We start from the raw sequence: 144,179 nt of genomic DNA on the forward strand, positions 1-144,179 counted from the left end.
GGATATGGTTCAAGAATTCGATGTCGACCCAAAAAAAATTTGGAACAACAGATCAAGGACTTACAAAAGAAGATGGAGGACATCAATACACCAAAACCAACAAAAGAAGCATACTTGATGAGATTGTTTCCATAAAGCTTAGGTGAACAAACATACTTGCAAACAAGGAATGCTCCAGTTCATACTAGACTCACAGTGTCATCATATCCTTGGACAGGTCACAGCATTACTAAGAGACAAACCGCAGACAACAAAACAATAGGTGAACAAGAAAAGCACTTGCATACCCAGAGGCAGCTCAAAATTTGGACACAAGAAAACCCCATGTCAAATTTGGGGGCAATACACAAAAGCAAACTCATGATATGCCTATAGAACATGGTATAAACAAACATTCCAATCCTCATTATGGCCCTATATTAGAAGGTCCCTACACACATCATCATTATAGACCCCCTACATATGAGCATGTTTATGATCAATATGATTTATACATGCAATATCCTCATCCTCCACGTGGTGGCTCAGGCATGGGATATGGTCCAAGAAGTCAATATCAACCCAAAAACAATTTGGAACAATAGATCAAGGACTTACAAAAGAATACGGAGGACATCAATACACCAAAACCAGTAGAAGAAACATACTTGATGAGATTGTTTCCACAAAGCTTAGGTGAACAAGCTATGGAATGGTTCTACCAACTTCCACTTAGAATTAAGTCATGGGGTGACTTAGCAGAGGCATTTATCCAACATTTATCATATAACATAGAGACAAATATATTAGTTTCCACTTTGTGCAATACCAAACATAAAGACGGGGAGTCATTTTCATCATTCTTTCAAAGATAGAGGAATTTAGCCAGCAGATGCTCTTGCAAAAGTCCACAAAAACAAGTGGTAGAGATGTTTACACATAATGTCAACAGATAAATTGGTTATGACTTGAGGAAAGCTTGTTTGTCCACTTTTAAGGAATTCATTGAGAGAGGCTTAGCAAAAAAGAACGTCTTAATTTGAGCAGGAGTTCTAGATCGGCGTCAGGACAACATGAGGTAGATGACTCAGAGATTCCTGCAGATGGAGGGGGTTCAGATACTAAGGATCCCAATGATCCCTTAGATTTGGGGGACCCAGGGGAAGGAACAACACCATGTGAAAAGAGGCTAGCAGATGAGAGCAGGAAAGGGTAGGTTCAAACTTCAAAAATAGAAGATGACAACTCAGAAGGAGACCAAGGACACCAAGCAACTAGGGGTTCGAAGAACATGGTGGAGGGCAAAGATCATCTAGAAAAGCATCTTTCATCAACGGATGTTAAGGGGGGACCCAATTTGAATGGACAGACATGTAAGTGGACCTCTATGTTTGGGGTTAAACCTAAAGGTAAGTCCTCATCACCTCCTATTAAAAACACCTCGAATGTGTCTAAGGGCAAGTTTTCTATCATTGTTCCAGATCAAATCATAGACCAAAACATTGCTAGAATGGAAAATAAATTGATCGGTAATTTTTTGGGGTCTAGACCTAATATAGAAATAGTTTGTGGATTTGTCAAAAGAAAGTGGATCTTGAAAGGTTAGGTTGAGGTGGTAGCAATGAACAAAGGCTATCTATCCTTTTCTTTTTCTTGCGATGAGGATAGAAGAAACATTCTCTATAGTGGGTCTTGGGCAATATGCAAATACATCATGTACATCCACAAGTGGCACCCTAAAGTGGCAAAAGGGAAGAATTTATTGATCTAAGTCCCGATGTGGGTCAAGCTCCTTGGGCTTCCAATGGAATTCTGGGAGGAAGGTGTTTTTGCAAGAATAGCCAATACCTTTGGGGAGCTTATCACTATTGACCAGATCACGACATTAAGAAGAAGGCTGATTTATGCTAGGATTTGTGTTGGAGTTGGACCTGACCCGAATATGCTAGAAGAAATAGAGATATAATCTAAACTGGGGAAGTGGAAGCAGAATATTGTTTTTGAAACTATCCCCTTTGCTTTTTTTCATTGTAAAAAAGTTGGACATTGGGCTAAAAAATGTCCAAGTATCGAGGGTAAACCCTACCTCCAAACTAAGGTTTGGAAAAAAGTGGATAAGCCTCTAAAAGCCTTGGAGTCCAATGAACCGGATCAGGAGAAACAATCTTAGATTGGATGGGTGGAGGAAGAAATCACCAGTGAAGTAGGGAATGAACTAAATGATAGTTCTGATAATTAATATTAAGTACAGATGCCAAGATAAGAAGATGAGAGGGGGGGGTGAATCATACAAACTTAATCCTCCATAAAAATAAGAGATTCAACCTCGGTAACATATACTTCAGTAATATAACCAAAATAGCTAAACATACAAACTCAAAAGCATATAAACATTATAAAACTCATAACACCAGATTTAATGTGGAAACCCAAATAGAGAAAAACCACTGTGGGATTTCGGACCCACTAAGAAATATACTCTTCTAGAGTATGCTCGGTTAAAAGCAAATCATGTTAAAGATTACAAACACATTGCTAAATGTGACCCGGTTAAGGGATTTCCCTCAGATCTGTTAGGATCTTCACCTTGTTAGAAGTGACCTTGTTAAAGGATTTCAAACACTCAATCAGAATGTCACCTTGCTAGAGGGTTTTACAAATAAGACTGTTAAGTCTGCTTGGTTAAGAGATTCTCTATCACTTTACAAAATAACAGTAATAAAAATCTATCTGCAACTTCACATCTAAAATGCTAAAGCAGATTCTTATTTTCTCAATACAATAGGACTTATCTTGTCCATCTACTGGGCTCTATACTCTGTTATTCAGAACAGGTCTTCAAGCTTCTGTGCTCGGTAATCACTATGTAGCATCCATGTGCATACACTTGCCCACATACATTGTTTATCAACAGTTCATTATTTATAAGCAATTTTCCAACCGCTTAATCTCCTTGATCACATTTCCCATGATCAATCATAGCCATCAGATCTTCAAACATGACTAGGTTCAATTTATCCTTCGATCTGAAAATGTTTTACCCCGCCTTGGAACTTGCATACATTTCTTGGAACTTGTGCTAGGTTATTGCAGTTCAATCTGAGCTGTAGATCTTCCTGCCAATTTTCCTTTGCCATAGATTCTTTAACAAACTTCATTCACAACATACGAATCATTTAATCATAACCATCTCATCAGCTTCCTTCATTAAATAATACTTTTATTCATTCAATGCATTCTGTTATTACTCGGTTGCAACTTGGTAAATACTAAACTTCACTTGGTAGACATTCTGCCTTCATTAACCGATAGCGATAACCTTAGGGTTTACCGACTAGGTTCCTTAGGGTTTACTGACTAGGTTCTTTAGGGTTTACCGACTAGTTTCTATGCTCAGTAACATAGTATAGTATCAATAATGTGAACATAGCATAGTTCCATTTCTATCATCTTTGTGAACATAGCATCTACTTCCAAAGATTTTAAAATAACTTACATTAGGTTTCTTGTCATACCAGATTTCATATGGTGTCTTCAAAGATCCTTTCTTCAGTTGTACTCGATTCAGGGTGTAAACTGTTGTGCTTATTGCTTCTCTCCAAAATGTTTGTGACACTTTCTTTTCAATCATCAAGGTTCTAGCACAATCTACAATAGATCTATTTCTTCTCTCAACAATTCCATTTTGTTGTGGAGTTCTCGGTGCAGAGACTTGTCTTTTTATACCATGATCATTGCAGAATAAGTTGAACTCATCAGATGTGAACTCTCCTCCTCTGTCTGATCTAATACATTTTAGTTGTCTTCCTATTTCATTTTCAACTCTTTCCTTGTACCATTTAAACATTTGAAAAGCTTCTGAGTTTTCTTTTAAAAACATAACTAACATCATCCTTGAGTAATCATCCACAAATAATATGAAATATTTATCACCATAGTAACTTTGAACTTTCATAGGACCACAAAGATCAGTGTGCACAAGATCTAAAATTCCCTTAGAAGTGTAGGACTTACTTGTAAAGCTTGATCTTGTCATTTTACCCATTTGGCATCCTTGACACATAGCATTCTCAGGTTTTTCCAAACTCGATAGACCTCTTACTTGGTGCTTCTTACTTTTTTTTATCAGATTATCAAAATTTACATGACAAAACCTTTTATGCCATAACCAGGTATCATCTATCTTTGCATACAAACAATTGTTCTGAGTTGAGTCAAGGTGAAATGTGTTACTTTTTGTTTTTGTCCTGGTAGTAGCTAACTTTCCATGCTTGTCATGAACTTTGACAATTCCTTTGTGAAATTCTATTCGGTAACCTGTGTTGTTTAGTTGTGCTACACTCAAAAAATTGTATTTCAAACCTTCAACCCAATAAACATCATTGCATTTTGCATTGTCAAGAAGTGTTATAGATCCTTTACCTTTTATCAGACATGGTGCATCATTACCAAATCTTACATAGCCTCCATCATAATCTTCTAACATAACAAACTTGTGTTTACCACCTATCATGTGATGTGAACATCCACTATCTATGATCCAAGAATCATTAGTATTAATGTGAGATATTAGGGATTTTTCTTCATACCTTTCTTCATCCAATCCATCTTTGATAGCCACATAAACTACTTCCTCTAGATCAGTTTCATCTGATTTATCATCATTGGATTCCTCATCAGCTATTAGGCATGACTTTCTATCTCTACTCCTAAAATCTCGGTGTCCTCTATAATGATTATCTTTCTGTCTGTCATCTCGGTAATCTCTCTTTTTAGTAGATTCTTTGTCAGGGCAGTTAGAAGCCATATGTCCTATCTTATCACAATTGAAACATTTCAAAGGTAGTTTTCCTTTATACTTACCTTTGCCTCTCGGTAACCTTCTGGCTAATAGTTGTTCAAATTCTTCTTGCTTTCTGACTTCCTCATATAGTTTATGTACTTCTTCCATGTTCTTGCGAAATCTTTCACTTGCTCCACTGTGATCCCCTTTAGTGTACTTACTCATTCTATCATTGTAATCATCAGATTCACCAATATGAAAAGAACTAAATGCATATTCAACTTTATTTACCAAAGACCCACTCTTATCAAAATTACTTAACTCAAATGCATGTAGCTTACCAATAGTAGCATCCAAAGAAACTGGCATTTTGGGTAAAGACCTCAATTCATTGATTGCAAAGACTTGGATTGCATAAGCTAGTATAAGGGTTCTTAACAACTTACTTGTTATATCCTTTTCTTCAATAGTTCCACCTACTCCTTTGATTTGATTGACAATCTCCTTTAGTCTTGTACTGTACTAGGTTATGTTCTCACCTTCATTCATCCTCATAGATTCAAGTTTTCCTCTTAGACTATCCACTTTTTCTCTTTGAACATGTTCATCACTGCCATACATAGATATGAGCTTGTCCCACATTGCCTTTGCATCATTGCAGCCTTCTAGATCATTAAACTCTGAGCTAGTCAATGCAGAAGTTATTTCAATCATTGCTTGGATATGTTCTTGCTTTGCCTTTATCTCTTCCATTGTCAATGGATAGGTGCTCGGTGTAATGAAATCATTCTCCATATAATATACAACATATTCTCCAACTCCTAATAGATTTTTTGTCACTTTACAAAATAACAGCAATAAAAATCTATCTGCAACTTCACATCTAAAATGCTAAAGCAGATTCTTATTTTCTCAATACAATAGGACTTATCTTGTCCATCTGCAAGGCTCTATACTCTGTTATTCAAAACAGGTCTTCAAGCTTCTGTGCTCGATAATCACTATGTAGCATCCTTGTGCATACACTTGCCCACATACATTGTTTATCAACAGTTCATTATTTATAAGCAATTTTCCAACCGCTTAATCTCCTTGATCACATTTCCCATGATCAATCATAGCCATCAGATCTTCAAACTTGACTAGGTTCAATGTATCCTTCGATTTGAAAATGTTTTACTCCGCCTTGGAACTTGCATACATTTCTTGGAACTTGTGGTAGGGTATTGCAGTTCAATCTGAGCTGTAGATCTTCCTACCAATTTTCCTTTGCCATAGATTCTTTAACAAACTTCATTCACGGCATACCAATCATTTAATCATAACCATCTCATCAGCTTCCTTCATTAAATCATGCTTTTATTCATTCAATGCATTCTGTTATTACTCGGTTGCAACTCGGTAAATACTAAACTTCACTAAGTAGACATTTTGCCTTCATTAATTGATAGCGATAACCTTAGGGTTTACTGACTAGGTTCCATAGGGTTTACCGACTACATTCCTCAGGGTTTACCGACTAGGTTCTTGAGGGTTTACTAACTAGGTTCTTTGCTTGGTAACATAGTATAGTATCAACCCTACAATCAACAACATATGTAGGATATCAAAACAATCAAAACATCATGATCTCATCATTGTCTAACTTGGTAATAGTTGCCCATTGAATAAATTATTCCTCCCCTTATTCATCACATTCTTTCTGTGTTTTTTACCGACATCTTTATACTCATCAAATCATACTTCTTAAGATATGGCAACATCATATTGAATTATAAAATCAATTTCTTGACATCAATGACAAAATAATAATATTAAGACAGTAAACATCCTTAATCAGTTATATCCATAATCATCAACAACCTTCTCAATATCCTTATTGAAATGCCAACAATCTCCCTTTGTCTATTATAATGCCAACACTGAAGATTCAGATGTTGGAACCAAGTGATAAGGACTCAGAGCATAAAGAAAGAGACAACATTCAACAAGAGGATCTGGAAGAGGACAAGACAGAGTTAGTCTTAGATAAAAGTGAGAGTAAAGTAGATCAAAAGCCCTCAGATAACAAAGAGGAAGGAGATAACTTTAACCTTGTTGCAAGATCTCATGATCCAGATAAAGAATTAGACTGGCTTGAGGAAGCTCAACCTAATAACATCCTAGGCCAAGGGCTATAAGAAATCTCATTAGCTACCGCAACAAAAGTAAAGCTGGCCTTTTTGGAGGAACAAGATCCAAAATGGGGAGATGAGGAAGACATCAAAAAGGCACTGGGGAAGAATGAAACAAAGCAGGAGGATGAAGAAGCAACAAAGGACAAAAGTAAGAATAAGCAAAAAAAAAAGAATAATAATAACCTAATCAATAGTATGCTAACTAGAAACACCAAGAGCGGGCTTGGGGATGTGGGACTGCAACACACTTCTCCAAGACGACATTCAAATGCCAAGAAAAGATCAATGGAAACAATCAAGAATATAGCAGATGGTACCCAAAGAACCATCTTTGAGGTAGGTATTTCCAAAAACCCATGAAACTCATCTCCTGGAATATTCGGGGACTGAACAGCCCTCACAAATATGATTTAGTTAAAAGTATGATTAGAGATAAAAATCCTAATATTTTTTTGATTCAAGAAACTAAGATGGCAAAAGATAAAGTTGAAAGTTTGAATATGTTCAAAAATGGAGGAATCAGCGGAGGTAGTTCAAAAGGTGCATCGGGAGGAATTGTTACCTTCTGGAATAAAAACAATGTAGAAGGTGAGGTGCTGATTCAGGACAACAACCTAGCTTGCATAAGATTTAAGCACCTCAAGAATTGCATTACTTGGGTCCTAACTAATTTATATGCACCTAACACTAAGACTGGGAGAAGTGAGATGTGGAGAAATATTACTGGGTTGAGAAGTAGGTTTGCTGAGGATAGTTGGTTAATCATGGGAGATTTCAATACACCCTTGAAGGAAAATGAAAAAAGGGAGGGAGTCAAGCTAATCTGTACAGTAGATTATACTTGATGGATTTCATAAACAATAATGCCATTCATGATATGGAGCTGCAAGGATTCATATACACTTGGACTAACAGAAGAAGTGGTGAAAATTTGATTCAGGTTAGACTTGATAGAGCTCTCCTTTCCTTAGATTGGTTTAACCTTCATGACTGCTCTTTATCTTCTCATATAAGGGTAGGATCAGATTATTACCCTGTAACCTTCATGGCTGAAGTAAAGAATAGAAGGAGACAATTCCATTATAGATTTAAAAAAATGTGGACTAGACACACGGATCTAGAAAGTAAGATTAAGGACTCGTGGCAGGTTTGTATTGAAGGAAACACCATGTACAAAGTGGTCAAAAAGCTAAAGATTGTTAAAGATAATGTTAAAAAGTAAAATAAGGAATGCTTTGGGAATATCTTTACCTCAAAAGCTACAATCCTCTTAGAGCTCAAGGAAATCCAGGATGAGATACAAAACAATGGTTATACTAATACGTCTAGAGGCACTGAAGATGCTATTCTTATGAGATATCATGATATTATAGTTAAAGAGGAAACCTACTGGAAACAAAGATCGAGATATGTTTGGTTGAAGGAGGGGGACAAGAATACTAAATAATTCCATATGTCCACCTTGAGAAATAAGGCCATTAATAGAATTGTTCATATTAAAATGAATGTCAGATGTGTAGTAGATGATGATTCCATGAGCAAGGCTGCTATGGATTTTTTCTCCAATTTACTTGCTAAGGATCAAAATTTGGATATACAGGCCCAAAGGGACCTCCTAGACAGTATTCCTACCATTTTAGGGGATGATCAGAATGCTCACCTGACTACCATCCCTTCCCATGATGAAATTCAGATAGCTGTAAACTCCTTTGAGGGTAACAAGGCCGCAAGTCCAAATGGCTTTCCCATGTTCTTCTTCAAAATGTACTAGCATATTATTGGAGATGATGTTACTAGAGTTGTGAAAGAAGTTTTTGGTGCTAGAAAAATGTTGAAAGAAGTTAATGGTACCTTTATTGGTCTTATACCCAAAAAGATGGGGGCTGACTCAATGGATCTTTTTAGACCTATTAGTCTATGCAACTCTCTCTATAAGATTATCTCCAAGGTTCTAACCTCTAGAATTCTTAAGTTGCCCCCCTCCATCATTTCGCCTCAGCAAAGTGGTTTTGTCCTGGGTAGACAAATTTTGGAATCAATCATCGTTGTCCATGAAAATATCCACTCTTTCTGTTTCTCTAAAAAAGAAGGTTTTTTTCTTAAGCTTGATCTCTCTAAAGCTTATGATAGAGTGGATTGGAATTTTATGATGGATGTTCTATCTTCTTTTGGCTTCAGCCCCAGAAGTGTTAGCCTTATCAGGCAACTTGTCTCTTCAGCTTCTTTCTTTGTTTTAATGAATGGATCTCCCTCTCCTTTCTTTAAAGCTTCTAGAGGTCTCAAACAGGGGGACCCCCTATCCACAGTTATCTTTATCATTATGGCAGAATGTCTGGGGAGATGTATTGGAAAGCTGTTTGAGAAAAGGGAGTTTTGTGGTTTGAATCCTTCTTCGGTGGATCAAATATGTTCCCATCAATAGTTTGTTGATGATTCTATAATAATGGGGAAAGATACAGTGAAGGATTATAGAAGATTAAAAAAGGCTTTGGATAACTATGGAAATACCACTAGTCAACTTATAAACTGGTCTAAAAGATTTGTTTATTTTATCAATACCCCGGAGAGGAGGATTAAAATTAGTAATATTTCGGGTGGTCAAATTGGTAGTCTGACTGCTTCTTACTACTGGCAATATTACATTATAATAGACAATGAAATATTGTTGACATTTCAATAAGGATATTGAGAAGGTTGTTGATGATTATGGACATAACCGATTAAAGATGTTTTACTATCTTGATATTATTATTTTGTCATTGATGTCAAGAAATTGATTTTCTAATTCAGTATGATGCTGCCATATCTTGAGAAGTGTGATATGAAGATTATAAAGAAGTCGGTAAAAGACACAGGAAAGAATATGATGAATAAGGGGATAAGTTATTCAGTGGGTAACTACTACCAAGTCAGACAATGATGAGATCATGATGTTTTAGATTGTTTTAACATCATACATATGTTGTAAAATGTAATTGTTAATACTATACTATGTTATCAGGCAAAGAACCTAGTTGGTAAACCCTAAGGTTATCGCTATCAGTTAATGAAGGCAGAATGTCTACCAAGTAAAGTTTTGTATTCACTGAGTTACAACCGAGCTATAACATAATGCATTAAATGTTTACATGTGATATTTAATGAAGGAAGCTGATGAGCTAGAGCAAATTCAATGATTTGTAAGCCGTGTATGAAGATTGTTAAAGAATCTATGGTAAAGAAAGATTGACATGAAGATCTACAGCTCAGATTGAAGCACAATACGCTAACACAAGTTCCAAGGCAAATATGCAAGTTCCAAGGTGGGGTAAAACATTTTCAGATCAAAGAATACATTGAACCTGGACAAGATTGAAGATCTAATGGCTATGATTGATCATGGGAAATGTGATCAAGGAGATTAAGCGGTTAAAAGATTGTTATTAAATAGGAAACTATTGATAAACAATGTATGTGGGCAAGTGTATGCACAGGGATGCTACATAGTGATTACCGACCACAGAAGCTTGAGGACCTGTTAGAATAATAGAGTATAGATGCCCAATAGATAAACAAGATTAGTTCTATGTCTAGATTGTATTGAACAAATAGGAATCTGCTTTAGCATTTTAGATGTGAAGTTGCAGATAGATTTTTATTACTGTTATTTTGTGAAAGTGACAGAAAATCTCTTAATCAAGTGGACATAACAGTCTTATATGTAAATCCTCTAGCAAGGTGACATTCTTATTGAGTGTTTGAAATCCTTTGACAAGGTCACTTCTAACAAAGTGAAGATCCTAACAGATCAGAGGGAAATCCCTTAACTGGGTGACATCTAGCAATGTGTTTGTAATCTTTAACAGGATTTGCTTTTAACTGAGCATACTCTAGAAGAGTATATTTTTTAGTGGGTTTGAAATCCCACAATGGTTTTTCCCTATTTGGGTTTCCATGTTAAATCTGGTGTTATGAGGTTTATATTGTTCATATGCTTTTGAGTTTGCATGTTTGACAGTTTCTGGTTATATGACTGATATATATGTTACCGAGGTTGAATCTGATGTTTTAATGGATGATTAAGTTTGTATGATTAACACCCCCCCCCCCTCATCTTGTTGGCTATTGGATCTGTACTTATATTAAGTATTAGAACTATCAATTGGTATCAGAGCTTTGTTCTCCGAAAGGAAAGTTTAAAGGTACTTGAGTTAAAGATCCAAAGATGTATAAGAGGGATGCACAGATGCTGAACAAGTCAAGTTTCTCTACATGGCAGAAAAGGATGAAGCTACATCTATCAGGAGTTGGAGAATATGATACATACTATCTGGAGAATGATTTTGTTGCACTGAGAACCTATCCAGTGACTATGGAAGAGATAAAGGTGAAGCAAGAACATATTCAAGCAATGATTTAAATAACATCTGCATTGACCGATTCAGAGTTTAATGATCTAGAAAGATGTACTGATGCAAAGACAATGTGGACTAAGCTTATATATGTATATGGAGGAGATGAACATGTTCAAAGAGCAAAAGTAGATAGTCTAAGAGGACAAATTGAATCTATGAGGATGAATGAAGGTGAGAACATAACCCAGTACAATACAAGACTAAAGGAGATTGTAAATCAAATTAAAGAAGCAGGAGGAACTATTGAAGAAAAGGATGTAACAAGTAAGTTGTTAAGAACCGTTCTACCTGCCTATGCAATCCAAGTCTCTGCAATCAATGAATTGAGGTCTATACCTAATATGCTAGTTTCCTTGGATGCTACTATTGGTAAGCTACATGCATTTGAGTTAAGTAATTTTGATAATAGTGGGTCATCGGTAAATAAAGTTGAATCTGCATTTAGTTCTTTTCATCTGAATGAATCTAATGATTACAATGAAAGAAAGTATAAGTACTCTGAAGGAGATCATAGTGGAGCAAGTGAAATATTTCAGAAGAACATGGAAGAAGTACACAAACTGTATGAAGAAATCAGAAAGCAAGAAGAGTTTGAAGCACTATTGGCCAAAAGGTTACCAAGAAGCAAAGGTAAGTATAAAGGAAAACTACCTTTGAAATGTTTCAATTGTGATAAGATTGGACATATGGCTTCTAGCTATCCTGACAAAGATTTCACTAAAAAGAGAGATTACCGAGATGACAGACATAAAGATAACCATTACAGAGGACATCGAGACTTCAGAAGAAGAGATAGAAAGACATGCTTAATAGCTGATGAGGAATCTGACGATGATAAATCAAATAAGACTGATACAGAGGAAGTTGTTTATGTGGCTATCAAGGATGGATTAGGTGAAGAAAGGTATGTAGAAAAAACCCTAATATCTCACATCAACACTAATGATTCTTGGATTATAGATAGTTGATGCTCACATCATATGACAAGAGATAAACACAAGTTTGTTATGTTAGAAGATTATGATGGAGGCTATGCTAGATTTGGTAATGATGCACCATGTTCGGTAAGAGGTAAAGGATCTATAACAATTCTTGATAATGCAAGATGCAATGATGTTTATTGGGTTGAAGGTTTGAAATACAATTTGTTGAGTGTAGCACTGCTAAACAACACAGGTTACCGAATATAATTTCAGAAAGGAATTGTCAAAGTTCATGAGAAGAATGGAAAGTTAGCTGCTATCGGGACACAAACAAAAGGTAATACATTTCACCTTGACTCAACTCATAATAAGTGTTTGTATGCAAAGATTGATGATACTTGGTTATGGCATAAAAGGTTTTGTCATGTTAATTTTTATAATCTGATCAAAATAAGTAAGAAGCACCGAGTAAGAGGTCTACCGAGTCTTGAAAAACCGGAGAATGTTATGTGCCGAGGATGCCAGATGGGTAAGATGACAAGATCTAGCTTTACAAGTAAGTCCTACACTTCTAAGGGAATTTTAGATCTTGTGCACACTGATCTTTGTGGTCCTATGAAAGTTTAGAGTTATTATGATGATAAGTATTTCATATTATTTGTGGATGAATATTCAAGGATGATGTCAGTAATGTTTCTAAAAGAAAAATCAGAAGCTTTTCAAATGTTTAAATGGTTCAAGGCTAGAGTTGAAAATGAAACAGGAAGACAACTGAAATGTCTTAGATCAGACAAAGGAGGAGAGTTCACATCTGATGAGTTCAACTTGTTCTGCAATGATCATGGTATTAAAAGACAAGTCTTTGCACCGAGAACTCCATAGCAGAATGGAATAGCTGAAAGAAGAAACAAATCTATTGTGGATTGTGCTAGAACACTGATGATTGAGAAGAAAGTTCCACAAACATTTTGGAGAGAAGCAATAAGCACATCTGTTTACACCTTGAACCAAGTTCAATTGAAGAAAGGTACTCTGAAGACACCTTATGAAATCTGGTATGGCAAGAAACCTAATGTAAGCTATTTTAAAATCTTTGGAACTAAATGCTATGTTCATAAAGATGATAGAAATGGCAAGTTTGATCAGAAAAGTGAAGAAGGAACATTTCTAGGATATTCTTCTAGAAGCAAAGCATTTAAATGTCTGATAAAATCATCTAACAAAATAGTAGAAAGTGCAAATGTGAAATTTGATGAATTTGCAAAAAGAAATGATGAACGAAATTCCAAAGAACCAGAAGACTATGATGAATTTGTCTATGTGCAACCGAGAAGTCCTACCGAGAAAACTGTTGAAGAAAATGAAGAAAATATCTAGTTATCAAGTGATAAAGAAGATCATACAGAGCCTACCGAGCCTATATTAGCCAACTATATCAGAAGACATCATGCACCAAGTCAGATTATAAGAGATAAGGATGATCTAGTGATGACAAGGAACAAACTAAGACATAACACATGTTTGATATCTGAATTTGAACCAAGAATAGTGAAAGAGGCATTTAACAGTAAAGATTGGATAAATGCTATGACAGAAGAGATTGATCAAATCAAGAAGAATGACACATGGACACTGGTCCCAAGACCGAAGGACAAAAATGTAATCAGTACAAAGTGGATCTTCAAAAACAAGCTAAATGAAAAAGGGGAGGTCATTCAGAACAAAGCAAGACTAGTTTGCAAAGGTTATGCCCAAGAAGAAGGAATTGATTATGGTGAGATTTTTATAAAGGTATATCAAATGAATGTCAAATCTGCATTTCTGAATGGAATATTAGAAGAAGAAGTTTTCATTGAACAACCTAAAGGATTTGCTGAAGACAATGATAAAGATCAGGTATGCAAATTGAACAAAGCTTTATATGGTCTGAAACAAGCACCTAGAGCATGGTATGAGAGATTGCACTCTTATTTGATTAAGATTGGTTTTATAAGGACAAGTGAGAACAACAACATGTACATGAAGAATGATGAAAATGGAATACTAATCTCAGCCATATTTGTTGATGATATTATATTTTGTGGAAATGACTCTTTATGCAAGAACTTTGGAAATGAAATGAGCAAAGAATTTGAGATGCCATTAATCGGTGAGATAAAGTATTTTATAGGTTTACAGATACTGCAAATGAAAAATGAGATTTTCATTACTCAATCCAAGTACATAAAGGAAATCTTGAAGAAATTTGGAATGGAGGATTCAAAACTAGTAAGTACTCCTATGACTAGAAATTGTAAACTATCAAAGAATGATGAATCTGCATCTATTGATGAGACACTTTACCGATCTATGATTGGAAAGTTGCAATATGTTGTAAACAGCAAGCTAGATATAGCACATGCAGTAGGTATTGTTGCAAGATTCTCTATTGATCCTAAGGAAACACACATGACGACAATCAAAAGAATTTTTAGATACTTAAAAGGCACTGAAGATTATGGCTTAGTATATCAGAAAGGAAATGATTTTGATTAAAAGTTTATACTGATGCTGATTGGGCAGGCAACATTGATGATAGGAAAAGCACAAGTGGAGGAGCTTTCTTCTTAGGAGAAAGACTAGTGAGTTGGCTTAGCAAGAAACAAGGATGTGTTTCTCAGTCAATAGCCGAAGCTGAATATGTTGCTGCAGCACTAAATTGCACCAACATTGCATGGATCAAACAACTGTTCGAAGGGATAAATGAGAAAGTTACCGAGCCAGTAACTATATTCTGTGACAATACTAGTGCCATTAATATTTCAAAGAATCTAGTTATGCACTCTAAGAAAAAGCACATATCTATCAAATATCATTATCTAGAGAAGAAGCTCAAGAGAAGAAAGTGGTGTTGGAATATGTTATCACAAAGGAGCAAATTGCAGATATCTTCAACAAGCCACTACCAAAGGACACTTTTAAATATCTCAAAAGTAAGGGTTCCTACCCCTATCTTCTACTCACTGACCGAGTTCGGTGAAATCATCTATTGGGACTATTTAAAATTGAGTCAATTTTATAGGCCCATTTCAAAATTTTGCTCTGCATGTCAGAAAAGTACCTAAATGAGTCAGTTTGAATGACTTAATTAGAAAGGGGGTAAATGGAGCCGGTTGATTTTCAGAGGGTAAGGCTCAAGATTCATGTCCCACACCTTTCATTTGGCCTATAAAGTGTGTTGCAACTTTCAAAATTCAGTTTGGATAAGTTTATGAGGTACCCATTTTGAGGGGCGAGCTGGAAGTGCATTTTAGGCACAAATGCAGATTTTATTGAGTAGCCTACTTTGAGCGATTACATCTTTTTCCCTATTGATCATCATGGAGAAATTCAAATTGGATTCAATTCTATGCATAAATGTGAGTCAGCCTACAAAATTTCAAGTTCTAACGAATCCATTTGCAGTTTGTGTGGTTTGACTAGTCCCTCTTTCGACAGCTAGTCGGAGCCCTGTTTCGCACAACTGTAAAAGTTGTCTCAGTAAGCATCATGCAATAATGTTTGTTCTGGGTTATTATTGGTATAAATGATGAGCTACATTTCAAATTTCAAGCCTATCTCAATCTGTTTGATCGGTTTTCAAAAGGGATCATTTGGCCATCATTTTCAGTCTTCCGTACTTTCAGTGTCGTATCAGTTAATGTAGCCATTTTTGTGAGCACGCCGTTCGCATCCTATTATCCTGGTGATTGAACTAAGAATTGTAAGTTTTAATATGTACTTCAAGGTACCTATGTTTCAAATTTGAGGGGCTACGGAGGTCATTTGATATTTTTGAGAAAGGCGTCATGTGTTGCCAGGACATTGACTTCATCAGGTCCGCAGTGTCCACAAAGCCAGTTTGTCATTTTTGTCAATTAATATCTCTTCGCTCGGGACTCATATTGAGAAGCCGTTTGGTAGATTTTATGCTTGCATATCATAGTACATACCTGTCAGACGGCACACTCCAGAAAGGTGTTTTGACAGGTTTGAAAAATATGTCTTCGCGATTAAATGCGAAAATGTGGTGCAAGTGCCTGAAAGTCATAGAATGCAGATTAATGATCCGAAAATGATGCCAATCGTTTCCAGAGGTATGTTTGAGGTCCATAAATCATTTTAGAGGTTAATTTTATGAAAAAAAAAAAAAATTTGGTCAGACCCACTTTAGGGCTCGACTGCAATTCGCCAATGGGATGGTGAGAGGTGATTTCAGTTTGCTTGTTTTTTATGGATTGATGAGTGTGCTTCTTGCACTCTGGTGGCAAACCTCAAATATTTCAGAGAGATGTTAAATTTACCAATCTATATTATTGATTGGGCATGCGCATATGAAAATGAAGAGGAGGTTAGTCTTGCATTGAAAGAAATACTTAAAATGAATGTGGTAAAGAAGAGTTTTCATTATTTTGATAAAGGCACACAAAGATAGTCCATCATGACAATCTCTACTACGTTTCAGTGAATAAAATTCGCAGGGTAATGGAAACCAACAAATACCTTCAAGCAAATGCAATGGTCAGCAAATGACTTCTTTTCTCCCCCCTGTGTGACATGGAGGATGGTAAAAGAGCAGCGTTGGAGTTTTGATGAAATGCAGCAGCAAACAACACACAACCAAATTCAATGGCAAATGCAAAATGATAGTTCACATGGTGAAGAGGGGGGGGGCTAGAATACTTGTTGGGCGTGGTGTTTTGGAGTTGGAGTGCTATGGTGAGTGCCAATGTCCCCTACGTGGTGGATAGGGAACAACAGGAAATGTGGTGTTTGAAGGATCCAACATTGAGCTCTTAAATGAGTGCAAACAACAAGCAACCAAAACAAATGAAATCTCCTCCCTCACGTGGGTGTATGGGCAGTATTGAAACTAAGGCAATGTAAAAATCCAGACCTCCAAGTCTCACATGGTAGTTGAAATGGTTTGCAGAATCCTCCCAAGAGTCCACATGGGGATTGGAGAAGGGTTGCAGAAGAAATCTAAGCTGGGCGTGGTGGCTAGTGAAAAAGCCATAGAAACCATTAAGCAAAAATAGAATGTTGGTATCCTCCATGTAATTTGTGGAATGGGCGTTTTGTTTTAATAAACAACAATCAAATGCAAAGTGCCCAGCACGTGGTGTGGTATGGGTAAAAGGGGATACAACAACAGTTTTGTAACTTCAGCATTCAGAAACCCATCACCCTTGCTAGCATTCTTTCCTCCCTGCTGGTAAAGGCATTAAAGCTTTACCAGAATGCAAAACATACTCACAGCAGCAACTTCCTCCTTTCGTGGAAGCCAGTGAACGGTGGAGAGATTTTAAAAGAAGTGGAAATTGTCAGCCAGTATGGGGTTTGCATTTTTTTTATGAAACTCCAAGTAATGCAATGTGGCTAATGTGGAATGTTGTCTTCTCCTCCCTTCACGTGATCTTCTGCAGTGTGTGTATAAGGCAATCTCCATTAAAACCCCAAGCAAGGTGCCAAAGAAGAGAGTTAGTCCTCCCTCCATGTAAAAATTTCAAGTAAGATGCACTTTCTGGGCAAGTCTTTTATCCCACATTCAATGGGAAGTGGTACTTTTTAATGTTTATAAGCAAAAACAAACAGATCCATAGTGTCAAAGCCATCTGGGCTTTTGATGGATGGTGCCTATGGGCGCCCAAGGTGGGCCCACATGTGGGCATAGATCTTGAGGTGATGGAGGAGGTGACTGAGTGGCGATGAAGTGGACCCCACATAGGCACGCTTCCCGAAGCAAACAGGTGAATTTTGCAGAGAAGGGTCGGCTTAACTAGTGAGCAAGTCCGAGATGATCCGATGAAGCATGTGATTTCACGGGCCGAAGATGCATGCGAGTTACACCCTACAAAATAGCGAAAAAGGTAAAGATCATGCAGGTTCCAACTGATCAGACGATCTATGCGGTTTTGCAGGCCGAAGTTGCTCGCTAGTTAAGCCCTATGAAACAGCGAAACGCGAAATGGTGAAAAAGGTGAAAATGCAGCATGGTAAAGGTCGAGCAAGTTCGGAGCAGATCGATGGCCTATGCAATTTCGTGGAGTGAAGATGCACGCTGGATAAGCCCTGCGAAATGGCAAAAGCCAGGTGGTGCACAAGTGGCAGGTCCAGTCAGTGGTCCAGCAAGCAGGTCTCGGTGAGGTCATGATGACATGGCAACTAGGTGGACGACAAGCAAGAGGACACGTGGCCATCACATGGTAAAGCATCAGGGCACAATCAGAGAAAAAATCAAATTTAAAATCAGTAAATTACATAGTGCAAACTATATCAAATAAATGAAAAATTTAAATGATGTGCACAAATGGGGAATTAATTCGCCCGGGGCTCAAATTTGGCCAAAATATAAAGTGTTATATGTTTTCGGAAAGCTCTCAGAATGAGGAATCCAATTATGGAGTTAATTTTGGCAAAGATCAGATATTTTGGGAGTAGTTTGGTCGAGAATGAAATTCAGTTAGAGAGGAGACACTTGGCAATTCAGTTGAAAATTTGATTTGGTTCCCTCTCCTTCTTATTCCCAATTCTTCTCATTTGTATGGGTTCTAGAATTCTGTGAGAGTGGCTCTAGTTTTCATGGCTTCCATTTTCTAAAGAGCTTTACCCAAGTTTGTAAATGCTTCTTTTTGGTTTCAAGGTATAGAGATTTCAATGTAGTGTTGTAAATGTGGTTTTAGTTGCAGGTCTTGCTTGTGTTAGGCATAAGTAAATTCCACACAATATTGTCTCTAGGTATGTATTTCATTATCATAAATTGAATCCTCAAGGAGGATGAAATTAGTCAATTTCAAGGAGATTGTTGTGGTTGTTGATAAGTATCCTTTAGTGAAGGTTTTAAATTCTGTAGGCAGTCATAAATGATGAAATATGTATCCAGATCTGATAAATTTGTGAATGAATCAAATAGTGCATTAATAATAGGTATTGATGCATGAATATCTTGTTTAAGGAAAATAAACTTGCATCTATGATTTATATTTGTAGTTATGTCTATGACTTTGTTGCCCAATGAACAAGGCACTAGTCTTTGACAGATTTGGGAATGGTCTCAGAACAACAATTTTAAAAGAAAATCTATTTCCCTTTATGTTTAGGGGTTGTTCTCTTTCATTCCAAGCTCTTTTTCATTTGTGGTTTATATAGATCTAGCCAATCTATAGTGTGTTTCTAAATGTGATGAGTTTGTGGAATGCTCTATCTGCTTCATTGATGCTGTCATAGTGAGTGAATAAGTTTGATTCAGTGCATCAAAAGGGTGTCCCCCCTAGGTCTAGTAGAACTTGAAGTGCAAGAGGATTAATTAAGGTCCTATGTTATGTTGTCCAAGCCCTGATGTGTTTCATAGACTGAAATTGGCCATTTCATAGAAGGATTGCAAGTATACTTAGGTTATCATTTTTGGTGAACAACAACATCAATCCGATGACTCGATTGAAAATATTTTGGGGAGTTGATGCTGGAGTTATACACTTTAGAATGTTTTATAAAAGTGTACTGGAAGTAATACTGGAATATTACAGAGAATGATACAGGGAACAGGAATTGAAGACAAATGCTCTAACCAAGACTCAGTTGATACACAATAGCAGGAAATAACTTCTTACAGAAACAAATTATGTTTTAGTTCTTTTCTTTTTTTTTGGCATTGTTGTCAAAGGAGGAGAAGACGAATGTATGAGAGAAGATCTACAAATGGGGGAGAATACCTACCAAAGGGGGGAGAAGACTAAAATATGGGAGAAGACTGAAAGAAGACTACAGATTGAAATAAAGACTGAAAATAGAAGAGAAGTCTAATGTATGGGGGAGAGCATTTCAAGCATTTCACAATCACAACAATCCAAATATTTTAAAGGTCAAATCAATTGGTTTTACCATCAATGCCAAAGGTGGAGATTGTTGGCAATATTACATTATAACAGACAATGAAAGATTGTTGACGTTTCAATATGGATATTGAGAAGGTTGTTGATGATTATGGACATAATTGATTAAAGATGTTTTACTATCTTGATATTATTATTTTGTCATTGATGTCAAGAAATTGATTTTCTAATTCAGTATGATGTTGCCATATCTTGAGAAGTGTGATATGAAGATTATAAAGAAGTCGGCGAAAGACCCAGGGAAGAATATGATGAATAAGAGGATAAGTTATTCAATGGGCAACTACTACCAAGTCAGACAATGATGAGATCATAATGTTTTAGATTGTTTTAACATCATACATATATTGTAAAATGTAAAGGTTAATACTATACTATGTTATCAGGCAAAGAACCTAGTCGGTAAACCCTAAGGAAGCTAGTCTGTAAACCCTAAGGTTATCGCTATCGGTTAATGAAGGCAGAATGTCTACCGAGTAAAGTTTAGTATTCACCGAGTTGCAACCAAGCTATAATAGAATGTATTAAATGTTTACATGTGATATTTAATGAAGGAAGCTAATGAGCTATGTATGAAGATTGTTAAAGAATCTATGGTAAAGAAAGATCGGTATGAAGATCTACAGCTCGAATTGAACAGCAACACCCTAACACAAGTTCCAAGGCAAATATGCAAGTTCCAAGGTGGGGTGAAACATTTTCAGATCAAAGAATACATTGAACCTAGACAAGATTTAATATCTGGCTATGATTGATCATGGGAAATGTGATCAAGGAGATTAAGCGGTTAGAAGATTGTTTATAAATAGGAAACTGTTGATAAACAATGTATGCGAGCAAGTGTATGCACAGGGATGCTACATAGTGATTACCGAGCATAGAAGCTTGAAGGCTTGTTAGAATAACAGAGTATAGATGCCCAACAGATAGACAAGATTAGTTCTATGTCTATATTGTATTGAACAAATAAGAATCTTCTTTAGCATTTTAGATGTGAAGTTGCAGATAGATTTTTATTACTGTTATTTTGTGAAAGTGACAGAAAATCTCTTAACTGAGTGGACTTAACAGTCTTATATGTAGATCCTCTAGCAAGGTGACATTCTTATTGAGTGTGAGAAATCCTTTGACAAGGTCAGTTCTAACAAAGTGAAGATCCTAACAGATCTGAGGGAAATCCCTTAACCGGGTCACATCTAGCAATGTGTTTGTAATCTTTAACAGGATTTGCTTTTAACCAAGCATACTCTAGAAGAGTATATTTCTTAGTGGGTCCAAAATCCCATAGTGGTTTTTCCCTATTTGGGTTTCAATGTTAAATCTAGTGTTATGAGGTTTATATTGTTCATATGCCTATGAGTTTGCATGTTTGACAGTTTTTGGTTATATGACTGATATATACATTACCGAGGTTGAATCTAATGTTTTAATGGATTATTAAGTTTGTATGATTCACCCCCCCCTCTCTTCTTGTTGGCTATTAGATCTGTACTTATATTAATTATCAGAACTATCACTTACTTGGGGCTCCCCTTATGCCATGATCCTCCAGATACCTTTTGGGGATCCTTGGTGGATAAATTCCACAAAAAGCTATCTAGATGGAAGGGTGCTCTTCTTAGTCAAGCAGGTAAGGTTCAATTGCTGAGGTCCACTCTTCAAAGTATTCCTCTCTATGCTATCAGTCTATTTAGGATTTCTGATAAGTATGCTGAGGCCATTGAAAAGATTCAGAGATCCTTTTTATGGACAGGGGTTGAGGAGAAGAAGAGAATGAACTTGATTTCTTTCGAGAAGGTCTGCAAGCCTATAAAGAAAGGAGGTTTTGGCCTTAGAGGAATAAGAGACATGAATAATTACCTTATGGCCAAGCAGATTTGGAGAGGTTATAGAAATCAAGGAGAGTGGAAGACGATATGGGATAACAAATATAAAAGTCAATGTCTGAACCTTCAAAGCTTCCTCAAGGTGGAGATTATCCCAATTGGATCCAACATATGCAAAAATGTATCTAGGACAAGAGACTTAATTGCCAAAGGTACAAAATGGAAATTGGGAAAAGGGAATCTTATTAGATTTTGGGAAGACCCTTGGCTTCTGGAGACCCCTTTGAATGAAAATTCTGAGTGGAACAAATTTCAGAATCAATGCAAGGAAAGGTTTGGAACCAAGGTGGAGGATTACTGGAAAGATGGACAGTGGAAGGACTTGTCTCAGGTGGACCAGTCATGAACTCTATGGCAAAGATTGAAGAAGAAGACAATTTAATTTGGAAACTCATAGCTAGTGGTTCTTTTACAACTGCCTCTATGTATCATCAATAGTTCTACAACATGGAAAGTCCATGCTGGGCTAAAGCATGGGTGAAAGGCCTCACACCTAAGATAGACATTTTCTTCTGGATAGCCATTCAAGATAAAATTCTTACTATTGAGAATATCAGAAAAAGAGGTTTTAGCATGCCTAGTTTCTATATTCTTTGTAAGCAGAATGAGGAGACTATAAACTATATGCTCTTTCATTGCCCTTTCTCTATTGATGTTTGGGGAAGTTGTCTGGATCACTTCAAAGTTAGTTCAGGTTTCCCCAACTCAATTCAGGAGATTTTCAATTCATGGCATCATCCTTCAAAAAACAAAACCACTACCTTATTATGGAAAATTGCTTTACCTCACATGTGTTGGGGCATATGGAAAGAGAGAAATGATAGAGTTTTCTAAGAAAAGACTACTAAGGCTAAAATTATGTTTGAAAAAATAAGAAGTATAGTGGAAAATATGAATATCATAGGCAGTATGGATACTCCTCATGATAAGGATGATCAGTTTATCTACAAAAAGTGCAGATTGAAGGTTCAAGAGTGCTTTCAGAGCAACCCTAGAGAGGAAGTGATATGGATCAGCCCGCCCAGGGGATGGATGAAAATCAATTTTGATGGGGCCTCAAAGGGTAACCTGGGTGTTGCAGGATGTGGCGTGGTCCTAAGGGATGAATGGGGAATATGCAAAATCATAAAATGTATTCCCATAGGAAATCAGACTAATCATGTTGCCAAAGCCATGGTCGCTTACCATGGGATGAACTTTGCCAAGGAAGCCAAATGCACTAAATTTTGGTGTGAAGGAGACTCCTTAAACATAATCAATTACTTAAATATGAAATTCCCGCCTTCTTGGTCAATTAGTAATGCTATTAAACCAACTAGGAAAATCAGCGAAGAATTTGAAATGTGTGTTTTTACACATGTGTATAGGGAGGCCAACTCTTGCGCTGACTGGGCAGCCAACCTGGCTTGCTAAATGAGAGACATCATTACTAGTTATGGTGAAATGGAGATTGCAAGTGAAATAAAATCCTTGCTCAATCATGACCAGAGCCAAACAAGGCAATGTGGTACTTTTAATCATTATTTTTAATGACCTTTCCACCTTTTTCGATGCAGGGTTTTCTCGAAGATAATGAGCATTTATATAGGTGCCTTATCATTATTATTTGGCACAGATTCTGGGTGCTATTATAGAATAACCATAGAAAATAGAGGAGAGGATATCAAATTGAGAGAAGGAATTGCAAGGAAGGTGCCGGAAAAATGGGAGGTAACAAGAAAAGATTTGAACCTACTTCCTGCTTTGATTGGAGAAAGAACAAAGAATTTTGGGATATCCTTCAGCAGGGGGTGATAAGTCGATGCTTTGACATGTTTTTTATCATGACTCTTAGGTTTTTTGGTATCTTTTGGGTTGCATTGTGATAGTAAAGTATTGTGAATATACTATATGTAATCTATGCTTTAAAACTAAACTTAAGAAATCATGTTTGAACTTTGTCGGTTAATTCATGTAGCCATGCCAATTTATTCCTGCAGCCAAATGATTTGTCCCTGTGATATGTGGATTATTTAGGATAATGTCATATGTGAGTTAATGAATGTATTAATTAAGTAAGATACATATGCATGTCCTTGTATGTTATTTTTTGTTTTAGTGCAGATAATAATTGATGCTACGGTGGATGATTTTTTTTTGCGCCTAAGGACTAGAGAATCACGTTCAGATAAATGGAGGTCAAACTGAAGGGGATTTGAGCAAGCGCAATGTATGGCATAATCAGAGTAGTCATACTTCACCATGGGAGTTTAACTCTAGTGCATATTGAATTCACAAAATATCGCTTTGGTGTGCAAAGACTGTGGTTTGGTTTCAAATCCACGGTTCCTGCAGTCAAGCTCTCAGTTATCTCCTTCATCTGACAATTATCCACCTCTTCTTCTAGGCATAGCTTGAGTTGTCCATTGTAGTTGATCTTTCCTTTATAATAAGCTCTTCCTTCTTTCTTAGAGTTAAATAGGATGGAAAGGAATTGAGCAAAGTTTTGTCAAGCATTCTGAATTTTTCTCTTTTAGAATATGTAATCATTTTTAGGAAGAAATGAATAAGAATATGTTGTTATGATCTGTTAATAGTACATTGTTGGGAGTTTGATATCACTCATCCAAGGGGGCCCACTTGGTGAGTGATCCTATGTTTATGATCATTGAAGTTAGTTTTTACTTAGTTGCAGTAGAAGTTAATGAATGGATTGTTCTTGCAGCCACTGGAAATAGATCCGTTGACTGTTCCTGCAACCAAGACAGAACGGTGTGATTTCTGTTATTTTCATTAGATCATTTCAGTAGTGTTTTGTGAAGCTTTCATGTAGCCTTTTATGATTTCCATTCCTCCCTTTCCTTTCTGCATAATGTTAGTAACTGCAGTAATGTAGAATAATCTTTTAAGGAGCTTAGTGCATATATATTGCAGACCCATTTCAAGTTTTACGTTCTTGGATTGATAACTAAATGAACACCGGCCATGAAAATAGTAAACTCTACCATATGAATGTCCAAACTTCGGATTGAGATTTCAATTAGAGGTATTATTATTATCATTATAGTTGGGGTAGATATTTTTGGCGTCGTTGCTGGGGATTGTGTCAAGCTAAGAACCTTTTATGATTATTTTAGTTTCTAGTTAATTGTTTGAAATTTCATGAATCTGCTTGCATAATAGAAGAAGAGATGCCAGAGGGAGATTTATGCCCACTCATACTACTCATGTAGAAGATAATTTTCTAGATATAAACCCTTTTGCTGTATTGTATCAAGTCCCACAGAATTTGAATCACCCCAAGTCTGAATTTCCAAAAGGTAGTCTGCAGTTCCTTTTTGGTCTACAAGAAGAAGAATTTCCTATAGTAACAACCCCCACAAGTCCAATGCAAGGGAACCCACCTCCTATTGGGAATAATCCACCACCACCACCTGGTCCAACATTTGAGTTTCCCATCTCTGACCAACATGATAATGCTAACCTCAAGAACATTCCAACATCTTCACTTCCTAAATTCTATGGGTTGGTGATAGAGGATCCGGATACATTTCTGTTTGAGTTTGATGTTCTTTGTAGGAGTTTTGACTATACTACATATGCCCATAGACTCAAAATTTTTCCAGCCACTTTGAAGGAGTCATCCTTGAGATGGTTTATGAACTTGGGTAGTAGCACAATCAACACATGGGATGAGATGAAACAGTTGTTTCTTGCAAAATATAAAGATTATTGTAGAGGCACTGATCGTCATGGGGATGATATCTTTAGAATGACACAAACTAAAGATGAGAGCCTTGAGGATTATCTGGAAAGGTTTTTGTTTAGTGTCAAGAAGTCCAAGCATAGTACTCTGAATGAAGATTCCCTAAAATTGATATTCTTGAGGGGTATCAGTGATGAATGCACCCGATTCCTTAGATATCATGGGAGGAGGTGACATTACACAATCTACTTGGGCTGAGATAGGACAAATTTGCAAGAAGTATTCCAGATCTACTTCTAAGAAGAATAGAAGATTTGAGCCAGGGGCACCATTATCATCATCTAGAACTAGAGTTTTTAGATTGGAACTTAGCCATCTATTAAAAGATTTCAAGGAGGACATTATAAACAATATGTCTACTTAGTTGGATACATTGGCAACTAAGAAGAAGCATGAGGAAGCTGATGCATTTCTTGCAGAATTATGTCCTCGTTGTAAGAAGCAAAAGAAAGATTGCAGATGTAAGATGGTTGCAAATGTTGAGGTACCTAATTTCAAACCAATTCAAGGTGAGGATGAACAAGTCTTCTATGTTGCTCAAAGAAGACCAAATTTTCAAAGACAAGGTATGCCACCTGATCCACTTTCTTTTTCTAGTTATAGTGGTAATTCTTATGCACCAAATAACCAATGGCAACCACAGTATTCTCAAAATTTTGGTAACTATCCACATTGGTATGGATCACAAGGCCAAGGACAACAATTTTCTAATCAAATCCCCTAGTGGCAGCAGCCACAGGGAAACTAGTATCCACCTCAGGGTTAGGGAACCAGTTTCAAGGGAATTGACAACCTACCTCTCAATGGACAGGAAACCCATCATGGTCATCCCAATCTTCTAGATATCAGCCCCCTGCTCAGCAGCCACAACCTCCTACTTTAATGCCTCCTCCTGTAGCTACAACTGCACCTCCTAAGCCAATGTAGCTGCCTACTCAACCATTGCCTAATCTAAATATCAAATCTCAGCAACAACAACAAGGTTATTCTGCTGATGCTAATCAATACCCAACCTATTCTTTATCACTAGATGATATTCACCTTCAATCTGGGACAACTCTACCTAATCCCTCTCATCCGATTATTACTAAAGTACAAGAAGAGAAACCAATCTCTAATCCTAAAGATGTAATACCTCAGAATCAAATATTACCACCATTTCCCCATAGATTGAAAGACAAAGAAGTTTCCACTGAACAACAGAAAAGCTTTGATATTCTTGATCAACTGAAGCACATTTGTGTTAAAATTCCATTGTTGCAAGCAATAAAGGTGTCCCAAAATATGGTAAGGCATTGAGAGAAGCATGCCTAAAGAAACCTGGCAGAAAGAAAAAGGATCCACAAACAGTTCATGTTATGGGTCAATTGGCTAATATTATGTTAGGAAAAATTGTTATTCCAAAGTATTCTAATCCAGGTAGTCCTGTTGTGAGTATAGTCATTAATGGCAGTCAAATAAAAAATGTTTTAGTTTATCTAGGGGCAGCCATTAATGTAATGACAAGGGAAGTAATGAAACATCTAGAGATAGATAGTTTAAGGGCTACACCCACAATTCTCCAACTTGCTGATGGCTCTACAGTAAGACCTGATGGTATCATAGAAGATATAGTAGTTATTCTAGATTCCTGGGAATATCCTGCAGACTTTATGATTTTATCTCCAAAAGCAACATTGGGGGGATATCCAGTCATTTTGGGAAGACCATGGTTTGCCACAACTGATGCATATATTGGGTGTAGATCAGGGGACATGACTATTTCAAATCGTAGTTCCACAAAAATATTAGCCTTGTATTCCCCAGCACAACCTCAGCTTGAGTAGCAGTAGGCAGTTTGGCCTATTTTGGGCAAGGAATATGAAGAAATTGACTTTATTAATCACCTTATGATGATTAATTGAGTGCCACTCATGCAGCTATATGATGAAGAATCAATTCTTTATAAGGTCTTGATAAATGAATTAATAGAAAACCAATAATTGCAGGAATTGGTTCTGAATATTGCAGGTTTGGACTTTCCTACGGCCACTGATATCTTGCATACCTTGTTGCCGTAGGAATTGTCTTATTCTCATTTTTCTGATATAAATCAGATTGATCTTACTATCAAGATAGAGGTGGAATGGAATAAATATTTGAACATCAATAAGAATATTGCAAACACTCAAAAGGATAGCCTAGTAGACTTGCTGAAACTCCATAGAAATGCTTTTGCATGGGATTACAAGAATATGAATGGAATTGATCTAGTAGTTTGTACTCATCGCATTTACATAAAGGATGAGCATTGCCCCCTCAGACAACCTCAAAGAAGAGTCAACCCTACGTTGAAGGAGATAGTTAAAGAAGAATTGTAGAAATTGTTGAAAGCTAGGTTTATCTATCCTATCTCTAACAGTCAATGGGTATCACCTTTGGTGATAGTTCCTAAAAAGGGAGGCAAATGGAGAGTATGTGTTGATTATAGAGCCTTGAACTTAGCCACAAGGAATGATCATTTTCCACTACCATTTGTGGATCAGGTATTGGATTCTCTTGCTGGTAAGAGATATTTTTCATTCCTAGATGGATTTAATGGCTATAATCATATACAAATAGCTCCTGAGGATCAGGAGAAAACAACATTTACTTGCCCATGGGGCACTTATGCATATTTTGTTCTTCCTTTTGGGTTGTGTAATGCTCCAGCCACTTTTTAAAGGGCAGTGATTAGTATTTTTTCTGATATTTCTCAAGATATTATGGAAATTTACATGGATGACTTTACAACTTATGGCTTTGAATTTGATTAAGCATTAAGTAATTTGAAGAAAGTTTTGTAGCGGTGTGAAGACTACAACTTGTCTCTAAATAGTGAGAAGTGTTTCATTATGATAGAAGAAGGAATAGTCCCTAGTCATCATATATTTGTACATGGCATACAAGTGGATCGAGCAAAGATTGAGGTTATTCAGCATATTAATGACTCTGTGAAGTAGCAAGATGTGAGAAGTTTTCTTGGCCATGCTAGATACTACAGAAGGTTTATCAAAGATTTCAGGAAAATTGCAAGTCCCTTATATTCACTACTTACTAAAGATGCAAAATTTAAATGGACCTCAGCATGCAATGAAGCTTTTTTAAAGCTTAAGCATGCTTTGACTCAAGCACTAGTTCGAAAAGGACCTAATTGGTCTCTACCATTCCAAATCCATACTGATGCATCTGATTATATCGTAGGAGCAGTGCTGGGACAAAAAGTTGACAAGTTGGAAAATGCAATATATTATATCAGCAAGAACTTGCAAGGACCTGAATTGAATTATACAGTTACTGAAAAGGAAATGCTAGCTATCATATAGGCCCTTAACAAGTTTAGACACTATATTACAAGGTATCCCATATTTTTGCATATAGATCATACTGTAATTAGATATCTCATGAATAAGCCATCAATCACTGGAAGACTGGCTCATTGGTTATTATTGATGCAGGAATTTGATATCACAATTGTTGATAAGCTAGGGAAGTCTAATGTTGTTGCAGATTATCTTTCACATCTTTAATTGCAGGAAGATTCTACAATGATAAATGACACTTTTCCAGATGAGCATTTGTTTCTCATATAGGATCATACTCCATGGTATGCTGATATTGCCAACTATTTAGCTGCAGCTAAAATGTCAATTTCTTTTTCTCCTAAGGAAAGAAGGTTGCTAGTTGAAAAAAGTTTTAACTTATCATGGATTGCTGATTGTCAATTTTATACTGGACCTAACCAAGTCATGCGAAGATGTGTCAGAGAAGATGAAACATATGACATCCTACATGCATGTCATGATGAGCCATGTGGAGGTCATTTTGCTGCCAAAAGGACATCATTGAAAATACTCAATACTGGATACTATTGGCCTACATTACACAAGGATGCAGCTCAGGACACAAGGAAATATGACAGATGTCAACGAATGGGCAGACCTACAAAATCTGATGAGATGCCACTATATCCTCAAATATCTGTTACACCATTTGACAAGTGGGGATTAGATTTTGTTGGCCCCATTGAGCCACCTTCTAATGGCAAATCTTATATCTTGGTATGTACAGACTATGTGACAAAATGGGTAGAAGCTAGAGCTATGCAGCATGCAAGAGATAATAAGGTGGTTGAGTTTGTCTATGAAGAAATATTTACAAGGTATGGAGTACCAAGGGAAATTGTCTCAGATCAAGAACCTCAATTTACATCAACATTGATAAAAGCTTTGGTCAAGGAATACAATATAAGACACAGGAAATCTACTCCATATCATCCATAGTCTAATGGACAAATAGAAGTTACCAATAGAGAGCTTGAGACTATTCTTACAAAAATAGTGTCTATCCACAAGAAACATTGGTCTCATCGACTTTCAGAGGCAATTTGGGCATATAGAACAACATGGAAAACACCAATTGGATTTACACCTTTTGAGATGGTTTATGGCAAAATAGCAATGATGCCTATTGAATTTGAGCATAAAACCTTGAGAACAACTCTACAACTGAATATGACATTGTCTGAAGCACAGAAGGAATGCATTCAGTAGTTAAATACTCTTGATGAATGGAGGAAGATAGCTATTCAACATACATAATTGATTCAAAACCAATGAGCAAGATGGCATGATAAATATATCAGAGAAAAAAAATTCAAAGTTGGTTATTGGGCACTCCTGTATGATTTCAGATATAAAGATGCTATGGGAAAACTCCAAACAAGGTGGTTAGGTCCTTATGAGGTAGAAGAAGTTTTTCAAAATGGAGCAGTCTGGTTGTCCACAATAGATCCTGTTTGATTTGAACTCTTAGTGAATGGACATTGACTATGACTTTATCACAAACCAGCTACTAGAGAAGAGTTCCTGTAGCAGTTTGCTCTCCAAAGTGAAATAAAAGTTCCTATAACAAATGGCAAGGTTCCTGCAGCAACTACCAATGATTCGGTATCAATTCATGAGCTTCCTGTTGCACTTGAGCATGTTGATAAAGGTGATGTTCCTGCAGCCTCTGCAGTGAACTTATTCACCGTATCATAATAAAATATTTCCATGGGAATATTGTTATCTATACATTAAGTTCCATCCACTACATTCCATTCCACTTTATTACCTATCACTTCATTTTATTTCACCATCATTTTTGCCTAATTGCAGGTACGTGTATATTGTACTTTATTTTAATTATGCATTTATTAGTTCATTATGATTTTTATCCTATTTAAATCCGCTCTAAACCAGAAATCTCGTCAACCTATGTGGACACGTGCTAGGTTAAGTTGGGGGGGGGTACTTTATGGTCCTTTTTCCAATAAGATTTATTATTATTTTTTTTGATATCTCGAATTGATTTCCTAACTGGCATTACTTATGATGATTATTATTTCACGCAAGTGAATAATAAGGCCTGCTTCCAAAATTAAGATATGTAGATTTTAGTTTTTTGTGAAATTGTCAAACATTTTGGTGAAGCTGTGGAAGTACCATAGTAAAAGATGGGTGGTGATCTAATTTACCATGAGCCAATGGTCCACGAAGAGTTGCTGTAGGATGTTGTTTGTGAGCATTATTTCCGAAACCACGGCTAGCTGAATTATTTCTTGAAAATCAGGGATTACAGTGATGAAATAACTGTGGAATTTATGCATTCCTTTGATGAAGGAGAAGCTATAGTTAAAGGGTTGAGGGTAATTGCTATGGAGCAGTGAATTGCAGAGGTCACAGGGTTGCTGCAGGAAGGAGAACTCTTTCCTGAATCAAAAGATGCAAGGAGTGCCAGGGCAGAGTTCACAATTTCCACTGACATACCCTTAATGGTGGACAAACAAGGGACTAGAAGGGTTTCTTTACCAGTATATTGGCCTCAGGTAGCTCTGTATGTTATGAAATATATTGCATGTGAAGGACGGTATTCAAATCTGCATTCACCTCATTTTAATTTACTTAGTCATCTGCGTCATGGCCGACGAGTTAATGTCCCAAATTTCTTGTATCATCTCATTTCTATAAGTGCTAAGGAGACTAGAAAATATGGAAATCGCTCTGTTAGCCATCATGGACTGGTTAAGTTGCTTGTACAATGGTCCCTGAGAGATGTTTCACAAATGGAATGGGGAGTGTTTGAGGATATTCTACAATTTAGGGTTGATGAAGCCCCTATTGCGAATAATCTGCCAGCTCAAGAAGAGATTGTAGCAGAAGATCTTTCTGGTGAAGATGAGGGTTTGCTGGTTGCTAAAGGAGCCACAATTATTATGGAAGGAAATATTGAAGTAGAGTCAATCGAAGAACAACCCTCTACTTCTCTTCAAAGAGATTCACTTGTTTTGCAAAGGGAAGGAAAAGAATTGGAAAAGGATAAATCAGATGAAGGATTTGTTATCCGGCCACAAGAAGTGCATATTCCCCCTGCAGCCAAGAGGCGTCGAGTAAAAACAAAAATGCTTGCATCTATTTCAAAGGTCTATGTAAGGAGAACAAGAAGGAGGACATAGAAGATGCAACCTGTGAGTAATCCATCAGAGGTTATTGCAGTAGAAACTTTGGAAGAAGAAGATGCTGCAGAGAAAGAAATGCAAGAAAAGCCTATGAAAGAGGAAATTCAAGAAAACCCTGTTGAAGAAGAAAATCAAGAAGAAGTTGTAATGGATAAGCTCGCAAATCTTGCTTCAGTGGCATTGCAATGTGAAGAGACTTTTGATGATGTTCTACAGCAACCTAAAGAAAATGTGGGAGATATGTCAACTCAAAATGAGGAGTTTATTGAAGAAATCCCACGATCTAAGATAGGACCTATTAGACCTCCTTCATCCCTAACTAGTTTATCAATTACTTTAACATTTTTTAGGCAATGGGAAATAGAGAAGGATAGGTTGCAGGGGATAATTAATAAGCAACAAAAAGAGATTGAAAAGAAAGATAATAGAATTAAAGAATTAGAAGCTCAGGGAGAAGAGATTTATGGTATGGTTCCTGAGATGATGCAGTGTAGGGCACCCCCAAGAATTTATGCAGTACATTTTAAAGAGAAGTATCTGAATTTCAGACTAAACCGCATTGTTAGGGACCTTAATCCATCCTTGGAAACACCTGAGGAATTCTATCATGCTTACCAAACCTCTCCACATGCTTTAAGGAATTTGTTATGTGAATTATATTTACATAACTATGTTCTACCCCAAGACAGAGAATGAAATCCTTTATTGTATATTGGGTATATCCATCTCAGAGCTTTAATGTCATGGATCCAAAATGAGATGATCATAGGACCACAAGCCAGGGAGTTTGAAAAATTAGAACTTGATTGTCCATTTCCATTAAGGAGGGAATCAGAAGCACCCAGGGTTCTGTATTATGATTGAAAAAAGTTGCTAATAAGAGATGATGTTAGTAAGATAGTAATTCCAATGAGAGAGGAAGTCTATCAAGCGTATGAGCATTTAGTTCAGACCCACGGGACAACCACACTAGAAGGGATAACTCAACACTAGAATCATCTACCAGATCATTTAAAACTGGGAGAACCTTACTCATTACAGAATTTTCATGCAGCCATACAAAGAGCCTCAAGATACATATAGCTAGGCAGGGAGAAATCCAATAACTGGTTGCCATTAATCTTTCAGCCTCTGATCCTTATGTGGCCACTTTTGGCATGCCAACCAACAAAACAGAATTATGATGCAGTTGTAGAAGGAACAACTAGATGGTCCAGGTTGGAGAAAATGAAAGGATTTTATTGGAATTTGCCTTCCAAGGGAACCAGATAGGACACTGTTGGTGATTTCAGAGTTTCAGCAAAAATCAGAAATTTTTCTTTTGCTACAGGAGCAGCAAACCCTTAAAGTTGGGGGGCATGATAAGTCGATGCTTTGACATGTTTTTTATCATGAATCTTAGGTTGTTTGGTATCTTTTGGGTTGCATTGTGACAGTAAAGTATTGTGAATATACTATATGTAATCCATGCTTTAAAACTAAACTTAAGAAATCATGTTTGAACTTTGTCAGTTAATTCCTGTAGCCATGCCAATTTATTCCTGCAGCCAAATGATTTGTCCCTATGATATGCGGATTATTTAGGATAATGTCATATGTGAGTTAATGAATGTATTAATTAAGTAAGATACATATGCATGTCCTTGTATGTTATTTTTTGTTTTAGTGCAGATAATAATTGAAGCTGCGGTGGATGATTTTCTTTCGCACCTAAGGACTGGAGAATCACGTTCAGATAACTGGAGGTCAAACTAAAGGGGATTCAAGCAAGCACAATGTATGGCATAATCAGAGTAGTTATACTTCACCATGGGTGTTTAACTCTAGTGCATATTGAATTCGCAAAATATCGCTTTGGCATGTAAAGACTGTGGTTTGGTTTCAGATCCATGGTTCCTGCATCCAATCTCTCGGTTATCTCCTTCATCTAACAATTATCCGCCTCTTCTTCTAGGCATAACTTGAGTTGTCCATTGTAGTTGATCTTTTCTTTATATCAAGCTCTTCCTTCTTTCTTAGAGTTAGACAAGATGGAAAGGAATTGAGCAGAGTTTTGTCAAGCATTCTAAATTTTTCTCTTTTAGAATATGTAATCATTTTTAGGAATAAATGAATAAGAATATGTTGTTCTGATCTATTAATAGTACTTTGCTGGGAGTTTGATTACACTCATCCATGGGGGCCCACTTGGTGAGTGATCCTATGTTTATGGTCATTGAAGTTAGTTTTTACTTAGTTGTAGTAGAAGTTAATGACTGGATTGTTCCTGCAGCCACTGGAAATAGATCCGTTGACTGTTGCTATAGCCAAGACAGAACGGTGTGATTTCTGTTATTTTCATTAGATCATTTCAGTAGTGTTTTGTGAAGCTTTCATGTAGGCTTTTATGATTTCCATTCCTTCCTTTCATTTTTGCATAATGTTAGTCACTGCAGTAATGCAAAATAATCATTTAAGGAGCTTAGTGCATATATATTGCAGACCCATTTCAAGTTTTAAATTCTTGGATTGATAACTAATTGAACACCAACCATGAAAATAGTAAACTCTGCCATATGAATGTCCAAACTTTGGATTGAGATTTCAATTAGAGGTATTATTATTATCATTATAGTTGGGGTAGACAGGGGGTCTGAATGTTTTCATGGAATGGCTAAGTGGGAAAGATCCCACAATCACTTGCTATTTCATCAAGAACTCAAAAAATGACAAAATTCTTATCAGATCCTAGATGATGAATATTGATGAGGAGGTCATCGCTAAGGCCACGGGGATGACGACCGAGGGAATGAAATTTTACAGGGACAGAGGCATATCATATAAAGCAGCTGACAAGTTTCCTGTTACGGATGAAGAGAGGAGAAAGATGATTAAAATCGACAACTCCTACCATACCCCAAAGAGAATTTGCAGGCCATGGAGGTTTGTCTTATTTGCTTCTATTGAATACATTACCTTAGATGGTAGGTTTACTAGAGCCTACGGGCATCAATTCATTTTACTCAACCATTTCCGTCATGGGGAAAAGGTTAGCCTTCCCTATTACCTTGCATGCTCAATGGATCATACTATAAAGGAGATCTAGAAGGACCCTAAGGGTGATCATGCCCTCCATCAGGGGCTCATGGTCCTGGTTTATAAAATGCTCAAGTGGAAGTGCATTGAAAAGCCTATTAAGGGCAAAAATGCAAGAGATGTGACAATAGAGAGTGAAGCTAGCGGTTTTAAGTTTGAATCGGAGACCAAGGGAGAATTGGAAGAAACTAGCAAAAAAGGGAGGAATAGGGCCAAGAAGAGAAGGATTATTGTGGAATCACGTATGTCGGATTCTGAAACCGAATCCTTTGAGAAAAAAATTGTTAAAAAAAAGAAATGGAAAGCTACTGGAAAAAAGGCTCAGAGAAAGAATACTAAAAAGGGTAATAATTCTGATATCAACCATATTCTAGTTGATATTGAGGAGGAGACTGAAGAAAACAAGAAGGTTGAGAGTCAGGATAAAGATGGGGAGGGCAACCCGGTTATGGACAATATAGAGGCAGTGAATACCACAAGTCTGCATAAGGAGGATAAAGGGGATAAAAGTGGCAGTGGTGACAATGATACTATTAAGGCCTTCTGTGAGACCATTACGACCATGGTGAAGGATATTAGTAGTTTGAAAATAGATACTCAGGCTATTGAATGTATGGTTGGAAAAATCATAGCTATGGAAAAAAAGGTCAATGATATGGGAGATAGAAAGAAAATGGAAATCAAAATGAATGATTTCGACAACAAAATTGACAGGTTGGAACACAACATCAAGAAGATTGCTGGCCAAAATTTCCAAATCCTCAAATTGTCGGTGGACAACATGAACATCCTTATCAATAGGTTCGAGAATAAAGCCGAGAAGGATGGTGATAAAGAGCAGCTAGACAAGAAGGGTCATGAAAGGAGGACCAGAGCCAACACAAAGATTAAGGGCAACATCATAGGTCGTGAGCTCGAGGAACTAAAGACCTCAGTGAACAATATGAAACAAATGGTTGTTCACGCTGAGGAAATTATGAATAGTATTTAGATTTCAGTTGGTGTCCTGGCTTCTGTCTTTTTGTTGTCTATGTGCTTTCCTTTTGCTATCTATTCTAGGTTTTTTATGTTATATTATGTTAGCTGATCCTTGTCGATGGGCTCATTTTGTCTTTTTGAATTGATCAGACACTTTTTATAGCTGATTTGTTTTCCTGGTTTGTACAAGGTTCGGATACCTTTCAAATACCCGCTTTTACTTAATCAAAACAAAGAAGGTCTTAATTGAGAAAGGTATCATCAATATATTCAAAGAAAATAAAAAAGATTTGAAAGGAAAGGATAAGCCATGATTTTGGAACAATAACAAGAACATAGTAAATGATGGCGTTTTAGATTCTAACACAGTGAGACCAAAAATCACTCTTTCAGGACCAAGTTCTTCTATAAAAAACCAAGTAAATACTCAAGAAACTTCAAAACCATGAAGGAAATACACCCCATTGGGAGAACCACTTGAGTCAGCTTTTAGGAAGCTAGTAGAAAACAAGCTAATAACAATTATAGACAATTCTCCATATGAACCAAAAGTCAAACCAAATTGGTAGAATGACGATGAGTATTGCGAATATCACAAGAGCAAGGGACATAAAAAAGAAATTGCCATCACTTGAAGAACATTATTAAAGATCTTATTGATAAAGGTGACATTGTGATTGATGGACATACATCCAATCAAGAACATAAGATGTTTAAGGAACCATTCCCTAAACATGACAAGAGAAAATCCAAAGCCACAAATAATCAAGCCAACTATAACAAAATGTCCTATGACTATGATCCAGTCGTTAACCACATTTCAATGGACAAGTATGTTTCTACTATTATCATAAAGGACAAAACGCTTGAGAGTTCTACCCAAAGAAACAAAGTTATCCTAAAAGGCATTGGAACTTCTTCTAAATCTAAATTTGAATGTAATGTCACAATTCATCATGGTAAGGTCACCCTATAAGGTGCTCCAGCTAAAACCACCACTTCCTCAGTGGCCAAACCTGAGTACAACCTAGTAGAACAGTTAGGGAAGACACCCGCACTTATCTCAATCCTAGAACTATTGCATATATCTGCTTCACATAAAACCATACTTGCCAAAGTCCTAAGAGAAAATTTTGTACCCACTGATCTGAACGTGGACCAATTTCTAGTCATGGTGGGATACCTTTCCATTCCGCATAACCTTACATTTACATAAGCTGATGATGCTTCCGTAACCTAGCCTCATAATGCACCTTTACATATTGAAGCCTTTATCTATAAAAACTGCCTCAAATGAGTCTTATAGATGGAGGAGCAGGTCTAAACATTTGTACATTGAGCACTATTAAACAATTGGGATATTCTAAAAAAGCTATGAATTCTACACATGCAATAACCATAAAATCATATGATGATGAAGAGCGTTCATCCAATGGCATAGTCACCTTACCTATCAGAGTAAGGTCATTCACAAAGGATGTGGTTTGTCAAGTCCTTGATCTAGATCTCACATACAATATACTCTTGGGATGCCCATGGATTCATGAAATAAGAGTTATTCCCTCAATATATCATCGATGTATCAAGTTCCCATACAATAGATTTGAAGTGATCATCAAATGTGATCTGAATCTGTTCATATATTGCAATAACCTATGAGCAAGATTAGAAATAACAATCCTAGTCAATCGATAAGTTGTTCCATCTTCAACATAGGTTGATCCTGAATCATTGAAAGCTTCTACATCCAAACAAACAAAGATCAAAAAAAAAGTTCAATATTAAAGACCTGGAATGTGGTGAATATATCTTTCATGGGATGGTGGAGATAGAGGCAGATGAAAAAGGTGAGGTGCAGTAGCAGAGAGGAGGGTAGTTCAAAAGAGAGATGGAGAGAGGAGAGATATGCACATGTAGTCAGAGGTAGAGGTGGGCTGCTATTATAGGCACCAACAATGCAGGTTCCCAGACAAGGATAGAGAAAGGGATAAAGTGAGGAGAGAGGAGAGGAGGAGGATGAGCTACTATCCTCGAGAAAGATCTACCAAGGATAGGCAAATGAGATTTAGGATCTAGAGAGGGATGTGGCTAGGCTCAGGCGTCAGCTGAGGGACATTGAGCAAGAGATAGATCAAGCTATTCAATGCTACATGAAGGATGAGGAGGCATTGAGGGCAGGTAGGTGAGCAGTAGAGGACATTGAGGCTAGATATTCCTATGTTCTATGAGCAGGGGAGGAGATAGCCTACTAGAGAGACTTGTATTATGGAATTGTGCCTCTTGATCAGCGAACTAGGAGCTTCCAGATACCATCAAGGGCTACAACAACCACTAGAGGGAGAGATAGGAGTCATGCGTCTAATGGTGGGGTCATGGGTCCTCCACCACCAATAGATAGAGGGGGAAGGAGAGATGATTCTAGAGCGGGGACTTCCAGGGCTCAAACTTCGTCAAGGTCGGTTGGCTCCAAGGGAGGGAGTTCATCATAGCCTTAGATGGCTCCCAAAGTATTAGTTTTTTGTATCATTTTTGTATGATGATGCAGACACTTTCGAGTGATTGAAGCTATATGATTTTGACATCATTGTATCATGAAACTTATGCTTTTTGAGATATTAATATGAGATGATTCATTCTTGGGGCAACTAGATGTATATGTACCTATGTGATGTTGCTTCTATGTGATGTATGTATCTATGTGTTAATGCAATTTATGATTCTATGATGTATGGATGCTTATGAGATACATGTATCTATGATGTTTACGATAGGAATGCAGTAACATATACATGATGAAATTCAATATTTTTACATTCTTTTATGTTTTATATGTTATGAAAATGTGAATGTATGAAATACAGATGAATATGATAATGCAAATAACTATTTACATGATGAGAATGTAAAATGTGCTAACATGTGTTGTGTTATTATTCTGGCATTTTATGTTGTATATGAGAATGCAGATACTAACTAATGATGTATGCAAGATGCAATGTGATTGTGATATATATATATATATGTATGTATGAAAAGCTAATATGTGATAATGCAGGTGCAATCTACATGAAATGAAGATATTTTTGGTGTGTCATTATACTCAGTCATAAGATAGTAGGCTACATGGAGTCAGGAAGGATGATGGAGGTCAATCATGAAAGGGGGATGGAATATAGAAGATATGGAAGTGAAAGAGATTCTTGTGCTTTATCATCATTGAGCTTTATTATGGCAAAAAGGTTATGACAATCGAGGCATAGGTTTGACCCAGAAAATCATTGTACCCATTTGCATGGAGATCAGACAGTCACAAACAAGGAATGTCCTAGTTTATACTATACTTAGAGTGTCCTAGTATCCTTGGACAAGTCACAACATTACTAAGAGACAATCCACAAACAACAAAACAATAGGTGAACATATCCTATCCTCGCCTTTCTAGTAAAAGACATCCTAGAGATAGAATCTCTGGTCAAAGACATCCCGAAAAAGCCAAAAGACATGTCACCAAAAGATAAAATGAAAAGAAAACCAAGACTCGACACCAACATCCACTGTAGTCCTCAAGTTTAGTGTCTCTTGTCACTTGCATAAGTCTATTTAGTTTTGGTCATAATGTTTACTTTCAAAAAAAGGATAGATAGAACTGAACCATAATGTTGTTTGAGTCTACTGAAAGATTTGATTTGTTGAAGCCCATTGTTGTTGTTTACATCTCATCTAAAACTAACTTAATCCATAAAATTGATACTTTATTATGAAGAAGATGAAACTTTATTGCTAATCTTTGATGTAAGTGTTGCTTTATTCTAGATTGTGAGTAGATAGACTAAAGAAAACTAGGAGAAATTGTACTCCTCAAAATGTGTGATACTCTTAGTTCCACACCCATCACTAGACTTAGGATTTAGGAGCTAATTTATAATGGATGGAAAGGGGTGAAAAGGAAGGATTATACAAATAAATAAATATTTTTTAAATCATAGGCTATGTCCTCCCATGCTTGTAGAACATAGGCATATCTGGCCCCAGTATCCTCTGTTTCTCGCCTACCTACCCTTAATGCCTCCTCAGCCTCCGTGTAGCATCGGAAAGCTAGATCCCTCCCTTTCTCAGTGTCCCACAATTGTATCCTAAGCCTAGCCACATCCCTCTCTAGATCCTGAATCTCATTTTCCTGTCCTTGGTAGATCTCTCTCAGGGATAGTAGCTCATCCTCCTCCTCTCCTCCCTCCTCACCTTGTCCCTATGGTTGTCCCTGTCCCTGTCCCTATCCTGGAACCTACGTTGTTGGGACCTGGAAATGTAGTACACCTCTACCTATGACTACATGCGCCTATCTCTCCTCTCCTCCATCTATCATCTGAACTACCATCCTCTCTCCTACTGCACCTCACCTCCATCATCTACCTCTAATTTTACCATCCTCGCTATCATCTCCACCATCCCCACCATCACCCTCTGTTAGCTCTCCTAGATCTATCAGCCATTGAAATGGATGATCTACCTAATATGCGTTGTACTCGACATCCATCCCTGCATCCTCCATATCTGCCAAAATAACCCAAGGCATGGGACCATCTTGCATTTGTGGCAGTCCCTGTTCATAAGACAATAACGGACCTAAATGTGGCTGATCTCTCACTGTCCGTGCATACATCCCTGAGCCATGTGGCATCCAATGTCTCCTATTGAACTGTCTGCATACTCTGTCTATCAATTGTCACTCAATGATATATGGTGTCCTCCCGATTAGATACCTAATCCTAAACACATATGGCAAATCGACTACGTCATCCTCCCCCTCGTCATAATCTCGATAAGGCCTCCATACTACATTGTCTATCTCATCGATCACTTAGCGCCAATACTCTAGCCTCCCACTCCGTGGCTAGGAAGTAATCATATCATACAAATGTACATAACTGTGCCCATGTCCCCTGCCTATAAAGTGTATCATTTGTGTAACTAGAAGATGCTCATATGCCCATACTTGCAATAATGTCACTCCACACCCCAATCCCACTGATCCGTGATACACAAACTGATGCAGCTTATAACACAAGTGTGACAGTAGACATGACCCCCATGCAAAACTAGTGTGCTCAGTCACCAATGTCTCTAGAGTCCTTCGCCATCCCACAACCAACCCTCGTGTCACCCTGTCCATATAGAAAAACCCATTGATAACTTTTGTGAGAAACACCGGTAGAGCCAATCCTATAGCTATTGTTGGCATTTTTGATGTTTATGTTGTAATTGTCATTGATGGACACACACTTGTACTGAGATCCCCTTTGTATGTATGAGCTAGAGCTCAACCAATATTTGTTCCAACCAGTATGTTGTATTCTAGTCTTTAGACTAATGATTTTGTAGAATGTGTTTCCCGGTCTAAAGCAGCATGACGACCCCAAGCGGTTTGTAGATCTCAACCAGTACAAGGGAGAAAAGCGGCACAACACATTCTTACCAGTCTTCATTTTTGTCAAACCGGCAACCGGTATTTTGTATGAACCGGTAATACTCTGTGATGAGTTACCAGCTGACATTTTGTGATGAGTTACCAACCCACCGATTGATTGATGATGTCGACACACTGACGGTGCTTTTTGTGTCGTGTTACTGAGTATGTCTAGATTCATTGAACCTAGGAAATTGTAATGTAATCCTATTGGACCGACATGAAATCAGATTCCTTTAAAAAGACATCATGTCTAGGGTTTTGAGTTGTTGAAACTGTTGCTGAAAGGGTTTATGTTGTGGCTAGGGTTTAAGGTGATTGTTGAGTTGTTGTAAGAGCGATCTTATTTGAGAAAATCGAGTTGTAAACAGAAAGATATAGATAAGACTAAAGTAATGCTAGAGTACATTAGCAGTGAACTATACTGGATCTAATGAAGCAGTTTGTGCTATAAGATAGATCAAACACTTGTTGATTACTCACATCTTTGACAAGTCTATAGCCCTTAACCAAGTAGGCCTCAAAGCCTTTGTAAAATCCTCTAACAAGGTGGTTCACTTCTGTGAATCTAAAATCCTCTAACAAGGTAGTCTTTAATCAGACGTATCTCCTAACAGAGATTGAGATTCCTAACAGGATCTGTTCTAGTGAAGAACATTGTAAGACCTTAACCGGTCTGACCTTAACCAGTCTGGTTTCTATTTTGCAGATAGTGACTTGTCAGTTCCATCTCACCATGGTTTTTCCCAGTTGGGTTTCCATGTCAAATATCTTGTGTTATGGTTGTAATGCTTTTGTGGGTGAATGCTTTATTCGCATTTTGGTTTGCATGTGTGATAACCGGTCTGTCTGTTAGACTATTTTACCTGTTTATCTTCAGACTGTGTAAGTGTTTAAGGACAGAGATTTTTGGCATAAATTCACCCCCCCTCTTAGTATTCATCAATTGGTATTGGAGCCAACCTTTCAAGAAGTTTAACCACTTGGAAAGAGATATGGGGGAATACACTTTGAGGGAACTTACTCAATGTCTCACTAAGTCTGAGCAAGCCTATGATGATCTTATGGTCAAATACAAGGCATCTCAAGCAAAAAGGAGAGAACATGCAGAAAAGCTGATGGAGCTATTTGAAAGTAGTTCTGAAGATGAAGCTAATATGGAAGCCATGATTGCAGAAGTGAATAAGCTAAATGATTCAAACTCCGATTTGAGAAAAGAGTTAGAAGGACTAACTATCTGGTTTAGTCAAGAGCTTGACAACTGTAGGAATGATGAAGATCAAGTAAAGGACAAAGATCATGAGATCTCCAAGTTGAAACAAGAGATTAGTGCACTAACTACTTGCCTTCATGAGAGCAGGATGGAAAAGGAAGACATGCAAGGTGAACTGAACATAGCCAACTCTGAAAATGCAAGTCTAATGGAGACAAATACTACTATTTCCAAAGAACTCTCTGAGTCAAAGGAAATACTTCATAAGCTTGGCAAAAGTACTGTCAAGCTAGAGCAAAAGCTTGAGTCATCTAGACCGGCAAAGAATACCAATGGTCTTGATTTCTCTAGACATGAGGAAGGATAATCCTCAGGAACAAATGTTGAAGCATCAAAAAAGCAACCGACACTCAAAGGAAAAGGTAAGCAAAAATTCAAACCTGTTTGCTTTAACTGTCTTAAAGAAGGACACACTGCCAATGTATGTAGGAGCAAAGCCTACAATAATTTTCCATATTTTATCAACAATGTACCTAGATCCAATAAGTTCAATGGTCATTGTTATGCATGATACAAGTTTGGGCATAGAGCATCTAAATGCAGGTCTGTCATGAACAATACCGGAAGATATCCTCAAAGGACCCAAGGAGCTAGTCCAAAATCTTTTGTAAACTGGAACCCTAACTGGTTTGATGCCTACAATTATCAGTCAAGCAACAATGGTTATCAATCGGCAACCAGATGGAGAGAAAATTGTTGGATTTGTCATGGACATGGACACACTATGGCTACATGCAGAAGGAAGAATGGAAATATGAACAATGGACCTTGGAGAGCACCTGGATTGGTTTGCTATAACTACAACAAACCGGGTCACATTGCAAGATTCTACAGAAGCAGAAAGAGTATATCTAATGATATACCGGTCACTCAGAAAGGAGAAGTTGATGTTGAAAAAGTTCAAGTAGACATGAACAAAACTTGGAGGAAGAAACCAACAATGTTGGAAGAGGAACCGGTTTCTGCACCTAGTGTGGAAATATCAGAATCGGTAAACTAAGCTCCAAAGAAGCTTAGGGGGAGAAAATGATGAAATGATTGTGAACCCCTGATTACACCAGTAAAAGACCTTAACCGGTACGTGATACCTGTCGCTTGGCAGAAGACTGGAAATGGTAAAGGAGGCAAATTAGGGTTTTCGCCCTAATAGAGGAGCATTAATGGTGGTAGGTGAGAGACATGTATAAAAGAATATTTCAAATCATTTCTCATTATTTGTTTTTGAGTGAGGAAAATTTTTCAAGTGCAGAGCGAAGAAAAGGTGATTTGAGCTAAGATTTCAAGAAATTGATAAATCTTGAAGGAGATTCAAATCCAGTTTGCAAACGGTCGTGGAGAACACAAAGCGGTGATTCGGTAACCGACGGAGAGTGGAGTGAAGCAAAATCAGGAAGCCCTAAATTTGCGTTGTAAAAGTATTTTTTGTGTTCTTGAAAATACTCAACAATGGTTTCCGCATCTCATACTAGTTCTACTACATCCATTGAGTCGGAAAGTTTTATTCAGAGGAAGTCCAAATATAATGCCTTATCACAAATTCTGGCTGGAGTCATAGTTGAAGAAGGAATTTCTGATTATATTGATTACAAAATAGAAGACCCAGTTAGGTTTATTTTGCGGCAAGGACAAAAAGATCAAACCGGAGTTTAGTATCCTAGAGAAGAAGAAACTCCATAATGCAATATACTTTCTAGAATATTTAATGGAGGATCACATCAGGATCATTTTGAGCAAATTTCATGGTGACAAGATGTACCTAGAGAGGACACATGATATCACGCCTCAAGCAATTCATACAGTCACCAATTTTTGCAACATAGGGGAAGTGCTAGCCCTAAGAATGGTAAGCAAAACCAAAATGGCCAAGCTCACCAGTTCAACAAGTGACTCACGGGGTATGATAGTTAATCCTATCAAGAGTGATCTAGTGAAATACGCCAGCATGGTGATAGGCTACAAAATGTTTTCAGCCAACAGGATTAATTTTGTATCTGCTGCAGCGGTAAATGTCGCTTACCGGATGATTAAAGAGGATGCATCTTTTAACTTATGCACCAGTATGGAGAGGCAACTCCTATTGAATATAAAGGTGATCCAATAGGACAATGCACTGAGGTTTAAGTTTGGACAACTACTGATAGGGTTGTTATTCTATTTCCAAGGCTACTTTCCTGGAGTAGGAGATGTCTAGTGGTCTCTTGACCAACCGGTAACCAAGCAGATCAAGGAAAGCATAAAAGCCATTGGAACCAGTTACCCTGAAGTACTGAACAAATATTTTGATGAGTTCATAAGAAAGATGAGTCAAATGGTAAGGATATCAGGTGATATAGTTAAGAAATATGAAGATGACATCTGTTTCACCATTCAGGTGGACAAATGTTTAATGGAGGCTATTGAGCCTAGAATGGGGGAAGTAGAGCCAATGGGCTATGAAGTTATGTATGATATGCTCGAAGGGTATGCCTCAACCCTTATTGCCTCACCTCTTGATCCAAAGGCTAAAAGGACTGGAACCTACTTGGAGAGGATTGCACCGGTTGAAGAACCATTGGTTAAGAAAGGAAAAGAACTACAAAGAAAGCCAAAGCAGTGCCTGCAGCATCGGCACCAGCTACCATTGCAACTCCAAGAGTGACCAAGCGGTCACCGGCAAAGAAGAAATCGGAGGAGACAACGGCAAAAGTCTTTGAAAGAAAAAGGAAGACAAAGACAAATGAACTAGACTCTAAAGAGACTGAGTTTGATGAAAAGGCAAAGAAGGCCAGACAGATAAAGAAAATGAAGAAGAATGAACTGGCAGCATCCACACCCGTAAATATTGACATCTCCTCATACAAACCTTTGACACATTTTCGAAGGACAGTTAAGAATATTAGGAGAAAATTGCTTAATGATTTAGTAGATTATTATGATGATTTTAGTGATGAGGAAAAGGAAGAAGTATTACAGGAAATCATCATTTATGTGTGTAAAAATGATCGGTCGCCATCAAAGATTAAATCTCAGACACCGGATTCTTTATTTAAAGCATTAGATAATAAATGGCCCATTGCCATTGAAAAGGAACAGGAGATTAGGGAGAAATTCTTTGCACAGTACTTTCCCAACCTCTCAAATTCAGAATTGTTTGATGTGTTGGACCAGAATAAAGGTCTCTTCTTCACAAGGAGAAGAAGACTCTGGTTGTTGGAGGGGAGAATTGATGATGTTGAAAAAGATACTCATCAGCATATGGATTATGCTATCAACTCTCACAAAGAAAAAATGGCTAACCTCCAAGCGGAAAAAGAACCGGCTATTTCAAACCGGATGAAGTGTTTGACGAGGAAGGAAACCTGGTTGAGGAACCAATCGACACTATTGATGTCGATGCCCTGGATGTAGATGATATTGTATATGGTGAAAATGGATAACAATAAACAACAATATTGAAAGGCTAAATGAATTCAACCACCAAACCCTAGCCTAACAATGAACAAAGATCCACCATAACATATGAAGATTACCTAAGACAATGCAAAATAACTCAAAATCACAAAGATTATACCATCACATGTCCAATAGGGTTTTGATCTCCATTCTTCCTATCTCCATTGATCTTATTTGATATACTTGCTCTCAGATTTTTGTATGCACAAGAGCTCAACAAAGAACGGAATGTGGTTGCAAGTAGGATCATAGTGTAGCCAAGTACTCCAAAATCAGTCATTAGTCATTAGGGTTTGACAATGAAGAAAGCATCTCCTTAAATAGATGACACAATAAGAAATGGAGGGTTAAGATTGAGAGGTGTAAAAAGAGAGGTCGGCTAGGATTAGAGGGTAGGTAAAAGAAATACCAAAATAATGAAAGAGGTAGGTAGTGTATGAATTAAGAGATGAATGACATGTGTCATGTGTAGAAAAAGATAATGAATTAATTAAATAAATAAAGATTTATTTAATTAATAGAAGAAGTAGGACAATTAAATAAATAAAATATTTATTTAATTTAGGAAAAGGATAATTTAAATAAATAAATGTATTTATTTAAATAAGAAATAAGGCTAGAAGAGGATAAATGAATTAATTAAATAAATAAGGATTTATTTAATTAATAGAAGAATTAGGCTTAGATAATTAAATAAATAAAATATTTATTTAATTAGACATGACAATTTTGAGTGTCTACATTTTGCCCCTCTTTGAGACAATGCGGCTTGTCGCGTTGTTTCAAAGAAGATAAGATGAACTGATACAGCGTTGCCCTAGAATGGGAATAATATGCCCCCTCGAGAGATTGGATGGAAATGTCTGGAAAGATGGCAGACAATCTCTCGATAAGAAAGAAAGGCTAGACTGGAATGGTTGGATAAAGTGACAAAGTCACGGGATAATGAAGACTGACTTGGGAAATGAAGGCGAGGGCTAGGGTAGGCTATACGATAGATCACGGGGGAAAAAACATCCTCATTGTCATCCACGCATCCACAAGATCAAAGTGCAGAGTGAGAAAAGAGCAGGAGCAGTCAGTAGCGATGGCATTCATTCATAGATTCGATCGTGTTCGCCGATTCCAGCAACCAGCCGATGCAGGAGAGCCGGTAAGTACCCGAAAACCTCCTCGTACTTTCACGCATTTCGAGTTTTGTCATAAATGCATGTTTAGTAGCAATAAATGCGCTAGGAATAGGATAGTTTAAATATGCAAAAACGCGCAACCGCGTCTATGTCAGTGCTAGGCGCATCTGTGTTAGACAGGCGCGTCTGTGTCGGGTCCAGGTGCGTTTGTGCCTGGAACCGCGTTTGTGCTGAGTGCGGACGCATTTGTGAAATGTAGAAGCGTTTGTGCTTTGTAGGAGCGTTTATGTCATGTAGGGACGTCTGTGTTCCCTAGTCGCGTTTGTGCATGGCATAGGCACGTTTGTGTTCAAAAAATGCATCTGTGTTGCAGAGGCACATTTATGCAGTCTATAAGCGCGTTTAGGAGTTAAAAGCGCGTTTGTGTGTTAAAATGCATGGTTTTAGTCTTTTAGGTCAAATCGACAGTTCTGTGATGAACATACGCTGTCGATTGGATAAGCTGCTGAGAGGATACACTCAAGCAGGTCCTCTAGGAATATTAGGATAGATCAAGGCACTTTGTGATGAACAGGGAGCACCAAGATAGGTAGCACTTTGTGATGAACAGGGACTGCGAATGTGAGTGACACTTTGTGATGAACAGGGAATGTCACACACGTAGTACTTTGTGATGAACAGGGAGTACTACTAGGGTAGATAGCAACACATTGTGATGAACAGTGAGTGTCACTAAGATAGATAACCAAATGCATTTAGATAGCAAGTAGCATTTTGTGATAAACAGTGAATGCCACAATAACTGACAAGATTGATTGTGTGACTGCAGGAGTACTTGCCGATGTTGGAGTCACGGGAGAGATTCCCATCGACTCAGAGGTTGCGACCAGAGTTGTCGATCCAGGATAGGATTTCCATTGAGGAGATGGGTCTTACACATGTGCTATTTGTGCCTGAGTTTCGGGCAAACATGGGTTTGCTGACTGCGTTGGCTGAGAGATGGCACTCTGAGACGTGCACGTTTCACCTACCGATGGGTGAGATGACAGTGACATTGGAGGATGTGTACAGGATACTGCACATCCCGATCGATGGAGAGTTTATTCCATACGATCGTGACGGTGACAGGGAGGCATTGAGACGGGTGTTTCAGGATCCCGGTTTGGAGATGCGAGCAGGTCACATGGCCTGGGATACCATGACCGCCACAGGTTTAGTATTGCTGGCTGTTATTGGGGGAGCTATCAGTGGGTATTTATGTCCGGATAGAGCCACACGAGGATTGGCAGTTGGCTGGGGAGGGGCATTGGAGACACTGATGATAGAGCACACCAGGTATGCATGGGGGCCATGTGTCCTGGGCCATTTGTACCATGAGCTGCATCAGTTTGTGTACCACGGATCAGTGGGCTTGGGCTGCGGCGTTACTCTCCTTTAGGTGTGGGCATATGAGCACCTTCCCATCGCATGGCCGATCCACTTCAGAGGCAGAGGGTAGGGACGGAGCTTCGTGCATTTGTACGACATGATCACATCCCAGCCTCGGATTGGTAGATTGGAGCATTGGAGGCGCGTCATAGATGACATAGACATGGTTATCTGGAGGCCGTACCTGGGGTGCGAGGAGTGGGATGATGACGCATTGGAGCTACCCTATGCATTCAGGAGCAGGTATCTGATTGGGCGGACGCCCTATATTCTGGAGAGGCAGCTTGTAGATAGGGTATGCAGGTAGTTTGGCCGTATTCAGCGGATGCCACGAGGCTCGGGCATGTATGCCCGTACAGTCAGAGATCAGGTACAGTTTAGGCCGCTTCTATCATATGATCAGGCCGTGACACAGCTGGTAGAGATGATGCCATTACCATGGGACATGTGGCCGGAGGTAGAGGATGCAGGGATGGACGCAGAGTACTCTGCGTATTGGGCAGAGCATCCGTTTCCTAGATTGACAGATCCGGGAGAGCTGTTGGAGGGAGAGGCGGGAGGGGATGATGATGATGATGGAGGAGGAGATGGAGGCAGGGACAGATGGAGGCAGAGAGGAGTGGTGGGGGAGAGGCGAGTAGCACCTCGGAGGGAGGGAGGACAGGAGAGAGCAGCTCAGGGGGTGAGAGGTCGAGGTGGATTACCCCTACAGGTGCCAGCAGCACAAGGTCCTAGAGCATAGGGACCTAGACAGGTGCAGGGATAGGGATAGACACAGGCACAGGTACCTATTCAGGAACCTAGACAGGTGCAAGCAGAGGCACAGGGACAGGCACCTGTAGAGGAGGAGCCACAGGCAGAGGCTGAGGGCGAAGATCCTGAGGAGGATGAGCTATTGAGGTTGCGAGAGATCTGCCAGGGCCAGGCAGATGAGATCGAGGATTTGGTGCGGGAGAGGGATCACCTCAGGATCAGGCTCAAAGACACAGAGTGGGAGAGGGACCAGGCCATCCAGAGATATACTAAGGCCGAGACAGCTCTGAGGGCAGGGAGGCGAGCAGCAGAGGATGCAGGGGCAGGCTACGCATATGTCTTGCGAGTCGGAGAGGAGATCGCCTACTGGAGGGATCTATACTATGCTGTCGTGCCAGCAGATCAGCGGGCGAGGAGCTTCCATAGATCATCGCGCACAGCGACGGCTACGGGAGGGAGTCGCAGGAGGCAGGCATCTAGCGGTGGGGTCATGGGTCCTCCACCACCACCAGAGAGACAGGGGGATCCTGGAGCGGGACCATCTATAGCTCAGACTCCGTCGAGGCCAGGCGGCTCCGAGGGAGGGAGTTCATCATAGCCATACAGGGCTCCCCATTGTATCAGTATATGTACCATTTTTGTATTGTAGACACTTGTGGGTGATTTTGTAGCCATATGATTCTTTTGACATCATTGTATCATGACACATTTGATTATATATGAGAGATGATCATTTTTGCGGCAGCTATATGCATGTGTACCTTATGTGATGAAATGTTCTTATGTGATGCATGTTTTATGATATGGATGCTTATATGATGCAATGCAATGTATTTTTGTTCTTTTATGTTGTATATGTGATGCATGATGCAAATGTAAATGTATGTAATGCAAATGAATATGATAATGCAAATGATTATTTACATGATGGAAATTTAAGATGTGCTAACATGTGTTGTATGCAGGATGTGATGCAATTGTGATATCTATATGTATGTATGAAATGCTTATATGTGGTGATGTAGGTGTAACTATATGATATGCAAATGTTTTTGGTGTGTCATTATACGCAGTCATGTCATAGTAGGCTAGACGGACTTGAGAAGGACAATGGAAGTCAATCAAGAAAGGGGGATGGAAGACAGAAGAGATGAACGTGAAAGAGCTTCTTGTGCGTTATCATCATTGAGCTTATTATGGCAGAATAGGTTATGACAATCGAGGCATTTGTTTGGCCCAGAAAGTCATTGTACCTATTTGCATGGAGATAAGACAGTCACAAACAAGGAATGCCCCAGTTCATACTAAACTCACAGTGTCCTCATATCCTTGGATAAGTCATAGCATTACTAAAAGACAATCCACAGACAGCAAATGCAAATAGGTGACGATACCCCATCCTCGCCTTTCTAGTCAAAGACATCCTGGAGATAGAATCTCTAGTCAAAGACATCCTGGAAAAGCTAAAAGACATGTCACCAAAAGATAAAATCAAAAGAAAACGAAGACTCAACACCAACATCCACTATAGTCCTCAAGTTTAGTGTCTCTTGTCACTTGTATAAGTCATGTTTGATTGTGGTCACAATGTTCACTTTCACAAAAAGGAGAGATAGCACTGAACCATATGTTGTCTGAGTCTGTTGAAAGATTTGATTTTGTTGAAGCTCATTGTTGCTGCTGTGTCTCATCTGAAACTGACTGAATCCATGAAACTGATACTTTATTGTGGAGAAGATGGAACTTTATTGCGGACTGGCGATGCAGATGTTGCTTTATTGCGGATTGTGCGCAGATAGACTGAAGGAAGCTGGAAGAAACTGTACTCCTCAAAACATGTGATGTTCTTAGTTCCACACCCATTACTAGACGTAGGATTTGCCTTATCCACAGATAGGATCTGATTTATTATGGATGGAAAGGGATGTGAAAAGGGAGGTTTATTATGAATGGCTAACCAATCTTAGGTAGATCAATAACAAGCCATGATCGGAATGGGTAAGTTTATCGTGAGTGAATAGGTTGTGAGTGTGTGCAAAGTGAAAGGATGAAAGAGAATCCTGAAGGAAGGAGGAGCAAAGTCTCTACGCACGGCGCTGGTGACCCAGTTTTCACCATGGTACTTGCCCAGGGCGCCACCGAAGTGGTTTTCACCGTTGGACGAAATTATTTCTCTTTACTTTTTCGATTTTTCAATTTTTTTGTTGTCACAAGGCACCTGTTTGCCAGGTTTTCACTAAGTAACGATTTTTTTTGTTTTATAATTTTTTTGTATTTTTGAATTAGGATGTTCCGAAGAGCTTATGTGTAGAACCTGTGAAGGTGCATGTTGTTGATAGGATCCTCCAAGGGTTCACCTTCTGTAGTTGAGAGCTGATATGCCCCAGATCCATATACTGCTGTGATGATATAAGGACCAAGCCAGTTTGGTTCGAACTTGCCCTTCTTATCTCTGTCTTGCTGATTCTTGGGGTTCTCTCTGAGGACTAAGTCACCTACCACAAATGTGCGAGTCTTGACCTTGTGATTGTAACTACGACTCATTCATTGTTGGTTAGCCTTGAGATGATTAAAAGCAGTGTGTCGTCATTCCTCCAGTAGTTCTAGTTCTTGTAAGCGAGAGACCCTGTAGTCTTCGTCATTGATTATGTTTCTTAAGGAGACCCATAAAGAAGGTAGCTCGACCTCAATAGGCAAGATGGCTTCAGCGCTGTAGACAAGTGAGTAGGGTGTAGCTCCTGTAGGTGTGCAGACACTGGTACGATAGGCCCAAAGTGTGGGATTGAGTTGGACATGCCAGTTACGGCCAGCGTCGTCGACTGTCTTTTTAAGGATTTTGAGAATTGTTTTATTAGACGCCTCAGCTTGGGCATTACCTTGGGGGTAATATGGTGTGGAGAAACGATGGGAGATATAGAAGCGCTCACAGAGTTCACGAACATCCTAATTTTTGAAGGGACGCCCGTTATCAGTAATAATGGAAGTAGGAATCCCGTATCGGCAAATGATGTAGTTCAGGATGAAAGTAGCGATTTGTTTCCCAGTAACTTGTGTGAGAGGCACGGCCTCAATCCACTTTGTGAAATACTCTGTAGCTGTGATAATGAATTTATGTCCATTGGAAGAAGGAGGGTGAATCTTGCCTATGAGATCGAGTCCCCATTGACAAAAGGGCCAAGGAGATGCAAGTGGTTGTAGTTCCTGTGCTGGTGCATGTATGAGGTCTCCATGAATTTGACACTGCTTACACTTTTTGACAAACTGATATGCATCTTTTTCCATAGTAGGCCAGTAGTATCCAGTCCTGATGAGTTTCTTGGCCAAGGTAGGACCACGAGTATGCGGACCACATATCCCTTTGTGCACTTCTCGTAATGCAATCTGAGCTTCGTCACTCTCTAAACATCTAAGAAGGGTGCCATCTAGACCTCGTCGGTATAGGATATCAGCTAGGATAACGTATCAAGAGGATTGGCGAATGAAAGTGCGGCGTTGGTTGTTCGATAGATCGGGAGGTAAGATATTGTCCCGAAGGTATGTGAATATGGAACCATATAACTGGGATTCAGGACCAACAACACATATCATTTCAGTAGGAGTGATCTCATATGACGGAATCAGTAGGTTGTCTACCAGGAATTCATAGCAAGTCTCATTTTGTGGTAGATCAATGAGCGAAGCAATTGTAGCCATGGCATCTGCAGCATGATTCTGTTCTCTTGGTATCTGCTCAAACTCTATCTTTACAAAGTGCTGTTTCAAATCATCTACCAGTTGTTTGTAAGGCGGCAGCTTTTCATCTTTTGTTTGATAATCATCAGTTACTTGACGGATGACCAGTTGAGAATCCCCAAAAACACGAAGTTCTTGGATCTTCCACTGAACTGCAATTCTTAACCCAGTTGTTAATGCCTCATATTCTGCTATATTGTTAGTGCAAGGAAATGATAAGCGGTATGACTTTGGTATAGAATCGCCTTGGGGAGTTATAAAGAGTATACCCGCTCCTGCCCCATGCTGTGTGTATGAGCCGTCAAAATATAATTGCCATGGCTTTATAGGTGATATCGTTAGAATGGACTCATCTGGAAATTCTGACTGTAGAGGAACATCATCTATCATGGGAGCATCTGCCAGTTGATCTGCAATTGCTTGTCCTTTTATAGCTTTTCTGTCTACGTATTCAATGTCGAATTCACTCAAAATCATTACCCACTTGGCCAGCCGCCCAGTAAGTGTAGCTTTGTTGAGAAGATATTTTAGTGGATCAATTCTGGCAATCAACTTAGTCTTGTGAGTGAGCATATAATGTCATAATTTCTGTGAAGCAAAGACCACAGCGAGACATGCACGCTCAATTGGTATGTAGTTTAGCTCATATCCCACCAATGTGCGACTGATATAGTAGACTGCTTTTTCCTTACCGTCAGGTATTTGCTGTGCTAGGAGTGCCCCCAGTGCTGTTGGAGTAGCTGATATGTAAAGTAGCAATGGTTGATCTGGAATTGGTGGCATCAAAACTGGCGGGTTCAAAAGATAGTTTTTGAGCGCCTGAAAGGCCTGTTGACAGTTCTCATCCCATTTGAACTTGATGTTTTTGTGTAGTAGGTGCTGGAAAGGGTTACACTTATCTGTAAGTTGTGCTATGAATCTTCGTATGGACTGGAGTCTCCCTTGTAAAGACCGAAGTTGACTAATATTCTTGGGTGGCGGCATGTCCAAGATAGATTTGACCTTTGCTGGATCGACTTCTATTCCCCTTTTAGACACAATGAATCCTAGGAGCTTCCCGAAGGTTACTCCAAAGACACATTTCTTAGGATTTAGTCTTACCTTGTACTTTTCCAACCGATCAAAAGCAACTGAAAGTATGTCCAAGTGTGTATTTCTGTCTATTGATTTAACCAAAAGGTCGTCAACATAATCTTCCACCGTTACATGCATGAGATCATGAAAGATAGTGGTCATAGCTCGTTGATACGTGGCACTTGCATTTTTCAGCCCAAAGGGCATGACATTCCAGCAGAAGGTTCCCCCTGGACAAGTAAATGATGTTTTATGTTGATCTTCGGGTGCTATCCTGATTTGATTATATCCAGAAAATCCGTCCATTAAGGATAACATCTCATGGCCTGCCGTGAGATCAACAATTAAATCAATGTTTGGTAATGGGAAATCGTCCTTTGGACAAGCCTTGTTGATATCTCTGAAGTCTGTACATATTCGGATGCTGCGATCTGGTTTGCTAATAGGTACTAAGTTGGAAATCCATTCAGGATAATCAATTGGGTGTATGAATCCGACATCCAGTAATTTCTCCAACTCTGCCTTGACTAATAATGCCACCTGTGGGTGCATTTTCCTCAATTTCTGTTTTACTGGTTTTGCCCCCGGTTTGACTGTTAAATGATGCATTACTAAATCCGGGTCTAGTCCAGGCATATCAGCATAAGACCATGCGAAGTTGACTTGTCGTTCCTTAAAGAAGCTAATGAATCTTGCTCTCTCGGCCTCTGTCAATGATTGAGCCAAAAATATGTTGTGTGGAACCTCTGTTGTGCCAATGTTTGTCTTTATAGTCTCCTCTACCAACATGGATGATTTTTCCTCGTATGATGCTGGGAGGATGTCGAGTCTTCCATCTTCAGGCGCCTCAGAGAGGTTTTCACCCTCAGATACGTCCTTTCTTTTTACTTTTTTAGAGTCAGATAGCGCCACAGTGTAGTTTTCGCCATAAGACCCTTGTTTTGTTTTTATTTTCACATTTTTGTGACTAGAAGGCCCGACACCCTCACCAAAGTATGCCATGTTATTAAGCTCTATGGTGTATCCTGCTTTGTGGTCTCCAGGAGGAAGATCATCGCGAATGCCAAGATAATCGACAATAGCTTCGTCATTCTGAAATGTATCAAACTGTGCTGGTCCGTCCTGATCCCAGTCAATGAGTTGGGGGTGGACAAGGGGAAGGTCTTTAGTGTTTTCAGAGTTCGCAAGGCTAATAGTGAAGATGTGGTTATATTCAGGTATGTCAAGATAGTCATCGAGGTCATCAATGGCACTCTCCTCATCAGTTTCGATCATGAGTGAGTCCAAATTATCATCACTAGTAGCACCCTTAGGAACAGGTGTCCTCCTCCTATGTGATCTTGACCTAGGGCCTTGAAATGAAGCTTGTGCGGGATCCTTATGGGTTGGTTTTTGGCCAACTCTGAATTTTTTGTAAAATTCCTCCTCCTCTGCAGGTTCATCTGGCTCTCTGAATGTCTCTTTGAGCTCGTAGTCACTGGAGGATTTGTCTGAACCCCATTCCCACTCATTGGAATCTGTGGAATAATCATCCTCTTGTGGAACTTCAGCGACTTTGACTCGCCATACCTGTTTTGCTCCTTTATTGTGTAGTCTAGGATTTAGAAAACCGAGCCCTTTTGAGCGTTCCCTTCTTGTAGTTAGCTCAGGTTGTAAGGGCTCCATGACACCTTCTTTGCGTAGTCCGAGAGGGCTTTTTCCATCATACCCGAATCTTTGCAGAATTTTGAAGCCTTTACCATAGTTCTCACAGGGTATTATAATCTGGTCATGTGTTTCCTCTTCAACATCCTTATAGAGCATTTTATATAAATTTTCTTCTTCTAATTTGCCCCATTTTTGAAAGATGGTAGGATCCCATTTGAGCATCATGATGGGGATTTGCTTGTTAGGATGTGGCCTCCCATATTCCTTGGGAGAGGTCATGACTTGTCGTAAAAACATTGTTTGATTCAAAGTGTATTCTCCCATGCCTTTGTCTTGAAACTTGGCTCTAAGTTCACCTTGTTTGGATGTCGAGGGCTTTAATGACTCAAGATCAATATATGCTGAAGAAGGAGTAGCCTCTCAATTGCTGGGAATGATAGTCTCAGTATGTGATCTCAAGTTATTGCAATATATGAATGGATTTGGATCACCATTGACCGTTACCTCGACTCCATTATGGGGAAACTTAATGCACTGATGGTATGTTGATGGGACTGCCCTCATTTCATGAATCCACGGTCATCCTAGCAATATGTTATACGTGAGATCTAGATCTAGGACTTGACAAACCACATCCTTTGTGACTGGTCTTATTCTTAGTGGTAAGGTGACTGTACCCTTGGACGAGCGCTCTTCATCATCATAAGCCTTAATGGTGATTTGGTTTGTAGCATTCACAGCCTTGTCAGAATATCCCAATTGTCTTATGGTACTCAAGGTACAAATATTTAGACCTGCTCCTCCATCTATTAGGACTCACTTTATTCGGTGTTTATGTATGAAGGCTTCAACGTGTAAAGGTGCATTATGTGGCTAACTTATGGAGGCGTCATCGGCTTCTGTAAATGTGAGGGAGTGTGGAACGGATAAGTATCCCACCATGGCTTGAAACTGGTCCACGTTCAGATCAGTAGGGACAGCAGTATCTCTCAAGGTTTTATCAAGGATAGCTTTATGTGCAGGAGATATACATAATAACTCAAGAATAGAGATGAGTGCAGGTGTCTTCCCTAGTTGTTCTACAAGGTCGTACTCAGGCTTGGTTGATGAAAGATTGGTATTCTTAGTAGAGGTACCTGGCAATGTAATCTTACCTCGACGGGTTGTAACATGACATTCAGAGGTAGATGCGGATGAAGATCCCACACCTTTTAGGACAATTTTGGGTCTTTGAGAAGAATTCTCAAGATTTTTATTTTTGATAGTAATGGTAGAAATATGATTGTCCATTGAGATGTGATTGATAGTAGAATCATAATTGTAAGGTTCTCTAGTGTAATTGGCTTGCTCATCTGTGACTTTGCCTTTTCCCTTGTCATGTTTTGGGAATGGTTCCTTAAACACCTCATGCTCTTGGTTAGATGAATGTCCCTCAATCTCAATATCTCCTCTGTCAATGAGATCTTGTACAATGTTTTTCAATCGATGGCAATTACTTGTCTTATGACCCTTGCTCTTATGAAATTCGCAAAACTCCTCATCATTCCACCAATTCGGTTTGACCTTTGGTTCATATGGAGGAAAGTCTAGGACTGTGATCACTTTGTTTGCTACAAGCTTTTTGAATACTGATTCAAGTGGTTCTCCCAATGGAGTGTACTTCCTTTGTGGTCTAGAAGTTGTTTGATTGTTCACTTGATTGTTGGTAGAATTTGATCCAGAAAAGACAAACTTTGGTCTCACTGTGTTGGCATCAACAACACCATCATTAACCGTGTTCTTGTTCTTGTTCCAAAATTTTGGTTTGTCCTTTCCTTTGAAGTCCTCTTTGTTTTCTTTGAATAGTTTGATAACTCCTTGTTCAATTAAGACTTTTTCTGTTGCTAGGCCCTTTTCAATGACATCCTTGAATGTAGACAAACAAGCTTTTCTGAGATCATAGCCAATAGCTTTATTAACGTTTTGTGTGAACATCTCCACCATTTGTTTCTGCGGGATTTCACAAGAGCATCTGCTAGCTAGGTTTCTCCATCTCTGTAAAAATGTTGCGAAAGATTCTCCTTCTTTTTGTTTCGTATTGCACAAGGTAGTAACTGAGACATCTGTTTCAATGTTGTAAGAGAAATGTTGAATGAATGCCTCTGCCAAGTCGCCCCATGACTTAATACCGGGAGGTAATTGAGAAAACCATTCCATCGCTTGATCTCCTAGGCTCTGTGGGAACAGCCTCATTAAGTATGTTTCTTCTGCTGCTATCTCAATGCAAGCTATGAAGAATTGTCTTATGTGTGCCTTGGGGTCTCGTCTCCCTCTATATTTGTCGAATTTTGGTGTCACAAAATGTGGAGGAAATGGCGGCATTGGAATGCTCTTATCGAAATAAGGGCATATATCTCTCATGGTGTATGTAGGTTTTGATGTACCCATGTCCTCCACCTTCTTTTGTAGATCTCTAATTTGCTGCTCCAAATTATTCTTGGGTGGGGATTGATTTCTTGCAGCATACCCCATGTTTGAAACACCCATTTGAGGAGGGACTTGTTGCATATATGGATGATACTGATCATAGACATGTCCATATGGAGGTCTATATTTTTGTGACATATATGGAGCACTTGGCATAACTTCTTGTTGAGGGACCCCATATCTGTTTTGTGTGTATAAACCATATTCAAGAGGTCTTTCATTTTCCATTGTGTTGCCCCCAATTTTGACATGAGGTCTCCTTGTGTCCAAATTTTGAGGATGTCCTTGAGTATCCACTTGTCTTGATGGATCTATACCTTGCGCATGTGTTTGAGCATAGGGCCTCCATGAGGGTCTTTGAGTGTAAGTATCATATGCTTGAGCTTGTGTATGTGGGATTGCTGGTTTTTGAAGCAAAACTGATGGTGACTCTGGCATCATATTATTTGGTCCTCTATTTCCTCCACTATTTGGTCTCCTTTGATCCATGTTAGGTTGAGTTTGTTGTGAGGGTCGACTTTCCATGAGTTGAGATAAGTCAAAATCATGCGGTATTTTAGCTCCACTTTGTGCCATCATGTTTAAAAAGTATTGACGATCTCTCCTCATTATCTCTTCAACCAATCTATTAAATTGAGGATCCATTATGGATTCTTGTATGTCTGCTGATAGTATTGAAGAATTGTCCACTGTGTCATTGTGTGTAGCATTGTTGTTTGTAGTATTTCCGCTTTCCACATTTGGATTGTGTCTATAAACATTCATGTCTTGTAATGTAGTGTGCTCAGGATTGTAGAATAGATCATTGTCATACTCATAAGAACTCATGTTTACGGATTCTTGAGCTTCTTTAGCTATTCTCCTAGATTTTTGAAGGCGGGTTTCAACCATGAACTAGGTGTTTAGCAATATGTGAGAGACTAGACGAAAATGACAAGAGTATGGAAGACCAAGAGTTGTATGGAGTGTAAATGAATCTTGAGGTGTACTTGCAATGTCCAAAGTGTAAGACCAAGTATGTAAGTAGTAGAGTAGGTGTGACTTCCAAAGAGAGGATAGTTTCTCTTGATGAGGTAAGCTGACCTTGACTCTAAGTAAGACCAAATGAGACCCAAAGGTAAGAAACCTTGATGAGGGACCACTTAGCAAAGTGTAGTTGTATGTAGTGTGTTGACAAAGTATGATGAGGACAAGCAAGTGACCTTTTGACTCAAGTTTTAGACAAGTATGAATGTAAAATGAGATGTGAAGCAATGATGGACTGTGTAAGACCCAAAGACAGGTTGAATGCTAGATGAAACCTGAAGAGACAACCTAAGAAGCTCAAGTATGCCGAAACTGATTTTCATTGTTTGCTTGACTATTAAAGTTTTCAAATCCTGACACAGACGCCTCTGTATACTTCACAGACGCGATTCTAATACACAGACACCTCTCTGTTTGACGCAAACACTAACAAAAACACAGACGCTATTCTGTACTTCACAGACGCGCTTATCCGATGCAGACGCGGTTTGAACAGACACAGACGCGTTTCTGTAACCTTAGTGCAATTTTTCCTATCTGTGAAGTTGTTTTGTTGTGACCAAATCTGATTTTTCGACTGTTTTCCGTGACAAGAGGACACAATGTTGATGACTCAATGTTTGCAAACTGTTTAGACTCCAAAAGTGTGTTGTTTTATGTAAAAAGTTTTGCATACACTTGAAGACACAAAAGACACAATGTTTTGTTGTTTAGTCTTGAATGTTTGAGTGTTTAGCATAAGACAAGCACAAATCTTAGGGCTAGCCAAGACAATAGTTGTTGATCCCACATGGGGTTTTACCCCCTAGGCTACGCTATTCAGAGCGGATACTTAGATGCTTGACCTCACTGGCTCCACCCTCGGCACTCACTTCTTGGGTCAGCCAAGCATCAGTCCCCATGAAAACTCCCCATGGCGAATTTTGTATCTCTACTAAGAACCGTATGTGTGTGGGCTGCTACCAGAGGTCCGACCTCCTGCCTCAACAACTAGAAGGATTTGGGCATCTAAAACAAGGAGGTGCTAGTAAGGGCATCCGCTCGTGTGGCCATACATGCGGCACTTTCAGCTCTGTAAATACAGAAGGCTCCCAGCCGGTAGGGGTTACGCCCTACAAATGATCAAATAAATTTGATCAAACGGGTTTATGGGGAGACATAGTGTCAGTATGAACTAATCAGCACACGTTATCCATAGTTTTCACCATGAATACATTTGATTATAGTGGTTTGGAAGAGGTGGGTTTTCCTCGCTACCACTTGGGTTGTTCTCTTCTCACTAGTAGTCCTAATGACCACACGGGAAGACAGGCCCTCTAAAGATTAAACAAAAAGAGCCTATTGCTCAAGACACAAAAGACAATGATTTAGTTTTAGTGCACCAATTGAAGTGTTTGCTAGGCTATGAAAACAAGGCACACAATAAAAATTACAAACCCTAGCTAAGGCCCTGCAACAAAATTGTTAGTAGTTTGGGTTGTTTCAAATGATAACCTCTTCCTGCAAGCACACAAGTTAGGTAAATTTTAGAAAACCCAAAAAGACTTTGTGAAAAGGGGCCTTCAACAAAAACGTATTTGCCTCCAAAGCAAGCTGCACAAAACTAAGTTAGCTAGATCTACAAGGGTTAGCCGAAAATAAACCAGATCTGAAACCCTAAGTACAAAATCCGAAAACCCGAATCAAAGAAAAATTGAAAAACTGCAAAACAGAGTGCACGAACGCCTTTATACCAGACACAGACGCGTCTGTACGACACAGACGCGGTTCTGTAGTTCACAGACGTGATCAGAGGTCACAGACGCCTCTCCCGAACACACACGCGATAAGATCCAGCGTAGACGCGGTTAAAATTCTCAGACGCGATTCCAGAAACCTGCAAAAATAAAAATTGGCAGAAACACAGACGCGATTCTTGATATCGCAGATGCTTCTGAAACACAAAAACGCGATTCGAACACTCGCAGACGCGGAAAAACCTAAAATCTTGTCGAAAACTGTCCGATCTGCAACTTCAAAAATGCAAAAATCTGCAACAAAAATGTTAAATGCAAAGGGACAAGAGTCCCACCGGGCGTGCCAAAATGTATATGGTGAAAATGGATAACAATAAACAACAATATTGAAAGGCTAAATGAATTCAACCACCAAACCCTAGCCTAACAATGAACAAAGATCCACCATAACATATGAAGATTACCTAAGACAATGCAAAATAACTCAAAATCACAAAGATTATACCATCACATGTCCAATAGGGTTTTGATCTCCATTCTTCCTATCTCCATTGATCTTGTTTGATATACTTGCTCTCAGATTGTTGTATGCACAAGAGCTCAACAAAGAATGGAATGTGGTTGCAAGTAGGATCGTAGTGTAGCCAAGTACTCCAAAATCAGTCATTAGTCATTAGGGTTTGACAATGAAGAAAGCATCTCCTTAAATAGAAGACACAATAAGAAATGGAGGGTTAAGATTGAGAGGTGTAAAAAGAGAGGTCGGCTAGGATTAGAGGGTAGGTAAAAGAAATACCAAAATAATGAAAGAGGTAGGTAGTGTATGAATTAAGAGATGAATGACATGTGTCATGTGTAGAAAAAGATAATGAATTAATTAAATAAATAAAGATTTATTTAATTAATAGAAGAAGTAGGACAATTAAATAAATAAAATATTTATTTAATTTAGGAAAAGGATAATTTAAATAAATAAATGTATTTATTTAAATAAGAAATAAGGCTAGAAGAGGATAAATGAATTAATTAAATAAATAAGGATTTATTTAATTAATAGAAGAATTAGGCTTAGATAATTAAATAAATAAAATATTTATTTAATTAGACATGACAATTTTGAGTGTCTACAGATGTCACTCAGGACATACCTTTTGAGGGAACAAAACAAGGGCAACAAGTCGAACAGGGTGGTGAGCAAGCTAAGGACAAACAGGAAGCGACTCAAGAACAAGAAGAGAAGAAGAAGAGGGATGAAGATGAGAAAAAGAGAAAAGAGGAATAGAAGAGAAAAGAGGAAGAGGAGAAATGAAAAGATGAAGAAGAGAAGAAGCAAGAAGAGGAAAGGAAGAAGAAAGAAGAAGAGGGTAAGGAAAAGAAGAGGAAGAAAGAAGAGGAAGAAAAGAAGAAGAAGGAAGAGGAAGAAAAGAAGAAGAAGGAAGAGGAAGAAAAGAAGAAGAAGGAAGAGGAAGAGAAGAAAAAGATGGAAGAAGAAGAAAAGAAGAAGAAGGAAGAAAAATAGAAAGAAGAGGAAAAGAGGAAAGAAGAAGACAAGGAACAAAAGAAAGAAGCAGAGAAAAGGAAAAAGGCAGAAGTAGACAAGGCAGCAAAAGCAATGGAGAGCACTCAGATGGAGACTCTGAAGGAAACTGGGAGTCAAGCCAAATCAGCTGATATCTCCAGTCCTATCGATCTCCAATCTGCAAGTGAGTCGAAGCTTATGCAAAGCATCAAGGTTGCTCAAGAGCGCCTTCAGATCATTTGCAGGAAAAAGGAACAAGACATAATTCAGGCGGCTGTAGACACCCTTACTAGTTTAGTCCCCGGTACCAATCATCCTGACACTGAATCATCACTAGCATAACTCAAACTACTATGTACTATATTGGATGATCAGGTGCAGACCTTGGAAGAAGCAGCTGAGGCAAATGTCAATAAAGAGCATCAAAAGGCTCTTAACATTGCTCTGGTGAAAAAGATGAATGAGCTTAGGATTGAACTACTGAAAGACCAAAAGGACATAAGGAATGCCTTGGATGAGGGAAACTTGCTACTAAGCAAAATCTATCAACCTCATCTGTTTTGTGACAATGTGCTAGCTAAGAAGCAACAACTTCAAACGGACTTACAGTCCTACTTGGGCACATTTAAGACACCTTATGATTCCTTTGCAACATATGGCAAAACCGTTCACCGGTTCCAGACCTAGTCAACCAAAATAGAGCAAGAGATCAGTACACGATCTAAAGATTTGTAGGAGCTACAACTGGTTTTACTTCCACGTCTGCAAATTGTTTAGAAGTGTTATCTGAACCTGGATGCCTTGACAGTCATGTAGGAGCTGAGCACAGTTGATGCCATGGAGGAACAGGTATACCAAATGCGAACAGAAAAAGAAGTGGCCACCTCTTTACTTGAGTCCTGGTCTCTGTCCATGAAACAATTTTTGCAGGACTATAAATCGGTTTTTGACAAATATTATTCATTGTTGTCATTAAATTTTTATTTATATCAAATGGAAATAGGGTTGTTCAGTGGTACTTTGTCATTGTTAGCAAAGGGAGAGAAGTATCTATTTTTGGTTTTAAAATTTTGATCTTCTAATATAGGGGGAGAAGTACTCTATCTATTTTGAAGACAAATAGGGAGAAGCATCTGTTTTCAAAATTTTGATATATGTTTTGATATATGCTATATGCTCTGATGTCTCAATGATTATGCTCTGTATGCAAAATTGCTATACATTGTGTTGATTAAGGGATAGCGTATATGCTTAGGGGGAGCAATTTTGTTTATGGCAAGTTTTTGTTGAAAAACATTTAGATGTCAAAATTTTATTTTCCTAAGTGTTGCCATCAATGCCAAAGAGGGAGATTGTTGGCATTTTTGATGTTTATGTTGTGATTGTCATTGATGGACACACACTTGTATTGAGATCTCCTTTGTATGTATGAGCTAGAGCTCAATCGGTATTTGCTCCAACTGGTATGTTGTATTCTAGTCTTTAGACTAATGATTTTGCAGAATGTGTTTCCTGGTCTAAAGTACCATGATGACCCCAAGTGGTTCATAGATCTCAATCGGTACAAGGGTGCAAAGCGGCACAACACATTCTTACCAGTCTTCATTTTTGTCAAACTGGCAACCAGTATTTGGTATGAACCGATAATACTCTGTGATGAGTTACCAACCGACATTTTGTGATGAGTTACCAACCCACTGATTGATTGATGGTGCCGACACATTGATGGTGCTTTTTATGTCATGTTACTGAGTATGTCTAGATTCATTGAACCTAGGAAATTGTAATGTAATCCTATTGGGCCAACATGAAATTAGATTCCTTTAAAAGGACATCATGTCTAGGGTTTTGAGTTGTTGAAACTATTGCTGAAAGGGTTTATGTTGTGGCTAGGGTTTAAGGTGATTGTTGAGTTGTTGTAAGAGAAATATTATTTGAGAAGATCTAGTTGTAGACAGAAAGAGATAGATAAGACTAAAGTAATGCTGGAGTGCATTAGCAGTGAACTATACTAGATCTAATCAAGCAGTTTGTGCTATAAGATAGATCAAACACTTGTTGATTACTCACATCTTTGACAAGTCTGTAGCCCTTAACTGAGTAGGCCTCAAAGCCTTTGTAAAATCCTCTAACAAGGTGGTTAACTTCTATGAATCTAAAATCCTCTAACAAGGTAGTCTTTAATTGGACTTATCTCCTAACAGAGATTGAGATTCCTAATAGGATCTGTTCTAGTGAAAAACATTGTAAGACCTTAACCGGTCTGGTTTCTATTCTACAGATAGTGAGTTGTGAGTTCCATCTCACCATGGTTTATCCCAGTTGGGTTTCCACGTCAAATATCTTGTGTTATGGTTGTATTGCTTTTGTGGGTGAATGCTTTATTCGCATTTTGGTTTGCATGTGTGATAACCGGTCTGTCTGTTAGACTGCATAAGTGTTTAAGGACAGAGATTTTTGGCATACTAATTCACCCCCCCTCTTAGTATTCATCAACTATCATTATATCCCAGGCAACATGTCATGCCCTCATTTCTATTCCTGGATCCTAGAACACTCATCTCAATGCCTTCCTATCTCCCTCTTGATCATAGGGAACCAACTCCCCATCAATCGGTATTCGTAGTATCTTATACATATCCTCTAAAGTGATTGTCATCTCACCCATCAGAAAATGAAACATGCATGTCTTTGAGTGCCATCTCTTGGTTAATGTAGTCAACAAACCCATGTTTGCTTGAAACTCGGGCATATACATAATATATTGGAATCTCATGGCCTCAACTACGACTCTATCCTCCACTGTCAACTCTGGTCGTAATCCCTCAGTCAAAGGATATCTCTCCCATGACTCGAGCATCAGTAGGTCCTCTTGCAGCCAAATCAACTATGTCAATCCTAGTAGTACTCCCTGTTCATCACAAAGTGCTACTTTTTTATCCTAGTACTTATATTTATCATACAAAACTCTATTCTAGTAGTACTCCTGGTTCATCACAAAGTGTTGCTATTATCTTATCTTTTAGGGTGCCTACTTGAGTGCATCCTCTTGAGTATCTTATCCAATTGACAACATATGTTTTCTGATAGAATTGTCAATGTCAGCCCAATCCAATTGACAATGTATGTTTTATCACATAATTTTCAATTTATTTGGTACACCCTATTCATCACAAAGTGCCTCATTCTATCCTATCTTAGGGCCTCTGCTTGAGTGTATCTTCTCGAGTAGTTTCCTGATTGACAATGTATGTTTTATCACACAATTTTCAATCCTAGCCCTATCTATTATCCTAGTCTTCCCTAGAGGACCTATTTGAGTGTATCTTCTCAGCAACTTATCCAATCGACAATGTATGTTTATCACATAATTGTCGATTTGACCTTGAAGGTGTGAACATGCTTTAAACTTACACAAATGTACCTTCCCTGCACATACACACCTGAAACACACAGACGTGTCTCTATCTTTCATAAGTGTGCCTTCTCAATATAGACACACTCGCATGTGGCACAAACGCCTTTGAAATCATAGACGCATTTAAACTAGACACAGACACGCCTATCCTTCCCAGATGTGCTTGGCACCAACACAAACACACCTTAACTTTTTTTCCCTCCACTTGGCATTTTATAGCCCTACTTAGCATGCATTTATGATAACAATTAATATACCAACATAAAAGGAGGTTTTGTGGTGCTCACCAGCTCTCTTGCATAAGTTGGTCTCTGATATTGGTGAACACGGTCGAATCAATGTACCAATGTCATCGCTGCTGACTTCTCTCTGCTCTCTCTGCACTCTAATCTCTTAGGTGTGTAAATGACAATGAGGATGTTTTCCCTCATGGTCTATCTTATAGACTACCCTATCCCTAGTCTCCCAAGTCAGTCTTCTTTATCCCGTGACTCTGTCACTCTATCCTATCTTGTTAGTCCTTTCTAGCCTTTCTTTCTTATCGAGAGATTGTTTGTGATCTTTTCAAACATTTTCATGCAATCTCTCGAGGGGGAATATCTTTCCCATAATGGGGCAACTTTGTATCAGTTTATCTTATCTTCTTTGAGTCAACACGACAAGCTACATTGTCTCAAAGAGGGGCAAGATGTAGATACCTAAAATTGTCTTGGTTAATTAAATAAATATTTTTTATTTATTTAATTATTTAAGCCTAATTCTTCTATTAATTAAATAAATCTTTAATTAATTAATTAATTAATTAATCCTTTTCTAAGTATTTCCTCATTTAAATAAATACTTTTATTTATTTAAATTGTCATTTTCCCAAATTAAATAAATACTTATTTATCTAATTGATCCCATTTCTTCTACTAATTAAATAAATCTTTATTTATTTAATTAATTCATTATCCTTTTCTACCCATGACAAATGTCATTCATCTCTTAATTCCTACACTACCTACCCCCTTTATCATTTTATTATTTCCTCTACCTAACCTTTAATCCTATCCGACCATTTATCTTTACACCTCTTAATCTTATCCCTCCATTTCTTATAGCGTCTTCTATATAAGAGGATGCTTATTTCATTATGAACCCTAATCATTCGAATTAACTAATGAGCATTCTAATCGATCTTATGCAATCAAGCCTTTTTGCTATCAAACTATCAACCACATTTCCGTTCTTTGTTGAGCTCTTAAGAACACCTAAAATCTGAGAGAAAATATATCAACCAAGATCAATGGAGATAGGAAGAATGAAGATTCAAACCCTAGTTGACATATGATGGTATAATCTTTTTGATTTTGTTGATTTGCATTGTCTCGGGTAATCTTCATATGTTATGGTGAATCTTTGTTATTGTTAGGCTAGGGTTTTGTGGTTGAATTCATTTAGTCTTTCAATATTGTTGTTCCATTATCAACTTTTCACCATATACATATAGAATTAAGGTTGACAAAAAATATTAAGAAGGTTTGAAGAACATTATCGAATGGTTTTCTAAGATTTGCAAATTTCCTATTCCCTTAATGTTTGAATGATAAAATTTGATGTTGTAGACATTTGATTGGAACTATATTTATTTTCTTTCTTGTCATTTCCTTTTTTAAAATATATTATTGTTGAAAATTTGAAGGGTTCGAGGAGCTAGGTGAGGCCCCACAATTCCAATCATTAGATTCAAAGAGTTAAAGTTCAATTATTTTTACATGAACACACAAATTATACCACATGAATATTTGAAGCTAATTTCATAGTTATTAGTAGACTCACTATGTCTCTAGGACCATTTAGTTAAATTAGTTAGTTGTTTATAAGCCCATATTGATACATAAGTGTTGTATGAGAGTGAGGGCTAACTTGCCAATATAACGGATATAAATAGGAGCTAAAGATTAGAATTATTCAAGGGCATAGCCCTTAGAGTTCATGGAAATAATTTAGGTAATATTTTATATTCATATGCAATATCTAGCATGTATCATTGAAAACTTGGGTGAACTTTGTGACCAACATTCTCATAATATAGTTCAAATATAGCTACAATAAATCCAATTGGCAATCAGTGTTTAACAACTTCGAATGCAAAAGATGTGCAATGTGGAGGATTATATGCAATAGAGTCAAAGATACATGCATAGTATCCACCTTCTTCTTAAGTTGATTAAACTACTTGACTAGTTTATAAAAGGATCACTAAAAGTTCAACTAGTAGTGATATAAGAAGCATTGGTAGAATAGAGGATGTCTAAAGAGAGCGTGAGGTAAGAAAGAATGGAATGGTAGTGGAAAGAAAAATCACACCATAAATATATAGTTGTCATAAGATGATAATAAATAATGATACGAGAAATAGTAGAAATACTTTATGAATATGAATAAACAAAATCCAACTTTAAATTAAAAATATAGCTTAAAAATAAATTATGACAATTTAATAACATTACAAATCATGCGCATAATACACAATAATTATTTCACCCTTCCTATATACCATTAAATCTAAACCTTTCTCAACTCCATATAAACTTAGATATCATTTTATTCCTCAACTACATTTGATAAAATTATTTATCCTTAATGATTTTAAAGATGTTTATACCCTATTCTGAAGCCCCCATTTGGTACAGGCAAGGAAGATGCTAGTAAAGGTAGTAGAGTCTGCATTTAGAATTTGGTTGCAAGTTTATACAACCTCTTCAACATATCCATTTTGTTAATATCTTGCAATCAAGAGGCTCAAAACAATTTTTTTTGAGGCATTATGTCAAAGAGTTCAGCTTCCTTATCTATGTTTTCAAGTTTTGCATATCCTATAATTATGACGTTCTGTCAAATAGTTTATGTACCTTGTCTATTCTTACCCTTTTGTGCCAGGTCAGTTGCAGCTACAACATCTGACAAAATTCCTCCATTGTTTAAATGTAATGGATGTTCATACCATGTTCCAAAGCTCTGGTTTTGGCACAGTCTAGGAGGATGCTAGAAAAGGTTTTAGAGTTTGGCCTTACACCTGCGTAATTGTTTGAAAGTGTGTAACATATTTTTTTCTTATCCTGCAATCATAGTATTCAGTGAGACCACATTTTAGGCCAATTGCTTGCTTAGTGTTTTTTTTGTTGAAGAAGAAGTTGAGGCATGAATCTCAAAAATCATGGCAAATGCATAACACAGATGAGAAAAAAAGTGAAGCACCCATTAAAACTGAGTATGAATGCCACTTATCCCAAACTAATTAGAGGATGTGGAAAAGCCAGAGTATTTCCAACTATAACTAATCGCCTTCCCTTATGATCCGATTCTGATGGGTGTCAATGCGCTCAATATCGCTGCTTCAAATACCTTGCAACCAATGTCTTGTATTATGCGATCATATGCATTCACCGGACTTTTAAGTGGAAAAAGTTTGGATTTGAAATTAACATGAATTGAACAGGAATGGCCGTTGCCCATAGTTACCACATATAAATAGTGTGTGATGTTTAAGACAGGCCTCCAATGCCTTCAATCATTTTTGCTAATTTTAACCAAAAGAAATTGGCAGGGGTAAAATTTCTCCCTTCATAGGGCATTATATTTTGAAGAAAATGGATTGTGATGGTGCAGGTGAAGGGTGGTGCAACTACTGTTAATATTATTGTCAATCCTTTGAGAAACTAGGGCCTCAAAATGTCTGATCAAGTCATTGATATGTTTTGGACACCTTTTACGTTCCACTCTCTTAACCTTATGCTGCCGAAAACATACTTAAATTAATTGAATTAAACATGATGTGTACAATGAGGTTGATAACATTCAAATGTTCATCATCAAGCACTATATATCTCACAGGGCGTATATAGAACATTCTTAACATTGGAGTTGTTGAAAGTAAGTGAATCACTTAGATTTATTATATATTTAAAATTTTAATATTTATAATTTATGTTTCATTTTACTGATTTTTAAAAAAAATTACTTTTATGTTTTCTTATTTCAGAATTTAAGAATCTTTATTTTTTAGTTTATTAATTTTGATTTCCATTGAATAGGTTGCCAAGGCTTATTTTTCCTCCAACATAATGACCGTCAAATGATTTATGAAGGTTGAAGAGACATTATTTAAAATGGTTATAGCTAAAATAGGTCCATATCGAGGTAATCTATCACTACAAGTAGATGATACTCGGTGCCCAAATATTTCCTTAGTTTCACCTAACTCATATTGAGTATGATTTGTTAAGAAGACATGGATTGGCCTTGTTTGCTAGATATATTTGATTGCACCAACTCAATGATTGAGAAAAAAGCCATCAAAAGTGCAAAATAGAAGAATCTTGAAGATGTCAACCAAGGGTACAAGATAGTGCTTCATAGACCCTATTGACTTGACATGTGGGATATAATTGGACTTGAATTGATGGATTTTGTACACTTCAATGACTATTGTATTGATGTGCTCCATAACAAGTTCAAGGTTGATGCTCATTGGTGGTGGCACTTCCATGTCCAAACAGTCAACACCTATAAGCTTTTGAGATCAAAATTTTATTGCAAGTTCATTCTATGATATTTTTGTTTACAACTTGAGAATTTAAAATTTTGAATTTACAACTCCAATTCTCTAATTTAGATTTAATAAATAGCTAGTTCATTTGCATCAAAGAGGAGTTGGAGCACATGCTCATTCAACCACTTAGTAAAGTGTAACAGAGTGTACTTACAAATGGTAAAGGACTTAGTGTATCTGCATTCCAACTTGTGTCTATTGTCACACAAAGTAACTAAAAGGAAGGGGACAAAGAAGTGGGATATGAGGCAAGGCATATCACCTTGGATGCTACCTTTTAACACCTTGTTGCATTTATCATCTAGTGAGCATAAGAGTGATACTATGAGTGCAAGTGCTAGCACCAATGGTTGTGGTTATTCTAATTGTAGGCGATAAAAATCGATATCACCTCCAATTCTCCATTTTTAACCTAATCACGCGTATAATCTTCATTATTCGCACAAACCTATCCTATTGCCCTCTTTACATTTCCTATCCAAATAATTTCATTTCCTTCCCATTTTAGGTTTGTGGTTTCATTTTACCCTTAAATTCAACCCCCTTGTGTTAGATCTTTCCCTTGTCGCTTTTGCAATGTCATTTTGCTTAATTTTGTCCCGATTAGGGTTTTTTGCTCCTCATTCGGCTAGTGCTAACTTTAAGAAACCCCCTCTCAAAAAAATGTATAACATCTTGACGAATATTTAATTTTATTTCTAGAAAATAATATTTTTATTGGCGAATCTTTTCTATTTTTAAAGAAAATAATTAATTTTACTCGCAATTTTTTTTTATATCAAATTTTATTAGTAGAAAATATTGGTGAATCTTATAAAATAATAAGAGTATGCATTGATTAATATTGCAAATCTTTTGATTTAAAAAAATATTTTTTTATAGAAAAGTAAAGGCCTGAAGGTGGAAATCATTAATGAGTTTAAGGGGTAGAGTCTACTTTATTTAGTTTCTACCATTAATTTAAAATAATCTAATAGCCCTCTTTGCATTTTGTGAGATAAAATGTACCAACAATTTGTAATACTCATGGGGCAAAAAATTCTTTTTAGACCATTGATTTTCATTGAAGTCAACAATTCAAAAATAATTTCAATACCAACAAGCATTACAACTTGTAAGTACAATTTACCTCATGGAATACAATGAAGGTCATTATATTATATTTTAAATCAATTGTGGCAACTAAAGATTGTTGATATAATCCTAAAGTAACTAATAATTATGATATATTATTGGCGAATTAATTTAGATTTCTACAACAAATTATAAAATATTGGCGAATCTGATCCAATCATGTATTGAATATTTTGGCGAATCTTTGAGTTATATTTTATTTTCTTTGGCGATTTAAATAATGCTAAAATAAAAATTTGTAAAAATGTGGTGAATCGGGTCTCCTTAAAAGTAAAACTTATTAGCCAAATTTTGATTTCCAAATTTAAAAAAATAGCCAATTAGCTAGTATTAGCCACTAAAAAAATCATTCTTGATTCAGTCCTCCCATTCAGCCTTTTCCATTTCATGTCCAGATCCTTCCATTTTCTTCCTATTTCAAGTTTGACATTTAATTTATCCTCAACTTGTCCCCTTTGTGAAAGATCATTACCCTCTCAATCTAGTGATGTTAATTTTTGACCTATACTGCCTCTAGCTTTCCATTTTCAGTCATGTTGGCTTCATTTCTTCCCTATTATTGTTTTGAGGTTCCATTTTGACCTCTTCTTTAACCCCATGACCCGCTTTGACCCAATTTACCTATTATTGCTTGGTTTTATCCAATATGACCTAATTTTTCAATCTTTGCTCAAATCTTTCCATTTTTTGTCTAAAACTTCCCAATTCTTTCCAAATTCACCTATTTTGACCAAAATTGACTTAATTTTACCTAATTAAGGTCTTTGAGCATCAAGTTGACTAATTGCCCTTTTAGGTTTAATTAATTCTTTAATTAATTAAGCCTCTTCTTACTAATTCTTCTTCTTTAAATCTTTCATCATTTAATCAAACATTTCCCTTTTTAATAATAACTAAATAATATTAAATAATTTAATTAATTTTGATTCATCACCTTTATTAAATGATTTTAATTATTTAATTAAAAAAATTCATTTCTAATGCCTTATAGTTGAATAATTTATTTGAATTATTCAATTAGCTAAGTATGTCATCAAAATTAAATAAATATCTTTATTTATTTAATTTTCCAATTATATTCTCATATGAGGATAATATCTTCTTTTTTAATTATTACTTGCAGAATATCTTCCTAATTTTTTAAAATGGTGATATCATCTTGGATATTTATGAGATTTCTCTTTGATTTTTGAAAATTGTGTTTTTTGGAAATATGCTATTATATCTTTTTTTTTTTTTTTTTTCAAAAATGAGGTATGTGTTGGGACTTCAAAATATTGGTCAAATTTTGAAGACCCAGGTTCAAAATTTTGTTAAATGCATTCATAATTGCCTTGTACAAACAAGCCTGAGTAGCTCAGTTTGTGAGCTCATATTTTTGCACCAGTGAAATGTCATGTAAAATACTCTTGAGAGATTGTTATACACCTTGAAAAGATGCCATTATTCCATTTTCATCTTTCTTGCACCAGTGAAATGTCATGTAAAATACTCTTGAGAGATTGTTATACACCTTGAAAAGATTGTTACCCACGTGACAAGCAAGGTAGTTGAGATGGTCATGTAGGGTAAGTTTGGGGCAAATACTGAGTGACTTAATATACTGCACAAGGTAAGGTTTGGATGGAGGGGCAAACCTCTCTGTGCTATCCCGCAACCCACAATAGAGTATCTCAAGCACCATGTGGGCTAAGTGGGTATGCAGAGCAATGGCAGTGATCTTCTTATCTCACGTGGTAGAAGAGGCGGCCCAAGACACCATGCGGGATAAGCTTGACAGAAACTAAGAAACAAACGCAAGTCAAAGAAATGAAAACGTGATAGAACAAGATTAGGGCAACATAATTTGAAGGTGAAGTTTAGAGTTGTGTGGAGGATCCCCTTTAGCAGAGAACTTAGCGGAGATCCTTCCCCCGCGCCATAATCTCATAAAATGGAAATCATTATCTGCTCAGTGGGTGGAGGATGATTATCAAATATCAATTTGGAGCTATGTGAATGGCCTCCATGCCCAGTGATTCTTCGAATCAACGCCATCACAGAGACCAACTGCAAATCCAGACCTTTCAAAATGCAGGTTGTGAGTTTTTCACCTCCATGCATCGTGTCTTTTATGGATTGTAATTGGAATTTATGAGAAGATAGGTGCGCAGTTTAAAGACTCAAACAATCTGTATGGTCCTATGCATTATTTTCTGTGTATGGAGGTATGGGCAACACTCAAGATTGTACTCAGAGCAAATAAGAAAGCAACTCATATGTGTTGAGAATTCATAGATGGTAAATAGCTAAAGATTTTGCCTCTTATTAATGAAGCATGTTGCCAGGGTTTGGATCCATGAGAAATCTTTGCATTTTGCATGCTCTTATTTGTTTTATTTCCCCGGTCCCAGACACCTAGTAGCTCGGCTATGTTGAAAATATGGGAGATAATTGGGATCCCCAATCTAAATGAGCACATGGCTACTTGAGATTGGTTCACAGGTTATGAATTTAGCAATAATGAAATATGGGAGGCGATCATGTCGTTTGGGTATGGTTAATATTTGCATGATCATTGTTTGATGTAAGCGCGAAAAGGTTCGAAGGTAAGAGAGAGGCATTTTAGAAAGATGGGCAACGTGATATTACACATTCCCAGTAGTCTCCAAATCAAATATGAATTATTCACATATGCAGATGAGTGCATTGCTATTGTGAATACCTTTTATTGTTTGCAGGTTATTATCATAGTAGGACTTGTTCTTGCTGTGATAAGCTGTCCAAATGTTTTTTTGGACAATTTGCAAAGGAAAAATTGACCACAAAGGTTTGTTAAGGTGAAGTCGTGAGCTCCTGCCTAGCTTTGAAAGGTGTCTGATCATTATACCTAAGGTTTTCAAACATTGTGCCCCATGATATTTCCAAAAGATGGGAAAGTGCCCGATATAAAACAAATGAAGGCTAACATGAAAGGGCATGAGAAAATTTCAAGGGAGGATGTCGTATATTGGAGTCTGGCAAATAACGGGTGAATTTCATGTAGAAATAGAATTAGAATCAATAATGTGTATATATATAAAATGCATCTATGAGCATGAGACGGAAAACGTAGGCCCTTCAGCAGTCGGTCTCATTGTCTCAATTGGCATTCACCTTGAAGAAGGGGAAACACAAAAAATTTGGGGGCTTATTGTTTCATGTAGAATGCTTCCAAGCATCGAATTTTGGCAAAGGGGCATTCATGTCGATGTTGTCATCATCAAATAAGACACATGTTGCAAGGGGTGACATTGGCAGGAATAGTAAAAGTGCTCTTTTATATTTCCACTATATGCAACAATTTGAATTCTTTTTCAAAAAATTTAGGCTCAGATATAATGTACAATAAATAGCCTACAGATGAGAAATATGGAAACAATAATGGCACATGATGCTCCAACGTAGATTATGTATGCAGAACAAGGTCATTGCTAACATTTTGGAGAAGTACAAAATTATATTTTGGGGATATTATTTCATACGTGGATGATTATTTTGAGAAGATGAGACTACCTTAGTTTTCCATAAAAAATAAATATTGTTTTACCCTAAATGCACAACAAGTGGAACTATATGAGATGACAAATTGACAAAATGTGTTACAATAGGGCAGAGTATTACATAGATGGCAGTTGTTGAATGTCTTGGGTGTTATGAACAGGTAGAGGAAAGCATTTTCACCAATGGGGGCGAAATACTATCTTTGTATCTTTCGTTGTTTGTGTATGAGAATAATATTTCAATGGTGGTGAGATTTGTTTCACAGGGAGAAGTATTCAATTACCATGTGGTAACTATGGGAAGTGCTCCACTGAAAGAGGAAATGAGCATGATAGTAAATGCTTTTCATCATAGGGGAAATGTCTTCAAAGGTTTACTTAAGGGTAAAATGCTTTCACCAAGGGAGAAATGACTTTCCACTTAATGGTGCAATTGTAAGTGAAAGTGTGTTGTGTATTTTGAGGGAAAGTTTTATTATTATTTATAAAGCATAAAAAGTATATAGAAGCATATATTTGAGATATAAAGGGAAATTGGCTATGACTGGGTGCATGAGGGATTATTTTGAAGAACTATGATTCATAGTGAAGAAGTTTGTTCTACCAAGGGGGCCAATTCATTTTGTGTGAAATGGTTATTTTTCACTTAGGTTTTAAATCATTGCACATTGGGGTATTTTTATTAAACTGCGATTTTATTTCCAAAAGGGGTCACATGTGAGAAATTATTGAGAATCTTTAGCCAAAGATGGACTTTTGCCATTTCCAATCCAAAGGGAAAGTGAACTGAGCCAAAGAGGATAACATGCTATTAATGGAAGGTTTAGGACAAAGTGTAGATTTTGAAATTAAAAAAGCTACCTAAGTGATATATTTTTTAAATTTTCAAGGAAATCTATAGCAATCTCAAGGAGAAGGTGCAGGACAACCAAGGGGAAAAGTGTAGAATTTTGAATATGCAAAATTCAATAGGAAGAAGTGTAGATTTTGAAGCAGGAATTTTAAATTCCTGAAAATGTATGAGCTAAGAGGATGCATCCTAGGGTTTCTATAGGGTTTTATTGTGCGTCTCATTTCTCTTTCTTTTCTCATGCTCGGTTTTTAGAGTAGTTTTAGCTAGTAACAAGTTTAGGAGTTAGAGGCTCTAGAATTTGTGCTCTGAAGTGAGCAATGTAATGCATTGTGTAGGGCTAAATGATAGTTAGAGTTTTGTTTTTAGTTTTTATATGCTTTATGTCATGAATAGTTGCAATCATAGATGCAATTAATGAATATTGGTTTCTTTACTATTGTCTCCAACATGTATTGGATTTATTTATGAAATAGATAATCAAGGATTGTTTGGTTTGTCCCAGCAAGTCTAGTGTTCATTCTATTTTTACTTCTCTTTAAGGAAGAGATTAAAATGCTTGAGTAGGATGTTGCGTAATGTCTTTTACATGCAAGATCATTAAGTATTATTGCAAGAAAAACTAAGCTAATGGGTGTTGATGTAAGGCATTAATACTTAGATTTTACTAATTACAATTCAAACAATTTGGGTGTAAGGTTGCATATTGAGAGTAGACTCTTCTTCCCACTAGATGAAGGCACTGGTTATGTGTTTATTTTTAGATTTTCATAATCATTTTATCTCCAAGTATCTTTTATTTTCAGTTCATAGGAGTAGGTGTAGAGTAGAAAACTTATCCCAACTGTTTAGTGGTAGTTGACAAGCTAGGATTGTAGCCAAATCTCAGTTTCATGCACTTTCCTTGGCATATACACATTGGGATATCTACTAAAATCAGTGATGCCTTAAGTGTTGGCAGCTATAAGTTATTTTGGCATTACTTAGGTCTACCTTCCTTAGTCTTGTAGATCCAAAAGTGTTGGAGATTTCAATTTTGTGACTGAATCTCGTTCATTGGCCAAATCCATCCTTAAAACTATGGATTGGAAAGTGGATAAATCTCTAGGGTTTGGGGATCTGTTGATTTGGGAACCAAAAAACTGGCGACTCTGTTGGGGATAAGATAATGAAATGTCTTAAGTCTCCAGTAAAATATTATTAATTTATCATTCTAAAGATTCTAGTGGCCTCCCCATCTAAGATGCAACCAACAGATTGGTAACTCTACTGGGGATCAAAGTCATAAATCCATATGGGAAGATTCAACAAAGTGAAGAATCTAAACTTTTGTTTTAGATGTTGAGTGGTTTTCAGCTTGGATGGTCTCTTATAGAAGCGTGTTTGAAGAAGTTTCAGGTACCTTTGCTGAAGAAAAGAAGACATAGAATGAAAGAAGACCTTGAATAACTTTTAGTTGTTGAAAATAACATTCCTCGACAAATACGTGGTGACTCTCACATTCAAGAACCTCAAGAACAAATCGAAGAGCTTAGATTTGAAGATCTTTTTAGCCAAAGAAATAAGGCATCAACTGCTGCAACTTTTCCAAGTATTTTCTTTTGAAGTTTTTGTGAAAACCATAATGTATAAAGTTCTAAAATGAACCCTTATTTGGTGTTACAACACTGGTAAGAAGGGAAAAATAGTTAGTTTCCAACTTTCATGCTTCTTTGTGCTAAGTTTTCAGTCAATGTTTTATGTTGAAAGATGTGTGTTATGTTGTCATAGGTTCATTTAGAGAGTCCTTAAGTCCTATTTTCAGTGATTATTGTATCATCTTTTCTTAAGACTTTGTTTGAAAGGAAAAAGTCATGGTAAAACTGCAACTGCAAATTGTTTTTATGAAGAGTTGTAAAGTCAAGAAATATGTATTGTCCTAGTTTTGATCTAGGCATAATGAATAATCAACAACTTGAGAAAGGTCCATCTAGAACAATGTTCATCCCTCAGAGATATAGACCTTTAAATTTCACACATTCAGGGATACCCAAATCCCTTTCCCATGGAGCTCAAAGATCAAGTACCCTTGTTTCATGCAAGTGATTCTGAGTTAACAACCAAGCACATACAGTCATTCAATGAGTTTGTTGAATATTTTTAGATTCATGCTGAAGATGTTGTCATGAAGTTGTTTGTGAGCTCTTTGAGAGATAGTGTGAAGGATTGGTATGAAAGTCTACCCTCACAAAGTATATCTTGATTGCATGATTTCAAAGGCTATTCTTGAGTTGGTTCGATGATGAGAATGAATTCTATGGATAACCCTTTGAGTCTCAGAGTGTACCAACATATGAGAATGTAGTGTATGCACAAGAGCAACATGTGTCAAGTGTTGATAATGCTTTTCAATATGTGAAAGTCCCTGCTATGCCTATGTATATTCCTCAATATTATGAGAATTTTTGTCAACCTTGAGTCACATATGAATGTAGTCCAAGTCTTATGAATCCAGTGGCATATGTTAGTGTGTGGATGAATATCAAAAGGTTAGAGGTAAATTAGCACATGCACTATTGTCAAGGTTTTGGAAGGAATTGCAAAGCATTCTCGTAAGCTTCACACTTGAAGATTCAACGTGGAATGATTTATTCTTGCAAATTTATGAACCTAACGCTATTCATTGTTCAAAGGAGTTGAAACTAGTTGGTCTAGATTATATTATTGGATGGATTGACATGATTGAAGGTTTCAAGTCTAAGATTGCACTTAATAATGAACATCAATTTGCTGACAATGAAAAGATGGAGCAAGAAAGTGATGAGAATATGCAGATTGGTAGTGATGCCCTGTTCATAGTTAAAGAAGAAACACATTGTTAACCAGAGATAAATATTATCTGTGAATAACAGATAGATGAGGAATGCACACCTGAAATGGAATGTCACGATAGCTTAAATATGGATAAATATGAACATCTTGGGGGTCAATTTTTTTTCTTCCAGAGAGTGACTGCGATTTTAAGAAGGTTGTTGGAGATTCAATCTCCCATATTGAAACAAACATATGTTCATATGAATCCATTAAGTTTTCAGGTTGCAAGGAAGACATTGAAGCTAAGGAGGACCATACTTTGCAAGAGAATGATGTTGGCGGCCTTGATGAGGACAACATATATATACACATACATACATACATACATACATACATACATACATACATACATACATGCATGCATCCATACATACATACATACATACATACATACATACACATATATAGACACACACACACACATTTATATATACATATACATATATACATACATACATACATACATACATACATACATACATACATACATACATGTATCTATATACACACACACACACATATTTGAAAGATGTTTATAAAGAAACCTTAATTAAGATAATATTTAATTATTTTAATTTTTAAAATCTAATTTAAATTTAACAAAAACGTTTTTGAAATATAATTATATGTAGTTTTGAAAATTGTTTATAAAGCAAACTTCACATAATATAAAAGAAAAAATGACCTTGCCGAATAGATAAGATTAAAATATTTGAAACATACATATATCTAAGTGTATTCTTTATATTCTAACACTATGTTGCTTCATATTCCAAATAGGTTATATGGATTGTGTTAATTTAAACATAGGCTATAAAATAAAGCACAATAAAATAATGGTTTGAAATTATGAGCGAATACAACAACACACTACTAATTCTACCTAATCCTAACTCTAAATGTATATTCTAACACTATTGGTAGGAACTTGACGCATTAAGTCCCTTTTTACTGTAATGTCATTTAGATGATGCTTCATACATTTCATCTCTTGAATTAAAATAGTTAGAAAAAGTTCAAATTTTTTTATTTATGTAAATTTGGAAATTCTTTTCTTTATGAAAATGTAAATTATTTTGTCTATGTTTTATTTATGAAACAAGGGATACAATGCATCAAGTTCTTGTCAATAGTGTTGAGAGAGATGGGGGTGGGGTAGTCAAAGGATGTGAAGAGAGAGAGAGAGAGAGAGAGAGAGAGAGAGAGAGAGAGAGAGAGAGAGAGAGAGAGAGAGAGAGAGAGAGAGAGAGAGAGAGAGAGAGAGAGAGAGAGAGAGAGAATGAATGGAGCAAATAAGAGAGAGATATGTAGATAATGAGACATAGATATAGAGGGAGAGGAGATATTTGAAGAAAAAGATAGAGGGGGAGTAGTTAGAAATAAAGATAGACATAGAGAGATAGGGATAGGGAGGGATAAACAAAGAATTTGTCTGTGAGTATTATTAGTTATAAAATCATTTAAAATATATTTATTAGTTACAAATGACATTCTATATATTTACATGATATGAGCTAAAGAGTTATAAATAAATATTTAAAAGATAAAGGTAGATAATATCATTAGAGCATTGTTAGAATATGTTTATCTAAATATTTTAAAATCCGTATATGTATTGTCAATTTTTAATAGACATGATGAATTTCATTGAAGTTAAAGTTCTAATTAATAAGAAGAACAGGTTTTAAGGACCCGGAACCTTTAACAAAGGAGCATATAAAAGTTCATCAATAAGCATCCAGTCCTACTAGGAACAACTTACAAAATGACTGGCAAAAAGGCCAGTCAACCAAAAGGACAACAAAAGAAAGGAACGACAAAGCAGAAAAACCAAAGAAAGCACAACATAACTAAAAAGACTTAAGGAGATTCATCACCTTATTCACCAACTGGTCATAGTTTGTCGTAGTAGCTTTGAGTTCTTCTATGTTCTTTTTTGGCTTCTTCTCCTTCTTTTTACCTTTGGTCCTTGTTCTAGGTCCTTGCACTTCTCCCATGCCTTCAATGTCAGGTTCAATCTCCAAGGAGTCCTTCTCCTCCTCCAGTTTGCTGATGAGGATTTTTATATTACCAGCTAAGGCCTCCAGTATGTTTAAGCTTTGTTCTTTAATGATTTTAACGCATTCTTCAATTTTGTTGACTTTTTTATCAGTTTTTGCCATTCTTTGATCCATACCATTATCATTAGTTTTTCTCTCAGTCAGGTCCTTCTCCATTTGCTCGAACCTGGGGTTGAAGGAATCTCTAATCTCTTTGGCTCTCGAAGTAGTTTTAGTTAAATCCTCAGCATATTCTACCATAGATTTGCCTTTGCCAATACTGATAGTTTCCAGGATTTGGACTCTGTGGTTAAGCTTCTTATTATCCTCCACAATTTTCTTATAACTAGTAATTAGCCAATCAATGGTGTCCACAAAACCTTTCAAACCCTCAGGAGGAGGATTTGAGGAGGGTGATTTCTCACTAGAATTATCCTGTTCCTTATTGGAGATGTCACCAATAGTGATTTTATCAACTTTTCCATCGATCCTCTATTCAAAACCTTCCCCAGTGGTTTCCTCCTCCAAATTCTGGTCAACTTCTGGATTCTTTCTCTGCACTTGTTCCTCTAGCTCCATAACCTTGACTTCCTGTTTCTTCTGTTTGTTCCTTGTTTGAATTTTGGTTTTCCTATTCCGAGGAGACATTGAAGTTAAATTTAATAGACACATTGAAGTTAGTTGTTAAGGTGGCAGGACCCACAACTGCCAACCTTTCCATTTCCATAAGTCTTGGGAAAGAAAAAATAAGGCAATTCTAAATTATGAATATAGGCTTGAGACATGTAAGGAATAGGATAAGCAATTTAAAATATTAAATTTAATGAATGATTTATGGTTTGTAATATCTAAAATGCTATTTATATTTTTAAATATAGAGATATTATTTATTTTAAATAAATATATATTTAAAATATTGATATTAATAATTATGATTAAAAATATAATAATTATTTATTTGGGTGATGTAAATTTTGTTAATAGGTTTTATATTTAATGTTAGTATTCTTATATTTGTGTCTCTCTCATTATTGTTTAATGTAGTATTAAATAAGTTTAAAGTAATTTAATAATTATTTATATTATAAAAAAAGAGGTGGATTTTTATGATATTATTATTAAGTAATTTATATTAGTAAAAATGATGTAACATAACGATATAATAACATATAATAGTATAATAAAAAATATAGTATTAATAATATGATAACCATATAATACTAATAGAATTAATATAATACAAAATATAAAATATAATACAAATAATATAAAAATAAATAATATAAATATAAATATAAAATTTATATGAACTTTATACAATTGGAACTCCCATAAAAAACACTATCCTTAATAATATTATTATTAGAATTATAATCCCTTATGAATTCAACTATACCTTTAACTCTCATTCTCATAATAATAATAGGATATAATAGAATAAAATAATAATAATATAACATAACATAATAACAATGAAAATATATTCTAAAAAAAATAAAAACAATGAAAATATATTAATAATAAAAACATAATAAATTTTAATTATGGTACTTGAATTAGATATTATAGTACATAATTAGGTTCCGATTTGGGTTAGGGATATGGTTCAATTACAATTCGATTAAAGATTTGAGTATAATAAGGGATATAATTGTAGTTATGGCTAAGATAGGGTTTAATTAGAGTTATGATTATATTTAAATTAGGGTTAAATTAAATAGCTTTAAGTTAGGGTTAGGTTGAGGGATTAATTATACTTATCATAATAGAACTTCCATGATTGTTTATTTTGTTAAATAGTAGGAAAGCATCATGGATGGCGATGCGAGGGAGGAGGTTAGAGTTTCAGGGCTTTAGACATGGTTGTTTGGCACAGTTTCATGATAGATATTTGAACCAAAGCTTTCAAAATCCTATTCAATGGCCTTATGAGCATTCTTGGGAGGATCAACTAAAGGAAAGGCAATTGCCAATTTTGGGGAAACAACAATTTTTCTTGGACCATCCCCAAACATCCAAAATCTATTGAGCTTTGCTAAAATCTTTTCTTGTCCTGAAGGAGGTTTTAAGAAATTTCAAGATAAAATGGGGTGACCAAAAGAGAAGGTCATGCCAAAATCAGGGGAGAAGGTGTAGGTTGAAATGATCCCAAAAAAATGATTATAGTTCAAATAGAAAACGAAGCCTAGCAATATGTAGTCAAAATGCTTTGAGAAAGGGATTTCTTCATGAAATGGGCCAGAAAATGGATAAAGGGGGCTTCACTCAGTGAACCTGTGTTATATCACCTACGTTCATGACATACTAAAGAATCCTCCTATCAAAAAAATTGCCCTAAAATCCTTTTTTTCCACCCCCTTCCAATACACAACTTGAATTAAAAGCCCTCTTATTTGCACAAAATATTACATTTTTCATAGCCCGAATTAAAAATCCCCCTATTTTCACCAATGGGCAATATATTGCACCCTCATTTTTGGGATATTAAACGCCCCAATATGAATGCACGTGATATGATATTGCCTTTTTAGTGAAGCCCTCGTGGAATGGATTATGTTCACTAGGGTGTGCAATTAGTGTGGTGAACAATGGGGTAAGAATTTTATTCTAGAAACCCTTCCTAATGGTTTTTATTTGGTTAGTTGTGAAAGTTAGGGAGAAGTTGTGGATCCTAAACAATGACCCTTTTTTATGGGTGGGGTGAGCTTTTTTATTAGAGACTAGTACCCAAATTTTGACCCAACTAAAGCCACTGTTTATGAAATCCCTATTTGGGTTCATCTTTATAATTTATCACAAGAATATTAGGATATGGAAACATTGTAAATCATTGATAATATAATTAGTAAATTCTTAAAGGTAAATGAAGCTTTGGAAAACAAAGATTGTAGGATGTATGCTTGAATCTATATTCTTTGGAGACCTCATCCTCCCTCACCTAAGGATATAGAGATTGGGACAAAAAAGACCTTTGGTGGCAACATATAGAAGTAGAAGAGATTGTTGAGAATTGTAAAGCGTGTAAATATTTATGGCACCCAACAAAGGATTGTGTGGTTTTTAAGAAAGGAAAAGGTTGGGAGGATGACCTTCTTCTCAACAAGTTAGCCAGTGTTCATTAGGTAATGGTAGTTAGAGTGTTTGACATTTATCAACCATGAGATGAGGAAGGAGAGCCCCCTTTAAGCAAAGAGAATTGCCATCTAGTGTCTTTGGAGGAAGAGGTCCATGGTTTCCACCCTATTGAAAAATTGGAGAAAGAGTTAAAGGATATATTGAAAGAGAGCATAGGTTTTGGTATCCTAAATCATTCGAAAGGGGCTCATCAAGATGGCTTTTCAAACACCAATTAGTATAGTATGAAAAAAGTGAAGAAATATCAAGAGAAGGAAACCATGGGAATAGAGAATAGTTCGAGTATAGAGAATGGTACAACACGAATTTCAAAGGCTTAGGGGGTGGAAAACTTGGGGTTGGTAGAGGAGGAATATCTTAGTCAACATTCATCTTAGCGAGGGAAGGATTTTTTTGAAAGTTGAGACAGTGGATCCAACTTTGGAAAAGTTGGATGTCATAGAGTTCAAAAAATTCTCACTCATGGTGATGAAGGAGGGAGAAACTTTTGTTAGCTGAGGGGGAGATTGGACTTGATATTCTTATCACAGATATTCAAATTTCCCTAGAAAAAATTTCCCAATCTAGGGGATGCACAAAGTTATCATTCCTTAAGCGAAAGAGATAGAGGTATTTTAGATCTTTTTCTTTCAAAGGAAGAGGATGTTTTAGGGCTTAAGGATGAGGAAGGCATTTTGAAAAAAAGAATCATAAATTAGACTTACTCTAGAACCAACAAGGTAAATGTAGGCAAGAAAAAGGAAAGGAGCCCAAAGTGGTTAAGGTGAAGTTGGAAATTGTAGAGAGTGCCAAAGGATAGAGAAAACTAAGATTTGGGAAGGGATTATCTTCCTTCTTAGGTAGCTATGATAACCTTATATTCGAATGTTAGGGGCTACAATGTCTTTAACAAGAGGTGTCTAATCAAGTGTTATTTTGATCAAGCAAGACTAAATGTTGTTATGATTCTTAAATGTATCTTAACTCTTTAGAGGTGAATAAATTTGTTAAAAGTTTAAAATTTTGGTAGGGGTGCTTTAGTGAGACGGAATGGGCTTTGGGGGACCTTGGGTTTTTGTGGATCTAATCACTATTAGGGTCAAGATGGTTGAGCAATGTAAGAACTAATAGATGATCAAGATGGTTTCTAAGGACTTCATTGGGGGATTTATTTGCCTCAATGTGTATGGTCCAACTATTTTGATAAAAAAAAGAGAGTTGTGGCAAAATATAACGAATACTATTCAATATCATGGAAATTCAATTTTGATCTTTGGAAGGGATTTTAATGCAACTCTTGAGGTTGTAGATAAGAGAGAAGGCGAGGTATGTTTTGGGAAGATCCAAATAGATTTTCAGAATTTTGTTGTTAATAGTGGTTTTCTAGAGGTCAAATATAATTTTGTTACTAATAGTGGTTTACTAAAAGTCAAATATAACAAGGGTGATTTTACATGGACTAATAGGAGGAAAGGCTTCTTGAATATTGTTGAAAAGTTTGATTGTTTATTTCTTCCAAGGAAGTTGGATGATCTTCCTATGATTTTTGAGGTAATGATCCTTCCCTACTTGGGTGTAGATCATTATCCAATCTCCCTCTTCCTTTAGAGAAAATCCAATCTCATTAAGGTTCCCTTCTAAATTTGAGAATACGTGGCTTTGAGCTAATAGGTACAAAGACAAGATAAAATAGTAGTGGTTGAACACCCCTGTTCAAGAAGGTAATTAAGCTTTTATCTTTTTCAAAAGACTTCAATACATTACATCATTTTTGAAACAATGTATTCAATCTCATTTCAAAGATACCCTTGTTGAGAAACTTTGTCTTGATAAAAAAATTGAAAAATTGGAAAACAAATTTATACATAAAGGTATCAAAGAAGTGGATTTTGTTGAAGAAAAAATGTTAAATTCTCAATATTTAGAGGTTTTTGCTAGGGAGGAGATTTTTTGGAGATAGAAGTTGAGAGAGGGTTGGTTGAAAGAAGGTGACCAAAACACAAACTCTTTTCATAACTCAGTCAAAGCAAGAAGGTCATGTAATATTATTCACACCACTAAGAATATTGAAGGAGATTGGTTGGTTAATACTGAAGATGTCAATAATGAGGTGGTGAGTTTCTTTGAAAATATTTTATCTACAAATGGAATTATAGAGTTAAGGGATTTTGGGGATATTTTGGAAGTTATCCTTTATTTGGATCCTGAAGAAAAAAATTATATGCTTCAAGCCTCAATAGTTTGGACAAAGTCAAGTGGACCCTTTTTTCTATGGATGGGGTTAAAGCCCTTGGTCTAGATGGCCTTTTGTATTTGTTTTCCCTAAATTTTGGGATCTTTTGAAGGAGATTTTAGGGGGGGGGGGGGGCTTTGAAGAGACTAGAGCATTAGTTTTATGTTGAAGGATTTAGATAATACTATGATCACCATTATTTGAAAGAAGGAGAATGTATCATCATTTGATGATTTCATGTTGATCTCACCATGTATGTATGTATGTATGTATGTATGTATACATATATATGTATATATATATACATACAAACATATATATAGATACATACATATATACATATATACATATACATATACATGTACATGTACATGTACATATAGACATATACATATACATATACATATATACATATGAAAGATGTTTAAAAAGAAACCTTAATTACTTAAGATAATATTTAATTATTTTAATTTTTAAAATCTAATTTAAATTTAACAAAAAAAAAATGAAAAACAATTATATGTATTTTCGAAAGTTGTTTATAAAACAAACTTCACATAATATAAAAGAAAAAATGACCTTGTTGAATAGAGAAGATTAATATTTGCAACATACATATATCTAAGTGTATTCTTAATATTCTGACACTATGTTGCTTCAGATTCCAAACAGGGTATATGGATTCTGTTAATTTAAACATGGGCTATAAAATAAACCACAATAAAATTAATGGTTTGAAATTATGCAGATGAATACAACAAAACACTACTAATTCTACCTAATCATAACTCTAAATACATATTATAGCACTATTGGTAGGAACTTGATGAATTGAGTCTCTTGTTTCTATAATGTCATTCAAATGATGCTTCATACATTCCATCTCTTGAATTAAAATAGTTAGAAAAAATTCAAATTTTTTTATTTATGTAAAGTTGAAAATTCTTTTCTTTATGAAAATGTAAATTATCTTTTTTATGCTTTCTTTATGAAACAATGGATGCAATGCATCATGTTTTATATAGCGACATTATCATATCATTTGCAATTGCAGTTTAGGTACATTACATTTAGGTTCAATACATTATAAATACTGATGTAAGTTTAATAAAATCCCATTCAAAAATTAGTATCTCATGTAGTGTTGCAATCATTAATAATCACACCATTCAATTTAAAACATTTAAAAACAATATCATTACCTTGTTAGGTAATTGCATCTTTATTTGCATTTTAGGTGCATTATATCTTAGGTGCATGAAATAGGATCCCATTCAAACATTAATTTTCTACGCGAATGGTCATGTAAGTCATCAATCGACCACACTATTTTGGTTTTTTATGTTTTTAGTGGTTAAATAATGGTTTTCATTACATTACACAGAACATTAGTGCATTTTGCATTCATTTAGTTGCATACCATTTAGTTATCACATACATTATAGGTCCATTCATTCACTTATCATTTTAGGTGCATTTCAATGTTAGAAGCATTTATTATATCTCATTTTAATTTATCACATAATTACATATCACATATATACATATCATACTCATCTGCATTACACCATAACATAAGCATTATCATGAAAAAATTAAAAAATGGCATATCATATAGGCATACATCATACACATGCATCCTGCATCCACAAACATGTTAACGACATCATAAATAACACATGCATACATACATTTTATGATCATACATATTGCATCATAAATAGGTTAGATTATGTGCATCATCATATCATAAAATCATCATCTATCGCAAAGTTAATCAATAATCAAAGTCCATGAGAGTCCATAATAAAGTCCATATACATGTATACACTGCCAAAATCACATCTCATATATATATATATATATATATATATATATATATATATATATATATATATATATATTTGAGATATGAATGTGTCAAATCAGAGTACAATGATATAATTCCCAAAGGGTAAAAAATGTTGTGTCACATACATCTACATCAATAGCATGTGCTCTCTCAATCACTCGCCCCTATTTTTTACCCTGAGGGCCCACCTGGAGGTCGTGGTGCCCTCATCCCTATAGAATAGCTTGAACGACAGGTCTATGTCTTGTGAGACTGGGTGCTCTATGCGTACAAAGGTGCTTACTGGTCTCCTATCATGACCTGATAGTACAAATCCCTGGAGTACTAAGCCTCACAAGCTAATCTCTTTGCACATTGTTGTCTTGCAACGACATCAACAAACACTTGTATGAGACCTACTAGCTCCAACATTCATCGATCCACATCTCTTTCACCCCACAGCCTCACCACATCGGCCTCTTACCTACTCAACTAGGAGCGGAGTGTCTCTAGATCCCCATCCATCCTCTCTAACTTTGCCATTTTCTATGAGATGGCCTCTCCACTCCTCATCTTCTCTAGGAGTTTCTTGGTCTTTTCCTTGTTCCTCTACATGTTGTCCTTGTTCATCATGGTAGTCTGGAGATCCTCTCTCAGAGCATCAACCTCCCTCCTCAGTCGGTCCACCTCCACCTGCATGTTATCGGCTCAAGCCATCTTAATCCCCAGCTCCCCCTCAAATCTCTGAGACCTCTCCCTCATGACATCCCTCCCTCGCAGTTCCTCCTCCAACCTTATACTCTATCTAAGAGACCCAACATGCCTGCAATGACACCTATCCCTCTACCTGCTAGGATTGTATGCCCTCATCATCGTGTACCTTTGTCTCTCATATATCCATGGGCTTTGACCTATCCTCCCCTCCTTCCTCCTCTATCCTCATCCCACCAATCTGTGTTTCTGGTGGTTGAACCTATAGTGGTCCCCCCCACTCGAGGTACTTGTTTTCCCCTCCTTTGTAGAACATGTCTCTGTTCCCTACCTCTCTATACTCCCCCTCCTGCTACTGCTCTGTAAGCGGGCCCATTTTTCTTTTCACCTACTACCTCATCAACTAAGGGTCGTAGTTCATCCTCCTCCAAGACCCTGGGTATATTCAGCCACACTGGTCTTTGGGCCTCCCACCAATAAGTGTATTCACATGTGCATCCTGGATCCTCCTATCCTGAACTCCCATTGGCCTCGTCACTGCAATATGCTCCCAAGCCTATACGTGTAGCAGTGTGATCCCTGTGTCAAGGTTCCTATAACCTCAATATACACAAAGATGAATTTCATGGAATAGCTGACCAAGCACCACTGCTTCCCATGTATGGGTCACACATTCTTCCACCATATAGTACACGTAATGAGCCCAACCAATGGAAAATCCATGCTTGTTGAGGTTTGGCATAATCCATCCACTAAACAATCTACATATAGATAATACCAAACAAGGGATATGTTGTATCTGCATCACCCCCCAAGGTGCATCTATGTACCCTCCATTGATAACGCATCATACTCACACACCTGGCATAGGTAGTATTCCCCCCCATCTAGTCTATACTCGGGGACTATGCCTTTGATGGGGATATTCAAGATCATCCAGACATCTAATAATATGATCATTGCCACCCCAATCGACAGATGGAACATGCATGTTTGCTTGTCCCAACACTCTATGAGTGTTGTCATCATTGCAGTATGCGCTCTGATCCACAACCATCTCCCCACAAACCTCATGCCTACTGTGCTTAGAGTCTCCCTCACATTCGCCCTCAGTCATCTATATAGCCTCATCATCAAAGGCCCGTGCTCTCGTGATGTGAGTGGCCCCACCTTCTTCTGCAACCAAGTAATTCACCTCATTAGCCTATTTATTTTGTCCTGTTATAGTCTATTCTACCTTATTTATATCCTATCCCATCTATGGGGCATGTGTGCACCCCCTTCAACCCCTTTGAGTCTTTCCCCATCCCCCGTTTTCCTCTCCCTATCCTCCCCAATGGAAATGCCAATCCCCCCAATGAAGACATCAAACCCATGGCGCATATGTCGTGCCACATGCAGAGACATTGAAATATAGTCTCCACCCCCATTCACTCCCCTTGCCGCAGACCAGCATCTGCATGGACATTAATTCAGCCATGCAGGTGGTGTTCCCCTTCCAACCCCTCTTCAATGCCTACGTAGGCATTAACCACCTACAAAAATATCGATCCCTATGTGGATATGTTGAAATGACAATCAATGTCTCTGCCCTACCCACTTGCTAATCTCATTTAATACCCTAATACATGCCCTACCTACTAAATCAAAAAGTGGGGTTTGGGTACATACCCATGGGTCATACTCGGTCGATCGCTCATGTTGTCTAACCCTCTTTGTGCGGTGCTCATAGTGTGGGATGCAGTCCATCTTGCTCCTAAGCCTCTATGCTCTCCAAGTCTTGTAAATGTATATGTGACAATGACCCTTCCTTGGGCCTTGTGTGGCTTATATAGGGCCCCGCATGGGCCTGTTTTCTCATACTTCTTCCATCTTCCTCATTTTCTCTCATTTTTTCTTTTCATTTCTCACCTTCTCTTCTGCTTTTCTCATTTTCTTCATTTTTTGATAATTTCCCCAAAAATTCTCGAGGGGGCATATACCACCCACGTCTTCATGTTCGGGCACCCTTTTCTTTTCTTTTACCCATCGCCAATTTTGCCACTACGTAAAAGAGGGGCAAAATGTAGACATCTAAAATAAATTAAATATTTAATTAATATATCCTTCCTACTAGTTAATCAACTTAATTATGTTATCCTTTATTCTTCTCAATATTAATTAAATCTAATTTAATTAATTATGTCACTATAGTCCAATAATTGATTTATTAAATAAATCAATTATTCCCTATTCTTCTAAAGTCCTTAAAATTAATTAATTCTTCTAAATTCCCTTTAACTAAATTAATTAACTAATCATGTGACTCCTACAAACTACTTACCTCTAATCCTCACTTATCCTAATTAATTCTTTTAGAAGCTCACTTAACATTATTTCCTAGTTTTTAATTCCTCCACTCATTCTCTCTTCTCTTGTCAAGTCCTCCTACATCCCCACTTGTCTTCTAATCCCTTATTAATTTTCCTAATCATCCTCTCTAATCATTTTATAGTGGCTAATCCTCATGATTAGCCACAAAGTCAACCAATTTCCATAAATGGCTTGTCCCCTCTCAACCCCCAACCTTAAATGCACCAACTTTGGTCATTTCAAGGATTTGAAAATTTCTCATTCTCCCATGCACTCTCATCTTCCCAAGGAATTTTTAATTCCTTTTCTCATTTCTTTCCCCATACATCTCATTATTTGGGAATTTTAAATTCCCTTGTCCTCCCCCCAGGAATTTTTAATTCTTTTATGTCTTCCCCATGTACTTGAGGATCTCTTCCCCATGTACATTGTGGAGTGTGGACACAAGAAATGCCTTTATGGAAAATCTCTTGGTCTCCACACCATGTCCCTTCAATCCATGTCCCCGCGTTGTTTCAATCTCCACCTTTGATCTACTTTCAATCTCAACCATCTTCAAATTTATAAATTGGGGTCTCCTCCTCTTCATTTCTCATCTCATTTTCAAGTAAGCTTATGCTGCTCATCTAGCTTTTGAATTCCATCTTGTGCATCCATACTATAGGTAATTTTAGTTATTACCTGTCTACCCCAAATTTAATGACAATAATACCTCTAATTGAAATCTCAATCCATAGTTTGGACATTCATCTAGTAGAGTTTACTATTCTCATGGCTGGTGTTCATTTAGTTGTCAATCCAGGAACGTAAAACTTGAAATGGGTCCGTAAAATATATGCACTAAGCTCCTTGAATGATTATTCTCAATTACTATAACAAAGGTAGGAATAGAAATCATAAAGACTAAATGAAAGATTTTCAAAACTCTGCTGAAATGAATTAATGGAAATAACAGGAATAACACTGTTTTGCCTTGGCTACAGGAACAGTCAAAGGATCTATTTCCAGTGGCTGCACAAACAACCCAGTCATGAACTTCAACTACAACTAAGTAAAAACTAACTTAAATAATCATAAACATGGGATCACTCACCAAGTGGGCCCCCTTGGATGAGTGATATCAAACTCTAAGCAAAAAACTCTTAATAGATCAAAATAACATATTTTTATTCATTTCTTCCTAAAAGACAATTACATATTTAAAAAGAGAAAAATATAGAATACGTGACAAAACTCTGCTCAATCCCTTTCCATTCCATCTAACTCTAAAAAAACAAGGGAGAGCTTCTTATAAAGAAAAGACAAACTACAATGGATAACTCCAATTACGCCCAAAAGAAAAGGCGGATCACTGCTAGATGAAGGGGATAATAGAGAGCTTGGTTGTAGGAACTGTGGATCTATAACTGAACCACAGTGTTTGCACGCCAAAGAGATATTTTGCAGATTAAACATGCACCAGAGTTAAACTCCCATGGTGAAGTACAACTACTCCGATTATACCATAGATTTCACTCGCTTGAATCTCCTTCAATGTGACCTCTAGCTATCTGACATGATTCTCTAGTCCTTAGGCGCGAAAGAGAATTCTCCACCACAGCATCAATTATTATCAGCACTAAAATAGAAACAATATACAAGGACACACATATGTATCTTACTTAACTAATACATTCATTAACTCACATATGAAATCATCCTAAATAATTCGTATATCACAGGGACAAACCATTTGGCTGCAAGAAGAAATTGGCAAGGTTCAAACATGATTTCTTAAGTTCAGTTTTAAAACATGGATTACATATAGTCAATTCACAATATTTTACTATCACAATGCAACCCAAAAGATACCAAAAACCTAAGAGTCCTGATAAAAAACATGTCAATACACCGATTTATCATGCCCCCCAACTTTAAGGGTTTGCTGCTCCTGCAGCAAAAGGAAAATTTCTGATTTTTGCTGAAACTCTAAAATCACCTACAGTGTCTTGTCCGGTTCCCTTGGAAGGCAAATTCTAGTAAAATCCCTTCAGTTTCTCGAACCTAGACCATCTAGCTATTTCTTCAACATCTACATCATAATTCTATTATGTTGGTTGGCATGCCAAAAGTGGCCACATTAGGATAGGAGGCTGAAAGATTAATGGTAACCAATTATTGGATTCCTCCCTTCCTAGTTGTATGTACTTGGAGGCTCTCTGTATAGCTGCATGAAAATTTTGTAATGAATAGGGTTCTCCCAGTTTTAAATAATCTAGTAGATGATTCCAATGTTGAGTTAGTCACTCTAGTGCTATTGTCCTATAGGTTTGAACTAATTGCTCATACGCTTGATAGAATTCCTCTCTCATTGGGAGTACTATCTTACTAACATCATCTCTTATTAGCAACTTTTGCCAGTCATAATATAGAACCCTGGGTGCTTCTGATTCCCCCCTCAATGGCAATGGACAGTCAAGTTCCAATTTTTCAAACTCCTTGGCTTGTGTTCCTATAATCATTTCATTTTGTATACAAGATATTAGAGCTCTAAGATGGATATCCCCAATGTAGAACAAAGGATTCCATTCTTGGGGCACAACATAATTATGTAAATATAATTCACATAACAGGTTCTTTACAGAATGTGGGGAGGTTTGATAAGCATGATAGAATTCCTCAGGTGTTTCCAAGGATGGATTAAGGTCCCTTACTATACAGTTTAATCTAAAATTCAGATACCGTTCTTTCAAGTGCACTGCATAAATTCTTGGGGGAGCTCTACACTGCATTATCTCAAGAACCATACCATAGATCTCTTCTACCTTAGTCTCCAATTCTTTAATTCTATTATCTTTCTTCTCAATCTCTTTTTGTTGCTTATTAATTATTCCTTGCAACCTATCCTTTTCTATTTCCCATTGCCTAAAGAATGTTAAAGCAATTTGATAAGCTAGTTAGGGATGAAGGAGTTTTTATGGGTCCTACCTTAGACCGTGGAATTTCTTCAATAAATTCCTCATTCTGGATTGGCATATTTCCCACGTTTTCTTCAAGTTGTTGTGTAACATCATCAATTATCTCCTCACATTGCAATGCCACTGAAGCTAGATTTCCAAGCTTATCAATTACAATTTCTTCTTGAATTGCTTCTTGGATTTCTTCTCCTGTAGGATTTTCCTGAATTTCCTCTTCTGTAGGGTTTTCTTGCATTTCCTTCTCTGCAACATCTTCTTCTTCTGAAGTTTCTACTACAATCACCTCTACAGGCTTACTCACTGGTTGAGTTTTCTGTGTCCTTCTTGTTCTCCTAACATATACTTTTGAAACAGACGTAGGAGTTTTTGTTTTTGCCCGATGCCTCTTAGCTACAGGAGGAATATGTACTTCCTGTGGCCAGATAACAAATTCTTCACCTGACTCCTCCTTTTCTAATTCTTTTCCTTCCCTCTGCAAAACAGGTGAACCTCCTTGAAGAGAGGTAGAGGGTTGGCCTTCAGTTGGCTCTGCTTCAATATTTTCTTCTAAAATCATTGCAGCTCCTTCAGCAACCAGCAAACCCTCATCTTCACTAGAAAGACCTTCTGCAACTATCCCTTCTTGAACCGGTGGATTATTTTCAATAGGGGCTTCATCTACCCTAAATTGCAAAATATCTTCAAACACACCCCATTCCATATGTGAAACATCTCTCAGGGACTGTTGTACCAACAACTTCACCAGTCCATGATGGCTAACTGAGTAGCTTGAAGTGAGGCAAGTGGAGATTTGAATACCATCCTTCACAGGTAATATATTTCATGATATACAGAGCTACCTGAGGCCAATGTTCTGGCAAAGAAACCCTTCTAGTCCCTTGCCTATCGACCATTAAGGGTCTGTCTGTAGAAATTGTGAACTCTGCCCTGGCACTCCTTGAATCCTTTGATTCTGGAAAGAGTTCTCCTTCCTGTAACAACCCTATGACCTCTACAATTTGCTCCTATGTAGCAATTACCCTCAACCCCTTAACTGTAGCTTCTCCTTCGTCAAAAGAATGCATAAATTCTGCAGCTATTTCGTCATTGAAATCCCTAATCTTCAAGATATAATCCAGCCAGCCGTGGTTTTGGAAATAATACACATAGACAACATCCTATAGCAACCCTTCATGTATAGTCAGTTCATGGTGAATCATATCACCTCCCATCTTTTACTCTAATGCTTCTGCAGCTTCACCAAAATGTTTGACAGATTCACAAAAGCTAAAATCTACATATCTTAAATTTGGTGGCAGAACTTATTATTCACTCACGTGAAATAATAATCATCATAAGTAATGTCAGTTAGGAAATCAGTTCGGGATAATAAATCTTACTGGGAAAAAGGACCATAAAGTACCACCCCAGCTTAACCTAGCACATGTCCACACAGGCTGACGAGATGTCGGGTTTGAAGCAGATTAAAATAGGATTAAAATCATAATGAACTAATAAATGCAAAATTAAAATAAAGTACAATATACACGTACCTACAATTGGGCGAAAATGATGGCGAAATGAAATGAAGTGACAGATAAGAAAGTGGGATGGAATGTAGTGGATGGAACTTTATGTACGGAGAACAATATGTCACATGGAAATATTTGATTATGATACGGTAAATAAGTTCACTACAAAAGCTGCAGGAACATCACCTTTATTAACATGCCCACGTGCAAGAGGAATCTCATGAATTGTTACCGAATCATTAGCAGTTGCTACAGGAACATCACCGATTGCTATAGGAACTTCACCAATTGCTGCAAGAACATCACCAGTTGTTGCAGGAACCTGTATTTCTTTTTGTGGAGTAAACTGCTACAGAAACTCTTCTCTAATAGCTGGCTTGTGATAAAGTCATAGTCAGTGTCCATTCACTAAAAGTTTAAATCGAACAGGATCTATTGTGGACAACTGAACTGCTCCATTGTGAAAAACTTCTTCTATCTCATAAGGACCCAACCACCTTGTTTGGAGTTTTCACTTAGCATCCTTATATCTGGAATCATACAAGAGTGCCTAGTCACCAACTTTGAATTTATTTTCTCTAATATATTTATCATGCCGTCTGGCTCTTTGGTTTTGAATCAACTCTATCTATTGAACAACTATTTTTCTCCATTCATCTAAAACATTTAACTGCTGAATGCATTCCTTTTGTGCTTCAGACAATGTCATATTCAGTTGTAAGGTTGTTCTCGAGGTTTTTTGCTCAAATTCAATAGGCATCATTGCTATTTTGCCATAGACCATCTCAAAAGGTGTGAATCCAATTGGTGTTTTCCATGTTGTTCTATATGCCCAAATTGCCTTTGAGAGCCGATTAGACCAATCTTTCTTGTGGATAGACATTATTTTTATAAGAATAGACTCAAGTTCTCTATTGGTAACCTCTACTTGTCCATTAGACTATGGATGGTATGGAGTAGATTTCCTATGTCTTATATTATATTCATTGACCAAAGCTTTTATCAATGTTAATGTAAATTGAGGTCCCTGGTCTGAGACAATTTCCCTGGGTACTCCATACATTGTAAATATTTCCTCATATAAAAACTCAACTACCTTATTATCTCTTGCATGTTGCATAGCTCTAGCTTCTACCCATTTTGTCACATAGTTTGTACATACCAAGATATAAGATTTGCCATTAGAAGGTGGATAAATGGAGCCAACAAAATCTAATCCCCATTTATCAAATGGTGTAATAGATATTTGAAGATATGGTGCCATTTCATTAGATTTTGTAGGTCTTCCCATTCACTGACACCTATCACACTTCCTTGTGTACTGAGTTGCATCCTTGTTTAGTGTAAGCCAATAATAACTAGTATTGAGTATTTTCAATGCTATCCTTTTGGCAGCAAAATGACCTCCACATGGTTCATCATGACATGCATGCAAGATGTCATATGTTTCATCTTCTCTAACACATCTTTGCATAACTTGATCAGGTCCAATATAAAATAGACAATCAACAATCCGTGAAAAGTTAAAACTTTTTTCAACTAGCAACCTTCTTTCCTTAGGAGAAAAAGAAATTGGCATCTTAGCTGCAGCTAAATAGTTGGTAATATCAGCATACCAAGGAGTATGAGCCTGTATGAGAAACAAATGCTCATCTGGAAAAGTGTCATCTATCATTGTAGAGTCTGCTTGCAATTGAAGACGTGAAAGATAATCAACAACAACATTAGACTTCCCTGGCTTATCAACAATTGTGATATCAAATTCCTACATCAACAATAACCAGCGAGCCAGTCTACCAATGATGGATGGCTTATTCATAAGATATCTAATTGCATTATGATCTGTATGCATAAATATTGGATACCCTATAATATAGTGTCTAAACTTGTTAAGGGCATATATGATAGCTAGCATTTCTTTTTTAGTAACTATATAATTCAATTCAGGTCCTTGCAAATTCTTGCTGATATAATATATTGCATTTTCCAACTTGTGAACTTTTTGTCCTAACACTGCTCCTATAGCATAATCAAATGCATCAGTATGGATTTTAAATGGTAGAGACCAATTAGGTCCTTTAAGAATTGGTGCTTGAGTCAAAGCATACTTAAGCTTTAAAAAAGCTTCATTGCATGCTGAGGTCCATTTAAATTCTACATCTTTAGTAAGTAGTGTATATAAGGGACTTGCAATTTTACTGAAATCTTTAATGAACCTTCTGTAGTATCCAGCATGGCTAAGAAAACTTCTCACATCTTTCTGCTTCACAGGGTCATTAATTTGCTGAATAACCTCAATCTTTGCTTGATCCACTTGTATGCCTTGTACAAATATATGATGACCAAGGACTATTCATTCTTCCATCATAATAAAACACTTTTCACTGTTTAGAGACAAGTTGTAGTCTTCACACCGCTGCAAAACTTTCTTCAAATTATCCAATGCTTGATCAAATTCAGAACCATAGGTTGTAAAGTCATCCATGTAAATTTCCATTATGTCTTGAGAAATATCAGAAAAAATACTAATGACCACCCTTTGAAAAGTGGCTAGAGCATTACACAACCCAAAAGGAAGAATAGAATATGCATAAGTGCCCCATGGACAAGTAAATGTTGTTTTCTCCTGATCCTTAGGAGCTATTTGTATTTGATTATAGCCACTGAATCCATCCAAAAATGAAAAATATTTCTTACTAGCAAGAGAATCCAATACCTGATCTACAAATGGTAGTGGAAAATGATCCTTCCTTGTGGCTAGGTTCAAGGCTCTATAATCAACACATACTCTCCATTTGCCTCCCTTTTTAGGAACTATCACCAAGGGTGATACCCATTGACTGTCAGAAATAGGATAGATAAATCTAGCTTTCAACAATTTTTGCAATTCCTCTAACTATTTCTTTCAGGGCAGGATTGACTCTTCTTTGAGGTTGTCTGAGGGGACAACACTCATCCTTTATATAAATGTGATGTGTACAAACTACTGGATCAATTCCATTCATATCCTTGTAATCCCATGCAAAGGCATTTCTATGGAGTTTTAGCAAGTCTACCAAGCTATTCTTCTGAGTATCTGCTATATTCTTGTTGATGTTCAAATATTTATTCAATGCAACCTCTATCTTGATAGTAAGATCAATCTGATCTATATCAGAAACATGAGAATATGACAACTCATGTGGCAACAAGGTATGCAAAATATCAGTGGCTGCAGGAAAATCCAATCCTACAATATTCGGAACCAATTCCTAAAATTCTCTGTCTTCTATTAATTCATTTGTCAGAACCTTATAAAGGATTGATTCTTCATCATATAATTGCATGAGTGGTACTCAATTAATCATCATAAGATGATTAATAGAGTCTATGTCTTCAGATTCCTCTCCCAAAATAGGCCAAACAACTCATTGTTGCTCAAGCTGAGGTTGTGCAGGGGAATATAAAGCCAATGTTTTTGTGGAACTGCCATCTGAAATAGTCATGTCTCCCGATCTACACCCAATATATGCATCTGTTGTGGCAAGCCATGGTCTTCCCAAAATGACTGGATATCCCCCTAATGTTGCTTTTGGGGATAAAATCATAAAGTCTGCAGGGTATTCCCAGGAATCTAGTATGACCACTATATCTTATATCATACCATCAAGTCTTACTACAAAGCCATCAACAAGTTGAAGAACTGTGGGTGTAGCCCTTAAACTATTTATCTCTAGATGTTTCATTAATTCCTTTGTCATTACATTAACGGTTTCCCCTAGATCAATTAAAAAATTCTTTATTTAACTGCCATTAATGACTATACTCACAATAGGACTGCTTGGATCAGAATACTTTGGAATAGCAGCTTTTCCCAACATAATATCAGCTAATTGACCCATAACATGAACTGTTTGTGGATCATTTTTCTTTCTGCCAGGTTTCTTTAGGCATGCCTCTCTCAATGCCTTACCATATATTGGAACATCCTTTATTGCTTGTAGCAATGGAATTTTAACACAAATGTGCTTCAGTTGGTCAAGAATATCAAAGCTTTGCTGTTGTTCAGTTGAAACTTCTTTGTTGTTCAATCTTTGGGGAAATGGTGGTAATATTTGATTCTGAGGTATTACATCATTAGGATCAGAAATTGGCTGCTCTTCTGGTTCCTCAATAATAACTGGCTGAGAGGGATTAGGTAGAGTTGTTCCAGATTGGAGGTGAATATCATCTAGTGATAAAGAATAGGCTGGGTATTGGTTAGCATCAGCTGAATAACCTTCTTGTTGTTGCTGAGATTTAATATTTGGATTAGGCAATGGTTGAGTAGGTAGCTATGTTGGCTTGGGAGGTGGTGCTATGGCTATAGGAGGTGGCATTAAAGCATGAGGTTGTGGCTTCTAAGAAGGAGGCTGATATCCAAAAGATTGGGATGACCATGATGGGTTTCCCCTCCATTGAGAGGTAGGTTTCCAATTCCCTTGAAACTGGTTCCCTGCACCCTGAGGTGGATACCAGTTTCCCTATGGCTGCTACCACTAGGGTATCTAATTAGGAAATTGGTTTCCTTGGCCTTGTGATCCATACCAATGTGGATAATTACCAAAAATTTGAGAATACTGTGGTTGCCATTGGTTATTTGGTGCATAAGAGCTACCACTATAACTAGAAAAGGAAAGTGGATGAGGTGGCATACCTTGTCTCAGAAAATTTGGTCTTCTTTGAGAAACATAGAAGACTTGTTCATCCTTCCCTTGAATTGGTTTGAAATCAGGTACTTCAACATTTGCAACAATCTTACATCTACAATCTTTGTTTTGCTGCTTACAATGAGGACAAAATTCTGCAAGAAATGCATCAGCTTCCTCATGCTTCTTCTTAGCTGCCAATGTATCCAACTGAGTAGCCATATTATTTATAATGTCCTCCTTGAAATATTTTAACAAATGACTATGTTCCAGCCTAGAAACTCCATTTCCAGATGATGATGATGGTGCTCCTAGCTTAAATCTCCTATTCTTCTTAGAAGTGGATCTGGAATACTTCTTGCAAATTTGTTCTATTTCAGCCCAAGTAGATTGTGTAATGTCACCCCCCCCATGAGATCTAAGGAATCAGTGCATTCATCACTGATACCCCTCAAGAATATCAATTTGAGGGAATCTTTGTTCAAAGTACTATGCTTGGACTTCTTGACACTAAACAAAAACCTTTCGAGATAATCCTCAAGGCTCTCATCTTCAGTTTGTGTCATCCTAAAAATATCATCCCCATGCCGATCAGTGCCTCTACAATAATCTTTATATTTCGCAAGAAACAACCATTTCATCTCATCCCATGTATTGATTGTGCTACTACCCAGGCTCATGAACCATCTCAAGGATGACTCCTTCAAAGTGGCTGGAAAATTTTTGAGTCTATGGGCATCTGTAGTATAGTCAAAACTCCTATAGAGAACATCAAACTCAAACAGAAATGTATCTGGATCCTCTGTGTCCAACCCATAGAACTTAGGAAGTGAAGATGCTGGAATGTTCTTGAGGTTAGCATTATCATGTTGGTCAGAGATGGGAAACTCAAATGTTGGACCAGGTGGTGGTGGTGGATTATTTCCACCAGGAGGTGGGTTACCTTGCATTGGACTTATGGGGGTTATTACAATAGGCAACTCTTCTTCTTGTGGACCAAAAAGGAGTTGAAGACTATCTTCTGGAAATTCAGACTCAGGGTGATTCAAATTTTGTGGGACTTGATACAGCTTAGAAAAAGGGTTTATATTTGAAGAACTATCTTCTGGTTGGGTAGTATGAGTGGGTAAAAATCTATCTCTGGCATCTCTTCTTCGATTATGCATGCAAATTCATGAAATTCAAACAATTAACTAGAAACTAAAATAATCATAAAAGTCTCTTAGCTTGACACCATCCCAGCAACGGCACCAAAAATGTCTACCCGAACTTTAATGACAACAATACCTCTAATTGAAATCTCAATCCAAAGTTTGGACATTCATATGGTAGAGTTTACTATTCTCATGGCTGGTATTCATTTAGTTGTCAATCCAGGAACGTAAAACTTGAAATAGGTCTGCAAAATATATGCACTAAGCTCCTTGAATGATTATTCTCAATTACTATAACAAAGGTAGGAATAGAAATCATAAACACTAAATGAAAGCTTTTCAAAACTCTGCTAAAATGAATTAATGGAAATAATAGGAATAACACCGTTCTGCCTTGGCAGCAGGAACAGTCAAAGGATCTATTTCCAGTGGCTCTAGGAACAACCCAGTCATGAACTTCTACTACAACTAAGTAATTTAAACTAACTTCAATAATCATAAACATGAGATCACTCACCAAGTGGGCCCCCTTGGATGAGTGATATCAAACTCTTAGTAAAGAACTCTTAATAGATCAGAATAACATATTTTTATTCATTTCTTCTTGAAAGATGATTACATATTCAAAAAGAGAAAAATCCAGAATACGTGACAAAACTTTGCTCAATCCCTTTCCATTCCGTCTAACTCTCAGAAAAGAAGAGAGAGCTTCTTATAAAGAAAAGACAAACTACAATGGATAACTCCAATTACGCCTAGAAGAAAAGGTGGATCACTGTCAGATGAAGGGGATAACAGAGAGCTTGGCTGTAGGAATTGTGGACCTGTAACCAAACCACAGTCTTTGCACGCCAAAGAGATATTTTGCAGATTAAACATGCATCAGAGTTAAACTCCCATGGTGAAGTACAACTACTCCAATTATACCATAGATCGTGCTTGCTTGAATCTCCTTCAATTTGACCTCCAGCTATCTGACGTGATTCTGTAGTCCTTAGGCGCGAAAGAGAATTCTCCACTGCAACATCAATTATTATCTGCACTAAACCAGAAACAATATACAAGGAAACGCATATGTATCTTACTTAACTAATACATTCATTAACTCACATATGAAATCATCCTAAATAATCCGCATATCACAAGGACAAACCATTTGGCTGCAAGAAGAAATTGGCATGGCTACAGGAAGAAATTGGCAAGGTTCAAACATGATTTCTAAAATTTAGTTTTAAAACATGGATAACATATAGTCAATTCACAATATTTTACTATCACAATGCATTCCAAAAGATACCAAAAACCTAAGAGTTCTGATAAAAAACATGTCAATACACTGACTTATCATTACCCACATCCTTCATCCATCTTTGCAATCACCCACTTATCATATCAATCCATGCAATTTATTGTGCATTGGAGAGAAACCACATTCAATCAAATGAGCATATCCAATCAAGTGGAGCACTTGGGTGTATTTCCACTTCATCATTTGCTCAATCCGAAGGAGAAGGTAATGGCAAGGTATAATGGTTTTGATTATATGTTTTGAGTAGTCCATTTGATTTACTAACCATTGTATACATTTATTTGGCTTTTCACCCTCTTAAGGATTGTGTGCATAGTTCTTTTGTTCATAATGAGTCCGATGTACCAAGGGTTTTAGTTCATGGAGAAAATTGTGAGGTGGACCTTATTGTGGGACTTATTATTGAAATAACATGAGATGATGGATTGTGTAGCATTAGTATGTGTAGTTTTTCCTAGTTCATAAGTGCTTGTGAGTGCTTGGGATAAGTTGGAGGAATGGGACCATCCATGGAGTGTCAATGTTAGTGGACTCCTCATCTACATCAGAGGGTCTCCTAAACTCTGTTTGAGTTGTTGGAGATACGCTTGATACTTTTCCATTGATCTCCTTATCATCTATCCCTAATAGATATTGAATAGAGACCCTATTGTGACCTCATGATTGAGTATCATTCTTATCATGGATAGTGCATTTCTTACTCATATGCTATGTTGTAGTGTATATTCTCTATGTATGGTGTGAATGATTAGCCTATTGTCTATTGTTGACTTGCTTAAGTGTTTGGTCCTTGTGACTATCTCCATGAGCATAACGGGTGGACCTAAGGTTACCTCATGGTCGGGTGGCATTTCACATCACCATTGGGGACTAATGGACATGTTCGTGAGAACCTTGAAGAGCTTCTTCACCTTTCCAATTACTTGTTCTTCCTCTTTCTGTATTTTTGGTTGTATAAGTAAATATAATTTGATTTAATCATTGTAATAATTGGAAAACCATATATTAAAAACACTTTATATGGAGAACGATTTAATGTAAATATATTGATATGATTACAGTAGGCTTTAGTGGAACGATGTTGAAACTAACTACCACACACGATTATGTATGCTTCTCACTTGTCTCTATATTAATATGTTATCATAGGAACACTTCAATTGGTGCATTAAAATGAACATAGACTATCTACTGTAGACTTCGAGATTGATTTAGTCATCTCCTAGTGTCATCTTGTGTTGACATCTATTTGGGTTACATTGTAGGTAATGACATCTTGGAACCCTTAGAGGTATCTTTTCTTAAATTAGAGTGATTTAGATAGCATAGATGGGGTTAGTAAATATTTAGTCTTCCGCATTATGTAGTTGTTGATGAATTTTCATCTTATCTTGAGATGTGAGCTTAGTTTGTGTGTATGTACTCACTTAATTACTTTAAAAAAAAGATGTGTTTCTAGTGTGTTTTATCTTGTCCTTTAGGGTTCCTTGGCGAGGCATTACATGGGGAGTATTTTTTGAAGATAATTTTTTTGAGAATAGGACAATGGAGAAATTAATAGGAATTGGTCTTTTCCATTGATGTCAAAGAGAGAGAAATCAACAAAATGGAATATTTTTGGACATATGTTATCATTGATGTCAAAATGATGATTGTCTTTGAGATATATTGTTGGAAAATTGTTATGATTTGAGTATTAAACTGTTGGCCCAGTTTGTCATTGCTTCAAAAGACCGATCTATCAACACTCGATACAAACTATAGAGATATGGATTGCACAGGAGGTAGTTAGTGCCTTGTCATGAATCTTGAGGGGAGTGTTGACCATTTTTCAAAATTTCCCCCCTCAACATTACTCGAGGGGATTTGAACTCATGACCCAACACTCTGATACCATTTGTTGGCCCATTTTTCTGTTGTGTCAAAATATTGATCTCTCAATGCCCCATACAAACTATAGAGATATGGATCACATGAGAGGTCACTAGTCCCTTGTCACGAATCTTGAGGAGAGTGCTAACCATTTTTTCAACATTAAACATGCATGTTTCTTACTTTAGTGGCATCTAGAAGGTCGAAAAAAATATCTTACTGTCATGTCATGTTAGAGCATTTTGAGTTGCAATAGTACATTTAATTGATTCTAGGATCAGTTGAGATATGTATATAATATCATCTATGTGCATCTACTCATGTTGAAGAAAGTGTTCGAGAAGTTTAATTTGGAGTGATTGAAGTATGTTACCTAGATAGTGAGCCTAGTTTGGTAACTTGTATTTCATATTTTCTCATGCTTACGAGTTATCTCACATGGTTTAAATGGAGAGTATGTCTTTGCATGTTTTATCATTGCGTAGATTTTCTATTGTTGTCATGAAATGAAACATAATTCTTATTTTATCATTTTTTTGTTGTGTTACTAGTTGACCTAGTTCATGTTTCGGAACGATTTTAAAGCAATTTGATTCTTGTGTTGTTGAAGATTAAGGTTGGATTTTTTTGAGACTAGAGAGATCCTGAATAGTATTTGCAAGTTGTCTTCCCTTGTGTGGAATTGTGTATGAGCTTTTGGGGGCAAACTTATTACACATTAGATGAAGCCAACTTACAATGATATATTGCATGGGTGTTTGCCAAAGATTGTACATAAACAACCTTTGGGACAAGAATAAGCCACCTTGTGAAGTGTGTAGCACGTTTCTTTGCTTTGAGCAACATGTGAGATAATTGGAACTAGCCTACTACATGTTTGGTAAAGAAATTTTTGTGCATATGACCTAAAAAATATTTAGTATGTATTAGGTCGACTTACAAATGTAATTATAGATGTAACACATATAAATTGATTTCTAGTGTATAGTTGTAAGTGCAATTCTAAGGTGACAAGTTCATATAATGTGAATTCGAGAATGATGTGTGTATCATCTTGATGTATGTGTGAAGTTCAAATGCAAGTTGAGTATTGATGTTGAAGGTCCTAAATTCATTTCATTCATATTGTTGAGATTGAAGTCCTAGTTTTTGAACTCTTCATCATATTTAGGCATATGAGATTGGTGTCTCTAGTGGGTTCATTCTCACAAGTACATTAGGGTATTGGATTCTCCCATAGGTTGGTGCCTATTCAATCATTGCAAGTGATTAATTATTTTGTATGGCTAGATTTGGGTAGTAGATCCAAACCACTATTCTCACAATAGTTTTTCCAATCTTGGGTTTCCACATTGTAGCATCATAAAATTGCACCCTTGCAATTTTGACCGCATTTTAGGCCCCTTACCTTGGTGATATCATCTCCCACGCTTGATTGGGATCTATCTATGCCTCCAAAATGGAACTGGGCCTTATTTCCACACTTTACGACTTGTTTAGACCCTGTTTCGGGCCCTGAAAATGGGCATGACCATTGAGTGGCGCACCAATCCCCTTAGGATAGGGGCATGGTGCCCTTTTCCTCCCTCTTTGTGTGGCCCCAAAATGGTTCCATCTGCCCCTTGGACATAAATTATCTTTTAGGAATTAAATTCCCCCACTATGTCATCCTTTGGTGAAGGGATAATTAAACCTCCAAGGCAAGTATAAAAGGGGATCTAGTCCTCTCATTTGCATAACAGAAAATTGGGAAAACAAGCAGAAGGTCTCCATTACCATCATCAAGTGTTCAAGTGTTCAAGCATCCATCAAGTCTTCTTCTTCATGTGTCTTCTTCATTCATCCATTGGAGTAACATTACAACATTCATTTGCAAGCATGTGTGTGTTAGGGTTTTTTAATGTTATATGCCATTTCATGCAACACTTGTGATTACATTCAAGAAGCAAACCAACCATCATCAATGAATTGTAGATCTACAAGGTATACATTTTCATTATTTGCAATTACTTTCTTTCAAGATCAATTCTGTTAGACAGTTCAAATAACCGGAAGACAACTAAGAGGGGGGAGTAAATTGGTTATCATAGATTACCAAAACATTTAGGAATTAAAACTTTAATACTAGAACCCAAAACATTAATATCAGAATGCTTAAGCCAAATACTGGAATATCAATTAAACCAATTAATCTTAAACTATTGGCAATTGATACTCTATTGGTTGGTTTCACTACGTTGTCATTGATGGCAACATGATTTTGTGTTTCAGCTTTATATGGTGTACCAACAAGCACTTCATAGATTCTACACCGGCATCGACACGACATAAGATTTCTTTGGTCATCGGAAATGTATACCGACATGGTATAGTAAAGGTTATCGGTATTGGAGGATGACACATCTTTGATCTGGCATTGGCAATTTGTTTTACTATTTATACATTTATATTATCTGGCTGACATGTAATCTGATATTGTATATATCTTTGTAAGTCGACATAAGGAATACACGTTGTATAGGGTATATAGGTCAGTTTGATAGATCATTTTGTGTGTGATTTAGAATGGATATGATAATGTAATATGATGTGAAATCATTCAAAGAGATTATGTATTTAAGGAATTTATTGTAAGGGTTATTCTGGTAAAGGGGTTTAGGGTTTCAACTAGAATAGACAGAGCTTAAACCGAAACTAGATTCTGGCATAGAAGATGCTATCTTAGCAGTTCACACTTCTCTAGATTATTGTCTGGTATTCTATGTAGTCAGTAAGGCTCCTATTGTGATTGAGCAATGTGCTCTAGGCTGTAAGTCTTCCTGCAAGTGCAGGCTCCTCATATATTATAATATCTCTTCATATGGCCAGTGGATTGATATTGTGGGTCAGAAATCCCACCATGGTTTTTGTTGGTGTAAATAATTATTCATCTTGGATATTATTACACCTTACTTAAGTTTACTTAGGAAATGCATTTCATAGTAGTTTGGGTATGAGACACTTGGGTGTTTGTGACACATTGGGATAGTGGGTGTAGGATAATTTCCACCTTTTGTGGTCTTAACTTGTTGTTACATTCCACCTTCTATGGGTGATCCACCTCATGTGGAATATTATATTGTTTCTCCTACCTACCCACACCTATTTCCTACCTACCTTTGTTTCTTATTGAGCCACATGTCATGTTTGTATGCTCACATATCCATATAGCCTTGCCTATATAAGCAGGCTCATATTCATTGTATGTAATGCTTGATGATCCAATTGATCAGTGTAGTCACATAAATCTGTCCACTTAATTAAATGAATATTTAATATTTATTTGATTATTTAACCATCAATTAATAATTAATTAAATTAATATATTTATTTAATTCATCTTAACCCTCTTCTCCTATTAATTAAATAAATTATTCAATTTATTTGATTTAATTCACTTAACAAATTCAAACCATTAATTAAATAAATAAATCATATTTATTTAATTAAATATTCTCTCACATTTAAATAAATTAATATTTATTTAAATCTCCCAAAATCCCACCTCTCACATTTAAATAAATTAACATTTATTTAAATCACCTTTATCCTCCACCCACTTGTATTTTCCTACAAATGCAAGTTGCACAACTATTTTAAATAAATCATTTATTTAAATCACCTTTATCCTCCACCCACTTGTATTTTCCTACAAATGCAAGTTGCACAACTATTTTAAATAAATCATTTATTTAAATCACCTTTATCCTCCACCCACTTGCATTTTCCTACAAATGCAAGTTGCACAACTATTTTAAATAAAAAAATTATTTATTTAAAATCCTATTTATCCTCACCCACTTGAAACCTTTAATGGTTTCCCTTAAAGTCTTCAAACTTAATGGCTTCCTTCTAGAGTCTTCTCAAACCTTTAATGGTTTCCCTTAAAGTCTTCAAACTTAATGGCTTCCTTCTAGAGTCTTCTTAAGCCTTTAATGGTTTCCCTCAAAATCTTCAAGCATTTAATGCTTTATCTTCTTTTTCTCATGTAAATAAATTAATATTTATTTAAATATTTATCCAAATGCAACTTACACCATTTAATTGAAATAAATGATTTTATTTTAATTGAAAATACCAAAATTCTTCCCACTTGCATTTTCCTACAAAATCCACTTGCATGCCTAAACCCCTTCTAGATTCTTCTAAACCCTTCCTAATTAACCTAATCCATCCCCTAAATATTGTCACATTCCTAAGCAAATTGGAGTCACTTCTCAAAGACTCCAAAGTCTTTGAAAAGCAGTTAATGCTCTGTGTGTTCAACAAATTAACCTCTAAAGTCTTCCAAACCACTTATGGCTCTTACATGACCATTAATGGTTAATTCCACTTGCACCCATGGTTATGGACTTTGACCCCTAGCTTAACCCTCATGTAACCCATGTGTCTCTTCAAAGCATTTATTTCTTTGACTAGGGTAACCATCATGTCCCCTCAAGCATTTAATGCTCCTTATCTCTCCTCTCAAGCCTCCTCATGGTGACACTTGTCAACATGGGATTGGGTTGAAAGTCTCACATGGATTGAATATTTTTCAATCCTAACCCTTGTTAAGATTGCTCAATCTTAACCCTTCATTTCCCCATTTCTTCTATAAATAGAACCCTTCTCCTCAAGTAAAGAAGGAAGCATTAGAGTATTGTTGTTATACTAGCATTAGCATAGAGCTTTTTCATAGCATCACTATCTACACTTGCATAGAATTTGTTTATCATATTCAACCATCTTGAATCTCCATATGGCATCCATGGCTAGTGCTAAAAGTTGAGAGCTACACTCATTTGGGACTTGGAGAGGGGAGAAACAATGGAGAAGGAGCTAAGAGCATGCTAAGAGGCATTTGGAGATGCTTTATTAACTTTGTTTCACTTGTTAGACATATTAGCATGATCTTAGTATCTCTTTTGATATGCCTACTTAGGTTAATCTTTGGTTAAATAACACTAACTTGATCTTGTTTCTTGTTGTTTTTGTGTGTTAAACTACCACAGGTTTTTGTCTAACCTTGTCCATTTTGTAGAGCATCAATCAATATTTCCATCTTGATAGAATACAGTTTATTTCTATCATCTATTTTGTCTCTCTATTGTATTTTTCACTAAGCCCTTGATCTTGGCAAAATATCACATGGTATCGGAGCCTATAGGGCTTCATTGATTAGTCTTTTGGAGACATTGTGGAGGCTTCAATTTTTGGATTTGGGGATCTTCATTTTTTGGGGGCATCATACAACGATTTGGACATCACGGTTGAGTCTGGGAGGCAGTTTCCATAAATTTTGACTATAAAGTTGACTATATTTGGTGAGAAATTTTTTTTCCCTATTTTGGCTATAGTCGTACGGATTTCAAAATTTAAAAAAAAAAAAAAAAATTTCTCCAAAATGTTTTTTCATTTCCGCAAGAAAAATTTGGAAAATTTTTGAAAAAAGGGTGTAAAAGATTTTTTGAAAAAAATTTAAAAAAATCTTTTGGCGGGTTTGCACACCCCCCCCCTCATGATCTTCGTACCACAGGGTTTTTCTACAGCTTTGTGCCCCCACCATCTGTACTGCCACTGCCACCGTACCGTTCGTGCTCCTCCGATGGTCGTATCTCCTCCCAGTCCTAGCAGTCCCCACAACCCTTCAGGCTTCTGCTCTAGCCCCAATGACCAGTGGCTCCCCTATCGGTGACCTCACCTTCCCTGGTGGCCCTTTGTTCTAGTGTCGTTGCTCCGACCCACCCCCGACACCGCTTGCCGACAGACAATAGCCACCGTCCGCCTGCCCCTCGGTCCTGCCACCAACAGACCATCCATCGGCCCCCCAACCACTGCCACCTCAGCAGTTGAGCCCCTTTGCCATGTGGACTAGACACACACCCTACCACGTAAGCGTATGATCAACCTAGTCAATAGATTTGCCACATCATCATGTATGACCCATTCAACGCTCGCCACGACATATATTCCGTACAGTACACTCATCAACATAGCCATGGAGGTGAATTTTTTTTGATGGTAAGATAGGCGTCAAATTTAAGCTTGTCATTTGCTGACATTAGCATTATTTTGAAATTTTTTAACCCCCTCTCATTGAGCTTTTTAGTTTTGCAGTTCAACTTTGGAAGGCCATATCTTGCTCATTTTTTATCCTTTTTTGGTGCAATTTTTTTTGAAATGGGCTAAAATTTTGTGCTCGGCTTAGTAGTGGAAGAATTTTCTAATTTTCATGGATGGATTTTTCCGAAATTGCAGATCTTCATGACTCTACCTATCTAATCCTCGATTTTGCAACTTCAGAGGCTTCATTTGGGGTCATACAACCTCCTTTTTAGGTGCCACTTTTTTTAAAGGTGCATAATTTTTTGTCTATTTTCATAATCTTCCATTTGTTTATAGTTATTTTGAGTAGAAATTGTACTTTCAGTATTTTGTCATTTTTGACCTATTTAGTACTTGTATTTCACATGGATCTCAGTTTAGATCACTAGCAGTACTTGTTTAAGTCTCTTAGATCTCATTTCGAGAAGTTGTAAATTAAAATCAGAAGTCCACTTTTCCTTATTTTGCACATGGCCCATTGTATATGCACTAAGTATAAAGTGCCAAATCACCATTTTTTTTTTTCGAGGGGGGGGGGTTCTTGTGTGATTGTGCCTCTCTCTATATTGTGTTTTTTTCATTTTGGTGCTACGGGTTCTCCTAAATTTCCACTTTTAACTCCTCATAATTATGTATCATGGAAGATTAAGGCATGGAGTAAACTAATGGAAAAAGGACTCATTCATTATGTAAATGGAACTATTACAACACCACCTAATCCTAATGCTCAAATTGAATGGCTTACTAAGAATGCTATGACACTTGGCACTCTTAGAAAGTATGTATCAGATGACATCATTTTTCACAATGATAAGTGTACCACAAGTAAAGAGGCTTGGAATATTTTTCAGAAATTATATGGTCAAGTTGATGAGATTAAGGGCTACAAGTTTGATAGTGAACTCACAACTTTGGATCCCAAGGATTTTGATAAAATCCAAGATTATGTCACAAAAGCAAATGAGCTAAGAGAAAAGCAAAGGATTGTGGAATTGACAAAAAGGATGCTCAATTGGTTTATAACTTGTTGGACAAGCTTCCTTCAGAGTATGTAGCCTTTGTATCTAGCTTCCACACCCATAGGTTAGCTCAAGGTTCCTCATACACTTCTCCCTCATTTGATTCATTCACAAAGATGTTGATACTTGAGAAATCTAAGTTGACTAAGATGGGGATTCTCAAATCTTCAAAGTCACAAGCTTTGCTGGCTAACAAAGGGAATCAAAGCAATCAAGGAAAAGGCAAGAATCAAAAGCAACCTAAGTCAAAACCACATCAAGATGGAGCACATTCTTCCTCTCCATAACAAGGTGATTCACCATTCTCACCTAAGAGGAAATCATATAAGGACAATCTTTTTTGTGGATATTGCAAGAAGTCAGGACATGATGAACATCATTGTTATAAGAAGGATATTGATGAGTTGAAGAATCTTCTTGAGAAGAAAAAAATCAACCTACCTTCCAGAATGTCTATGTCGGCTTCTTCTTCCAAGGATAAGGATAAAGGAAAGGATCACTCTTTTGGGATAGATAAAGGAAAGGGACAAGCTCTTTGTGCTACTACAAGTCATGATTTAGGGAGATGGTTTCTAGATTCAGGTTCTTCTCATCATATGGCATCTTCACAATCTATGTTTTCTACATTTGAGCATTGCCACATGCTGCAGATTTTTATAGGCAATCATACATACATGGATGTGATTGGGAAAGAATCTATTACCATTGGGTATAACTCCAATGATGTGTTGTGTGTACCCCACTTGACAAACAATCTTATTTCAATCTATCAGATCACACATGGGGCAACTAGGAAAACTGTGGAGTTCACACCTAATTCAATTATCATTAGAGACTTGGAGAGTGGAGCCATCATTGCGACTAGGGTAATTGATCATGCATCTTGGTTGTACTCATTTTCACATTTTGGTCCTATTGATGAGGTTGATTCTTCCTATGTTGATGATTTAGATTTTGAGGAGAACATTGGGCACTTGAACTTGGGGATTCTCACATGTGACCCCGTTCTTGAGCCTTTCCTTTCATCTCCTTCTATTGATATCACACCACCTATTGCACCTGGTGATGCAGCTAGTGCGAGAATTTTGCCTTCTTGTGATTCAGTGCAACAATATATTCCATGTCTTCCAGCTTCAGTTGATTGGGATGCCTACTTGACAGACATTGAAGGTTTGTTTGTAGAGTCCTACATTGCAGATTTGGGAGACATCGTTGATGACATTCATCTTCTCTTTGATGAAGATGATCCTTCTTTGATTGTTGCGAGGGATCACTTTGACCCTCTTTTTCATTCTCTACATGTTCAATCTTTAGAGGTTGACATGATTGTGGATACTTTTGTCCAATAGTTGGAGGAGACATGCGATTCTTTGGATATTGTTCTACATTCTTCTCCACTAGATCTTGGAGTGCCTTTTTCAGCAGTGTGGTGCAGTTTACCACCTTTGGAGGGGGTAACTTTCAACATTGACATGGGGAAACTTAAACAATTTTTAGATATTCCTTTCATCATGAGTATTTTTCATACATCTTCCTTTCATGATTGGGGAGACTTCATGGATACACCTTTGGTTTTGTTTCTTCCTAAGGGGAGGAACGTGGTTCGATGTTCATGGAACATTTTCTTCATTAATCATCAAGCTTCTATCATTGGTGCAGATTCCACATTGAGTTGGGGATTCCCAGTCTCTCTTCTTCTTCTCTCATATGGGGGGGACTTTTTCCTCACATGGGGTTTTGTCCTTCACATACTTCTATGAGAGTTCTTTGTATGTAGTTTTCATCTCTCTTTTGTGGGAGGGTATTTTTCCCATTGGGTTTTCTCTCTTTCCTTGCTTTGTGAGAGATTTCATTGCATTGGTTTGCATGCATTTGCATTTGTACAATGGTACCTAACATGGCCTAGTAGTTGAGAGCCATCTTGTATTTCTTAGTTGCATTGTAGACTTAAGTGCATTCCCCTAAGTTGCACTTAAGGGGGGGTGTTGGTGTAAATAATTATTTATCTTGGATATTATTACACCTTACTTAAGTTTAGTTAGGAAATTTATTTCATAGTAGTTTGGGTATGAGACACTTGGGTGTTTGTACCACATTGGGATAGTGTGTGTAGGAGAATTTCCACCTTTTGTGGTCTTATCTTGTTTTTACATTCCACCTTCGGTTGGTGATCCACCTCATGTGGAATATTATATTGTTTCTCCTACTTTCCCACATTTATTTCCTACCTATCCTTGTTTCTTATTCAGCCACATGTCATGTTTGTGTGCTCACATATCCATATAGCCTTGCCTATATAAGCAGGCTCATATTCATTGTATGTAATGGTTGATGATCAAGTTGATCAGTATTTTCATCTTGATAGAATACAGTTTATTTCTATCATCTATTTTTTTCTCTCTATTGTATTTTTCATTGAGCCCTTAATCTTGGCAAAATCTTATAGTTTTTCCTCTTTGAGGTTTTCCATGTATAAATCTATGTATTATGATTCTCATTTATGCGTTTGGCTTATTGGTTTCTTTACTTCTTTCAATTTTGTTTATACCGGTATACCGGTTGGTGTATGAATGTTTTGTTAAGGCTAAAATCTACTATTCTGGTATAACATTGATTCACCCCCCCTCTCAGTGTTATTGGTTTCCAACATAAACAATAATCAGAGAATAAATACCATCCACATGACACCTAGATTTATAAATGGAAAACTAGGTAAAGGGAAAACTCGTGGTGGGAAGCCTACCCACAGTTAGATTATACTTCTATAGTAAGTATGTGAATTACAATTTCGGGCCTGCACTTGTAGAGCACTTGCAGGAATGCCAACAACCTAGAGCGCATTGCTCATCATAAAAGGAGTGTCACTGACTACATAGAAATCTAGACAACAATTTGGAATAACGAATAATCTACCATGATAGCATCTCCTATGCCTGAGTACATTTATAGTTAAGCTCAATACCAGAGGACTAAATCCTCTTACATAAACCCAAGTTGATCTCCAATGATTCACCAAATCCTCTACCTAAATGATATTACATTACTCGGACATATAATCTCCTAATCCCATTCTCATATGTGATCTACAGTGAGACCTTACATCATATATATGCAAACCCTCGACCATAAACAATCAGGTTGACCACTAGATAATAAACCAATTACATAATTACAAAACATGTCGGCCTTAGACCAAACAAATAATATCCAACACATAAGACATCCCGATAGATAATCTCCTAATCCCATTCCCATATGTGATCTACAATGAGATCTTACATCATATATATACAAACCCTTGACCATAAACAATCAGGTCGGCCACTAAACAATAAACCAATTACATAATTACAAAACATGTCGTCCATAGACCAAAAAATAATATCCAACACATAAGACATCCCGAAAACACATCGAGAGGTCCAATACATACGTTACATTGCTGATCCATAACCTAGATCAACCGAGACCCAATATAGGTCCACACGCTAAAGAAATTATCTCCATCCACCAAGTCTCAAACATGATCACCATTAGCATCTTGAATCTATACTAGAAGCTGCACCAACACCACTTATGAATATCATAAAAGATCTTCATTAAAAGCTCTGCCGGTGAAACCATCGTCGGAACAACAAATCAAGCTTTCAAGCAAACAAGATAGCATCCAATCACTAGACCAAAACCAACTGACTGAAATATGAACATGAGTATCATGAATAAGCCAATTACATAACCAAACCATACCGAAGCATACAGAATCATGTCAGATCCAAACCAACCAGAAACTACTCAACCTACCAGGACCAAAAGGGTGTCGGTAAAGCATCCAAAACCAAAACAGCTAGTGTTGACATCAATGACAAAACATCAATGCAACACATAATCCTTTCCTCCAAATTTCCAACAATCTCACCCTTTGCAATTGATGGAAACACTAGATGTGAAAAACATCTAAGTACCAAGAAATGCCAAACAAGTTCCCCCTAGTGGAAGATAGCCAACAATCTCCCACATAAAGATATAGCAATGAAGTTATGAAACAAAGACCAAACTCCTGTTGTGAATGATATCTTGTAAATCTCTAAATTACACATATATATCTCTCCCCCTAATATATACAACTCCTTAAGTTTTTCTTTTTCACATCAGTATTTCTCTCCCTTTGACATCAATGCCAAAAATCTAACAAAAATATCAAAGCAAAAACATAAACCATTGAATCATAAAGATAATTACTCCCCCTGAGAAGCAACATCCCCACATCAGTGCCGAAATGAAAAATATATTTGATAATGCATACCAGACTGATGCCAAAAAGCATCGATCAAGTCTCTACCGGAGGGGCATAAACTCCCAATATATCTTTGAAGTACTCAAATGATTCCTTAGGCAAAGGTTTAGTGAAGATATTTGCAATCTTCTCTTTAGTGTTTACATAAACCAGTCTAACTTAATTTGCTTCCACCTTTTCCTTTAAAAAGTTATACTTGATAGATATGTGCTTCATCTTAGAATGAAATACTGGATTCTTTGATATATCAATAGTAGTAGAGTTATCATAGTAAATAACTACCAATTCATTACAATCCACCTTTATATCCTTCAACATTTGCTTCATCCATAGAACCTATGTACAGTTAGTAGCAGCAGCAACATACTTAGCTTCAGCAGTAGATAAAGAAGTACATGACTGTTTCTTGCTAATCCATGAAACCAACTTCTTTCCAAGAAAGAAAGCTCCACCAGATGTACTTTTCTGGTCATCAACATCTCCAGCCCAATCAACATTGGTATATGCACATAAAGTAAAGTCATCATCCTTAGGGTACCACAAACCATATTCTGATGTACCTTGTAAGTATCTAAAAGTCCTTTTCACCTCACTCTCATGATTTTCTCTAGGATCACTCTGAAATCTTGATATAATACAAATAACATTCACTATGTCAGGCCTAGTCTGAGTCAAATAAAGCAGACCTCCAATCATAGATTTGTATCTTGTAGGATTAACTGGTGCAAAAACATCTTTCCCTGTCAATTTCTCACTTATAACCATAGGAGTACTTACCAGTTTAGAATCTCCCATACCAAATTTATTCAATAATTCCCTAACATACTTAGTTTGATAGATGAAAATACCTTTGTCAATTTGAGTAAGTTGCAAACCTAAGAAAAATTTCATTTCCCCAATCATAGACATCTCAAATTCATTCTTCATATTGTTAGCAAATTCCTTACACAACTTATCTTCACCTCCAAAATAATCTCATCAAAAAAAATTTCAATAATCATTATATCATCATTAGTGATATTATAATATAAATTATTGTCAGCATTACCTTTAGTAAAACCAAGCTTCAAAAGATATTTATCCAACCTTGCCAACCTCTGAGTGCCTGTTTTAATCTATATAAAGCCTTTTTAACTTGCAAACCATTTTTGTATCATCTGATAGTGAAAAACCATCTGGTTGCTTAATATAAACTTCCTCATCAAGATCCTCATTAAAAAACTACACACTTAACATCCATCTGATAAACCTTGTTGTTCTTATGGGAAACATAGGCAAAAAATAATCTTATAACTTCAATCCTAGCTAGAGGTGCAAAATTCTCACCATAATCAATTCCTTCCTTCTAAGAATATCCTTTACAAACCAATATAGTCTTACTACTTACAACTTGACCATCCTCATTTAATTTATTTCTAAAACCCATTTAGTTCCAATAACATTCTTATTTTTAGGCCAAGGAACTAAAGTCCATGTGTTATTCTTCTCAATCTGATCTAATTCTTCTTTCATAGCTTTTGACCAATATTCATCTTTACATGTCTCAATTACTGATATAGGTTCAACTTGAGAAATTAAACATACCTCATTAGTTGCCAGTATTCTTCTTGTCATTACTCCATGGTTTTTATCCCCAATAATATGATCCTCTGAATGATTCAATCTCACATACCTAGGAGTATTCTGACTCTCTGTTCGTCTTCTCGGTTCTTCAGTTACTGTAGAATTTTTTGATAATGTCGGAGTAACTGGTTCAACACTCTATTCTGGTAAAGATGCTACTAATTTAGATATAATCATTTCCACCGTCGGTTCCTTCTCATAAAGTCTAATTTGACCTCTATTCATCTCATCCACCTTGACATTAGCACTCTCCATAATTCTCTAAAAAATTTTGTTATAACATCTATATGCCTTTCTTTCATTAGAATAACCAAGAAATATGCCTTCATCACATCTAGGATTAAATTTGCCTATGATAGCATCTCTCCTAATATAACATTTACTACCAAATATTGTGAAATACTTAACTGTAGGTGTATTGCCAAACCATAATTCATAAGGTGTCTTACTGGTTTCTCCTTTGATATGTACTTTGTTGAATGTATAAATCGTCATGCTCACAACTTCTCTCCATTAGATATGAGGTAGACTAGCTTCCATCATCATTGTCCTAGCTGCATCCAAGATAGTTTCGTTATTTCTTTCCACAACTCCATTTTGCCGAGGTGTCCAGGGAGCAAAAAATTGTCTCCTTATGCCATGCTTCTCACTAAAGTTATTAAACTCACCATATGTGAATTCTCCACCATGATCTGACCTCAAACATTTAATCTTCAATCCTATCTCAGTTTCCACTTTAGCCTTAAAGATTTTAAACTTTTCAAATGCCTCAGATTTCTCCCTTATAAAAGCAACCCACATCATTCTATAATAATCATCAATGATTAGCATGAAATATCTATCACCTTGAAAATTTTTAACTCTAGCAAAGCCACACAAATCAGTATGAATAAGATCAAGAACATCATTAGATTTATCTTGTATACTCCTAAAAGAGGTTCTGACCTGTTTACCCATTTGACATTCTATACATACTAGATTATAAGGCTTCACAATCTTAGGTATATATCTAACTGCCTTAGTAGAACTGATCTTCACAATGCAAAAAAAATTCACATGACATAGCCTCTTATGCCATAGCCAACTTTCATCAATCTATGCAATCGAACATGTCTTCTCATCGGAATTCAAATGAAATATATTCCCTTTTGTCTGTGTCCCTATTGCAATCTCCAAACTAGATTTGCTAATGATTTTGCATTTTCCATCCTTGAACTATAATTGAAATCCTTTATCCACCAATTGTCCTACACTCAAAATATTATGCCTTAAACCTTCAATATAATAAAAATTATTAGTATTGTTCTTACCATCCAATGATATAGTTCCTTTTCCTTTGATCATACATGCTTTGTCATTTCCAAATCTAACCAGACCACCATCAAATTCTTGCAAAGATAGAAACTTCCCTTTATCTCCAATTATATGATGTAAACAACCACTGTCAATTACCCATTCATCCTTGTCTTCAATTTTAGCAGCAAGTGCCTTCTCTTTTGGTACATTCTCTTCTAGTGTCAAAACATCTTCCTTGATAGCCAGGAACACCCATTCCTTTCCATTGTTGAAACTACTAGCAAAATCTTTTGTCGGTTTATCATCAGAATTGGAAATGCCTTCCTCATCTGCTATGTAGCATTATTTGTCTTTGTTTTGCTTATACTTATACTTGTTCTGATATCCAAGGTTAGGCTTAAAAGATCTTCTAACTCTTTCTTCAAATCTTGAATTCCTTTTAGGACATCTAGATGCAAAATAACCTATCTTATTATATGCAAAACATTTAAAAGGTTTTTTCCTTCATACTTACTTCCTATCGGTCCTTTAGGTACCCTTCTAGAAAATATGGCTTCAAGTTTGTCAAACTCTTCATATTCTCTCTTCATATCATTTAATTCTTTTGCATACAAATCTTTCCAATCTTGCTTGTCGGTTGATGATGTAGATGCATGAAAAGAAGGTTTAGACTTCATAGCTCCAGAAGGTCCAAATTCTTCAAGCTCAAAAGTAGATAATTTCCCAACCAAAGTATCTCTATTGACAGATGTATTAGCCATTGTCCTCAACTCATTAATTGCAGTAGCCTTCATCTTGTAAGTCGGTGGTAGGGCTCTCAAAACTTTAGAAACAATTTCATCTTCACTTAGAGCTCCACCACAACATTGAATTCCCATAACAATCTCATTTACCCTTCCTTGAAAGCAGTAATCCTTTCATCTTCTTCCATCTTTAGGTTCTCATATGTCACCAAGTAACCATCAAGTTTTACAATTTTAAGATAAGAGTCTCCAACTTATCCCATATATCCCTTCTAGATGATTTGTCAGTTAATCCCATTATTTGTTGATCAAAAAGTGCACACAAGAGGGATTTTGTTGCTCTACAATCATTCTCAAGCTCCTTATCCAAGTTTTCCAGAGGAGGATTTCCAGATGCTGGATTATTAGGTGTAACACCATTTAGCGTGATCTCCCAAATCTCCTTACCAAGACATCTCAGATGAGTCTCCATTTGAATCTTCCATACTGTGTAATTATTTCCATCAAGCCTAGGAATATCACTCTGAAAGATAGCTCCAGATGAACTTGAACTGTTAGCCGCCATAGTATCTTCCTCAAGCGGTTAAGCTTTTTGTAGAGAGGAGAAAAGCTCTAACACCAATTGTTAGATAGCTCAAATAACTGGAAAACAACCTAGAGGGGGGGTGAATCAGTTGTCATAAATTACTAGAACATTTAGCAATTAAATCTTTAATATTGAAACCCAAAACATTAATACCGGAATGCTTAAGGAAAATACCGGAATATCAGTTAAACCAATTAAGCATGAACAATAATAAGAGAATAGATACCATCTACATGACACCAAGATTTATATGTGGAAAACCCGATAAAAGCAAAAACCATGGTGGGAATCCTACCCACAGTCAAATAATACTTCTACAATAAGTATGTGAATTACAATTGAGGGGCCTGCACTTGCAGGAAGACCAACAACCTAGAGTGCACTACTCATCACAAAAGGAGTCTCACTGACTACATAGAAATCCAAACTACAATCCAAAATAATGAATGAATTGCAATGATATCATCTCCTATGCCTGAGTACAGATTCGGTTAAGCTCAATACCACAGGACTAAATCCTCTTACATAAACCCAACTTGATCTCCAATAATCGACCAAATCCTTTGCTTGAATGATATTACATTATTCACATAGATAATCTCCTAATCCCATTCCCATATGTGATCTAAAATGAGATCTTACATCATATATATACAAACCCTTGACCATAAAAAATTAGGTCGGCCACCAGACAATAAACCAATTACATAATTACAACACATGTCAGCCTTAGACCAAACAAATAATATCCAACACAAAAGACATCCTGAAAACACATCGAGAGGTCCAATCCACATGTTACATTAAGCCAGTCCATAACCTAGATCAACTGGGACCCAATATAGGTCCACATGCTAAAGAAATGATCTCCATCCACCAAGTCTCAAACATGATCACCATCAACATCCTTAATCCATACCAAAGGCTACACCAACACCACTTATGCATATCATCAAAGATCTTCATTAAAAGATTTGTCGGTGAAACCCTCGCCAAAACAACAAATCAAAATTCTGGGCAAATAAGATAGCATCTAATCACCAGACCAAAACTAACTGACTGAATATGAACATGAATATCATGAATAAACCAATTCCATAACCAAACCATACCGGATCCAAACCAACCAGAAACTACTCAACCTACCGAGACCAGAAGCGTGTCGATAAAGCATCCAAAACAACTAGTGTTGACATCAATGAGAAAACATCAATGCAACACATAATCAATTCCTCTAAATGGCCAACAAATTCCTCAACCGAGGTTTGACTAAGGCAAACCCCTATCCAAAACCCTTCTTCCCTTCTTTTCTATGTGCAAGTTGTTAGGTCCTGGAGGCAACTAATAGGGGGGGGTGGGGGTTTGAATCGGTTGTCAAATAAATTCAAACCAAAACAACTTAACCAAACTTAATGCTTAATACCGATAAACCAAACTTAATGCCGGTAGACTGTTTATTAGTTAATTGTAGTACTGGTAAGTATTAATGCATGAAATAGAAAGACAATATCATCCACAACACATAACACCAATATTTGTACGTGGAAACCCTATAAGGAGAAAAACCATGGTAGGAAACATTACCCACAATTAGATGATACTACTGTAGATAGTATGTGTATACAATAGGGGGTCTGCACATGCAAAAAGGCCAACTACCTAGAGCTCACTGCTCAAACACAAATGGGAGTCACACTAACTACAATTGGATGGTTAAATCCAATAATGATGTACTGCTTAAAATAGTATCTTCATATGCTGGATTCAGTATCAGTGTAGTTCTGATATGTCTTCACAAAAACCTTCCTTCAACCTTCAAATGATGTTTGCATGTATTGTTCTGCTTATTCTCGCATATACCTTAATACAAATATTTTTCCCAATTGCATATCGATCTTACAAATAAGATCTTACATATATACCAAAACCTAGGACCAAAATGTATAGGTTGGCTTTACAAAAGATATTACAATAAAACAATTTATGATTAAATCAATAACCAATGCAATATCCAATTCAACATGTCGGCTTAATGCATTTACAACAATAATAAATCATCTCCATAGCATGCCGTGCTAATCTGGAATAGATAGGCCTGCTGGTGTTTATCCTCGACCTATTTGACGGTAACAACAAATATGGAAACACGAATATACCAATGAACAAATATCCAAGACAAACTGTCCAAACGATGTCTTCGATATAACCAAGTGTTTTCCATATCATTTCAAGTGTCAGTGAATAATATATCTTGCTAGTGAATAAGATACCAGTGACTGTGCATAAAGTCACTTGCTTGCCGGTGAACATTGCCAAATCTCCAAATGCCAGTAGGCTTGACAAGAGTTGATAAGTGTTGACATCAATGACAAAACCATATCAACATATCCAAAATACCAACAATCTCCCCCTTTGGCATTGATGGCAACACAGCATGGAAAAACCATCAAAGTGCCAAAACAGAAATGCCAAAAAAACCAACATAACGAGAGATCAAAATTCAGCGAGTAATCAATCTCTCCCAAAATAAAAATCTCTCCCCAAGAGATAAAGTCTCTCCCCCTAGGAGTGACATGTGATTTTCCATATCAATCTCTCCCCCTTTGACATAAAATTCCAAAGCAATACAAAAACTATGTTCAAATACAAAATACCAACTTATTTAGTATACCATCTACTCCCCCTAAGAAGTAGCTTTCCTCATCAAAACCAGACTACAAGATTTCTCTGTTAGTTCTGTCGGTTGATGACAAACATCAAGTGTCTAAGTTTCTACCGGTGGAGGTATGACCCCAAGCTGTTCTCTAAGATATTCAAAAGTCTCCTTAGGCAAAAACTTAGTGAAAATATCTATAATCTACTCTTTAGTATTCACATAAACTAGTTTTACTTCTTTTGCTTCAACATTCTCTTTTAGAAAATTCTGTTTGATATAGACATGTTTAGGTTTAGAATGTAGTACCAGATTCTTAGATATATCAATTGATGTTGTATTATCACAATAGATAGTTATAGGTTCTTTGCATTTTACCTTTGTGTCCTTCAACATTTGCTTAAGCCATAATACCTATGTACAGTTAGTTGTTGCTGCTACATATTCTGATTCTGCTGTTGATAAAGATGTGCAACTTTGTTTCTTACTCAGCCAAGAAATTAATATGCTTCCAAGAAAAATGGTCTGTCGGTGGTGCTTTTTTGTGTCATCTACATCTCCTGCCTAATTTGCATTTGTGTATGCACATAATTCAAAGTTTTCACCTCTAGGATACCATAGGCAAATATTTGTAGTGCCTTATTAGTACCAGAAAATCCTTTTTACTGTTGATTCATGATTTTCTTTGGGATTACTCTGAAATCTTGAAACAATACATACTGCATTCATAATATCAGGTCTTGTTTGTGTCAAATACAATAGACCTCCTATCATAGATTTGTACCTAGTCAGATTAACAGGTGTAGATTCATCCCTTAGTGATAATTTATCGGTTGTAGTCATAGGTGTGCTTACTAGTTTAGAGTTTTCTCTCCCAAATTTCTTTAGTAACTCCTTTAAGTACTTAGATTGACTCAATAATATACCTTTATCAGTCTGTGAAATCTGTAATCCTAAAAAGAATTTTATCTCTCCAATCATAGACATTTCAAATTCTTGATGCATTTCAATAGAAAAGTCTTTACACAAACCATCTTCTCTTCCAAAGATTATATCATCAACAAAAACTTCTATAACCACGATGTCATAATTAGTCACTTTATAGTATAAGTTGCTATCAACATTACCTTTAGAAAAACCAATCTTCAAAAGATATTTATCCAATCTAGCATACCAAGCTCTTGGAGCTTGCTTCAACCCATACAAAGCTTTCCTTAACCTGCAAACCATATCTTTGTTATCTGTCAAGGAAAATCCATTAGATTTCTCAATGTAAACTTCTTCTTGAAGATCTCCATTCAGAAATGCACATTTAATATCCATTTGATATACTTTGTATTTCTTGTGTGCTACAAAAGCCAAGAATAATCTGACTACCTCAATTTTGGCTACTGGTGCAAAGCTTTCATTGTAATGAAAATTTCTTTCTATGAATATCCCTTACATACTAGTCTTTCTTTATTTCTGATTACCTTACCATATTCATTGAGTTTGTTTTTGAATACCCATTTTGTTCCAATTACATTTTTGTCTTTAGGTCGGGGAACTAATGTCCATGTGTTATTCTTCTCAATTTGTTTTAGTTCTTCTTCCATAGCTTTAATCCAGTGTTTATCTTCACATCCCTCATTAATTGATGATGGTCAATTTGAGAAATAAGACATACCTCTTCATTTGCCAGTCTTCCTCTTGTCATAACTCCTTGATACTTGTTCCCAATTATTTGATCTTCAAAGTGATTCAACCTTACATACTGGGGTGTCTTTATTTGTTGTTGTTCTTCAATTACAGTGGAATTTTCAGATGATACCGGTGTAACTAGATCTTCATTCTGTATTGGTGTGTGTTCATTTCTCAGTATCTATGTTGTCGGTTTAGAGTCTATATACCTTGAAGTTCCTCTAAATTGTTCATCAATTTTCACATTTGTACTCTCAACATTTTTCTGTAACTAAGAAATATTCCTTCATCACTTCTAGGATCAAATTTTTCAATATACTCATCTCTTCTAATATAGCATTTAATTCCAAATATTCTAAAATATTTAAGAGTAGGAGTAATGCTAAACCATAGTTCATCAAGGGTCTTACCAGTTTCGCCTTTGATGTGAACTTTGTTGAATGTGCAGGCTAATGTGCTTACTGCCTCTCTCCAATATACATGTGGTAGATTTTCTTCTCATAACATACTTCTAGCTGCATCCAAGATAGTTCTATTTTTTCTTTCTACAACTCCATTCTGTTGAGGTGTCCGGGGTGCTGATAACTGTCTTCTGATTCCATTTCCTTCACAAAATGTATTAAATTCCTTAGATGTAAATTCACCTCCTTGATCTGATCTCAGACATTTGATTTTCTTACTAGTTTTATTTTCTACCATCACCTTGAATAGCTTGAATTTCCCAAGTGCTTCTGATTTTTCTCTGAGAAAAGTAACCCAACACATTCTAGAATAGTCATCAATGATTAGCATGAAATATCTATCACCTTGTAAGATTTTAGTTCTAGCTGGACCACATAAGTTAGTATGAATTAATTAAAGAGCACTATTGGATTTTTTTGGAATGCTTTTAAAAGATGCTCTAACTTGTTTTCCAAATTGAAATTCCTTTCATACTAGATTCTGAGGCTTAACAATTTTAGGTAAGTCTCTAACTGCTTTAGTTGTACTGATTTTCACAATGCAATCAAAATTTACATGACAGAGTCTCTTATGCCATAGCCAACTTTCATCAATATGTGCAATCAGGCATGTTTTTTCATTATTATTCAAATGAAAGATATTACCTCTAGTTTGATTACCGATTGCAATTTCCAAACTAGTTTTGTTCATAATTTTGCATTTCCCATTCTTGAATTGTAAATGAAATCCTTTTTCAACTAATTGACCAACACTCAAAAGATTATGCTTTAAACCTTCAACATAGTAAACATTGTTAGTATTATTCTTATCATCAAGAGATATAGTACCTTTACCTTTGATCAAACAAGCTTTATCATCTCCAAATTTACCAGACCTCCATTATATTCCTGAAAAGTCAAGAATTTACTTTTATCACCAGTCATATGATGTGAACATCTTGAATCAATGATCCAATCATCCTTAACCTCAACTTTAGCTGCCACGGCCTGCTCTACCAGTTGAATAGTAGGTGTCGGTTGATCTTCTGTTATAGCAACAAAGACCCATCCATTGTCTATCGAATCCTCATCAGAATCATCAGTGACTCCTTCATCAACAAGATAACAAGACTTGTCTTTATTCTTCTAAAATCTATATCTCTAATATTTAGGGTTAGGCTTGTATGTTCTTCTAGCTTCTTCTTTTAATCTTACATGTCTATTAGGGCATCTTGAAGCCATATGACCAATCTTATTATAGTTAAAACATTTAAAGCATGCTTTACCTTCATACTTACTTCCAACTGGACCTTTAGGCATTTTCCTTGCAAATAGTACTTCAAGTTCTTCAAGTTATTCATTTTCTCTTGTGCTTTCTTCAAGTTCTCTTGAATAAAAAGATTTCCAATCAGACTTGTAAAATGATGATGATGCAGATGAAGTTGATGCCTTAAAAGCTAAATCTTTCTTGTACCAACATGACCAAATTCCTCAATTTCAAAAGCTAAAAGTTTTTCAATCAATGTATCTCTAGTTATTGATGTATTAGGCATTGTTCTTAACTCATTTATAGTATTAACTTTCATTTTGTATGCCGGTGGCAATCCTCTTAAAACTTTTGAAATAATTTCATCTTCACTTAAGGTTCCTCCACAACATTTAATACCTAAAACAATTTCATTAACTTTTTCCATAAAAGCAGAAATTCTTTCATCTTCTTCCATTTTCAGATTTTCATACCTGACCTGGAAGCTCTCAAGTTTTGCAATTTTGACTATGGAATCTCCTTCATTCAATGTTTCCAAATGGTCCCAAATAGGTTTAGTAGTAGATCTATCTAATAATCCCATGATTTGCTGATCTGATAATGCACTCAAAAGTTCTTCTCTTACTTTGCAATCATTTTCCTCATCTTTAGCCAAGTTAGGTGGATTAGGTTGACCATGAATAGGAGTAGTATAGCCATTCTTTGTAACTTCCTAGATGTCCTTTCCAATGCAATTTAGATGTGTCTCCATCCTAATCTTCCATTTGCCATAGTTCCATCAAGTTTAGGAGTGTCCTTCCTGAAATAGTTAGAAGACATTGGATCTCCTCAAGCTGTTAAACTTCCACAAAAAGAGGACTAAGCTTTGATACCAATTATTAGGTCCCAAAGGCAACTGAGAGGGGGGGGGAGTGAATCAGTTGTCAAATAAATTCAAACCAAAACAACATAACCAAACTTAATGCTTAATACTGATCAACCAAACTTAATGCTTAATACCGATAAACCAAACTTAATGTCGGTAGATTGTTTATCAGTTAATTGCAGTACCGGTAAAGATTAATGCATGAAACAGAAAGACAATATCATCCACAACACATAACACCAATATTTGTACATGGAAACCCGGTAAGGGGAAAAACCACAGTGGGAAACCTTAGCCACAATCAGATGATACTACTACATATAGTATGTGTATACGATAGGGGGTCTGCACATGCAGAAAGGCCAACCACCTAGAGCTCACTACTCAAACACAAATGGGAGTCACGCTGACTACAATTGGAGGGTTAAATCCAATAATGATGTACTTCTTAAAATATCATCTTCATATGTTGGATTCAATACTAGTGTAGTTCTGATATGTCTTCAAAAAAACCTTCCTTCAACCTTCAAATGATGTCTGCATGTATTGCTCTTCTCATTCTCGCATATACCTTTATACAAATATTTTTCCCAATCGCATATCGATCTTACAAATAGGATCTTACATATATACCAAAACCTAGGACCAAAATGTATAGGTCGGCTTTACAAAAGATATTAGAATAAAACAATTTACAATTAAATCAATAACCAATGCAATATCTGATTCAACATGTCATTTTAATGCATTTACAACAATAATAAATCATCTCCATAGCATGTCTTGCTGATCTGGAATAGATAGGCCTATCAGTGTTTATCCTGGACCTATTTGTTGGTAACAACAAATATGAAAACACTAATATACCAATGAACAAATCTCCAAGAAAAATTGTCCAAATGATGTCTTCGACATAACCAAGTGTTTTCCATGTCATTTCAAGTGCCGTTGAATAATATATCCTGCCAATGAATAAGATACCAGTGACTGTGCATAAAGTCACTTGCTTGCCGGTGAACATTTCCAAATCTCCAAGTGCTAGTAGGCTTGACTAGAGTTGATAAGTGTTTACATCAATGAAAAAACCATATCAACATATCTAAAATACCAACACAAGTTGCAGGTGCATGACTGTAATTGTAAATTTAGGATTCATTTGCAGAGATGGAAAAACCCTTTTCATCTCGCGGATTTTTCGAAGGACCGTGCATAACTTACGCATGGTCCCAAAGATTTTTCTCTAAATTTAGAGGGAAGGTCTTTATAAGTCTAAATACCTCAGATCCAAAGTTACAGTGCGATCTCATATCGGTAGCTCCTTATTTCACCCATTTTGTCTTCATTTTCTGCATAGTCAACAAGTCAACTCTTCTACTTACAAAAGAGGATAAATTGCATTGCACCCTTGAAATTCACTTAGTATTCAGATCCTTATTCACTCTAGGGTTTGGATCTAGTGAAATCAACCCCTCTTTTGAATGTAAAGTATCTCCCAAGTGAAAATCATCCTAGTGATTTCCTTTCTCTCTCCTAGGTGGGGAATCAGTAGGGTTCAATTTTCCATTTTACATTTTGGTGAACCCAACATCCTATATCTTAATTTTGATTTCTTATTTGTTAGATCTGAATAATTGCAATGTGAACTTTAAAATTTCATTTCCAAGTTTGATCTTTTGCGAAATTTAGAAGTTAATTGCATAAAAACCCTAATTTTTCATTTTGAGGAAATTAAGCGTGTGAAGTATATAATTTTTATTGTTTGTTTCAGATCTGATTTCTATTTCAAATTTGCAATTAAAAGTAGTCTTTTTATTATAAAAATTAAGTGGTTAAAGAGTAAAACCCTAAATTTTAAGGGATCTCCTATTTTGACCTTTGACTGCTTATTTGATCTATCTAAACATCTCCAAACCAGACAATTTTTTGGAATTCGTAGTAGAACCACAATATCTTTCATCTCTGAAAATTTCAAAAAATGTTTGTCAGACCCTGCATAATTTATGCACAGTCCTTGACATTTATTCTGAAATTTGGGTGTTGGATTTGACTGTATTTTACAGCTTAAATCCGAAGATTGGGTTGATTCTATCATTTTTTAAACCTCCTAAGGTCGAAAAAAATTCAAATTGCATGTTTGATTTCCTTGCAATTTACAAAAAATCAAGATTTGAAATTGAACTTGTGCAAAATTTGGATCTTAATTCAATTTTTTAGATTTATCATTATTTTTAGATTTGTCTTCTTACTAAAAATATTCAAAATTTCAATTCCCTCCTTTTGGCAAAATTTCAAAATCAATTGGTTAGGATCTAAAACCCTAATTTTTAAATTAAATTGGAGCTTGTGAAAATTTCAATCAAACTCATTAATTTTTAGTCCTCTAAACATTTTCCAAGTTGGCCCTATCCATTAGGTCTGGTATTCTTCAAAATTTTCTTTCAATTCATCATATTTCACAAAACCCTAATTAGGTCCTATTTCAACATTCTGAGCTTAAATTCACCTATCTATAGATCATAAAATCACTAAATTTTTTGGAATTAGTAAGAAAATCATCATATGTATCATCTCTAAAAAATTCAAAAAGAGTTGAAGGGATCGTGCATAACTTACGCATAGTCCCTGGCTTTTTTCCTGAAATTTTGGGAGACTGTTAGACTTTGTTTTACTGCTCAATTCTAGAAAATTGGTTGATTTTGTCGAATTTGGTTCCCTCTAACATTAAAAATAATCTCCACTTTCAACATTCAATTTTCATGATATAGTTTAAAATTAAGTGGTTAATTAAGAACAACCCTAATTTTAAATTAAAAAATTTCAATTCAACAACTTTGAATTTATAAAATTAACAGATTTTTCAGGACACCCTAATTTTAATTTTCAATCTCTTTTGGATAATTATCATCATTCCTAGAAATTACACAATTCCTTCTTTAAATCAATTACTAAGGGCAGTGCTGGCAGTAATTTATATTATAAAATCAGTAATGATGATATACTGATTGTTGAAGTATTTGTTGATGACATTATTTTTGGAGTCGAAGATAAATTATGCATAGAATTTTCTAAGAACATGGAGAAAGAATTTGAGATGTCTATGATTGGTGAGATGAAATTTTTCTTAGGTTTGCAGATTACTCAGACTAACCAAGGTATTTTTATCTATAAAACTAAATATGTTAAGGAATTGTTGAAGAAATTTGGTATGGGAGATTTTAAACCGGTAAGTACACCTATGGTTACAAGTGAGAAATTGACAAGGAAATAGGTTTCTATGCTGATAAATCCTACAAGATACAAATCTATGATTGTAGGTCTACTTTATTTAACTCAGACTAGACCTGACATTATGAATGTTGTTTGTATTGTTTCAAGATTTCAGAGCGATCCTAGAGAAAATCATGAGATGGCGGTAAAAAAGATTTTTAGATACTTACAAGGTACATCACAATATGGTTTGTGGTATCCTAAGAATGATAACTTCACTTTATGTGCATATGTATATGCTGACAGGGTTGGAGGCGTTGATGACTAGAAAAGTACTTCTGCTGGAACTTTCTTTCTTGGAAAGAAGTTGGTTTCATGGATCAGCAAGAAATAGTCATATACTTCTTTATCTACTGCTTGAGCTGAGTATGTTGTTGCTACTACTAATCGTACACAAGTTTTTATCGATGAAGAAAATGTTGAAGGATATAAAGGTGGATTATGATGCACTGGTAGTTATTCATTGTGATAACTCTTCTTCTATTGATATATCTATCAAGTATAACTTTTTAAAGGATAAGGTGGAAGCAAATGAAGTTAAACTGGTTTATGTGAACACTAAAGAACAAATTGCAGATTTTTTCACTAAACCTTTATCTAAGGAATCTTTTGAGTACCTGAGAGATAGATTGGGGGTTTCTGCCCCTCTTATAGAGACTTGATTGATGTGGTTTGGCATCAGTCTGGTATGCATTATTAGAAACACTATTCATTCCATCACTGATGTGGGATGCTACTGCTCAGAGGGAGTAGTCAGCTTTGAGATTCATAGGCTAACTTTTTTTCTTTGATATTTCTCTCAGATTTGTGGCATTCATGTCAAAGGGGGAGAGATATTGATGTGAAAAAGATAAAGAAAGAAAAAAGAAAAACATAGGGGGAGAGATAGCGATGTGAAAAATTAAGTCAAAACTTTGTAGAGATATTATTCATGGGTGGAGAGACATTGATATTCAGATCTATATGCAGGAGATTGTTGGTTGTCTTCCATAGGGGGAGACTTGTTTGGAATTTCTTGGTACTTAGATTTTTTTCACATCTAGTGTTGCCATCAATTCCAAAGGGGGAGATTGTTGGCCATTTGGTGGAATTGATTATGTGTTGCATTGATGTTTTGTCATTGATGTCAACACTAGCTGTTTGGATGCTTTACCAGCACCCTTATGGTCTAGGTAGGTTGAGTGGTTTTTGGTTAACTTGGATCCAACATGATCTGGTTAACTCCAGTATAATTTGGTGATGGAATTGGCTTGTTCATAATGGCTATACTCATATTTGGTCAGTTGGTTTTGGTCTGGTGATTGGATGCTATCTTGCTTACACAGAAGATTGGTTTCTGGTTCCGATGAGGGTTTCACTGGCAGATCTTTTGTTGGAGATCTTTGATGAATAGAATAAGTAGCGTTGGTGTAGCTTCTGGTAGAGTTTCAGGATGTTGTTGGTAATCTTGTTCGAGATGACATTTGGAGATCATTGTTGAAGAGTGTGGGCCTATACTTGGTCCTGGTTGATCTAGGTTATGGACCGACATTAATGTAACATGTGGAGGAATTATTGTTGTATTTCTAGGATGTCTTTTGTTTTAGTCTAAGGCCAACATGGCTTTTAATGATGTAATTGGTTTATTGTCTGGTAGCTCACCTGATTGTTTATGGTCGAGGGTTTGTATAAATAAGATGTAAGATCTCATTGTAGACCATCATGGTTTTTGTAAGAGGTCATGTTCAAGGAATGTAATATGCGAATATTGTAATGTCATTTAGATAGAGGAGTTGGTCGATCAATGGAGATCTAATTGGATGTGTAAGAGGATTTAGTCTTCCGGTATTGAGCTTGACCAGAACTGTACTTAGGCATAGGAGATGCTCTCTTTTGAAGTTCAACACTTTTCCGGATTGTAGTCTAGATTTGTATGTAGTCAGTGAGACTCCTTTTTTTGATGAGAAGTGCATGCTCTAGGATGTTGGCCTTCCTGCAAGTGCAAGACCCTTCATTGTAAATTCACATACTTACTATAAAAGTATTATCTAATTGTGGGTAGGCTTCCCACTGTGGTTTTTCCCTTTACCAGGTTTTCCACGTACAAATATTGGTGTTGTGTGGATGGATTTTATTCTATGATTATTATTTATGCTTAATTGGATTAACTGCTATTCTGGTATTGTGGTTTTGAATTGATAATGCTTTAGGTAATATATGATAACTGATTCACCCCCCCCCTTTCTCATTTGTCTTCCGGTTATATGAACTGTCTAATACCGACATCATCAGAAAACTCAACTGTAACTGAAGAGAAGCACAGAGAGCTTGAAAATTAGAAAACACCAAGGTATGCAAGGCTAAACCATTCAGAAAATCAGATCATTGGAGACAAAAACATTGGAGTTATGACAAGGAGAATATTGGAAAATCAAGAGGTATGTTTCATTTATCAGATTGAACCCTACATCAGTAATTGAAGCTTGTAAATATGAATGTTGGATGAAATATATGTAAGATAAATTAGATCATGTAGAAAAGAACAATACTTTGAATTTAGTTCCCCAACCTAAAAATAAGAATGTTATTGGATCAAAATAGATTTTTAGAAATAAACAGAATGAGAATGGACAAGTTGTAAGAAACAAGGCTAGATTTTTTTTTTAAAGGATATTCTTAGAAGGAAGGAATTGATTATGGTGAAAATTTTGCACCAGTAGCTAGAATTGAAGTTTTTAGACTATTTCTTGCTTATGTAGCCTATAAGAACTACAAGGTCTATCAATGGATGTTAAGTGTGCATTCCTGAATGGATAACCTGAAGAGGAATTGTTTATTGAGCAACCTGATGGATTTTTACTGATAGATGACAAAAATATGGTTTGCAGATTAAGGAAAGCCCTATATGGATTAAAACAAGCTCCTAGAGCTTGGTATGCAAGGCTGGATAAGTATCTTTTGAAGCTTGATTTTATAAAAGGTAATGCTGATAGTAACCTATATTATAAGATCACTAATGATGATATTCTGATTATTGAACTATTTGTTGATGATATCATTTTTGGAGGTGAAGAAAAATTGTGCATGAAATTTTCTGATAATATGCAGAGTGAATTTGAAATGTCTATGACTAGAGAAATAAGATTTTTTCTAGGTTTGAAGATTACTCAGACTAACAAAGGCATCTTTATTTGTCAAACTAAGTATCTCAAGGAATTGTTGAAGAAGTTTGGTATAGAAAATTCTAAAACCGGTTAGTACTCCTATGGTTACAAGTGAAAAATTATCAATTAAGGATGTATCCCCTTTAGTAAATTCTACAAGATATAAATCCATGATCGGTGGTTTGCTATATTTAACTAAGACTAGACCAGATATAATGAATGCAGTCAGAATTGTATCAAGATTTCAAGTTAATCCAAGAGAATCATGAAAGTGAAACAAAACGGATATTTCATTATTTGCAAAGAACAATTGAATATGGTTTATGGTACCCTAAGGAGGATGACTTTACTTTATGTGCATATATAGATGCGGATTGGGCAGGTGATGTTGATGACCGGAAGAGCACATCAAGTGGAGCATTCTTCCTTGGGAAGAAGTGTGTCTCATGGATCAACAACAAGGAGTCATGCATTTATTTATCTACTGTTGAAGCTGAATATGTTGCAGCCGCAACCAATTGTACTCAATCTCTATGGATGAAGCAGAAGTTGAAGGATATGCAAGTGAGTTGTAATGATCTGGTAGTTATCCATTGTGATAACTCTGTAGTTATTGACATATCAAATAATCCAATATTTCACTCCAACAATAAGAACATATCAATCAGGTATAACATTTTGAAGGAAAAGGTGGAAGCAAAAGAAGTCAGATTAGTTTATGTGAACACTAAAGAGAAGATAGCAAACATATTCACTAAACCTTTTTCTTAAGAATCATATGAGTATTTGAGAAATAGATTGGGGGTTTCTACCCCTCCAGTAGAGACTTAAATGATGCAGATGTGCATCATTCTGGTATGCATTATCAGAGCTATCCTTTGTTCTGGATTGATAAAATAATTCTACTACTTAGGGAGAGTAGTCAACCTCGAGATGTAGAGTTTTTTTATTTTGTTTGATTCTTTGGCACTGTTGTCAAATGGGGAGAAATATATGTGAAAAATTATTGTTATTTATTGATTGCACTCCTTAGGAGGATTTTGGTGGTATTTGGTCTTTTGTTTCAAATTTGGTTTAGAGCTTCACTATTATATTATTTTGTTGGCAAATGAACACTCCAATGAGAAATTGTAGGTGATTGAAGGTATTATCATTGATGGCAACCTTACAATCATGTGATAGTGGTAGGAAGACACAGTCACTGGCACCAGCAAACTCTACACCAGCATACAGATCACCGGCACCAAAAAGAAGATTACTGGCACCCTGGCCGACAAGAATTTTGTATAGATGTATTTTGTAATTAATTGTAAAATCTTTTGTAAGCCGACACGATGGATTGTAATGTGACTCATATATGTATGATATCATTTTAGATCATTTAGAAGGTGTGTATTATGCAAAGTATGAAAGGAATATAGCAGACGTAATATGCAAATCATTGGATAATGGTTTATGTATATTGTAGAGCTTAAACCAGTACTGAATCTGGCATAGCAGATACTAATCTGAAGTAGTACAAGACATTGGATTTGTATAATCCAATTTTTTAAGTCAGTGTGACTTCTTTTATAATTGAGCAATGAGCTCTAGGCACTTGGCCTTCCTGCATGTGCAGGCCCCTATTGTAAAAAGTAATAGTCTCTTATTGGCCAGTAAGTGAATATTATGGGTCACAAATCCCACCGAGGTTTTTCCCACACCGGGTTTCCTCATTAAAATATTGTGTTATGGTGTGCTTTTCATATTGTGGTTGTTGTTCTTATTTGTTGCATTATTTCTGGTTTATCGGTACACAGTTTTAGTATGCTTTTCATGTTATAAGTTAAGAAAATTATTTTATCGGTCATATACTGATTCACCCCCCTCTCAGTATCTTTGGGAATACTAACAATTGGTATCAAATAAAGTGAGTTGGAAGGACTTCAACCGGAAACTCATCTTTCATTGGTACCCTCACCCACTCCTAGAAAAACAAGACATAAGCAACAGGCAATGAGGCCTCCAGTTAAGAAGTTAACTCCTAAGAAGAAGAAGAAGAAGGTAAAACATGATATTACTCCACTAGATAAACTCCTTAGTGAAATAACAGAAGATGGAAAGTTGAAAAACTTTAGCAAACTATACAACACAATTTCCGCTGATGACAAAGAAAGCATAGAAAATAGTGTAATTTTACACTTGGAAATATACAAAAAAAATTTAATGCAACAAGTAAGAACAAATAAGAAGACTACAAGCTAGAAGGGTAGCCATTGTTGAATCACCCCCCCCCCCCTCTAAGTGTCTTTGGGAGTCCTAACATATTTTATAGGAGATTGTTGGCGATCTTCCATTAGGGGAGACTTGTTTGGCATTTTCTTGGCACTTAGATGTTTTTCACATCTAGTGTTGCCATCAATGCCAAAGGGGGAGATTGTTGGTCATATAATGGAATTGATTATGTGTTGCATTGATGTTTTGTCATTGATGTCAACACTTGCTATTATGGTTGTTTACCGACTTTCGGTAGAAGGATTGGATTGGAAAGATAATCAGTTGATTGTCACTAGTATGATTTGGTTGATGGAATAAGTTTGTAAGGATGGTTCATATGCTTCTGAAGTATGTTTCAGTCAGTTGGTATTGTTTTGATGATCGGATGCTATCTTATATTCTAGTAAGCTTTCTTTATTGGTCCAGTAAGGGTTTCATCGATAGAGATTTATTGAAGATCTTTGATGTAATGCATAAGTGGTGTTGGTGTAGCTTCAAGAAGGGATTCAGAATGTTGATGGTGATTGTGGTCATGGTTCATTTGATTGGTGTCATTTCTTTGACATGTGTGGATCTAATTTAGGTCCAGTGCTATCTAGGTAATCGATCAGTTTGCATGTAACATGTTGCTGGATCCTTTGATGGGCTTCTGGGATGTTTTATTAATTGGATGATACTTGTTTATCCTTATTCCAACATTATGTATGATTTTGTTTCAAGATTATGTAATGGATCTATTGAACTATCATTTGTGTGGCTGACCTAATTGGTTAGGTTCTGGGTTAGTATAAATATATGTAAGATTTCATTGTAGATCATATAGGAAATGAGTGAATAATGTAATGATAATTTGTGTAGAGGATTTGGTCAATCATAGGTGATCGAATTGGGTTTATGTAAGAGGTTTTAGACCTCTAGTATTGAGCTTAACCAGAAATGTAATCTAGCATGTTTGAGGCTATCACCAAAAATTCTTCTCTCTAGATTGTAGTCCAAATATCTTGAGGTGGTTGACATCTTTGTAGTTAGTGAGACTCCATTGTAATGAGCAGTGTACTATGGGAAGTGTCCCTTCCTGCATGTGCAGGCCCCTATTGTAATCATATACTTATTGCAGAAGTATCATCTGACTGTGGGTTGGGTTTCCCACTATGGTTTTTCCCTTTCTAGGTTTTCCATGTATAAATTATGGTGTTATGTGTTATTGTTGCATGGTATTGATTCTCTGGTTTTTATTTATGCTTTAATTCTTAATCAGTTATACCGGTATATAAGGTTTTAAGTGCTTTAATTCACATAATCTATTAACAAGTGATTCACCCCCCCCTCTCAGTTGTTCTCTTGTTATCTTAACATTAACAAATTCTAGATATTTTAACAAAAGACCCTTTCTCATGATACTTTTGAGCATGTCTAAAAGAAGTTGGGAGTTATTTCTCCCTCCTCTTGAATAAAGAAGTAAAGGGTGAGGGGAGTGTTGGTGCTCTTGCAAAGTGTTTTAGAAATGTTATGCTAGCAACAATGATATTAGAAGGATTATTGGAGTATGGAATTATGGGGTGTAATGCCTCTCTAACTATAAAATGGTTAAGAAGGTATCATGATGTTGAACCTATGCTTAGATACAAATGTAGTAAGTATAATTTATATTGAAATGTTAATCATTGTAGACAAAAATATATGTTAGATCTAGTAATCACTATGATCATGATGTTATAAATTCAGTTAATTATCTAGAAGTATTATGGTTATGTTTCAATGGATACTTAGATAGAAAGGGGTGATATCGAAACATTCAAATATATGATAATGCATGTGATATTAAAATTTTCATCCAATGATTTTAACACTTTAGTTATTTATATGTATATGTTGATGTTTGGATAACAGTAGGAGAATGTTTTGATTATACTAATTAAAATGTGATTATTTGACGATGCTTTTGTTGGAATCAAGGAACACTGAGGGGGGGACTGAATCAGTGTTCTGCAATTTTTAACCTTATTAACTTGTCCTTTCAACCACTTAATGCAAATGAACAAAAGAAAGATGTAGAAACACAAAGAAAACAACAACAACGCCATAACACCAAATTTTGTACATGGAAAACCAAGTTAAGGGAAAAACCATGATGGGGATGAGACCCACAATATAAGTATACTCTGTATAAGTATACAAATATTGCAATGGAAATGCACATGCACTCAGGCACACTACCTAGAGCTCATTACACAATAGAAATAAGGGAATTAACCTCGGAAGGCTCACTGCCTTACAAAATCTTTAAAAAAAGATAATTGGAATGCTTGAACTGAAAAATAGCATCTAAAAATGCCAACGTACATTTCTAGTTAAGCACAAACACTTATTCTCTAGTTGCTTTGTTCCCCTATTCTACTTTATTCCAGAGCATAATTCCTTCAATTACGCATGTGAAAATGTGCACAATCGATCACAAACACTTTTCACGCACACACTGATATAAAAAATGGTCATATCCACTAGTCTTTTATATCTGCACCATGAAATTAAGTCTTCTACATATCAGCTAAAAGAACATTATCAAAATATTGAAACATGCATACATAGTTGGCTCAATCCTAGCTCCAATGCATATGGAGACCAAAAAGAATTACCCAAATGCTTCTCGAATGTTTGCTAAACATCCTTGAACACCAAAATTACTCTACTGATTCCACACAATGATCAATTAACCAAAACTTTCATACAACACTATTCATCCTAAAAACCTATATACCGGATCTTCTAGCTCAGTCAAGAATCAACACTAGAGGCTAAGATTCTAGAATAAGGTGCTCCAAACATATAACAACCTTCCTCTAGCTCCGCAACACAATATCTTCAACTGAAATGAAACACCAACCACAACACTGTAAACTTCTAGATCCACTATTCTAACTTCACCAAACTTAACCAAATCTTCATTCTGACTTTCAGTAGGCCTTCCTCTTTGCATTGGAAGTTTCTTCTCAAGCCTGAGGTAGGAGTTCTTATTCTTTGGTTGACTTACCTACTTGAAATTATTTTCCCATACTTAAGATTTGTTTTTATTTGAATTATCACCCTCTTCCTCAAATCAGATTGTTCTTATTCATTGGATTTTAATGTGTGCATTGTCTGATTGAGAAAATGGGTGTTTTTGGGGATTTTGATTCCCAATTTTTCATGTTTCATCGTAGGGACTTTTTATTTCAATTTTTTGTTTCTTAGAGGTATTTATCAAATGAGTGGGAGCCAAATTTAGCCTATTTCTAACCCCAATTGTAAAATTGATGCCCTAGATAGTCTCTTAGAGTCAAACCCCTAGTTCTAACCCAAATTGGTGCTTTTGGCATGTAGGTATGCATCGACTATGTAGAGTGGTCTAATTGATCAAATATGGTTCCATGGAAACCCAAAATGTAACAATTGAATCCCAAAGTGGTTCTACTGATCACCAATGTGGTGCCTTTGATCTGTTTTGGCCAGCAGCCACTATTTGGAATTGTTTAACCTAAGATGATTTTAGCATGAATTTATGATCATTTCCTTATTTTGAGACCCTACAATTTCTCCTTGGTTGTGAGACTGAATGCATTGTTATGTATTTTGAGAGATTATTTATGATATTGTTATTGTTATGTTGATTGTAATAGGTATTTATGCATTGTTCTTATATGTTATCCAAAGTGGCTTTGACTATCGAGACCATTGCTACATTGAGGTGTCACATTTGATACTTGAACCATGCCTCCTTGAGTGCTTCTAACCAATAGTTTATGTTATGAGTAAAAGAAAATGTATACTATGCGCTTAATGGAAACTTATTGTGATTGAATGCTTAGGTTACACATGTGTGTGCATTTGAGTTCTCGTGTTCATAATGAGCCTGATGTGCCTAGGGCTTAGTTCATGGAGACAGTTGCGAGGTGGACTTTATTGTGGGACTTATGATTTAAATGACATGAGATGGTGCATTGTGTAGCATTAGTATGCATATGTTTCCCTTATGTTGAAATTCTTGTGAGGGCTTGGGATAAGTTGGAGGAATGAGACCATCCATGGATGGATGATGTTAGTGGGCTCCTTGTCTACACAATAGGATTACCTAAACTTTGTGTGAGTTATTGGAGCTACACTTGATACTTCACCATTTATCTCCTTGTCATATAGCCCTTGTAGAGATTGAGTAGAGACCCTATTGTGACCTCATGATTGAGTAGTTGACTTGCTTGAGTGTTTGAACCATGTGACTATCTCCATCAAAACAGGGGGTGGACTTGAGGGTACCACATGTTGGATATTGTTGAAAAGTTTGCTGGAACAATGTTTGGTCATTAATGTCAACATATTCCTCTATGTATTCCAGTGTTGTAGGTAGATTAAATGAGTTGGTTTGGCCAGTGTGCTGCATATGAGTTGTTGCAGTTTAATGGGTTTTGAGATAGGTATCTCTAGTTGATTCAGTTAAATTTTTTAGTGGTCTACATGATGATTTGATCGAGTTATGAGATCTGGTATTGAGGTTGGTTTTATAGTTGTTTGTGGTGTTCAATGTTCTAGGTTCTTCTCTACATTGCTCTAGAATTGCAATATATTGGTTTGTGTATTTGGGACTTTCATATGTGTGCTCAATTTAGATGGTTCATAATTTGGATATCCACAAGTGAATCTTTCAGTTTGTCAGTCCATTTAATCCATGTTCTTGAGGTTCAATATAATGATGATGAATATTATAGTAAGTGGTGATGTTACAGTTGTTGTTGTGGTAATTCACATTGCTTGTCGATGTTTTTAGATTGTTTTCTATTCATGTTGATGGTCTACATTGATCATTGTGGACTTTATTGATCATTTTCTTGAACTGGTGGTTTTGTTTGATTAATGCGATATTCATGATGATTGTAGTGTATTGCAGATGTTCATGGCTTAATTATTTGAGGTGTTGTATGATCTAGGAGTTTATTTGGGTCCAGACTATGTCTTAGTTGACATTGTTTTGGTCTGCATATTATGATGTAGTGTGCTCTTGTAATTTATGATGAGTGTTGAGATGACCTTGGAATATAGGTTGATGACTTGTATAAATAAATATAATAGTCATGTAATAAATTTATCTATGAGTGTATCTGAATGTGTGTCATCAGATAAAAGTGCAAGCAAGTGTTTTGATCTTTTGGAAGTGTGAAGAAGTTTGGCAAAGAAGATCAATCAATGTTCTTAACTAGAACTATAACCAAGCATGAGAATATGCTATTTCATCAGTTCATGATCCTTCAAATGTAATCCGAATGTTTTTGTAAGATAGTTAGTCTTCCTAAGGGTTGTAGCCCTTCTCAGGTTATGTGGTTTGAGCAATGTGCTATAGGCAGTGTGCCTAAATGCATGTGCATTCCCCATTGTAATATTTTATTTACTCCTAATAGGGTACTATCTCATTGTGGGTAATTTTCCACTGTGGTTTTTCCCTTAACTGAGTTTTCCACGTAAAAAAACTTGGTATTATGTGTGTTATTGATATGGTGTTGATTTGTACTTTAACTGTTAATTATCAGATCTCAATTTGTGATTAAGTTGATTAAAGTTTTTGTGCAAACTAATTCACCCCCCCCTCTAAGTTTGTTTCCTTTTTTCGAACACCACAAGGTCAGGTGGAATTGAACAAATCACCATTGGGGACTAGTGGACATATTCACAAGCACCTTGAAGAGCTTATAAGTTTATCTTGCACTGATTCACCCCCCCCTCTTAGTGCCTTATAAGTTTATCAATTGGTATCAGAGCCTAATTCCCTTAAGGCTTAACCACTTGGGAAGGATCTTTAAGGATAACATGGGTGAAGGTTCAATGAGTTACAGAGAGATTTCAAATAGACTTGCAAAATATGAAGAAGCCTATAATGAACTAAAGGTCAAGTACAAAGATTCATTTGCTAAGAGAAAAGAGTTGGCTAAGCAGTTGTTGGAACTCAATGAAAATAGTTCATCTAAGGAAGCAAACATTGATGCCTTGGATAATGAGGTGGAAAAGATGAATGATAAAAATTCAAATGTGAGGAGAGAGTTGGAAGCCCTTACCATAAGGATGAGCCAAGAGTTGGAAGCGAGGAGAATAGGTGAAGACAAAATAAGAGATCAAGAGCATAAGATCGTTAAGATGAACCGAGAGATTAGTAACCTGCATACACATCTTCATGAGGAAAAAGAAGAAAAAGAGGAGACACAAGTTGATCTAGACATGGCTATGTGTCTTAAAGAAAGTCTTACAAAGAAGAATGAGGAGCTTACCAAGGAGTTGGCTAATGCTAATGAGTTACTAGCTAAATTAAACAAGAGCACTGTTATGCTTGATGAGAAGATTCATACACAAAGGAATAATGGAGATACACATGGCTTTAGATACATAACCTTTGAACAAAAAGAGTCATCTAGTACCAAGGACAACATGCATGAAGCCAAATCAACACCAAAGACCAAGAATATCACCGATAAGAGAACCTACAAACCAAAATGTTTTAACTATCATAAAGTAGGTCATACTGCTAATGTTTGTAGAAGTAGATCTAGTGCTTTTGATGGATATAGACCTAATGCATGTCAAGGTTATAAGCCTATTACTTTTGATGGATATTGCTTCAGTTGCAACAAGTATGGGCATAGAGATGTTGAGTGTAGGTCAAGAGTGATCAATTAGATATCTTACATGAATCTGAGGTCTAATGGTGAATGGCAAAGATATTACAGATTGAAGAAACCCTACTTAATTGGCAGAGACCTTATGTGAACTGATCTAGTCCTTATGAAATGGAGAATGGATGGAATGTGACATATTCAATCTATCACAACTATGGTCATATTGCTATGAACTACCAAAGAAGAACTGGTAGAGGCAATGCTGGACCCTGGAGAGCATCTGGAATGGCATGTTTCCATTGTCACAAACCGGGACACCTTGCAAAGTTTTGTAAAGATAGAATTGAACGAACCAGTTAATCTATTTATTGACTAGAAAGGAAAGAAGAAGGTAGATGTGGAAGAAACCATAATAGAGATGAATAAGATATGAGGGAAGAAAAGTGAGGAGAAACCATCAAAGGATTGCAATTATTCACCTAGTGTGGAGAATCCCTCACTAGTAAACTAAGCTATGTATGTAGCTTATAGGGAGCAGATTATCAGATCCATTCCAAAACCCCCTAAATGGTGTGCAGTAAGTAAAATCTGCATACTTTGATGCATTATGTTGTTATGAAGTGATTTTCTGATCAAACTGATATATTTTAATGTGTCATGTGAGCTGGTAACAAGTTTTAGGGTTGAATAGTGATTAGGGTAAGTTCAATTGGTATTGCATTAAATGCAGTTGAATAAAAAGCTATTTTACAATTTCATTTCTCACCTTACATTTTCATGAGCACATTTGGAGAGCAACAAAAACACAAAAGAGAGTTTGATTGTTTCTTTGGTGAACTTGTTAGCGGATTGAGAAGATTTATCGAGAAGGGAATTAGAGAAAGTGCATTATTTGCTTCAACCTTTTCTTTCAAGAAATTATACCTTATAGAAATGTGTTTCTATTTAGAAGGAAATACCAGATTCTTTGACATATCAATAGAAGTAGTATTATCATAGTGAATAACAATAGGCTCATCATAACTTACCCTTATATCTTTCAACATTTGTTTCATCCATAAAATCTCAATACAATTGGTTGTAGCAACTACATATTTCGCTTCAGCAATACATAATGAA

This window comes from Cryptomeria japonica, chromosome 2 (genome assembly GCF_030272615.1).
Source record: "Cryptomeria japonica chromosome 2, Sugi_1.0, whole genome shotgun sequence".
Lineage (NCBI taxonomy): Eukaryota > Viridiplantae > Streptophyta > Pinopsida > Cupressales > Cupressaceae > Cryptomeria > Cryptomeria japonica.